This window comes from Musa acuminata, chromosome BXJ2-4, assembly GCF_036884655.1.
Source record: "Musa acuminata AAA Group cultivar baxijiao chromosome BXJ2-4, Cavendish_Baxijiao_AAA, whole genome shotgun sequence".
NCBI classification, from domain to species: Eukaryota; Viridiplantae; Streptophyta; class Magnoliopsida; order Zingiberales; family Musaceae; genus Musa; species Musa acuminata.
Window position 1 is genome coordinate 22,203,006 of NC_088341.1, and position 144,179 is coordinate 22,347,184.

General features: G+C 39.3%; 6 protein-coding genes across 10 annotated transcripts; 4 read left to right on the forward strand and 2 right to left on the reverse strand.

The window, feature by feature from the left end:
• Window positions 1–12,291: 12,291 nt before the first annotated feature.
• Window positions 12,292–15,869, forward strand: LOC103974338 (ras-related protein RABC1-like). Its single transcript, XM_018821803.2, has 4 exons — window positions 12,292–12,385; window positions 13,424–13,545; window positions 13,743–13,859; window positions 15,840–15,869. Exons 1-4 carry the CDS (start codon window positions 12,382–12,384, stop codon window positions 15,867–15,869), a joined length of 273 nt encoding a protein of 90 aa, XP_018677348.2. The 5' UTR covers window positions 12,292–12,381.
• An 8,412-nt stretch (window positions 15,870–24,281) lies between these two features.
• On the reverse strand, window positions 24,282–28,787 carry LOC103974333 (F-box protein SKP2A). Of its 3 annotated transcripts, none has more exons than XM_009389135.3 (5): window positions 28,647–28,787; window positions 27,897–28,154; window positions 27,250–27,601; window positions 27,022–27,163; window positions 24,282–25,097 (listed from the first exon to the last, which is right to left on the reverse strand). In XM_009389135.3, the coding sequence occupies exons 2-5, from the start codon at window positions 28,139–28,141 to the stop codon at window positions 24,730–24,732; spliced, it is 1,107 nt and encodes a 368-aa protein (XP_009387410.2). In that variant the 5' UTR covers window positions 28,142–28,154; window positions 28,647–28,787; the 3' UTR covers window positions 24,282–24,729. The 3 variants fall into 3 exon arrangements, with proteins under 3 accessions (XP_009387410.2, XP_009387409.2, XP_018677349.2); XM_009389134.3 differs by having other exon boundaries at window positions 28,620–28,787; XM_018821804.2 differs by lacking the exon at window positions 28,647–28,787 and adding an exon at window positions 28,293–28,319.
• Window positions 28,788–52,132: 23,345 nt separating this feature from the next.
• LOC135610120 (phosphatidylinositol-3-phosphatase SAC1-like) lies at window positions 52,133–79,229 on the forward strand. Of its 2 annotated transcripts, none has more exons than XM_065104204.1 (16): window positions 52,133–52,390; window positions 52,485–52,689; window positions 52,781–52,946; window positions 53,421–53,643; window positions 67,948–68,024; window positions 69,155–69,342; window positions 69,620–69,717; window positions 70,624–70,757; window positions 70,833–70,967; window positions 72,569–72,938; window positions 73,089–73,210; window positions 73,373–73,489; window positions 73,642–73,854; window positions 76,204–76,395; window positions 77,929–78,040; window positions 78,707–79,229. In XM_065104204.1, the coding sequence occupies exons 1-16, from the start codon at window positions 52,265–52,267 to the stop codon at window positions 78,953–78,955; spliced, it is 2,727 nt and encodes a 908-aa protein (XP_064960276.1). In that variant the 5' UTR covers window positions 52,133–52,264; the 3' UTR covers window positions 78,956–79,229. The 2 variants fall into 2 exon arrangements, with proteins under 2 accessions (XP_064960276.1, XP_064960277.1); XM_065104205.1 differs by having other exon boundaries at window positions 52,134–52,390; window positions 78,697–78,868.
• A 1,086-nt stretch (window positions 79,230–80,315) lies between these two features.
• On the reverse strand, window positions 80,316–85,422 carry LOC103974336 (large ribosomal subunit protein uL3). 2 transcript variants are annotated; one of them, XM_009389140.3, is made up of 6 exons: window positions 85,340–85,422; window positions 84,829–84,933; window positions 84,360–84,470; window positions 82,397–82,701; window positions 80,982–81,391; window positions 80,316–80,809 (listed from the first exon to the last, which is right to left on the reverse strand). In XM_009389140.3, exons 2-6 carry the CDS (start codon window positions 84,911–84,913, stop codon window positions 80,551–80,553), a joined length of 1,170 nt encoding a protein of 389 aa, XP_009387415.1. In that variant the 5' UTR covers window positions 84,914–84,933; window positions 85,340–85,422; the 3' UTR covers window positions 80,316–80,550. The 2 variants fall into 2 exon arrangements, with proteins under 2 accessions (XP_009387415.1, XP_009387416.1); XM_009389141.3 differs by having other exon boundaries at window positions 85,287–85,349.
• A 519-nt stretch (window positions 85,423–85,941) lies between these two features.
• On the forward strand, window positions 85,942–88,365 carry LOC135610121 (uncharacterized). Its single transcript, XM_065104206.1, has 3 exons — window positions 85,942–86,147; window positions 86,224–86,312; window positions 88,133–88,365. The coding sequence occupies exons 1-3, from the start codon at window positions 85,982–85,984 to the stop codon at window positions 88,262–88,264; spliced, it is 387 nt and encodes a 128-aa protein (XP_064960278.1). The 5' UTR covers window positions 85,942–85,981; the 3' UTR covers window positions 88,265–88,365.
• Window positions 88,366–97,301: 8,936 nt separating this feature from the next.
• Window positions 97,302–97,883, forward strand: LOC103974340 (uncharacterized). Its single transcript, XM_009389145.2, has one exon. It carries the CDS (start codon window positions 97,302–97,304, stop codon window positions 97,881–97,883), a length of 582 nt encoding a protein of 193 aa, XP_009387420.2.
• Window positions 97,884–144,179: the final 46,296 nt, after the last annotated feature.

The window sequence follows — 144,179 nt, forward strand, 5'->3', positions numbered from 1 at the left end:
TTATCGAACGAACGCAGCTTTCGTTTTTTTTTTAATCGCTAAAAGATATCCGCTGCACTAATTCACCCCCCCCTCTTAGTGCTCTCGATCCTAACACCATTTTCCAACTTAATCAACGTGCTAACTACGATTAGTTCTAAGACAATTTCTGCAGCTTTGCTTCGGTGCGTCAATCGCTTCTTCCGGCGAGTTTCCGGCGAACTTCCGTCGATCATCCGATGAACCCTCGGTGATGCTCCTGCGGACTTCCGGCAAACTCCTGGACTTTGCGACGATCCACTTGGCAAGTTCCGACGAGCTTCGCTTGGCAAGCTTCTGGACTTCTCGGATCTGTTCTCGCAGAACCTCCGACGACCGTCCGAACTTCCGTCGAACTCTCGAACTTCCAACGTGATCATGAACTTGACTCCGGCGCAACTCCTGCTGCTTGTCTAACTTTCATCGTAGTTAATCCTGCACACTTAAAACAAAAACTTTGATCGAGACAATTAATCCTAAGCAATTAACCAAGTTGTCCGGCATGTCATTGGTCCCTCGACGCTTCGTCCGATTCTTCGGCGCATCATCCTTTCCTGCAGCCTATTGCCCAATCGGCCTGTTGGCTCCGCAACTCCGATATCCTTGGCACAATACCCGCTCTTCTTGGCCCGATGCCCGAGTCCACGACCCGAAGCCTTCTGTCGATACGTCGACCGATCCACCGGCCCGACGTCCAATCTTCTGACATGTTCCTCCGGCACAACATGATGTTCCTGCTTTAATTGTCTCATCCTGATCAAAGCATCCTGCGTCACTCAAAACGCATATTAAATCATAAACATATATTAAGTAGTTTCATCATCAAAATACGAGATTCAACAATCTCCCCCTTTTTGATGATGACAACTACTTGATGACGGAGTTAACCTTAACTCCCGGAGTTTAAACAAACTCCCCCTATCAATATGCCATATTGATAGAACCTTGAATTCAAACTGAATTCAAGTCATTGCAATATTCATCATGAATACTTGCAACACGTTATCATGAATATATGCATAAACTTATGCATCACATGTCATGTCATCAACATACTTCTCCCCCTTTGTCATCAACAAAAAGGAGAAGTATCACAATCAAGTGTTAGTGATATTGGTTCAACTTATTGTATGAAAAACATATTATCAAGTTTTATCATCATGCAATTTTGCTAGAAAATATAGCAAGTTTTGAATCATGCTTAGAATATTCAAGCTATCAAGTTTTAGATATGCAAGTTTTATAGCATACAAGATAGCACTTGGTATGAAAATTAGAGATGTTCAAGTTAGCAAGTTCTATATCATGCAAGCTAGCAAATTAGAGATGTTCAAGAAGGCAACTCTTGCTTCTTGAAATATGCAAATTTGTCAAGTTTTGCTAGATGTGCAAGTTAGCATTTTTGCCTCTTGAGATAGGCAAGATAGCACATATGCTTCTTTTGAGATGCAACTTTTCGCTTCTCTTTAGACTACAAGCTAGCAATTTTTACGATATACAAGTTTCGCAATATACAAGCTAGCAAAAACTTCGAAAGCAAATGCAAGATAACTTTCTTGTGTAGGCTCATGATTATTGCTTCCTATTGTAATGTGCAGGTTGCAAGTCTTGCTTCTTGAGATATTCATGATAGTGATTTTCAAGAAGACAATTTTTGCTTCTTGAAATAAGCAAGTTAGCAATCAAGTTTTTGCATCTTCTTGACTTGTGCAAGCTAGCTATCTCCCCCTTTGTCATTGTCAAAAAGAAAGGAAGAATACAGTTTTGTAGTTCTTTTTCCTTTTACAACGATTTCAAAATCATGACAAAGGATGAATAATCAAGTTATGAATGTCAAGACAATTTTTCATCATGAATATTTTATCATTGCATTATCATAAGTTGAAGTATTACATGCATAATATCATATCATCATTCATAATTACATTAATGTTTCAATATAGCAATTTCTTCTCAAAATGTGTAACTTAGCACTCATCATGATTTACATCATATGCAATACATCACATCATAATTAGAAAGCACAAGTATTGCATGCATAATTGCAAATCATAAATGTTTCATATCATGATGGTATCAATTTTGTCAAATTATATCCTACCATGCATGATCAATAACTCCTCATTTGTATTTCATGCATTATTTCATTTCATCTCATAAGGAATATCAAGAAAAGTTATTGGATGAGGAGATAAATATTTTATGAATACACGGAATTGTATAAAAATCATATCATAAGTGTTTCGTGTATTTATATTATCACATGAAGCATATTATCATTTTTGAGATTCATAACATGAATAACGTTATTACTATTTCATCAAAATCAATTTCGAGATTCACACAATATCATGAAATCATTAATCTCGATAAGATGGGAAAAGCATTTTCTTTTTAAGTGATTCTTTTAACACATCATAAAAAACTCATTCATAATTCAAGTGATTTACAAGATATCATAAATGAATTTATCACTTGTATTTCATCAAAATCGAGAACTCTAGAGATAGAAAATGATTGAAGCATTTAACATGATTGAAGCATGTTTCATATTTAAAGTGTATCTTATGTCGTAAATACGAATCAAGCATTTGACAAATCTGAAATCATCCTCAAAATTACATTCAATAAATTCAGGTATGACAAGCATAGATTTATTGAAAGATCAATAAGATAGAGGATTACATTTCAAGTGTTCATCAATTGTAGCATTTCATCATATGGTAAGATATCAATGCGTAAAATTACGATACAAGTTCTTGATATCTTAACGCATGATGCAAACATGGCATAATGCAAATTTGGCAATCATAGCATCAATTCATATATCTCTTGATGATGCAAGCATGGGATAATCATAGCATAGTGTTTATAGCATCAATTCATATATTTCTCCCCTTTTTTAAGTGTTTCATCTTAAGTGATCGATTTCATGTTAGCATGCCTTTTCATTTATGTCAAATGAAAACATGCATCAACGTTTAGGATCGTAAAATGAATTTCATCATAAAACCATCAATCACAAAAATCATCATGTATATCTCATGCATGAAATTGTCAATCGAAATATTTAATTTCATCATTATGCATTTCTTCAAATCAAACATGATCTTTAATCAAAATCAAGAAATAACAATGGAAATCAACGTAATGCACATTATTACTTCTTAACCATGATTTCATATTTTCAATCAAGATCATTTTATTTGTTTATCATAAAATATGCAATATTATCATTTTCGAAATTACTTAGTATGATCATAATAATTTTTTTAACATGTAATTTTTAAGAAAATTAATTCTAAACTAAAAGAGAAAAATACATCATGAAAGCATCAAGTAATTTCAAAATAAATTAGGGGGATTTCGATTACCTCATCATTGTGGGCTGTTAAGGCGTAGTTTGCCGCCTTGCTTTTGTTGACTTTCTCTTCTTCGGAGGAGCTCGATTCATCCCAATTTTTGTTCTTCTTCTTGCGTTTAAAGCAAGTAGTTTGATTCTTTTTGCTTTTTAATTTTCGTTTCATTTGTAGTTTAAGTTCACCATCACTTGAGCTTATACTCGAGTGGTCTTCAAATGTTCTATGTCCCAAATCCTTCCTGTTCTTTGGAAGGTGGTTCTCAAGTACTTCACGTGCATTGCACGTCATTTCATATGTGATCAATGAACCAATTAGTTCTTCAAGTGGAAATTGGTTCAAGTTTTTCGATTCTTGAATAGCAGTTACTTTAGAATCCCAAGTTTTAGAAAGTGAGCGCAAAACTTTGTTAACGAGTTTAAAATCCGAAAAGCTTTTACCAAGTGATTTTAAACTATTGACGACATCCGTAAAACGGGTGTACATGTCAACAACGGTTTCGCTTGGTTTCATATGAAAAAGCTCGAAATCATGCAGTAAAATATTAACTTTCGAGTCTTTGACTCTACTAGTTCCCTCGTGCGTGATTTCAAGAGTGCGCCAAATATCGAAAGCCGTTTCGCACAAAGAAACCCGATTGAACTCATTTTTGTCCAAAGCGCAAAATAAGGCATTCATAGCCTTTGCGTTTAAAGAAAAATACTTCTTCTCTAAATCCGACCATTCGTTCATCGGTTTAGAGGGAAGTTGAAAACCGTTTTCAACGATATTCCATAAATCCAGATTTAGAGAAATCAAGAAAACTCTCATTCGAGTTTTCCAATAAGTGTAGTCCAATCCGTTAAAGAACGGTGGACGAAAGATCGAAAAGCCCTCTTGAAGAGCCATTTCTCTCGGGTGTAAATCCGAAATGAGAAATACCCCGCTCTGATACCAATTGTTAGGATCGAGAGCACTAAGAGGGGGGGGGTGAATTAGTGCAGCGGAAATCTTACAGCGATTAAAACCAAAAGCTGCGTACGTTCAATAAAAACTATTATGATGCAAAAGCTAATTCTCAGTTTGTATCTAAGTGCAGTTTGCGTCTAAGCGCAGATTGCGTCTAAGCGCAGTTTGCGTCTAAACACAGTTTGCGTCTAAGCGCAGATTGCGTCTAAGCGCACTTTACGTCTAAACGCAGATTTACGTCTAAACGCAGTTTTACGTCTAAACGCAGATTTACGTCTAAACGCAATTTTACGTCTAAACGCAGATTTACGTCTAAACTCAGATTTACGTCTAAACGCAGTTTTACGTCTAAACGCAGATTTACGTCTAAACGCAGTTTTACGTCTAAACGCAGATTTACGTCTAAACTCATATTTATGTCTAAACGCAGTTTGCGTCTAAACACAGTTTACGTCTAAACACAGTTTACGTCTAAACGCAGTTTGCGTCTAAACGCAGTTGGCGTCTAAGCGCAGATGACAGTTTGCAGTTATAAGTGAAATCAAGACGTAAATGTAAACTGCACAGAACTCATTCGTAAAAGCGCAGAGAGACAGTTTGCAGTTTGTAGATGGAATCAAGACGTAAACGTAAACTGCACAGAATTCGTTCGTAAAAGCGCAGAGAGCCGTTTTCAGTTTGTAAATGGAATTAAGACATGAACGTAAACTGCACAGAACTCGTTCGTAAAAGCGCAGAGAGCAGTAGCTATGTAGGAGGTTTGCAGTAATGATAAAGTGCTCAAAATAAACGCAAACCAGAGATTTAGAGTGGTTCGGTCAGTCTTGACCTACTCCACTTTTGGCTTCCTCCACCGATGAGGTTACCGACGTCAACTAGAGGCCTTCCTTCAATAGGCGAAGGCCAACTACCCTCTTACAGATTCACTCCTTTTGACGGGCTTAGGAGACAACCCTTACAAATGTTTTCTCTCCTCACTTTACAACTCAAACTTGAAGAACAGAAGGAGGAGGAAAACTAGCAGTTTTGAGCTCTAAGAACCACTGAAAAGATCAAGATTTCGGCTTGAGTTCTTGCTGTCTCAGTGCTGAATGGGTGGGGTATTTATAGGCCCCAACCCAATTCAAATTTGGAGCTCAAAACGATCAAATCCCGGAATTCCGGGATCAGGCGGTTGCACCTCCTGACTGGAGAGGTTGCACCGCCTGGCAGAGCTCGAAGACCGAGCTCAGGCGGTGCCACCTCTCTGCCAGGGAGGTTGCACCGCCCAGTCTTGCTCGAAGACTGAGCTCAGGCGGTGCCACCTCTCTGTCAGGGAGGTTGCACCACCCAGTCTTGCTCGAAGACTGAGCTCAGGCAGTGCCACCTCCCGGTTGGAGAGGTTGCACCGCCCAGTCTCGCTGGGAGGCTTAGCCCAGGCGGTGCCACCTCCTGGCCTAGGCGGTTGCACCTCCTGGCACTATTCCAGATCACTGGTTGGGCTCCAAACTTGGCCCAAACCAGTCCGAATTCGGGCCCAATTGGCCCAAGATTAAGTTAATGGGATCACCTCCCATTTTCCAACTTAATCAATGTGCTAACTACGATTAGTTCTAAGACAATTTCTGCAGCTTTGCTTCGGTGCGTCAATCGCTTCTTCCGACGAGTTTCCGGCGAACTTCCGTCGATCATCCGATGAACCCTCGGTGATGCTCCTGCGGACTTCCGGCAAACTCCTGGACTTTGCGACGATCCACTTGGCAAGTTCCGACGAGCTTCGCTTGGCAAGCTTCTGGACTTCTCGGATCTGTTCTCGCAGAACCTCCGACGACCGTCCGAACTTCCGTCGAACTCTCGAACTTCCAACGTGATCATGAACTTGACTCCGGCGCAACTCCTGCTGCTTGTCTAACTTTCATCGTAGTTAATCCTGCACACTTAAAACAAAAACTTTGATCGAGACAATTAATCCTAAGCAATTAACCAAGTTGTCCGGCATGTCATTGGTCCCTCGACGCTTCGTCCGATTCTTCGGCGCATCGTCGTTTCCTGCAGCCTATTGCCCAATCGGCCTGTTGGCTCCGCAACTCCGATATCCTTGGCACAATACCCGCTCTTCTTGGCCCGATGCCCGAGTCCACGACCCGAAGCCTTCTGTCGATACGTCGACCGATCCACCGGCCCGACATCCAATCTTCTGACATGTTCCTCCGGCACAACATGATGTTCCTGCTTTAATTGTCTCATCCTGATCAAAGCATCCTGCGTCACTCAAAACGCATATTAAATCATAAACATATATTAAGTAGTTTCATCATCAAAATACGAGATTCAACAGGATATCTTATGTATTCTTGCTTAGAAAAATCCCTAGCTAGGGTCATTCGGATTGAGAGAGAAAGAGTTCTCCGAGAGACTCTGATTAGAGTGATACTTGAGTAGAAACCATATGGGTTTGACAGCTATCTTGCATTTGCTTTCGAAATATTGCTAGCTTACACTTTCTAAAATAATGAAATTTTTTATTTGCTAGCTTGTATGTTGTAGAACATGCTATCTTACTACCTTGCATATCTAAAACTTGATAGCTTGCATGATGTAGCACTTGTTAAATTTGCTAGCTTGCATGATGATAAAACTTGATATTATGTTTATTATGTAATGATTTGAACTATAATGTCTAAAACACTTGATAATTGAACTTCTCCTTTTTGTTGATGACAAAGGGGGAGAAGTATGATATTATGCATAAGTTTATGATAACATGTTGCTTGGATTTTTGAATCCAAGAGTTCTATCAATATGGCATCTTGATAGGGGGAGTTTGTTTAAACTTTGGGAATTAAGGTTAACACTATCATCAATTGGTTGTCATCATCAAAAAGGGGGAGATTGTTGAAACTTAGATTTTGATGATGAAACCAATTGATAGTATTTATGATTTAATCTGTGTTTTGAGTGACACAGGAAGCTTCGATCAGGGAGAGACAATTAAAGCAAGAAAATCATGTTAGGCCGGAGAAAAACATATAAGAAGATTGGACGTCGCACTAGAGGATCGGTCGACATATCGACAAAAGCCTTTGGGCAATGGTTTCAAGCATCGGGCCAAGAAGAGCAGATATTGCACCAAGGATATCGGAGTTGCTGAGGTCAATTGGCTGATTGGGCAATAGGCTGCAAGAGAGGACGATGCACCGAAGAATCGGATGAAGGGTCGATGGACCAATAACATGCCGGACAATATGATTCATGTTTAGTAATAATTGTCTAGATCGAAGTATGTTTTATATGTGCAGGATTAACTACGATAGCAAGACATAAAGCAAAATGAAGTCCTAGAGTCGAGAACAAGATTTCGTTAGGAGTTCGAGAGTTCATCGGAACTTCTACCAGAACCAACCGAGAAGTCTAGGAGCTTGCCAAAAAAGCTCTTTGGAACTCGCCAAGCAGATTGTCGTGAAGTCTATGAGCTTACCAGGACTCCGTTGGAATATTGCCGAGAGATCGTCGGAAGTTCGTCAAAAGATCGCTAGAAGCTCACCGGAAGAAATCTTGACTCATCGGACTTATTTAACTTAGTGTATGCCTTAGAATTCATAGTTAGCACATAATTGATATTAGAATTAGGCCAACCCAATTAGGGGCTAGTTGGGCCCATGTAAGGACTGTGTTGGGCCCAATGAATGGCCCAAACAGTGACCCAAGAGGTGGCACCATCGTGGCATAGTCTCCAAGACTATGGCAAGCGGTGGTACCACCCAAACACAATCTTCGAGAGGCTGTCAAGCGGTGGTACTGCCAGACTGGGTGGTGGCACCGCCCAGTGCAATGTCAGTGTCAGACTGACACAGGCGGTGGTACCGCCTGTACCTAGGAAACCCGGGATGAGACATTTTTAGGCTCCAAGTTTGAATCAACTTGAGGCCTATAAATACCCCTCTCATCTCTGGTTAAAAGACACAAGCATAAAGAGTTTTAAAGTGAGAAAACGCTGTTACAATCACTTGAGAAATCCCCTCCTCTAGATCTAACTTTAGAATTCTGTTTAGAGAGGAGTGAGTACTTATAAAGGTTGTCTCCTAAACCTATGAAAAGGAGAAGAGGGTTGTAAGAAGGAGGTTGATCTTCACCTATTAAAGGAAGATTGATAGTAGATGCCGATGGCCTTGACGGAAGAGGAATCGGTTGAGTGAATGTAGGTCACGATGACTAAACCACTATAAAAATCTGGTTTACGTTTCTTATTTGCAATTTACCTTACAGCAAACCTCCTTTCTTGCTTACTGCTTTCAATACATTTACAAACACACTTTCAAGTTAAGCATATTTCTAGGATCGGTTTTCAATGTGCAAAAGAATTTTCTGAAACTGACGTTTTGATCCACTGCACTAATTCATCCCCCCCCCCACCTTCTCAGTGCCTACTCGCTCCTAACAGATATTGCTCAAACTAAGTGATGGTACCGTTAGCCATTAATACCGGCAAGTGGTGGTACTGCCCAAGCAGGTGGTGGTATTGTTATAGCCCAGTTTTTAAGGCTTTATTAGGCAATAGTACCGCTCAGATTGAGCGGTGGCCAATACAGGGTGTGAAAGGCGATAGTACCGCCCAATACTGGTGGTGGTACTTCCAGTACCCCAAAGACCCAAGATGAGACCTTTTTTTGCTCTATTTTTGAAGTCATTTGGGGCCTATAAATATCTCTCTCATCTTTGCTCGAATTACAGAAAAAAAAAAAGAACTTGAAAAAATTATGTGAAACTCTATTGTAATTCTGCTAGAATTCTCCTCTCCATCTTTAAGTGTGAACTCCGTTTAAGGGAGGGTTGTGAGAGTTGTAAATGTTGTCTCCTAAACTTATAAAAAGGAGAAAAGAGCTATAAAAGGGTAGTTGATCTTTGCCCATTAAAGAAAGATCAATAGTGAAAGTCAGTGACCTTGACGGAGGAGGGATCGAAAGTGGATATAGGTCAAAACGATCGAACCACTATAAAACTAGTGTGTTTTTTTTCTTCTCTACTATTTACTTTGCAATTACTTTACATCTTCATCACTCTCCTACGAACATTTTTAAGCTTAAATGTCTTCCAATATGGTTTTATCATATAAATTTTCACAATCGACGTAATTCTCCAAAACCACTAATTCACCCCCCCCCCCCATAGTACCAACTTGATCATAATAATTGTTATCAGAGTAAGGTTATTCTCTATTTGGTTTAAAACCGAAGAGAGATTGCTTTTGCTATTTGGTTTAGAACCCAAGAGAGATGACTTTTGCTGGCAATCAAGAGGGTCATTCTATCACTCATCCTTCTATGTTCAATAGGATGGACTACACATATTGGAAAACTGGAATGAAAATTTTCTTACTCTTTATGGATTTTGAGTTGTGGAACATTGTTGAAAGTGGTTTTGAGAAGTCTTCCAAACCAATGAATGAATGAAATGATTTGGAAAAAAGACTTTCTTCTTTAATACGAAAGCGATGAATGCTTGCTTTGTTTTGTGCTCTTGATAAAAATAAATTTAATCGGGCTTCTATATATGAAACTGCACATGATATTTGACATACACTCGAAGTCACACATGAAGGCACAAGTAGGGTTAAAGAGTGTTAGGACTCTAGCTAGGAGAGTCCTAATTGAGTTTCATTGAAAGAGGCATTCATGTAAAACCTATCTAGCCAACCCTTATTAAAGAGGTGAAGAGGCCAACTAAGGTTAGGATTAGTTTGGAGGTTACTTCTCAAAGAAGCAATAGGAGTTAGTTAGAAGTAGGAGTCTTGAGTAGGAGTCCTATTTGTTAGGAATGAGTCGACACTAAGAGGGGGGGGGGGTGGTGTGAATTAGTACAGCGGATAAAAACATTGGTTTAAAAATCTTCGTTTCGATTAAATCCGATATCCGAGAAAGCCCGTATAAGTAATATGTTTAACTTAAAAGCGGAGGCGTAGTGAAAGTAAAGTGGTTTGTAGTAATGGTAAATTGCACAAAAGAAATACAAACCATATTTTATAATGGTTCGGTTGTTGTGACCTATATCCACTCTGCCGATTCCCGTTCCGTTGAGGCCACCGGCATCCACTAATGATCTTCTTTCAACGGGCGAAGATCAACTACTCTTTTACACCTTCTTCTTTTCACAAGTTTAGGAGATAACCTTTACACCCCTCTTTTATAAGGTTTCCCTCACACACTTCCCTTAGAACTCTCTCTAAGTTTTAGGAGGAGGGAACTCAACTTTCTAGTAGGGTTTACAATTTTAGCATCATAGAGTTTTGCTCATTTTACTTGCTACTCCATACAGGAATAGCTGAGGTATTTATAGACCCCAAATAACTTCAAAACTTAGAGCTAAAATTCAAATCCCTAAGATTTCAGGGTACGGGTGGTACCACCGCCTGCAACCTAACATTAGGCGGTACCACCGCCCAGTCTAACGGTACTACCGCCTGATAGAGCTCTGGCGGTACCACTGCCTAACAGATGTGGTACCACTACCTAGCACCCTGCCACTAGTTGGTACCATCGCCCAGTCTGACAGTACCACCGCCTGACAGTCTCTCGAAGACTGTGTCTAGGCGGTACCACCGCTTGACACAATTTTGGAGACTATGCCATGACGGTTTCACCTGTTGGGTCACTGTTTGAGCCTTCTACTTTACCCAACACAGTCCAAACTTGGGCCTAGTTGGCCCCTAATTGAGTTGGCCTAATTACATTCTAAACCGACTTAATTAGACTCTAAACTAATTCAATCTAGACATAATCGATTACAAGCGAATCCTATGTTGTCTGGCATGTCATTGGTTCTTCTGGCGCTTCCTCCGATCTTTCAGCGCATCGTCCTCTCCTTTGGCATATTGCCTAATAAGCATGTTGTCTTCTCGCAACATCCGATCTCCTTGGCACAATGTCCGATCTTCTTGGCCCGATGCCCAAATTCACGGAACGAAGCCTTTTGCCGACACATCGACCGATCCTCCGACCCGACGTCCAATCTTCTGACATGTTTACTCCGGCCCAACATTTGATTCCTCCTGCTTTAATCGATTTGCCTTTTCTGATCGAAGTTAGTCCTGTGTCACTTAAATGCACATTAGATGACAAACACTATCAATTGGTTTCATCATCAAAATATGAGATTCAACAAACTCTCCCTTTTTTATGATGACAACCAATTGATGATAAAGTTAACCTTAACTCCCCCTATCAATATGTCATTTGATAGAATCTTGAATTTAAATTAAATTCAAGTCAAGGCAAATTTAATCATTAAATCATTATGAGTTCAATCAACATGTCATCATAAAATCATGCATAATCAAAATTTCAATATATCATACCATGCATGATTGTCATTATAACTTCTCCCCCTTTGTCATGGACAAAAAGAGAAGTGCAACTATCAAGTGTTTGAGATATGCAAGTTTTACAACATTTTAGAATATGCAAGCTAGCAAATTTTACATAATTTTAGAGCTTGCTAGCTAGCAATTTTGCTTTCTTTGTAATGTTTAAGCTAGCAATTTTAGTTTCCTTCAATGTTCAAGCTAGCAATTCTAGCAAGTTTTAAATTATACAAGCTAGCAAATTTTTACATCATTTTAGAAAATTTAAGCTAGCAATATTTGAGATACCACCTCACTCTATCATCAATGAGATAATGTGGTTAAGTTCAACACTATTTGTGGTAAAGAGCAGATTAGTAAAAGAAATGAACAACTAAGAGGAGATGAAAATTGAAACCTCTGGGAAGGTATAATATGTGGATCTTGTTAAAACTGTACAGTAGTCCCTATTAGTTATGTTGCTTCTTTCCTTTCTCTAGGGTAGCTTTTCAAATACAACTTATTTGATTACTGACTTGTACCTATCTTTCTTTTTGTAGTTGTGCTTTGCAACTAGCACCTGCACATTTGTAAAGACTGAAATGTCATTTGTGGTTTCATTTAAGTGCTATGCTGTAATTCTAAATGAGTGCTAACTCGGAAGTTATCTATGTTGCAGCTGGACAGGAGAGATTTAGAACTTTAACAAGTTCATATTACAGAGGAGCACAAGGGATAATCATGGGTATGGACATTTTTTTTTTTTATAAGCAAAAGTAAATTGATTTTGTGTAAAGTTTTTACAAATAGTTTTGTCTATATAAGTTATAGACGAAGCTAGATAACTCGTAGAGTACTCATGCGATAGTTATGACTACACATGCTATAGACTATAACTCTTAACTGTGGCAAACAAATAAAATTTAAAGTCCAGATATGCTAAGATTTCCTGTGGGTATAGCTTTTAACATCATGCCCAAGATCTTTAGCTAATAGCAAAATTGAATTTGATAAAAATATCTTTTTCTCTTTGTGTAAGGTGCTCCATTTTGAGATCGTTCTTCATACATGATCTTGAGTCTCTAATAATCTTTGTCAAGAGCTGAGCATTATTTGTGTGTTGAAACTCAAAGATTCTACCACATGATCGTTCTCCATACATGATCTTTTTCGTATGGACATCTTTGTCATATTATAAAACTATGATCTAGTATCTATCTACTTAATATTTGTTATGATGTTAATTCTTTATTTTGCACTGAAGCCAACCAACTAGTTTTGTTAAAATCTTGTGTTTCAGTGTGGTTTTTGTCAGTATTATTGATTTTATGGTCTATAGTGTAGGCTTTCATCTTAGTTAATGTTGACCAGATCAGATTGGCCTAGGGTCTAGAAGCTAGAGTTGAGATCAGCATCTCAAGAGATTGGTGGGATCAAGATCAAATTTTATGCACCCATTCAAAGTTCCTAGTATCATACATCCCAGTCAAAAATATAAATAATTTATTTACCACTTGGGTCAAGAGTGGATAGGATTGCACCGTTTTGTGTAGATTATGCAACATTTTAGAATTGCATGTTTAAACCATTAAATTAGATGATATATTATACGACCTGAAGATCCTGACATTATGCTGGTAGTTTGTTCTCTTTGTCAGTCTAACATTGTTCATCAACTATTTTCAGGTCTTTTTCTTGTTCACATTGATATCTCAGATTTAGCTAAATATAATTTTCAAGGTCAAATTCTTGTTGATCTTCATTGTCTTATGGTATTTTTCAGTGTATGATGTAACAAGAAGGGACACATTCACCAATCTTTCTGATGTATGGGCTAAGGAAATTGATCTTTATTCGACTAATCAGGATTGCATCAAGATGCTAGTAGGGAACAAGGTCGATAAGGTAATTTGCACTTTTTTGATATATGAATCAGTTCATGGTTGATAATTGTGCTGGTCACCAACCATCATTATTGTTCATTTTCCAAGTTTGGACCTTTCATCCTGCTGGTAAATAGTCGTGAATCCCTCTCACTGTTTTTTTTTTTTTACTTTTCAAAGACATCTTTGACTAGTTAGGAAGTTTTGCTTGTTTGCAAGGAAAATGAGAGAGTTGTGACAAAGAAAGAGGGCATCGACTTTGCTAGGGAATATGGATGTTTGTTTGTAGAATGTAGTGCAAAGACTCGAGTTAATGTTGAGGAGCTCGTCTTAAAGGTTTGTTATGATTAAGTGCTGACATTTCCGGCAAGTTTCTATTCGTTTAGTAGTTTTAGTTGGCAAAGTTTTAAAATTCTAACTTAACAGGACTTCTTGTAGATTATGGTTTAACCTTGACTATGTTTTTAGGTATATACACCATGTTTGTCATTAATAGTAGTTGATTCTTTCATCATATATATGAACTTTAACGAATCAAGTCTGATCTGTTTCAACTTGTCATGTCCCAACCCAAAAGACCTATTAGCTGAATAGCTCAAATGGAGTTGATCTGAGATAATGAATTTAATTCTCAATCCATTTTGGCAATCAGATGGACTGGTACAACCCTGATATATCGACTTATTGTCATTGAAAACCATATGGCTTGGTATCAGTCTTTGGTTAGATCAGTAGATACAGGTTAATAATACATACTCAATCCATTCTGAATAATGTATGAGATGCTTCAGCTCTAAACGAAGACTTGTCTTTTTTTGTAAGCCAAACCCATTATCGTCTTCTGATGTATGACATTGTTCATCTAAATGTTTGATCTTTTTGCCAGTGTCCACCATACAGAACATAGTCTAGAATCATATCATAGCAGGCTACATGCATGAAGAATAATGCTATAGTGACAACCTGTCATGATGTGCTATTGCTTTATTCATGATAGCTTTTTCCTAAAAGGCCTTTTTAACCCACTCATATGTGGTTTTTAGGCATTGATATGAGTTATCATAACCCAACTTAATATACTTACTAACTGAATAACACGAATGAAACAATCTTTGTCATGTAGCTCAAATACCTTAAGCAAAGTTAGTAGTTGTAGGTCCATATATTCTTACATATCATTGTAATTTATCTTTGAAATGCATAAATTGGAAAACATGTAATTAAAGTTGTACCTATATATATATATATATATATATATATATATATATATATAGAAAATTATATTTAATTTGTGAATATTTAATTATTAGTTGTTAATTTAGAGAATATGTAAATAAAGTTAGGTAATAAATAACTAAATAATCTAAAATAAAAATGGTGTAAAAATTTGATTAATTTATTGTGGAGGTTATGTCTTGTTGGGAAAAGGTATGATGTCTCCTTTAAACTCGCCCTTGAGTCTTTTCTCAAGTCACCAAGAGGTGGTCTCAAAAGGGGCAAGGTGGTCATTGTCGACAAGAAGATGTTAATGGTGTGAAAGAAGAATCGAAGGTTGTGAGCATCGCCTATTAGGAAATCTATAGAGATCATTATTTTTCATTGATATCTTCTCATATTATGATCTCTGTCTATATCTGATGAGAAAATATCAATGAAAAACAGTGATGCCCAACACATCACTGTGAGGATCCATACAAATTTCTTAATTGGTGATGCTCATCGCATTTTGCATCTCTCCCACTGTTGACGCCTAATCCTTGTTGCTAGCATTGTTCCCTTTGACTCTATTTCTGTATCCTTAATGACTTGAAGGAGATTCGAGGGGATTTCAAAGGAGAGATATCCTATCTCTCCCTGAAAAGACATAATCTCAATTTTCTTTATAATAAATTAAGAAAGAATCTTATTTTATTTTTATATTATATTTCTTCCTTATTTATTATCTAACTTTATTTGTACATGCTATAAATTGAAACTAGTCATTAAAGATTTAAAAATCAGATACAAATTCCTAATTTAGCCCAAAAATAGATATATGGGTATGACAATTTACAAGTGGAGATTTGTTTCAAGGTCCGAGGGTTGGACATAATAGGGAGCGCCAAAATGTCTAAGCAAACCTTGCCTCCTTTTTTTTATTTTTTTTTCAGTTCCTAACTTGGTCAAACTGTACTATGGTTGCTTTTCCCTTGACGAACTGATGATTTCTCACTTTTGGAACTGTTTCTTCTCTTCAATTGCATGATTTATTTGTTTGTTCCTCTGGTAAGCTACCAATTAGGTATAGATCTAGTGATTTGACATGTTGTTGTGTAGATCTTGGACACCCCCAACCTGTGCGCTTGAGGGTTCGTCAGGCATCAAAAAGAACATTTTTAAGCAAATGAGCAGCAGCTGTTGTCCACGATCGTCGGATGGTCATGCTTTCCAATAGAAGATTTTTCTTAACAGAATAGAGATATTTCCTCTACACTTATATTATTGTAGATAAGATTTTTGTTTGAGATATTTTTTAGTTGAAAAAATCTTATCTACACTTATAGTTGGAAAAATCTTATCTACACTTATATTTCCTCGTATAGTTAGAAAAATCTTATCAACACTTATATTATTGTTGAGATATTTTCTCAGCACAATTGTGATCCCCCTCTCTCTCTCTCTTGCACTTATATTATTGTTTGAAGTCGAGCCCAATCAATCCCAGAATGCACATATTTTGAAGTTCTACAGTTAGTTCCCTTTCCACAAATATGATGACCCTTTTTAGTTTTCTGTGGAGTGATATTTCCAGATATTATCCTCCCAGAAAAAAAATGTCTTCATTAAATTGGGACGTGTCGATAGGCAGCTGATATAGATACTATGGATTTTTGGTGTTTTACCGAAAGAAGACAAATGAATTTATACGGTGTATTCCTTTCCCTTGTAAGAGTTTGATTGGGACACCGAAGAATGAGGGGTCGGTGTATTCCTTTCCCTTGTAAGAGTTTGATTGGGACACCGAAGAATGAGGGGTCCAATGTTGAGAAGGCATTTGATGATGATTAGTTATTTTATATGACCACACAGAAAGAAAGAAAGAAAGAAAGAAAGAGGAGAAAAATAGCTGCTGCTGTTTTGTCTTACGACTGCTTGGCGTGTGAACTTAAATGGTCCAGGTTTTATAAGGTAATAGTTATGCAAGTTGTTTGGTCATCAATGAGTTATTAGATAATGCGTTGATTTTAGGGTAATAGCTCACTCAAAGCTCAAGATTACCACTTGTCATCGTCGAGTTAGCTTCGAGCTACCTACTTGTCATGTTCCTTTTATCATCTTGCCTCCCATCATGTTACTACAATACATGAAAAAGTATATGTTCCATTAGATAAGTTGTCGATCACATCCCTCGCTATTGGGCAACACTTTATTGCTAGACTCCATCAATTAGAAAAGTTGTCGATCACATCCCTAGCTATTGGGCAACACTCTATTGCTAGACTCCATGACTTCAACTTTCCTAGACTCAGCTTGATGCTATACGATGAGTAGGATTCATTATCGAGGAAGAACATTTCATGATTAGATTTGATCATATAATCATCCAGGAATGTTTTATGGTCGTATTTAGTTGTATCATCATCGATGAATACTTGATTTTCATATTCAATCGGTCATGTCATCGTCGATGGATGCTTGATAGTTAGATTCCGCTACATCATCATCTAGGGATGCTTAATGGTCAAATTCAGTTATGTCATCGACGCTTAATGGTCGCATTTAGCTACATCATCAAAGATGAATGCTTCATGGTCGGATTTGATTGCATTATAATCAAGGGATATTTCATGGTCGAATTCGGTTGGTTGTATCTTCATTAAGGGATGCTTCGTGCTTGAATTCGATCATATCGTCATTAAAGGATGCTTGATAGCCTAATTCGACTATGTCATCGTCGAGGGATGCTTCATGATTGGATTTAGTGGTATCATCGTTGAGGGACACTTCATGGTTAGATACAATCATGTCGATTAATGGTTAAATTTGATCATGTTTTCATCGAGGGATGCTTCATGATTGGATTTGATCATGTCATCATCGAGGGATATTGATGGGTTGATTTGATTGTGTCATCGTCGTGGGATACTTCATGGTCCGATTTGGTCCCATCATTAAATAAGGATACTTCATAGTTAAATTCAACCATGTCATCGTCAAGGGATCTTTCATGATCAAATTTGAACTTCTCGTTGTGGCTCCTCATGCTTTTATTGCTTTGGACTCTAACTTATGTAACAAATAGTCCAACAGTTCAAATATGCTTGCATTGATTTTCCTAAGGTGTGCTACCTTAATAGCAATGTTCAATTTGATTTTATTTGATTATTGATGGTTCGCAATGATTGCTTGATAATTTGGACCTAAGTTCAATGTTAATTTCTAATCGAGCCATCAAGATCGTTGCTTGATAGTTTGGACCTAAGTTCAACATTAATTTCTAATCAAACCATCAAGATCGTAACATTAGCGATCAATCTTTTGTAATACTCTACTCCTAGTCTCACTCATATCCTACATACATGACTAAAACGGGATGTCAATTTTTAATTCTTTTACTACTATCGATAGAAGCATAGACAATCTTAAAAGTGAAACATACTAATTTATTAAACAAAATGACAGACTTTTCCTGTGCACAATAATTTTGACACATGTATATAATTATAACTTCTAACCAAATTATACTTCCCTAAATAAAGTTATGTATATACAAATGCTCACTTCCTGACCTAATTATTTAAGTAGCATACTAGTATCTTTACCTACAAAATAGAGTCTATGATGAATAATTAATTTGTAAGTATAAGTGTTTATAACTTTATTTAGGGAAGTATATATCATGTCATATATAATATTTTAAAATCATCAATAGAAGATAAAATTATCACATCCCGGATTTATGAAAAGAATAATAAATTAGTAATTTATTATTCATAATTTATATAATAAACTCCCTTTTTTTTCATTCGTTTTTGAATTTAAATCATTATCTTTATAATAGTAAATATTCTATTAATTAGAAAAATGACCTTATCTTCTTGGTAGGGTCACAAGTCTCTTCCACCCAAGATTCAGATATATTACAAAGTAGTAGATTACTCTGAAAATAAATATAAGATAAAAACATATCAACAACTGCACATGCTGATAGGAACCTCAAAATAATCATTAAAATAATCTTTAATATTCATGAAATAAAAATAAATATTAATAATTTAATAAAAATGATAATATATCGATTCATCATAAAACTTATGCATAAAAAAAATGATGATAATTTCTTACATAATAAATAAAATCATACATCAGCCACATGCAACACATACATAATAATAAATGCGTACATCACCCGATGGTGCACTCTCCCAACAACGGATGGAGAGACATATTCCACGGGATGGATTCCTCCCAACAGCGGATGAAGATAATCCATATCGCACTCTCAACAGCGGACGGAGTGGTATCCCTCACCCGCCCACTAATCACGTCGTCCGCTAATCCCCAAAGGGAATCGTCATACCTGCCCTCGACAGGGATACATAAACATCCATGATCATTCATTTACACTCATCCATTCACTCACGCATGCATCAAGAAATCAATATGATTAAATATTATGAGAGACCATACTTGATGTAAATCTACTAGACTATATTCATTAGTGGCAATACACTATGATGGGCCTATAGCTCCTTTCACAGGTTGCACTTCCAATGTGAACTATTAGCCTAGTCATATCTACCACATGATAATAATCATATCAATATCATAAACTTAAGAAAGTAGAAAACCAATAATAATTTTCAAATGACATCTTCATATAAAATCTTTAAATTTATCAGATTATAAATGCATAAAACATCAACCAAAACCCTAATTGGAATAGCTCAATTGACTTAAACCAAACTTAATTCGATTATGATCTAACGGAACCAACCTCAAATCCTTATAGAACCGGTTTGGAATCACCGTAGACTAGTTTAATTTAGATTTGATTGATCTCGATTAGGTCAAATAGGTTTGAATTAGTCAAGTTAGTTTGGAATCACCCTAAATTGGCTTTAACTGATCAAACATGTCTGATTTAGTTAATTAACAAGCTCAAACCAATAGAGAGAGAGAAAATCAAACTATGTCGTATAGTGCTAACCTAAATCGAACCAACCCACTTGAGTCTTAGACGGGTCACATACGCTGTATATGCATGTTCCAAGTAATAGGTTAAGTTGAGGTACGACGGGTTATATAAAAGAAGTGACGATATATCTAATATCAATCGCATAGCTGGGTAGGCTTAACTTCATGGACTAGGCTAAACCTTACTTATAAGTTGGGCTGAGCCTTATCATTGAACTAGGCCATGTTTGGCTCGCGAGTTGGTTGTACCTAGACATATGAGTTGATGTTGTATTTAACCATATGGACTGGGTCGTACCTAACCACATGAGCTGGCTCATGCTTGGCCACATGGTTGGGTCGTACCTTACCATATGAGTTGGGTCATACATGGCCAGATGGATTAGATCGTATCTAGTCACATGAGTTGGCTCATACTTGGCCACATGGTTGGGTTGTACCTTACCATATGGGTTGGGTCATACATGGCCACATGAACTGGAGCATACCTAGCCACATAGATTGGGTCATGCTTGACCACATTGGTTGGGTCGTACCTTACTATATGGGCTGGCTCCTATTCGGCCACATATGTTGAGTCATTCCGAGTCACATGGGCTATGTTGTACTTAGTCACATGAGCTAGGTGGTACATGACTACATGGGCTGAGTCAATTCAATCTGATCGATCAACTTGACTCAAGTCAGACCCTAATTAGACTCCTCTTATCAAATTAAATTTTAATATTTAAAATTATTAAAGAATGACTCAAATCCATTAATTAAAACTTCAAATTTATGATCTTAAATTTAAAACTAATTATATTATAGAAATTCACACATAATTCTTGAAACATAGATATATCTAATTAAATAAATTAGAATTATTATGCTAATCTAAAAATAAGAATTTTAATAATTAAATTAATATTAAAATTCACTTAAGCTTAAGAGATCAATATAAATCAAATAATCATTCTAACATCACAAAATAATTATCATTATTTATTAATCATGAATTTTGAAATTAAAACATCATTATGCATAAAAAATTATAACAATCTCAACATCAAGATTTCAAAATATAAATCCAAGCTAGTTAAAAAAAGAAAGGATCATACCTCTCCTTGGCTATCCTTTCCTCAATATCATCTCCTAGGTAAGTCCTCTCTTCAATCCTCCCATTGTTAGGTTTGGTGAGAAATGAGGGAGAAGTAGCCACTTTTATATAGAATGAAAAGAGATCTCCCGAAAAGATAAGCAATAATTTAATTTTTTATTTTTAATTTATTTTTATTTTACTTTCACACATAAATAGAGTAATATAATAATCATTTCTTATAGTTCACACACAAAAATGGAACGTAAACTATTTACTTCCTAAATATCAAATCATTCATTATGAAATAAATTAATTAATAATTTAATTGATTAGTAGAATTCCTAACTTATCTATATGATTAAGGAAACCAAATTTAATTATTTCCTTAACTATAGTACATAAATATAAAAGTTAATAATACGGTAATACATTATTTATAGTAATTAATTGATGTTAAGAGAGAAATTATTGATGATTACAAAAATTCTATGTTCTATGACTTCTTTAGCAAGCATAACCCTACAACATAGCATATGTAAAATAAAAAGGTAAAATTCTATATAGAAATAATTCAAAATACTTATACGTACGAACATAGCAAATTCATATATTTTTACTTGTTATATCATAACATATATGTAGACTCTCACATTATATATATATATATATATATTCACATCTAGCTCGTACCTATATCATAACAATCAAATCATACTTTTCAAAAAGTATTATAAATATAATAATTTGTATGATCACTATTTTATAATGAATTAAACTAAAATATCAATGAAAGACCATATTTGATTGGGTATTCTAGGGATTAGTATACATCAAATTAGGAGTCTACGATTGATTATAAGATGCCTTAATTAAGAACCCTACCTCTTGAATTATTGATTTATAATAATTTATAGTAAAATTTATTAAAAAAATAATAAAATTCCTAATAAAATAGACTATACTTAACCGAAAAAATTTATCTAAATTCCACTATCAATTTTTCAATAATTCACTCTATAATGAAATGAACTAGTTACTATCACTCAAACCATTACATAATTCTATGAAAAGATTTTACTTCACTATTTTAATCAAATGGTCTCAAATTATCATAAAATTTTATAGAAAACTAGTAGACATATAGAACTAAATATACACTAATTTTTAGCTTAAAGCATAATCATTTTGAAGCTATATTATCCACCTAATTTAACTACGAACACCTATTCTAGTTGAAACTAAGTTGGGAGTATCTAAGTTTGTAATCCTTATATCTAGGTGCATAGAGGTGGTATTTACTCAATTCTAAATCTCACAAAACCCTAAGGGAACTTTTAAAATATATCAAAAGAACAAAACATACTCATATCTCTAAGGAAGTCAATTTAGCTAGAATAGAATCATTTATCAAAAAATAAGAGATTTTGAATACCTTATTAGGACACTCCTAACCAACTCTATACACCAATCTCAGATTAAAGTTATACTAAATGCCTTATAACCGTAAGGGATTTATACAAAATATATCTAAAAATTAAATATAAAGTTAAAGTCTAGATTACTTAAAAGTAGTTAAAAAAATCAATATATAATATGTAAAATCAAAATCTTAGATATAACAAGAGAAGAATTGAGTCTTTCTTACCTCAACCTTTCTTAGAGTTGAGGTTTCCCTGCCTCTATAAGAAAAGTTGAGATAAGAGAAGAATTAAAATTTTATTATATCAACTTTCCTTAGTGTTGAGATTTCCCAACTTTGGTGAGAAATGATGAGAAAATGACTAAAAAAAGAAAAAGAGTTATCGGTTATTAGGTTGGTAAGGAGAATGATGCCAAAATAAGATAGAGGTGCTTAAGAGGTTACTTAAGTTTTTTTTATTTTATTAATATAATTATAAGGTTATAGTGACTTCAATTGAGTTAATTTAATTTGATAAAAATGATATTTTTGATTTAATCTCACATATCTTAACATTTTTAGTATAACACTCCTTTTTTATTTATATTTTTATTACTCCATCCATAATGTTTAAATTTATATAATATTTAAATTTTAAATTTTCCTATTTTAATCATGGTCAAACTTATTCAAGCCTTGAGATTTACTTAAAGGTCGATTAAAATTCAACCGTCACTTTTAATATTACGCTAACTTAACTTTTATAAACATGCTTGTTACTCCGAAGGACTATGCCTTCTTGCTATAAAGTATGATTAGAGTAAACATTGATGTTTATGCATGCTTAATCAAATTTCATAAAATATTATAAATAATATATTTAAAAAATATGTACTTCAATCTTAAATGTTGAAAATATGAACATATTATTTATCATATTTATGAAGTATATACATCACAAATTAAATATGAAGTAAATACATCACAAATTATATCACTAAGTAAGAATATATATATATATACATATATATATATATATATACATATATATATATATATATATATATATATATATATGTATATATGTATATATATATGTATATATGTATATATGTATATATGTATATATATATGTATATGTATATATATATATGTATATATGTGTATGTATATATTATACATATATATATATACATATATATATATATACATACATATATATATACATACATATATATATATACATACATATATATATATACATACATATATATATATATACATACATATATATATACATACATACATATATATATACATACATATATATATACATACATATATATATACATACATATATATATATATATATATATATATATATATATATATATATATGTATTTCCTTCGTTTTCTTTACGCTCACTTAAGAACTCAGATGGTCCTTCAAAATCTGTGTAAAGAGAATTCGGATGTCTTACACCTTTCTAGCTTTAGAGCTCCCATCAAACTTTCGAACTTTGTGTAAAAGATCCGAGATGTATTCTTCCACGGCCAATAACAGACATCCTTTAGCTCACGAAACGACCACATCGCAAGACGGATAAAATAATCAATTTCACTACGTTTAAGTCCGTTATAATTACAACCATCATTCACCGATGCTCGAGTCATCAGCTCCCTTTGCCATCAGGCTATAAACTTCATTGACGACAACCTCCTCAAACAACTCCTTGAAACAGATGGGCAACCATGGGACATGAGAAAGATAACCCAAGTGATCTATAAGACGGCCAACCTGCCAACCAGCCAAAATGGACCAGCAGATTTCCCGTGAGCCTTTGCAGACAAAGCTCGAACTTCATTACAATTCTACACTTGCGGCATAATTTTCCATTTGGTTTGCAATTTTATCCTTTACTAATATCATAAGCATCCTCTAATGTAGATTACACCAACAGTTGCCTCTTAGTTAATTCATGAAAGAAATGGCAAAACCTTACCCGCAGCAGCTCTGAGACCAGTTGTGTTCGTCGTGGCCGAAGTCTCTCCCACTGCTCAAAGCTCAAAAGCTGCCAGACCGAACACAAACACACCCAAGAAAACAAAAGTATTATTTGGATTTGAAATTGCAGCCCTAAACCAAACCAACAAGGAGACGAGACATTTACAAACTTCACACCATTTCTCTGGGCGTTGATATCTACTGAAAGATATCGGGTTTACCATAGTATTAAAAACCTAGCATGTGCCTTTCGGATTGCGCCACTTACAGGTTCAAAGCAATGCTCGAGTGAGTGAAGTCGAGCTAAGATTCTGAGTACACTTATTTAGGACATTAATTAGCTATGTACACAAGATGTGAAGCAATCTTTGCAATGTACACTCGTTCAGAGTCCCCATCCATACACACCAAGGTCCAAAGTCTTCAGAACTAGGAAGCGATATAAGTATCCAGATCCATCATATTCAGGACAATCTTGTACAAATGCACGTCACGTAAAGCTTTGATCTTTACTTAGCTGTTGAAATCACACATTCGTTGATGTTCAGTAAGCATGGTTTGCCAAAGCAGTCCTACTTGCTCGGTTGGCTTGGATGGCACAAGCACAGTGCACAGAAGTAAGGCTGAGACAGCCACTGATGATGAGTGAATGCCTCTCAGGGCAGGTATGCAGTTCTGGAAATGAGTTACAGACAGCTTGAACAGCAGGTGGTGTTAAAGCCGTGCACTGGCTGATATTGAGGTTCATCAGACCACCCTTGTCGATACTGCTGATTCGCCGTGATCCATGGTTATGGTTCACACAGCTATTTGCTAGTGAATACATAGCCCTGTCGGTGATGTTCTGGCAGTAATACAAGTCCAGAGATCTTAGATGAGGACAACCATTTGCTAGTGCAATCACACTTTCATCTGCAATAACAAAGCAAATAGAAGACATGAAAACCTGAAAGAAAAAGATATGTTTATTCTAAGGGAATATATAATGGTGATGGTGTGCTTATAAAGTAAGAGTAAAGACAAGCAACAGACTCCAATTGAACAGATTGGGTTAAACACTTGGTGAAGAACTTCATCCAAACAAATACAAAGAATCTGTCCAATGGTCTCTGAAGTGCAGTAATTGGGAAATTCATGGCCATCAGAGTATCGAAAGTTTGTTCATGCAGGAGAGCATATAGAACACATTTTATGTGGTGTTCATTTATATATTCAGATATGAATTTCATTAGTTTTTCCTATTATCTTAAATGTGTGAGCCCTCACTGATCAAACTTCTCCAACTTGATGGTGTATGCTAAGTTTATATCTCAATTATAGATTCACAGTATATGCAGTAGTGTAGTTTCAGCAGAACAGACATGATTATTTATGCTGCATAAATAATCAAAATACTAAGAATATTACTTGAGGTTTTTTGAAAATAACAAGCCATAGTTCCCATGCATTTCAGGTCAGCTAGATGGGTCCATTACAAAGGTGAACTTTAGTTGGTTCATGGGAAGAGCATATCAGCTTGCAGAGTTGAGGCTTCTTAGTAGCCACTCCTGCACTGGCCATCTACACGGATCTCTTGCTGTATTTATGTCAAGACAGCAGTACTGTGGACCAAACTATAGGTCATCAAGCATCTTTTTATGCTGTTATTATAGTGAGACAACAATTTTAAAGTGGACAAAGAAATTGCAAAAAAAGAGACTGAAGTAGGTAAATTAAAATTAGTAGTAGTTTATTTTGTCATCTCAACCTATAGTATTCCACTGAAGAAATTATCATACTGCTTCATTGTGGATGCTTTTGTTTTTCATTCAAACTGTTGATTTTGCACGAGCCCTCTCTATTGACCATCCAATATTTTCTTTCCCATAGAGTTAGGATTCTCTTCCATTGCTGAATGGATTCTGTACTCAGAGTTTCATACACAAGTTACAAGTTTGGACACGTCTTCTGGATTTAGTTTAATTATTTTGATTTCTTTGCTAGTTTTATATATTATGTAAATAAATAATCCTTAAAAAGGTCATATATGTTCATGTCAACAAATTTATATGTACACTAGTTTCCCAGAACATCAGTTAATGAAATTAATACATGTAACACTAGGAGATACCATGCTTGGAAAACAATATTGCTGATTATGAAACTCCTGCCATCAGTTAACAATTAACAATTACTCCAGCATATATGATTGAGGGCTATATATATGTCAAAGGTAGATTTTTTTTTCTTTTTTTTTTTTTTTTGCTTTGATATGAGTGTAGGGGAAAAAAAAAGGTTGGACTGTATACCTGGTGAATGCAGATTAACTTTCGGATTAATTTGAATGATGGGAACGGAAGTTTTAACAAAATAAAAAATAAAAAAGGGGCATAACCAGCACACGAGGCTCCTACCAATGCGGGGTTTTGAGATAGTCAATATACACAGTCTTACCTTTAAATATTTGAAGAAACTATTTCCGTAACTCAAACCCTAGTCTCCCAAATCGTAAAGGAACAATTTTACTATTGTACCAAGGCCCACCCGATTTAACAAAATGAAAAATCTAAGATATAAAAGCTATAACATCTAAGGTCTTGGGTGATCCATGGTTACGAAAGGCACATTGCACCTCATAAAAATTACAAATGCAAAAGCTATTAACATCAAATAGCTAGTTCATCAACAATATGTAACTACAAAGACCACAAGATTAAAGCACAGACGGACATAAGTTTTCTAAGTGGCATGGATAATATATTTTAGAATTAAAGAGAAATTCCTTTTTCTAGTGATGGATTCTTTACAACTGCTGTCGCTTCTACATAATGATAAAAAATGTATCAAGGTAAATTACCTGTGATAAGGACACAACCACACAAGTCCAAAGCCCGAAGATTGGGGCAGCCTGTGGCCAAACTGGTAACTCCTTTGTCAGTGACACAGTCACACCAACCCAGATTCAAAGATTGCAACTCATTGCAATGGTATGAAATAGCCTGCACCCAAATATCTAGTAGGTTAAAGGAGGAAAAAAATCTCGAAAGATAAAAAAAGTTGATCAAACCAAATGAAAGTACCACACCTGTAGAGCTTTGTCAGATGTAGCCTTCACACATCCACAAAGATTCAAATATTTTAGGTTTCTACAGCAACTAGCTAGATGTGCAAGGGCAGAATCACTAAAAGCTGAGCACCCACTGATGTTGAGCTTTGTTAGACAGGGGCATCCATGGGCCAAATTATATAAAGAGCGATCGCTCAGTTTACGGCTTTTGCTAAGGTCTAAATCCTTCAAGTCATGGCAATAATTAGAAATTGTCTCAACAGCACCATCCTCGAGTTGAAGTCTGTAATTTTGTCGAAGAGATAAAACCTGCAGCTTCACAAACTTGGGGATGACTGATTGCACGAGATTGTTCATGTTATTTTTGCACCTGCAACAGTGAAATTGCAATTCCAGTTATCAAAAAGACTTATTTGACCAGCTATATAACTATTGTTCAATGAAAACACCTACAGATCTTCCACAAGAAAATTTATATTAACTGTAAACACAATATAAATTGTTGCCGGTGGTCACTTCATCTATAATTCAGCAGTATTACTCCCAAAAATCCATGACTTCACCTACCGATCAATAGGCAACACCTCTAACAGGGCCAGCATTTGGCAGGGAGTGAACACTGGGGACAAATAAAAAGAAGAAACAAGAAACAGATTAATCAGTACCATGATAGGGAGAAACTTGTAAGCCCCAGGCACAGGGCAATCCTCCAGCCTTTGCAAACAGACGAAGCCACAAACACGGTGCTATCATCGAGGAGCGAAAGAATTCTAAGCAGCAGCTCCGTAGGTAGGTCCTTCCAACCTGCAATAGCCACTGCTGACCTCTCCATCTTCCCCCCGTCACCTGAAACTATGAGGCTATTGAACCACACCTCTAAATCTACGGACGCGGGACTCCCACCAGCCATATCAGCAGAACCTCTGTAAAGATTAGACAACACAAACAAAAAAATCAACCACAATTCTTCACAATCGTCTCTTCCTTCTCTTTCCAAGCTTGTCAAGAAAACAATGAGAATCACCAAAGAAACAGGATAACAGCTAAGCAATTTCACTAACCATCAATTGTAGCCCATAATTCTAACTTCTTTCTGAAAATAAGAACAAAAACATAAAAAATCAACGCTTTCTACTAAATAACGCCTTAAGAACGACATGATGATGATTCTGGGTGATTGCCCGAAAGTTGAAGACCCTAAATAAACAAAATTGGGAAAAGGGGGCGCGCGATGGTTCGATCACTGCCGCCAGTGATACTCGAGAAAAGACTAGAAAAGAAAAGAAAACCTTCGTCACGCTCCTGTTTTTCCCCCCACAGTAGGAAATTTCCAACCAAAACTTGGTCGAAAGCCCAAAGACTGAACCATGGAGACGAGCAATACATACAGAATGACCACCGATCACCATACGAACCAAAGAAACGCGGTCGCCTGATCGAAGACCGGGATCCGAGCTCCCGTTCCGGACGAAGAGAAGCCCCGCCACGGACGGACGGACGGACGAGGGGAAGAGGAAGCGATCACGAGGGAGAATGGAGGGCTATGGATTGGCACAGTTCCCGAGGCACATCAGCACAAGGCGTCGAGTTTGTTACTTTGAACGGGAAAACCGACGACGGAAACGCTAACGCCACGCCGAAGGACCTCACGCGCCACCTTACGCGACGACGTGGCGACGACTGAAGAAACAAGTGGAAACGCACGTGTCACATTTGGTCTTGCGCGTGCGTGGCACGCGTATTATGTGCGCGTTTGGAAGAGCACGCCTCGTTCACGATAACAGCGACGCGTATGGCTGTGAAACGGCGGGGGTAACAATAAACCAAACTAAAACCTAATTTTGAAGTCCAATACTTCAATAAACTAAAACTAAACGTCATAAACAAATTTCAATTTATTTAATATCGTAAACTGACTCGTTTGATACTTTTCCACAATTTTTTTATACTCTCATATTTCACATTTTTTGTCTCTCACAAATCACAAACCTAATAATATGGTGGGTCCACTTTGGTTTGTCTAATTGGAAACCATGTTTTTGTTTTTATGCGAACCGAAAAGACGACTTCATGTACATCACAATCAAATAATTGAGATATGTCGACATACATGTAGCATTAGCCAGTGAAGAAAATGTGGATTTGAGTGTAGAAAATTATGATGATCTATTAAGAATATAAATTAATATCATGTCTTATCTACAGACTTAAATTTTGGATGTAACGACCGTTGATAAAAAATTTAAGGTGGTACCAACAGAGTGAAAAGTCTTAGAATTCAAATTTTACCGGATCATATTCATAAAAATATATTTATCATTAGTATTCCAAATGTTTATCTTTGTAGATGACTAGTGAGAGTTCACATGCTCTAAAATGCTCTTAAGTCCAACTCAATAATAATAAATTCATCTAGCCTTCATTAGATACAATCGTATGAGAACAATAAGACTAATCTAAGTAATTAGGACAATAATAATCTTTTTTTTTCAAGTTGAAATCATGTTCTATAATGTGAATACTATATAGGATTTTTTTTTTTCTCAGTTAATAATCTTCTAGCGTAAGAGAATCAAAATCAAATCCACGAATGACAAGTGGTCGGCCAGCAAGCATGTCTTAAAAGGCTTGGTCAGAACTAATAAGCTGTTTAACATAAGACGTGATCATAAAGCAACATTCTTTTGCCATAGTTTAAAGATTGGTCTTTATCTCATGTTTCAGCCTGGGGCTTCAATTACAGCCAAAGGCAAGGCTCAAGCTTTGGCTTGCAGAAAGCATCTTGATTTGAGCTGTCAAGTTCTTTCAGATAATGTACTCAACATTGCATGGCTAATCGAGCTTAGGCTTTGATTCCTCCAACTAAATTAAAGGGACGATTGAGGCTCCCAATCAAATTACAAAATCCGAAACAAACTGGTGCTTTCAAACTAGATTAAAGTGTATCACAAACCGATTGAAATAAGATAAATCCTAAGCACCCACGATTTTTTTTTCAAAAAGTAAAAATAAGTAATAATGTCAAGCTCATTCGCATAAAAAATAACTGAAACCAACTTGTGTTTCTAAATTGTTATAATAGAAACACAATAAAAACTGATGCGGAAACAAAATAGCGTACCTCCAGTCATTGTCACCAAGAATTTTTGCAGAGATTTCTTCTTGAACTTTGTACTTCTCGGCTCAGAACTCTCGCTTTAGATAGTGTAGGAAAGTCTTTCGCTTCAAAGAGATGATTAAGTCCAGGGACCAAAATTCTCATATATATAGATGTTCTCCCATCAAGAACATTTATCATCACCAAATCATAACGTTCAAGAATTAATTCAAATTTATAACGTTTGAACCAAATCATAATTAAGAACTTTAATGATATTAAATATTTAATTTAATAATAACGGTTTCATGCATAAAGAATAAAAAACTAAAATCATTTAAATTATAATAAATGAAGAAATTCATGATAATGAATTATGAATCATAACGAGAATAGTTATATTATTAAATATTTAATAATAACGGTTACATTCTCTCACTTGGTCCATACGTTTATCTTAATAATTTGAATTATTTTTTCTTGAACAACTTTCTTAAGAAATAAATACACAAATCATAGCGATAAGTCCTCTATGAGCAAGTATTATCATCCATGTATCACGATGTATTTAGTTTCTTAATCTTAATATGGCAATATTACTTAATGAATAAATCTTATGTTTATTCTTGGTCCAGTAACGATATATTTTCTCAAAATAATGTGCACATGAATTTCTCTTTATGATTCATAATTCATTATCATGAATTTCTTCATTTATTATGATTTAAATGATTTCAGTTTTTTATTCTTTATGCATGAAACCGTTATTATTAAATTAAATATTTAATATCATTAAAGTTTTTAATTATGGTCCAAACGTTACAAATTTGAATTAATTCTTGAATGTTATGATTTGATGATAATAAATGTTCTTGATGGGAGAACATCTATATATATATGAGAATTTTGGTCCCTGGGCTCAATCATCTCTTTGAAGCGAAAGGCTTTCCTACACCATCTAAAGCGAGAGTTCTGAGCCGAGAAATACCAAAGTTCAAGAAGAAACCTCTACAGAAATTCTTGGTGACAATAGCTAGAGAGCCTTTTGACCTCTGCCTTGATACAAAAGAGTTTTCATTTTTATGCCATGAAAATGATTTGATTTTGATTTCTTCTTGGAAACTTCTTGATATATTTTATTGAAAATCATGAGGAAATATCATTTTCAACTTTTTAGTTGGTAAAATGCTCATATTATGTATGCATATTTAGTTATATTAAATTATTTTTATAAGCAAAATTTTTATGTTTAAAATGTCTAGTGATCCATATAATCTTAATTAATTAAGAATTAGCCACAGCATCTTTAATTAATTAAAATTATATATAAAGTTAAAATAAGGATCACATAAGTAATTAGACATCAAATTATGATTAATTATATTTCGTATAATAATTGTTATCCCACAAGATCTTTTATTATATTTAATATAATTAATCAGGATAAAATATCAGATTACTTTCATAATTTACCCACGGATTATGAATTGGAATATAATTTGATAGTTTTATCATAAAGACCATATGAATCTATTTGAATTAAGAATTTAGCCCACAGGCAATTTTTATGTCATGAGATTCATATTTTTGGCATGTTTCACATTGGTAAAACATGTAATTTAGTCTATTAAGCTTCAAATTTTGACATAAGCATGTTTGATTTTATACAGTTTCTCAAACTGTTAATTTCTCTGATATTCGATGTGATATTCCCGAACTTAATGGTGATAACTATAAGATATGGAAGGAGAGGGTTCTTCTCCATTTAGGGTGGATGAATATCGATTATGCTATTAGGAAAGACGAACAACCTATAGTCATTAATACCAGCACTCCAACTGAGATCACGTTATATGAGCGATGGGAGCGATCCAATTGGCTCAGCGTGATGTTTATCAAAACTAAGATGACTGCTGGCATACGTGGTTCTGTTGACTAGCATGAAAATGTCCGAGACTTGCTAAAAGCTATTGATGAACAATTCGTCACTTCGGAGAAGGCACTGGCAAGTACCCTTATTATGAAATTTCCATCCCTTAGACTCACCAACATAAAGGGTGTGCGTGAGCACATAATACAAATGCAAGATATTGCGGCTCAACTTAAGAAACTTGAGGTTAATATGTTAGAATCCTTCCTGGTGCACTATATTCTGAACACCCTTCCACCTCAATATAGCCCTTTTAAAATTTCATACAATACACATAAGGACAAATGGTCAATCAATGAATTAATGACCATGTGTGTTCAAGAAGAAGAGAGGCTAGTGATGGAATTGGGTGAGAATGCATTAGTAGTAACCACTCAAGGGAAAAACAAAACTAACAAACATCAAGCCAATCAGAAAGCTCATCAGCAGGGAAAAGGTAAAATACCACCCCAAGCTGATATAAAAAAAGAAGCAAGGTGTTTCTTTTTGTAAAAGAAAGGGACACGTGAAGAAGGAATGCACGAAATTCTAACAATGGCTTGAAAAGAAAGGTAAACCAACCTCATATGTATGTTATGAATCTAATATGGTCAATGTTAATATTAACACCTGGTGGATTGACTCTGGATCAACAATCCATATTGCAAACTCTTTGCAGGGTATGCAAAACCTAAGGAAGCTAGTGGAAAGTGAGCAAAGCATCTTATCAGGAAATAAGATAGGCTCACATGTGGAAGCAATTGGAACATGCATTTTAACTTTAAGTAGTGGTTTTGTTTTAAAATTGGAAAGAACCTTTTATGTACCAAGTTTCTCACGAAACTTAATTTCTGTTTCTAGACTCGTACCATTTGGGTATTCCTTTAATTTTAAAGACACATCATTTCGTTTATTACATAAATCTGATTGTGTTGGGAATGGTATTTTGTCTGATGGTCTTTACCGTATTTTATTACAAAATGATAATACTCAAAGTTCAATGCATGTTCACGCTGGCATTAAGAGGTGTAATATTAATGAGGACTCCTCTATATTATGGCATCGGAGATTAGGACATATCTCCATAGAGAGAATTAAGAGATTAGTTAAAGATGGGGTACTTAGTACTCTTGATTTTACTAATTTTAAGACTTGTGTGGACTGTATAAAGGGAAAGCAGACCAATAAGTCCAAAAAGGGTGCTAATAGGAGTTTAGACTTATTAGAGATAATTCATACTGATATATGTTGTCCAAACATGGACATACATGGTCAGAAATACTTCATCTCCTTTATAGATGATTACTCACAATATATGTATATATATTTGCTTCATAACAAAAATGAAGCATTGGATGCCTTCAAAGTCTTTAAGGCTGAAGTTGAGAACCAATGTGGTAAGAAAATTAAAATTGTGAGATCAGATAGGGGTGGAGAATATTATGGTAGATATACTGAAAATGGACAAGCACCTGGTTTCTTCAAGAACATGGGATTATTGCCCAATACACTATGCTTGGTTCCCCAGACCAGAATGGTGTTGTAGAAAGAAGAAACCGAACATTATTAGACATGGTGCGGAGTATGCTTAGCAACTCCAGTCTTCCTAAGTTCTTGTGGACTGAAGCACTAAAGACGACTGTGTATATATTAAACCGAGTTCCAACCAAGGCTGTCCAAAAGACACCATTTGAACTATGGAAAGATTGGAAACCGAGTTTGCAACATATGCGCATTTGGGGATGTTCGTCTGAAGTTAGGATATATAATCCACAAGAGAAGAAACTGGACCCGAGGACTGTTAGTGGGTATTTCATTGGATATGCCGAAAAGTCCAAAGGTTACAGATTCTATTGTCCATCTCACACAACTAGGATTGTGGAATCAAGAAACGCTAAATTTCTTGAGGATAATGTGATTAGTGTGAGCGATCATTTCAAGAACATAGTTTCCGCACATGATCATATAGAATCTCAACCTTCCACATCAAATGACAGATTGGTTATAGTTCATAGCACTCCTCAAGTACAAACTAGTGCTGAACAACCAATCATTGAAATTCCACAAGTTGTTGATAGTATTCTAATAGATCAAGCAGTTTAGGAATTACAACAAGCTCCTAAACAACTAGTTGAACCACAAGTTCCTCAAGGAACCATTGGTACAACATTAAGAAGATCTACTAGAAATAAAAGATCAACAATTCCTAGTGATTATGTTGTATATCTACAAAAATTTGATTATAATATTGGAGCCAAAAATGATCCTGAAACATTTTCACAAGCCATGAGTTGCAAAGAGTCAAATTTGTGGCATGATGCCATGAAAGAAGGGATGAATTCCATGATGAGCAATGGAGTTTGGGATCTTATAGAGTTGCCTAATGAAGCAAAGGCTATTGGTTGCAAATGGGTCTTTAAAACTAAGAAAGATTCGTTATGCAACATTGAAAGATACAAGGCAAGACTTGTTGCAAAGGGATTTACTCCAAAAGAGGGAATCGATTATACGGAGACGTTTTCTCCTGTATCTAAGAAAAATTCTCTACATATAATTTTGGCATTAGTTGCTCATTTTGACCTTGAATTGCAATAAATGGATGTGAAAATGGTATTTCTAAATGGAGATCTAGAGGAAGAGGTTTATATGAAACAACATAATGGTTTCTCCTCTAGTGTTGGTGAACACTTGGTTTGCAAGCTTAGGAAGTCTATATACGGCTTAAAACAAGCCTCCCGCCAATGGTATTTTAAATTTCATGAAGTGATTTCTTCATTCAGATTTGTTGAAAATCCCATGAATCAATGCATATACCAGAAGGTTAGTGGGAGGAAAATATGTTTCCTTGTTTTATACGTAGATGATATTTTGCTTGCAACCAACGATAAGGGTTTGCTGCATGAGGTGAAACAATTCCTTTCTAAAAATTTTGACATGAAGGATATGGGTGAAGCATCTTATGTCATTGGCATTAAGATCCATAGAGATAGACCTCGAGGCATTTTAGGTCTATCACAAGAAACCTATATTGATAAACTTTTAGAAAGATTTCGAATGAAGGATTGTTCACCGAGTGTTGCTCCCATTGTGAAAGGTGATAGGTTCAATTTGAACCAATGCCCAAAGAACACATTTGAAAGGGAATCAATGAAAAACATCACATATGCTTCTGTCGTAGGAAGCCTTATGTATGCTCAGGTCTGTACTAGACCTGATATTGCATTTATTGTGAGGATGCTAGGTCGATATCAGAGTAATCTAGGTATGGACCACTAGAAGGCTACAAAGAAAGTGATGAGGTATCTACAAGGAACCAAAGATTACATGCTTATATATAGACATACAGACAATCTGGATGTGATTGGTTACTCAGATTCAGACTTCGCCGGTTGTGTTGATTCTCGTAAATCAATATCAGGATATATTTTTATGATGGCCGATGGAGCTATTTCTTGGAGAAGCGCTAAGCAGACCTTGACTGCTACTTCTACCATGGAAGCTGAGTTTGTCTCCTGTTTTGAGGCTACTTCACATGATGTATGGATTAAGAGTTTCATTTCTGGGCTTAGAATCATGGATTCTATTTCTAAGACATTAAGAATTTTCTGTGACAATTCAGCTGTTGTCTTTATGGCTAAAAACAATAAAAGTGGAAGTTGAAGTAAACACATCGACATTAAGTATTTAGCCATAAGAGAACGTGTAAAGGAAAAGAAAGTGGTCATTGAGCATATAAGCACTAAATTGATGATTACTAATCCTTTGACTAAAGGCATGCCACCTCTGAAATTCAAAGATCATGTAGAGAAAATGGGACTTAGTTCTACTTTGTAATGATATTGAAACTCTTATATATTATGTAATTTTCTCATTGAGAAAATATATTGTTACTGGACCAAAAATAAACATATATATAGATGTTCTCCCATCAAGAACATTTATTATCATCAAATCATAACGTTCAATAATTAATTCAAATTTATAACATTTGGACCATAATTAAGAACTTTAATGATATTAAATATTTAATTTAATAATAACGGTTTCATGTATAAAGAATAAAAAACTGAAATCATTTAAATCATAATAAATGAAGAAATTCATGATAATGAATTATGAATGAGAACAATTATATTATTAAATATTTAATAATAACGGTTACAATTGGAACATAACAATGAATGCAGATCGGATGATCAATTGACATTCCACATTCGATCCAACCTACATGATTGTGCATATGTGGTTGACCAGTTCCCCATGAGAAAATTCTATTCTCATGAATTTTTTATATAATAAAAACAAATTTCGAAAGATATTGATAAGGTGCCATGGAGGATCCTCCTCCTCTGATCAAAGTCTTATTGCTTACTTCAAATATAAGATGTTCGATGCCCATTGTTGCAGCAAGTCTAATTCTTCCCTAGATAACCACGAGTTTATTCTTAAAGCTGCTCCCCTCGACTGATCTACATCCTGACAATCCACCCTTCACCATCAGTGTTTAATTTGATCCATCGAGAATTTGGTTTAATACGAATTTTATCCATTAACTACTTGGTTTAACTTCACTTAAGTCTCCTTTCAACAACACTAATTGTCGATGAGTTATAAGCATATTCGAACCATCTAAAAGATGGCCACACAGCTTAACTAGTGAACGAAGCTGTAGACACGATCTTATGGATAAGAATTTGGCATCTGTCGATCTAATTAGTACCGAGAACTTAATCATCTATGCCTTACAAACTAACTTAATCATCAGTATGGGAGCCATTACTCTCTTATCGTCTCTCGCTCCTCAAGTGTATTATCTACTAATACTAGGCTTGACAAAGATGTGATTTGAAAAAGGATCTACTAATAAACTCAATCTTCTACCAAACTCACATACGTCAAGGGGTACATTGTTACAACCTAACCAATTAGTTTATTGGTGGTGTACTTTATTCCCTCTAAGTTGAAGGTTCGAATTCTCATACCACAGAATGAGAGAACTAATTTATGGAGAAAAAATATATGCCTAAATCTACTTGAACGAGGCAATATGCTAATTACAGTTGACCTATATTTAACTTTTACAGAGGCCATCAAAATTTCCTCAACATGCTGCATGAAAATTATACTTAGCAGTTAGATAGCAAACTTATTGAGATTTGCAATGGAATTTTTGTAGTAAAGCAACACAGCTTGATGTGGAACATGCATAAGGATGTCTAGGAAAGAATATAAAGTCTCACCAAAGCCTACATTTTGTTGACTGGAAGACACAGATGATCCGAGGTAATCAACAAATTCAGACCATGAGCCACCAAATTCAATGTAATCTCCCTAATATAAATATACAGATATGAGGTTTTACTCATTCGTTGAATGAAGATTACTGGAAAATCTTTCATAAGAACAAAATGACGTGATGAATCACTGAAAGAATTGCACAAAAATCTTCTAACTCAAAAATTAGTTAGCATGAAATTAAGGTTTTTTGTGAGACAGAAACTCAAGAAAGCAGAATTCTGCGATCTTTACCTTACGTAGCTTACAACTTTGTATATGTTATTAGGAAAACATGCAGCGCATGTCGTGAAAACAATCAAGGGCGAGCTAAACATATATTGATATATGCACTCATAGCATATACTAGCTACATAACCCTTTCTTTGTATGTCAAGATCAATAAACACTCCAGCGAATAAAAGAGCAACAGAGCCGCAGTATCCATGAAAAGAAGAAACTAAAAGAATCTTCTACATATGTCTTAAAAGGTAGATCATTGCTAGTTAATCATGTAGTTGTATTTGAGATCAGAACAGAGCCACACGGGTGCGTGCAACATAGCTTGAGAAAGAACGACAGGAATCGAGTGAATGTAATAAGATTAGAAACGGAATTATCGATCATAGGCCCAGTGAGGCTTTTGATTTAGAGAGCGAGTGAGGGAAGGGCTCTTACCAGCTCTTCGAGGGCGAACGAAGGTGAGGGAGTGGAAATCGTCGGAGATGACCTCGAGGGGGTAGGGTTGGAGCGAATTGGCCCAGAAGAGGCAGCGGCGAAAAGGGGTGTGGCGAGATGGCGTCGATCCCCGAACCCCACTCCCGTAACGCATTCGAAGTGTTTGAAACCCTTCCTTGCCGTTACTATATATTTTGTTGGAAAATAATTAATTAAAAATAATTTATCATTCAAAAAGAAAGCATTTGGTAGCAAATGCTTCAAAAATATCATCCAATGCTTTGAAGTATCGTATTAATTAAAATTTGTTTTATATATATATATATATATATATAGGCTTTTTTTCTACTGAAACTTGAAATCGACCTCCATCCCTCTTAACGTTGTTTGTAGCGTCGTCTTGCAAATAAATCAGCTGCTGCATCGAAGGAACTCAACTCTCCTACTTTTGTTGCTTCGGCTTTCTGCCATCAGAGTGAGTCTTCTGCGCGATGAACATCTTCTTCAGCATCCTTAGCATCACCACAAAGGCAGGTTTCCGGCGCAGGGGGCGGCTCTTCGACACCTCCAGCCGCAGCTCCTTCTTGGACAGCAAGCCTCCTTCAGCGGCCAGTACGTCCATGCCCATCGATCTCCTCCCCGCCGCGCCCCGCGGGTCCCCGGCGCGATAGAACTCCTCGTTGAAGTCCTCCCAGAGCATGTCCATCCTCTCCTCTTCGCCGCTGCAGCCGTAGTCGCTGAGCACCGCGGGGGAGCTCGGCCGGAGGGCTCTTCGGCATGTGGTGGCGATGTGGGCGCCGCCCTCGGAGAAGCTTCGACGGAGCTGGCTGCTGTCTGCCTCGGGGGAGTGGAACCAGAGGGAGGTGGCGGCAAGGCTGGGGAACGGGAGGTCGGGGATGAGCTCGTGTTCCGTCACGACGGTGGGGAAGCTGAACTCGTCCATCTTTTTCTCTTTCATAGCTTCATCCACAACGGTGTGATCTTATAGGAAGGTGAGGGGTTGACAATGGAATCGGCATGGAGTTAGGCCTACCTAATGCTATTGTAATGTGCTGTGAGGTCTGAGCAACTCATCAATCGCCGAAATGAGCGGGGGAGCGGGGCCTGCAAGGTTCTCCAATAATGCATGCGATATGATCTATTTGGTGCACTCGGTAGATCTCATGGGGCGATGAGCTAAAACACACATGCGAAGTCCATTTAGCAAGCCGATGTTGAAATGAACGCCAATGGATGTTGGCAATCCTTCAGCTAGTTTTCCATTCCAAGCTGATGTTGAAATGAACACCAATTGATGGCATCCACCTCCTTATAAATTAATTAATTGTTAGCTGAAAGCTATGTGGATGAAGACACAGTCATATTTGGTGGTTGGCAATGATTAGGGGAGTTGGAGCATGTAATCCATGCAATCCAATGTGCAAATTGGTGCATCACGAACTTTACTCTACATTTATTAATAGGGAGAGGAATTATTCGAGATATTGATTCGGAGCCGAAGTCATATCTTACTTCACAGTTTGTCTTAGTGCCTCAAACCTTACAAAAATTGCACATCTATTATTCTATAAAATTCTTGTGAAGCTTAAATTAATTTTTGATTAAATAGTATTCATTGAAGTTAAATTTTTAAGAGTCGAATATATTAAAGAATAAATACTTTTAAAGATGTTGAATCCCAAATTTTGATTATGAAATTAATTAATGAATTTATGATCTAATGTGTTATTTGAGAAAAAAGTGATGCAGAATTAATTTCGATCAGAAAAAGCAAAACAATTGAAGTAAAAAGAATCAGACGTTAGGCCGGAGTCAGAAAACGGGTATTAAGCCAAAAGAATCGGATGTTGTGCCAAGATCGAAAATTGCAGGAGTCAACTTGTCGATGGATCGAACGATGCGTCAGAAGTTTGCTGAAAATTCGTCTGGAGTTCGGATAAACAAATGATAAGCCAAACAACTTAGATTTACTAAGTCCTTATCTTAGGTCTCAATTTGAGTTACGTTTGGGTATATTCTACTAACTCAATTAGGGGCCAATTGAGCTTGAGTTTGAGCTATTTTGGGCTAAAAGGAAGGCTCATTCAATGACCCTTAGTTGGCCTAAGTGGTGGCACCACCTAAGACTCAGCCTCCCAAGCATTGTCTAAGCGATGGTACTGCCTATAGTTAATGTTGTCAGGCGATGGTACCACTAGAGCCCAGTCTCCAAGGCTTTGTCATATGGTTATACCGCTCAAACTAGCGGTAGTACCACTAGTTGTCAAAGGTGCAAGAGATGGTACCACCCAGTATTGTTAGTGGAATTACTAATACCTCAGAAACCTAGGATGAGATACTTTTTTGCTCCATGTTTGAAGTGGACATATAAATATCTCACTTTTTATGCATGAAAAAAATATGAAATGTGAACAAAAAGTCTTAACATTTTTAATTGTAAAAGTCTTGAAAAAAATGCTAAATGTCTTCCTCCTCCTCCTTAAGATTTGTGATCATTCTAAGAGAAGTGTGAGGCTTGTAAAGGTTATCTTCTAAACTTGTGAAAAGAAGAAAGAATTATAAGAGGGTAGTTATATAGGGAAATCTATGAGCGACATCACATGTGTAGCAAAAAAACAGAAAACAAAAACTCCAAATTTTTCAAAAAGGTGTTCATCGTCATGTAAAGATTAATGCTTAAAATCCGCGAAACTAAAAACCATACGCGAGATAATTTCGTTACCTAGGGAGATCATATATTTCTGAATCCCTACAGATCTGGTATTACCCAGTATTATCGATGGTACCACTTAGTATTGTCGGTGGTACCACTAGTACATCGAAAACCTGGGATAAGATATTTTTTGGCTCCATTTTTGAAGTCATTGGGGCCTATAAATATCTCACTTTTTATGCATAAAAAAACACGAAAAGTGAACAAAAGTCTTAACATTTTTAATTATAAAAGTCTTAAAAAAATACTAAGTGTCCTCCTCCTCCTCCTTAAGATTTATGATCATTCTAAGAGAAATGTGAGGCTTGTAAAGGTTATCTCCTAAACCTATGAAAAGGAGAAAGAATTGTAAGAGGATAGTTGTATAGGGAAATCTAGGAGCAACATCACATGCGTAGTAAAAGAACAGAAAACAAAAACCCCAAATTTTTCAAAAAAGTATTCATCATCATGCAAAGATTGGTACTCAAAATCCGTGAAACTAAAAACCACGCATGAGATAATTTTGTTACCTAGGGATATCATATATCCTAGAATCCTTATAGATCTGTAGGAGATGATGAAGGAGGTCAAGCGTCCTCCTCTCTAGCGATGATCTATAGAGTAGGGCTATGACGATACTCCTCAAATCACTACCCAAATCTCCACACCTACTATCTAAGGAGGAGAAGGAGAGAGGAAAATAGGAGGTGCAATCAAGAAACCTCTAGCCTATGAGCCTTTGATTCCTTCCTATTTATAAAGGTCCCTTGTCAACTTAACCTTAATAGATCTTCCTTATTATGTACTAGATTTCTATCCAACTACCCAAGCCTCTTATATTAGTGGATCTCTGTCCAATAATCTCTCATTAGCTCTCATTGGATCTCATCCATAGGATTCAATAATTCAGGGGCTTATTGAATATCGAATAAGATAGGGGCTCTAATGGATATCTTATATCTGAACCTCTACTCGTCGTAATGTCTACCATATGTGTATGATCCTCTAAGCCCAATATCGAGCTAGCCATGAGTCATACCTGTCAGAACTCATTCTGGCTCAGTGAATTATTATCTCTATAATAATTCACTCGACTCATCGACTGCAGACGTACTAGGCCACTACGCCGTAGTCCCCAAACGATATAGGAAAATCCAATCAATTGGACTTATTTGTCCTTAGTTACTGTGTATCTATAGTCCCTCATCCATCAATATCCCAAAGATCATATACCGAACATGGAACTGTCAGACCTATACAATTTCTACTCGAGTCTTACTCTAATTGGATTCTCTTGGAGAACTCTTTCTCTCTCAATCCGGATGACCCTGGCTAGAGATTTGTCTGAGCAAGAATACATGATATATTCCTCTCATGATACCTAGAGTGGATAATCATTTATTGACACTCAATAATCCTTATAAACTTGGCTACCACTCCCGATGATTGGTTGTGTTAGATCTAGAACTTCTAGGCCTATAAGTTTGGTATCAAAGAATGAAATACTCATACATGGCATCATTAATGTCTAATAATGAGGTATTATTGACCATCCAATATTTTGTGAGCGAATCAATTAGGTGAGCACCTGTATTGTAGCCATAGTATCCCCACACGAGTAGATATGAGACTAACTACCTCCATCATATGGACGAGTATAAAATATACTAGTATATCCAGTTATCTCGATGTTTCTCTCGAGTAATCTATGACTAGGATTATTTAAGGTTTGTGTTTAAAGGTAAATCAGTCTTATTATCGTGATCTCATCATGATCTGATTCTCATTTCACAGATCTATCGATATTACAATATATATACATATATATAACAAGTAATATAGAGTAATAAAATATCAAAATATAATAAGAAAAAAGAATGTGTATCATATCACATGTGTCTTCACTCATGTGATTGGCTTGCAAGGCACATTTGACTAGCAAGTTGGTGAATGCTTGTTGAAGGAAAATCGTTAGTGAATGCCAATGACCTCAACAGAGGAGAAAATGGGAGTGGACATAGGTCACGACAATCGAACCATTATAAATCTGATATGTTCTAATCTTTGTTATTTATCTTTATTATTTACTTATTTTATTACTCACTCTACCTTGTACCTACTTTAAGTCAAGAACACTCGTAATTGGTTTTTATCGAATGAGATTTTAAAGTTTTTCTCGTTTAGTTTAACACCTAAGAGAAATGACTTTTATTGACAATCAAGAGAGTCTTTCTATCACTCGTCCTCCTATGTTTAATGGGATAGACTACATATATTTAAAAACTCAAATGAGAATTTTCTTACTCTCTATGGATTTCAATTTATGTAATATTATTAAAAGCGATTTTTAAAAAGTCTTCTAATGAACGAATGGAATGATTTGGAGAAGAAGACTTTTCTCATTAAATGCTAAAACGATGAGCGCTTTATTTTATGCTCTTGATAAAAATGAATTTAATCAGGTTTTTATATGTAAAACTGTGCATGATATTTGGCACACACTCAAAGTCACACACGAAGGGACAAGTAGGGTTAATAAATCAAAAATTAATCTTTTAGTATATAGCAATGAGTTGTTTTGAATAAAATCAAACGAGACCATTGGAGACATGTACACTCGTTTTACGAATGTCATCAATAGTTTGAAAGCACTTAGTAAAAGTTTTTCTAATTTTGAACTTGTTAACAAAATACTAAGATCCATTCCAAAATGTTGTGATCATAAAGTAATGACAATACAAGAAGTAAATGACTTGAATAACTTTCCACTTGAAGAACTTATCGAGTCTTTAATGACCTATGAAATGACATTTGTGACATATGATGAACAGGAGAACAATCTTCCAAAGAATAAGAAGGTTATGACACTTAGAACTAAAGAAGACCATTTGAGAGAAAACTCAAGTGATGATGATGATAATTTGAAAGCACTTGGTAAAAGTTTTTCTAATTTTGAACTTGTTAGCAAAATATTAAGATCCATTCCAAAAAGTTGTGATCTTAAAGTAACGACAATACAATAAGCAAAGAACTTGAACAACTTTCTGCTTGAAGAACTTATTGGATCTTTAATGACCTATGAAATGACATTTATGGCACATGATGAACATGAGAACAACCTTCCAAAGAACATGAAGGTTATAACATTTAGAACCAAATAAGACCACTTGAGAGAAAACTCAAGTGATGATGATGATAATGACTTTGACTTGGCACTCATTATAAGAAAATTTTTAAAAAATAAAATGGAATAAAACAAAATAAAATACTAAGAATAAAAATAAACCCAAAAAGGACACAATAATATGTTATGAATGCAAGAAGCCGAGGACACTTAAAAAATGAATGCCCCAAAGTGAAGAAGAAGCTACCAAAGAAAAAAAAGATGCTCAAAGCAACTTGGACATTATGATAAAACAAGATACTAAGAATACTAATGAACCCAAAAAGGATACAATGATATATTATGAATGTAGAATGCCGATGACACTTCAAAAATGAATGTCCCCAAGTGAAGAAGAAGCTACCAAAGAAAAAAAGGCGCTCAAAGCAACTTGAGATGATTCAAATGTATCTGGACGAGGAATAAACTAATAAAGACGAAGTTACAAATTATGCTCTAATGATGCTTAATGACGAGGTAAGTGACTTAATCGAATCTCATTTAGCTTATGATGATTTACTTAATGCTTTTAATGATTTATATAATGAATGTAAGCTAGTTAGTAAAAAATATAAGTTGTTAAAAAATAATCATGCTTCTCTCTCTAGTAAATTTTAAAATTTTAAAATTGAGCATGATAATAGCATGTTAACTCTTTGCATTAAGGGTAAAGAGTTTGATTCATTTAAGAAAGAAAATATTTTACTACAAGAAACACTTAAAAAAAATTAAAATAGGTAACAAATCTTTAAACATGATTCTTGCTAATAAGAGTTATGTTCGTAGAAAGAAAGAAATTAGCTTTGTGAGTAATACTTAATAAAAACCAACTATCTTTGTTAAAGGACCTGCATTACATGTTTCTCCCGGAAATAAATATAATTTTTGTGGTAGATTTAGATATTATGCTTATAGATGTTTATTTAAAAAATATAGTCTATATAAATTAGTTTGGGTTCCTAAATGAACCATTAATAACTTAATGTCAATAGTTAAGATAGGTAGATCTATTAACGAGGGACTCAAGGTTAAATGTGTACCTAAAAGAAAACCCTCTTTATTATAAATATGTTTACAATTGAAAGCTAGGAGCAAGAGATGGTACCTTGATAGTAGATGCTCAAGACATATGACCGAAGATCTAACACACTTCTCTAAGCTCACTAGCTAAGATCCAACACACTTCTCTAAGCTCCCTAGCCAAGACAAATGATATGTCACATTCAAAAACAACAACAAAAGAAAAATTATTGGTAAAGGAATCATAGGTAATAAGTTAAACCTTTTTATTGAAAATATGTTATTAGTAGATGGTTTAAAACATAATCCACTAAGCATTAGTCAATTGTATGATAAAGGATAATTATAAAATTTGAATCTAATGCTTGTATAATTAAAATATCACATAAAAATAAATCTATGATTGTCTTAAAAAATAACAATGTGTATACTATTGATATTGATGATTTTTGTGATGAAATATGTTTTTCGGCTTTAAACGATGATGCATTACTTTGACATAGGAGACTAGGTCATGCTAGCATGAAACTAATATCTCAAATCTCAACTAGAGTACTCATAAAAGGAATGCCTAGCATCAAATTTGTTAAAGACAAAGTTTATGGTGCATGTCAACTAGGAAAACAAATAAAAAGTAGTTTTAAATTAAAGAATCAAATAAACACCTCTTGACCACTACAATTAATCGATATAGATTTATTTGGACCAATTGATATAACAAGTTTAGGAGATAGTAAATATACTTTTGTAATTATTGATGACTATAGTAGATATACTTGGACATACTTCTTGGCACACAAAAGTGATTGTTTTAAATATTTTTTAAAATTTTATAAACTTGTTCAAAATGAAAAGGGTTTTATGATTTCATCTATTTATAATGATCATGGTGGTGAGTTTTAAAACTATGATTTTTAAAATTTTTGTGAGTCAAATGAGTATAACCATAATTTTTCTACTCTAAGAAATCTACAACAAAATAGAATAGTTGAGAGAAAAAATAGGAGCTTACAAGAGATGATAATAACCATGTTGAACAAACATAGTCTACCTAAATATTTTTTAGTCGAAGTCGTTAACACGAAATACAATGTCATGAACAGGGTTCTCATAAAACCATTACTTTCCAAAACTCCCTATAAATTATGGAACAACAAAAGACCCAATATTTCGTATTTTAAAGTTTTCTGTTGTAAATATTTTATTTTAAATGAAAAAGATATCTTAAGAAAATTTGATACAAAATCCGATGAAGGTATTTTTTCTTTATTATTTTTTTATTTCTAAAACTTTTCGTATCTTTAATAAATAACTTTAGTTATTAAAGAATCTATTCATGTTATTTTTAATGAGCTTTTCGAATTTAAGAAAAATGATTTTAATTTTGATGCTTTAAATTTGAATAAAAACTCTTCTCCACCAAGTAACTTGAATGCATATTTTTCCAAAGAATCCTTGCCTAAGGATTGGAAGTATATAGATGCTCATCTTAAGGAGCCAATCATTGGAGATATATCAAAAGGTGTTCAAACTCGTTCTTTATTTAAAAATTTTTATGCTAACTCGGTATTTTTATCTCAAATTGAACCAAAATGCATTGACGAAGCTCTAAAAGAAGATTCATGGGTTATTATAATACCAAAGAAGTTAAGTCAATTTGAGAGAAATAATGTGTGGAAGCTTATTCTTAGACCTAGTGAGTATTTAGTAATTAATACTAAATGTGTCTTTAGAAACAAACAAGATGAACTTGGTATCGTAGTTAGAAACAAGACTAGATTAGTGGCCAATGATTTTAACCGAGAAGAAGGTATTGATTATAAAGAAACATGTGCTTTTTGGCTAGACTGAAGCTATAAAGATTCTCCTTGTGTTGTAATAATTTTACGTTATTTCAAATGGATGTCAAAAGTAATTTCTTAATGGCTTTATTTTCGAAGAAGTTTATATTGAACAACTATCCGGATTTGATAATGCTAATTTTACAAATCATGTGTTTAAGTTATCTAAGACTCTTTATGGATTCAAACAAGCCCTAAGGGCTTGGTACGAGAGACTTAGTTCATTTCTTATTAAGAATGATTTTTTAAAATATAAGATAGATACCACATTGTTTATTAAATATTTTAAAAATAATTTTATTATTATTTAAATTTATATTGATGATATCATTTTTGGTTCTTCAAATGAGTCTTTATGTAAGTCTTTTGCCAAAAGTATAAGCCAAGAATTCAAAATAAGATTAATGAGGGAATTAATTTTTTTCTTATAATTACAAGTCAAACAATTTAGTGATGAAACTTTTATTAGTCAAACTAAGTATGCTTTAGATCTATTAAAATGATTTAATATGGATTTAATATGGATAGTGCTAAGACAATTAATACACCAACGAGCATCTCTACAAAATTAGATATAGACATTGATGGAGAATGTTTTGATCAAAAGACTTATAGGGTTATGATAGGTAATTTACTATACCTCAGCAAGTAGACCTAATATTATGTTTAGTATTGGACTATGTGCTAGATTTTAATCTAATCCGAAGTAATCTCACAAAAAAACTCTTAAGAGGATTTTCAGATATTTAAAAGGAATTCCTAATTTATGATGATTGTATCAAAAATCAAAAAATTATGAATTAATTGCTTATGTTGATGCTGATTTTGCTAGATATAGAATATATAGAAAAAACACATTAGGAATATTTTAACTTTTAGGTCATGCACTTGTTTCTTAATCTTTTAAGAAACATAATTTTATTGCATTATCTATAACCGAATATGTAGCAATATGTACATATTGTGCACAAATTATTTAGATGAAAAATACTTTAGAAGACTATGGACTTTACTTGAAAAATATTTCTATAAAATGTGATAATACTAGTACAATATGTTTAACAAAGAATCTCATTCAGCACTCCTAAATATATTGATATTAGATATTATTTTATTAGAGATCATATTAATAATCATGATATATCTTTAGAATTTATTGATTTAAAGTATCAATAAGCAAATATTTTTACAAAACCATTCATCGAGGATCAATTTGATTTTATTAGAAGAGAGATAGACATATTAAATCTTACAAATGCATGAATGTTTCTTATCGTTATCTTGATTTCTTAGTTTTTTGTAACTTAGTTTTCATTTTAAATCGTGATTGTTTTCTATCATCCTTCATCTTTTAATTTACAAAAATAGAGCTTTGATTCATGGACTTTTAGATTCATCACTTATCTCTCTTTCATTCACGTGATAGTTAAAATTTTTGCACCATTGATTTTCTATGATTCTCTTGAGTTTTCATGACTTAGAGTCTTTTCACTTTTTACAAAAAAAAAAAGACTTGTCAAGATGATTCATGACATTTCAGATTCATAACATGAAATCTCATATTCATGTGATAATTAAAATTTTTGCACCATTAAATTCTTTCTGCTTGCACATTTCAAGTAGAAGTAAATATTGCTAACTTTCACATCCCTAATATTTACTAGCTTGTATGTTCTAAAGTGATGTAAAACTTGCTAAATTAATAGCTTATATATTTTTAAAAAAATTATTAAATATTTTTTTTTCTTTTTTGTTGATGACAGAGGGGGATAAGTAAAAAGTAATGATAAATGAGTTGAAAATAATGATGAAGAAATGATAAATATTTTGAAAATGTAAATGCTTTGAAATCATACTTGATGACATTATATTTTTGAAATTATACATGAAGATGATTTGTAATATTTTGGAATTATATATACTATTCCATGATGATTTGAAATATTTATGATTTGGAACTATGCATGTAATTATATGCATATAATATAAGTAATGATATTATGATGATGCATATGATGTATGTAATATTATGCATATGAAGTGTGAAATGATGAACTTTGTAAAGAAAATGATTAAAATTATTTCAATTTGATTTCTGAAGTTATCATTTTTTGAATTCAAAGTTTCCTTCAATATGACATATAGATAGAGAGAATTTAGTTTAAACTCCATCATCAATTGGTTATCATCATCAAAAAGGGAAAAATTATTGAATCCCGAATTTTGATGATGAAATCAATTAATGAGTTTACGTTATAATATGCTATTTAAGAAAAGTGATACAGGACTAACTTGGATTAGAAAAGATAAAACGATTGAAGTAAGAAAAATCAGACATTAGGCCAGAGTCAAAAAACGTGCATTGAGTCAGAATAATAAGATGTTGTTCCAAGATCGAAAGTTGCGAGAGTCAACTTACCGATGGATCGGACGAAAAGCCGAAGGTTCGGACGATGTACAGGAAGTTTGCTAGGAGTTTGGATGAACAAATGATAAGTCGGACAACTTAGATTTATTATCTTGTAATTGTTTAAGTCCTTATCATCATAGTTAGGTCTTAATTTAAGTTAGGTTTGGGTATAACCCTACTAACTCAATTAGGGGCCAATTGCAACTGAGTTGGGGCTGTTTTGGGCCAAGAGGAAGGCTTATTCAGTGACCCTTAGTTGGCCCAAGCGGTGGCACCGCCTAAGGCTTGGCCTCCCAAGTATTGTTTGGGAGGTAGTACCGCCTAGACTGGACAGTGTATTGCTAGTAGTTAATGATGTCAAGCGATGACATTGCTTGACAAACGGTGGTACCACTAAAGCCCAATTTTTTAGGCATTGTTAGATAGTCATACTGCTAAGACTATTGGTAGTATCACTAGTTGTCAAGCAATGGTGCTTGACAACTATTGCTTGACAACCTATGATGAGATACTTTTTGGCTCCAATTTTGAAGCCATTTGAGGCTTATAAGAAAAACCTAGGATGAGATACTTTTTGACTCCAATTTTGAAGCCATTTGAGCCCAAAAAACCTAGGATGAGATACTTTTTTGCTCCAATTTTGAAGCCATTTGAGGTCTATAAATACCTCACTCTTTTCTACATAAAAGAGCATAAAAAGTGAATAAAAGTCTTGAGATTTTGAGTTGTAAAAGTCTTGAAAAAATGTTAAGTGACCTATTCCTCCTCCTTAAGATTTGTGATCATTCTAAGAGAAGTATAAGACTTGTAAAGGTTGTCTCCTAAACTTATAAAAAGGAGAAAGAATTATAAGAGGATAGTTAGTCTTCACCTATTGAAGGAAGACTGTTCGTAAACGTCGATGGTCTCGACGGAAGAGAAATCGAGAGTGGACGTAGGACACGATGATCGAAACATTATAAATATGATGTGCTCTCATCTTTACCATTTATCTTTATTGGTTTTCATATATAGAATAAGATTATGTTGAATCGATCAAAGTTTTCCTTAAGTACTAATTCACACCCTCTTAATGCCAATTTCGATTGTAACAAACAAAGTATAAAGAGTCCTTTTTAGGTGAGATTTTGGACTATTTCATTGTATATTGTGAATTAATTTTGGAAATAGTTACTGATCTCTTTCAATGTTTGGTATAATTGTACTATACTGAATTTAAATGATATGATACAGTTGCGAGTACGATCATAACATCTGGTAAAGTAAAATTATGTTAGCCACGTAGAGGTGAGATGTAGTCATACGTTACCAAAATATCGATCACATGATATCAAAATGTTAATCAATCAACCATATGATACTGAGATATTGATAACATGATACTAAGTTATAGATAATATAATACTAAAATATTAACCATATGATATTTAAATATGGACAATCCTTCTAACACCATTATTCTCATATCGCTTGTTTCAATCAAACACTTGTAGGTTAAGCTTAATAAAACATGCGTAGAATGCTTTGGTTTGGAGAAAGGAACTGCTTTTGAAACACCGAGTTAAAAAAGAAAAAAAAAAACAGCAGAACATGTTTTGACAGATAGGCTTATAATATATCCTTATAAAGTATGGAAATGACATAATTTGCCCCCCAAATTATAATTTCACATAATTTTATCCAATATTTTTTTAAATAGACATTTTAAATATCTGAAAGATCACTTATTACTTTCACCAATTATTTTCTAATATTTTGTAAATGATATTAACATCGAATTGAGTTTGGTGTGTGTGTCTATATATATATATATATATATATATATATATATATATATATATATATATATATATATATATATATATATATATATATATATATATATCATAAAAGATTATTGAATTATTTCTCTAGAAAATCCTCATATTTTAAGTATTTCTTAAAAATACCACATCTTTGATTTTTTTTGAAACAATACTCTTAATTTTAAAATACCCAAAATACCCATCAAGTTTTTTTTGTCAAAAAATTTCGCTTATTTTTAACTCATTTTCAACCGTTATGATGTTTTCATCTAGCTTGTTTATAACATTTACAGTGTTTTATTGATGTATTAAAAATAATATAAATATTATTAAAAATATTATAAGTGATATCATATCTTGCCTATTTGACTAGATCATTATAATATCATATTTTTAATATTATAGTTATCTTAGTTAATATTATAAGTCTATTTAGATTATTTACAGTATTTTTATTGTGATGACTAAAAGCTTATAACATGCCAAAAACATTGTAATATTTTTAAATTAAATATATTATTTAGGATAAAAATAAAATAAGAAGTATCGATTGAAAAATACCTAAAATATTAATATTTTTTTAAAAAAATCGTCAAAGATTTTTTTATACAAATAATAAGTGATAGATGAGGAGGTTAGATCCACCACAAATGAATCTTATATCAATCCCCAACAATATCATTTCACCAATTCTGAGTGCAATATGAAGTCATTGTTATTAGTTTTGATTCCTTTCTACCATAACGGGACGTCTATGCAACAATAATGTCTACATAACCGTTACGCATGCTTGTAATGTCCACAAATGCGCCCGTTATATCATTGTAACACCCGTTATGATCGTGCTCCAATGTGCTCCGCCGTCTTCAGCGTTTGGATGACGGGTTAGTGATCCTCTCTAACAACGTTTCTAACGAGAACCTTCTTGTTGTGACGTCGTAACCGTTCGTTTGATGTAGACACGCCCAAATCACGGATCACCAAAAGTTGGAGGGGATCCCTTGCCAAGCCCACCGCGACCCAATTCGTCGACTGCCCCTCCTGTTGGCTCCGTCGTTCTTTTCCGGGCGAAGCCTATAAATGCCCTAGAAAGCCCAACCGCCACGGCCCCGCCTTCCGTTCTGCCACCGACCGCTCCCAGATGGCGAAGAGGCCGCCCACGCCGCCTCTTGCTGCTTCTCTTTCTCCGCCGCCTGCTGCTTCTGACCAGGACTTCGATCCCAACTCCTGCTCCCTCGAGAAGTTCCGCCTTTACGAGACCCGAGCCGTAAACATCCCCCTCCTTCCGCCACGCTCCTTCTTTATTTCTTCACTCGGATCAATCTTTGGTCAAATTCTTGCTTCATCGATGAATTCGGCAGAGATTTTACCTAATCGGAAGCGATCGGGACAAGCGGTTCTTCCGGGTGCTTAAGATCGACCGCTCCGAGCCGTCCGAACTTAACATCAGCGAGGACCCCGTCGTGTACTCGCCGAAGGAGGTCAAGAGCCTCCTCCAGAGGATCGACGAGGGAAATCGCGCCACTGGGGGCCTCAGCTTTGTCGGCAAGGTCTACGGAATTGCAGGTCCCGTGCTCGGTCTTTTATGCGTTTGATTCTTTTTTCTAAGAATGGTATCTTGTATTTTTGGCTCATTTTTTCATTCTATTCTGGTTAGGCTGCATTAAGTTTTTGGAGTCGTATTATCTGATTCTGGTCACGAAGCGTCGACAGATTGGATGTATATGCGGACATGCGATTTATTGCATTGATGAGAGCCAGCTGATCACTGTGCCACATTCTTCGATTCAGTCTGATGTCGCCCACTCAAAAACAGAGCTTCGGTTATTTTTTTACTTCTTGCTTTCTTGATCTTGCATGACAAAATAAGCAACTTTTATTCTTAGTAGTCTTGACTCATTCAATCAACTTACAGAGAATGCGCTATGTATTGGTGACACTAGCTTATAAAATCATCTTTAGCAAGGCCTTTCACTAAGCCTGCATAATCTTACTGCATATTTAAAAGTTAATCTGTTATTCTTCCCCACCTAACAAATATGATCACTCTTCACGTTGGTTGACAACAAAATTTGACCTGTATGTCATGGTGAATTGCCCACTGAAAGATTATCCATATGAGGACATAACTAAGACTTGTATGCAGGCAATTATTAAACTGAATATTATCCTGTTCTTATTGCTTGTCAAATTCCAGTACAGCTAAGAAATTATGCTTCTACTAGTTACTTTCATCTTTGTTTGTATGTACAAATTTTTATTTCAATTTCTTCTCTGAAGCTTAAATTCTGATTCAGGTACAAAAAGCTTTTGTCAAGTGTTGATCTCACAAAAGATTTCTTCTATAGTTACACATATCCTCTTATGCAAAGCTTGCAGAAGAATGTCCTTGCCACGGACAGGGAGAAAATGCCTTACGAAAATATGTTTGTCTGGAATGCATATTTGACACAAACAATTCGATCAAGGTGTAATAATACACGTTGGACAATTGCTTTGATCCATGGACACTTTAAGCAGGTAAAATAGGCACTTTTGATTTGCATCTTCCATTTGATAGTTTGGACTGCATCTTTCCATATAGTGTTTTTGTTTTCACATGTTAAGTTTCTAAGTTCTAACCAAATCATTCTGCTTAATTTTCTGTTTATTTTTTGTTTTTTCTATAAAGTGAAGCAATAACAAACTTGGCAACTTAGTCCGACCGGATAGGGTACTTGTTCGTTACTAAATGGGCAGACTAATAACTTCAAATGATGCTTGCTCATCACCTCCAATGATTTTCTTCAAGTAACCAGCACAGTTATTTTTCTTTTCATTTTTTTGCCAAATTTCTGAGTTTTTACTGCTGCTTTTGCAAGATCAAATCTCCATATTTTCTATCTTCACTGTATGGTATCCTGAGTACATGGAATCAGGGGTTTATATGTTTTAGTAGCCTTTGATTCAGAATGAACATTTTCAGCTAGTGCTCCCTGAAGTTGGTCTTTTTCTGAGCGCATTTTTGCCTACAATGTGCATAACTTCCCCATGCACTCTTTTCATTTCACCTAATGCATATATATAGTTTGGTAAACATTATCCTGACTTTCTGAATTCTCTATTCTTGTTTATTCTCTTTTATAGTTTTGTGAGGGTTAATGTATACACCCTTAGCTCTATTTATCAAAAGATTAAGTATGTAACTCCAACTCTAATCACTCATGTTGTAGGGGAGTAATCTTACCCTTGAACAGAGGCCCAGCTTCATTCACATAAAATTACATTCTTCCTAACTCGACTTTCATAATTTGACCAATATGGTCTGATTAACATAATTCCTGTTGGCTCTGATACCACACTTATTAGCTTTTCTGCAGAACTTCAAAGAGATGAGGAAGAGAATAGTAGAAGAGACTAGGAGTACTTCCAATCTGCAGTGCTTTGGAATGATCCAAGAGCACCTATTTACATTAGCAAAAAGATACAGTACAAATATTTTTAAACAAAAAAAAAATCTACCATATCCAATAAATCTTTTACTCTCATCTATTTATTTAAATCTAAATTGTTATCTTTTATTTTATCTAATCCTAACTATTTGAACTAATCTTATGACATCCCCTTAATTTAAAATAATTGTAACTTAAAGTTGGCTTCGTTTGACTTGTAGCAGGAGTTTTGGGCCCTTTTATTTCAAACTTTATAGCAGTTTGTTTTTCACTCTTTGGAGTTGCATTCACCATTTTTGCATCTTTAACCTTCTTTGGGGTTTTCAGTGGTTCCTTGTCTTCACTTTTCTTAAAAGACTCATTAGAACCACTATTGTCTTTTGATGCTTGAGACTTTTTAGCTTGTCGTCCTTTTAAATGTTCATCATAAGAACTTCTTGAGAGTTGTCATCCTCATCTTCATCATTGCTGGTGCTCTCTTTTTGGGCAGCCTTTATAATGGTTGATGGAACAGAATTCGAAATATTTGGCTTCTTTAATTGTGGCTCCTCACCGCTCTTATCAACTTTGGCTTTGTTTTGAGGCATCTTTTTATCAGTTTTAATTTTGAAAGGTTCCTCATGTGAGATAGTTTGTATAAACTCACAAAAATTCAGATGATCATAGCTTTTATGCCATAATGTTGATTCATCAGTAATAGTAGCATGTGAGGAGAAATCCAAAAATAATAAGAAAACACTTTATTTTTTGGCATCCTCATAGTTGCTATCAATTTTTTAATTTTCTTATCATAAATCAAGCACTTTTTATAATAAAATAACATAATATTCTTTTCTTATTAGTTTTATACTAATGAGATTTTGTTTTAAACTAGGAATAAACATCACATCATCAATGATTTTTTTATTAGATTTGGTGTTCATAACAATTGTTCCTTTTCCTTCCACTTGAATATCTATGCATGGCCTCCGCCATTATGTTGTAGGATTTGCATCGATTTTGTTCTCCTTATCTTCCTTGGTAGCAACGTTCGTTTACTCGACCTTGTCCTCTAACTTGTCAGGCTCCCTTAAGTGAATATGAGCTCTAGAGCAGTCGAACTCTCCAATCGTTCCGATTATACCTTTACATGATCAAGTCCCCCTCATGGGACTCACTGGTTTTTGGGTAGCTAAGTCCCTTTGAACCTGTCATCGCTTCCTCGCCCCTTTCGACCTCTTGCTTCAACACCTTTGTGTTCTTCGAGCAATTCCCCTTGATCGATGGAAAGACAGACTGCAACTCTTATGCATGACCTCCATCATCATGTTGCAAGATTTGCACTGATTTTGTTCTCCTTAGCTTCCTTGGTAGCAACGTTCACTTACTTGGTCTTGTCCTCTGACTTGCCGGGCTCCCTTAACCGAATATGAGCTCTAGAGCAATCCAACTCTCTAGTCGCTTCGATCATACCTCTGCATGATCAAGTCCCCTCCCATGGGACTCATTGGTATTTGTATTCGAAATTCTTTTTCGATGGTACACAGCCCCCATATACTGATGATCGAGGTTTTTATTCGATGCAAAATTCGATGCATGCACAGAAGACCCGCCTTTGCGATACCATGACATCACTTCTTGAATCCATAGCCTTTCTTGTCGTCGTGTTATTTACCAAAATGGAGCTCCTAGTAGCTCCTGATCATACCTCTGTATGATCTAGTCCCTTGCGGGACTAGTTTCGTGTGTTTGCCTTGCCACGAACTATTCCACCACGATCCGCTACACCATGTTGTCTCTTGGTGACATCTCCATTGCATTATGATCATTGTGGGATGAACTCGAATTATGATCCCTCCATATGTGGCCTCTACTAATATATCGTAGGGCTTTTTTCACCTTGAATTGTGTTTGCTCTTTTGACAAACGACCTTCGTCCACCCGCTCTCGGGTCACACCCAAACGAAGCATCGCTCTAGGATAGTCCGTCGCCTAGTAGTTCTCGAAGTCCATCGACTTCGCTGAAAATGGTGCACCATTGTCTGGATCCTAAGCCTCTGGGCTCCCCAGCACAATCTCCGTTGCACACTACTTCCTTTATAACAACTTGAATGGCAGCACTGTGGCATATTCTTTAAGAGTATCCGCCTCTATGTCCTCTTGCCCCATGCCAAGGCTTTCTGAACCCAACTTCTCATTCACAAGTTGAGTCACCCTAGTTCCTCCATCAGATTCTTCTCCGAGATAAGGTGCATGTGCCTTGAAGCTCCCTTCGTCTTTGGCACTATGCAGGATGAATCTGCTCCATCAGAATGAGGGACCTATGGAACAACATGATCCTGCTCTTGCCTCTACAAGAGTTCATATCCTTGACCTCTGTCCAAGGAAAGCTTCATGCCTCTACTCCATGTTCCATCTTCTATGCTGACTCCCTTCATGCGACTTGGGTACTTCACCAAATTACACCCAAGTTGCTCCGCTCTTCGATTTGCATTGAGTTGATGGTGGCCCTCGCGCCCATCATTCTACGGGTCAGCCCTTCGTTGAGTACGATCTCTATATCGACTCTAAGTGTGCCTTTATTTGTGTTACCTTGGGTCACTCCCTTGCTTGATCTCGCAATGGATCCCCCAATGCATTATCTCAAGCGAGATCATGCGACGACTCCTCGTCGCTCGCTCGGTCCGTTGAGCTTTGTGGAGTTATTGTTTTGAGGTACTCCTCCTCAACATGTACGGTTCGTTGCACATTATTCTCTCTTTGGAGAGTCGGGACTTATCCCTCCAAGGTATCTGTCCCATTGGAGCAATTTCTCTCTTCACATCCTTCCCTCTGGAAGTTTTGGAGATCACCATCCCCTTGGACTACTTCGCCTTACTGAACAAACTGTGCATTGTTCTGCCCCCGCAAATGTACTTGCTAGATTGAGATTTCTCGCTAATACAGCCCCTGCTGCACCCCTCAAGGCCTAGCAACATGCTGAACTCCCTGCACACTTCAGGTTCATACGGGTGTATCATTCTCATGCCGAAGAGAAAGTTCCAATGCTCCATGGTGTCACGGACAAACTTCGAAACAGGATGTTTGATATAATGCTTATGTATGTCCGTGCCTTTTGGTATGTTCATGCTTTGCACAGCATGTAGAGGGACGATCGAAGGCTTAATAGTCCTATTTTAGTTAGGTTTGGTGGCAGCTTTAGGTTTGTAAATAAAGGTTGTGTCATGTGGACACTTGTGAGAGATTATCGGTCTATAATGGACCATTTTGACCCTTTGTTGTGCAACTGTTCAGAGCTTGTACAGTTTGTTTGTAATTTGCATTGTCTATGAAGTGTTTTCGGAAATGTTTGCTTGAGGATCCTGAATGAGGTGTTTTCTCTAACCCGTTCTCTCTTTTGTGGGTCCTAAGGGACATGGGAGGCTTTGGGGAGGTTGACCTTTGCGGACGGACACGCAAGGGTGTCGCACGACTTAGGCAAAACCAGCTAAGTCCGTGACAGATGGTATCAGAGCGGGACAAGCACTCATAGAAACACTTAGCATGCAAACGTGGGGGGCCTAGCAGGGCTGTGTTGAGGGCAGTCAGCACACGCGCGACCGTTTGGGGGAAAATGGGCATGGAGATGTAGGGAAAAGGAGTCACTCAGAGGAGTGGGCATCTGAGATTGACATTCAGAGGAATGACCAACCCTTCGCGCAAGAGGCACCACGAGAATAGGCAAGCTTGGAAGAATACGGAGCACACAAAGGTTGGGATGGCTGAGTTCGAGTTACGGCTCGACGTTGATAACTATACTTGATGGTGCTCAAGGCAAGCGAGGCGCTTGGTAAAGGATGAGACCATGCAAGGTGGAATGAGTTGATCAGCGATCGAAAGAGTTGTGCAAAGCTCACAAAGGTGAGGGGAATTTGCTAACTCGAAGAATTCGATACTCATGCATGGGCTTGTATGCGGACGATGGAATGTTCGCGGCCATCCCAAGACAACTGAAACTCGGCGCCATGGAGCATTGAAACTTTCTCTTCGGCATGTGAAGGATATGTCCGTAGGAGGCTAAAGTGTGCAACGAGTTCAACATGTTGCTAGGCCTTGAGTGGTGCAGCGGGGGCTGTATTGACATGGAGTCGCAATCTAGCAAGTGCGTTTGGAGGAGGCAGAACAATGCACAGTTTGTTTAGCAAATCGGAGTAGTCCAAGGGGATGGTGGTCTCTGAAACGAAGAGAGATGTTACTCCAACGGGACAATTATCCAAGAGGGATAAGTCCCGGCTCTCCAGAGGGAGAATCATGTGGGACAGACCGCACATGTTGAGGAGGAGTACCTCAACAAATAACAACTCCACGAAGCTCAATGGACCGAGCAAGCAGTGAGGAGTCGTCGCATGATCTCGCTTGAGATAATACATTGGTGGATGCATTGTGAGATCAAGTGGGGGAGCGACCCAAAGCAACACAAATGAAGGCACACATAGAGTCGATATGGAGATCGGACTCAAGGGAGGGCTGACCCGTGGAATGGTGGGCGCGAGGGCCACCATCAACTCAATGCAAAAACGAGGAGCGGAGCAACTTGGGTTTAACTTGGCAAAGTACCCAAGCTGCATGAAGGGAGCCAGCATAGAAGATGGAACATTGAGTAGAGGCACAGTGCTTTCCTTGGATAGAGGTCAAGGACATGAACTCTTGTAGAGGCAAGAGCAGGATCATGTTGTTCCATGGGTCCTTCATTCTGACGGAGTGGACTCATCTTGCATGGTGCCAAAGATGAAGGGAGCTTCTGGGCACATGCACCTTATCTCGGAGAAGCATTTGATGGAGGAACTAAGGCGACTCAACTTGCAAAGGCGAAGTTGGGTGCAGAAGGCCTTAACAAGGGGCAAGAGGACGCGGAGGTGGGTACTCTTGAAGAATATGCCACAGTGTTGCCATTCAAGTTGCCATGAAGGAAGCGGTGCGTAGCGAAGATTGTGCTGGTAGGGGCAGAGGCCCAGGATCTAGACAATGGTGCACTAATTGCAGTGAAGTCGGGGGACTTCGGGAGCTACTAGGTGACGGACTATCCTAGAGCGGTGCTTCATCTAGGTGTGACCCAAGAGTGGGTGGATGAAGGTCGATTGCCAAAGGAGCGAACAAAATCGAAGGTGGAAGAGACCCTGCGATGTATTGGCAAAGGCCACACATAGAGGGATCACAATTCGAGTTCATCCCACAAGGATCAGAATGCAATGAAGATGTCACCAGGAGGCGACATGGTGCAGCGGATCGTGGTGGAACAGTTCGTGGCAATGCGATACACACGACATAGTCCCGTGAGGGACTAGATCATATGGAGGTATGATCGGGAGCTACTGGAAGCTCCACTTCAGTGAACAACACGCCGGCAAGAAGGGCTATGGATTCAAAGAGTGAAGGCCATGGTACCGCAGAGGCGGGTCTTCCGTGCGTGCATCGAATTTTGCATCAGATGAAAGCCTTGGTCATCAGCATATAGGGGCTGTGTTTCACCAAAGGAAAAGTACGAATGCAAGTACCAGTGAATCCCATGGGAGGGACTTGATCATGCAGAGGTATGATCGAAGCAGCTGGAGAGTTGGACTGCTCCAGAGCCTATATTCGCTTAAGGGAGCCCGCCAAGTCAGAGGACAAGGTCGAGTAAGCGAACGTTGCTACCAAGGAAGCTAAGGAGAACAAAATCGGTGCAAATCCTACAACGTGATGGCAGAGGCCATGCATGGGAGTTGCAGTCTGTCTTTCCATCGACCAAAGGGAGCTGCTTGGAGAACACAAGGTGTTGAAGCAGGGGGTCGAAAGGGGCGAGGAAGCGACGACGAGTCCAGAGGGACTTAGCTACCCAAAATCAAGCATAAGTTAGAATGGAGGACTCGGAGGAGTGCCACAGAGACATATCTACTGATTATGAAGAAAAGGGATGCAGATGCGAGGCGATGGATAGTAGGGCCATGGGCATAGCAGCGCCATGGTACCACAGAGGCGGGACTTCCGTGAAGGTCATTGATCCCTTGCTCTCATGGAGGGAGAGCGCTTGGTCGTGAAAGGGGTCGAGGAGGTGGAGCATGCAGAGGCAAACTCCGAGTATCGAGACAAGGCTGAAGGGTAGAGGCCAAGGAACTTCGTAAGACCGGTGTCAACGAGCTTCTCATCAAGATAGCTGAAAGTGAAGGACTTCGGGTTATGCAAGAGTGCACGACCAAGGAACGAAGCAGGCAGTACGCGATACTGTACCTTTGCTACTCAGTGGAGTAGGCAGCAGGGTTGATAGAGAAGACGGTACAATCCCAGAGGCAACCAAATCTATTGGAGAATTACTCCAAGTTAGGGTAAAAACTTCCTGCATTCCAGAAGTTCGATGGCATTGAGAAGGTGAATCACAGTAACTAACTCAACGCAAGGAGTGCAAACACTTCAAGTGCTCCAGAAGTGTGAGCAAAGAGCAGGCGAAGGCCAGTAACCAGCTCGATGCATGGAGTACAACCTCGAGGAGTCGGGCGAAGTCAAGTAACCTTTGTCTTCTCAACCCTTAAGAGAATGGGCGAAACTGAGTACCCTAATTCTCTTATCTATCCAGCAAAGGAGCTCTGCACAGGTTCAAAAACCCTTCGAAGATATTAGAAAACAATAGTTGTCAAATCCTCACCATTGAGGATCAGTGCTACTGAGAGTAGAGTATCCGTCTTATTTTCCAACAGAATGCCAATCGAAAGCGGAAGTGATGCGAATATACTTGGAAGTGACAACTAAGTGAAAGAAGAGTCGATGAACAAATTTTGTGGAGGACGGACCAAAAACTTTGAAAGTTTGTGAGGCGATGCTCGTTAAAGCTCCAACAACAATCTACCCAGTTCAAGCAGCATGAGGGATCTGAGAGATTGACACATAGTAAGGATGGTCTTTTCCTTCATCTGGAGGATCCGCAGGAATCAACAAGGATCAACATAACTCAGCCAACCCCACACCAGAGTCAAAGTCATTGGTGAGTTGAAGCAGCATGGCGGATCAAAGGTTCGACTACTCAAAAACAACAGCGGAGAGCAGCTGGGAACCAAGAGGCACATTGCAGTTGGAGCAGAAGATTGAAGACTCAGCAAAGGCGAGGAGTTGTAGTGTTCACAAAAGCTTCGACGAGGACGTCGAAGGAATAAGTGGGGGAGAATGTCACAGACAAACTTCGAAACAGGATGTTTGATATAATGCTTATGTATGTTCGTGTCTTTTGGTATGTTCATGCTTTGCACAGCATGTAGAAGGACGGCCGAAGGCTTAATAGTCTCATTTTAATTGGGTTTAGTGGCAGCTTTAGGTTTGCAAATAAAGATTGTGTTATGTGGACACTTGTGAGAGATTATCGGTTTGTAATGGACCATTTTGACCATTTGTTGTGCAACTGTTCAGAGCTTGTACAGTCTGTTTGTAATTTGCATTGTCTATGAAGTGTTTTCAGAAATGTTTGCTTGTAGATCCCGAATGAGGTGTTTTCTCTAACCCGTTCTCTCTTTTGTGAGTCCTAAGGGACATGGGAGGCTTTGGAGAGGTTGACCTTTGCGGACGGACACACAAGGGTGCCGCACGACTTAGGCAAAACTAGCTAAGTCCATGACAATGGTTTCGAGTTTCGGTCCACTTGGGATGGCCACGAACATTCTATTATCCGCATACAAGTCCTTGTATGAGTACCAAATTCTTCGAGGTAGCAATTCCCCTCACCATTGTGAGCTTTGCATAACTCTTTCGGTCGTTGAACAACTCATTCCACTTTACATGGTCTCATCCTTTACCAAGCGCCTCGCTTGCCTTAAGCACCATCAAGTATAGTTGTCAACGTCGAGCCGTAGTGACACGGACTTAGCTGGTTTTGCATAAGTCGTGCGGCACCCTTGCGTGTCCGTCCGCAAAGGTCAGCCTCCCCGAAGCCTCCCATTGTCCCTTAGGACCACCAAAAGAGAGAACGGGTTAGAGAGAACGCCTCAATCGGGATCCACAAGCAAACATCTCCGAAAAACACTTCATAGACAATGCAAATTACAAACAGACTTTACAAGCTCTGAACAGTGGCACAACAAAGGGTAAAATGGTCCATTACAGACCGAAAAGCTCTCGCACGTGTCCACATGACACAACCTTTATTTACAAGCCTAAAGAGGCCACCAACCTAACTAAAGTGGGACTATTAAGCCTTCGACCGCCCCTCTATATTCTGTACAAGGCATGAACATGCCAACAGACACGGACAGATATAAGCATTACATCAAACATCCTGTTTCAAAGTTTGTCCGTGACATTCTCCCCCACTTATCCCTTCGACGTCCTCGTCGAAGCCTTTGTGAACACTGCAACTCTTCGCCTTTGCTGAGTTTTCAATCTTCCGCTCCAGCTGCAATGCGCTTCCTGGCTCCCAGCTGCTCTCCGCTACTGTTTTTGAGTAGTCGAACCTTTGATCCGCCCTACTGCTTCAACTCGCCAATGACTCTGACTCTGGTGTGGGGTTGGCTGAGTTGTGTTGATCCTCGTTGATTCCTGCGGATCCACCAAATGAAGGAAAAGACCATCCTTACTACGCTAGTCTCTCAAAATTTCCACATGCTGCTTGAACTGGGTGGATGCTTGTTGGAGCTTTAACGAGCATCGCCTCGCAAACTTCTGAAGTTTTGGGTCCTTCCTCCACAAAATCTGCTCATTGACTCTTCTTTCAGTTAGTTGTCACATCCAAGTAGGTTCGCATTACTTCCGCTTTCGATTGGCATTTCGTTGGGAAATGAAGCGGACAATCTACTCTCAGTAGCACTGATCACCGTTGGTGAGGATTTGACAACTATTGTCTTCCATTATCTTCGAAGGGTCTTTGAACTTGGGCAGAGCTCCTCTGCTGGATAGATAAGAGAATTGGGGTACTCGGTTTCGCCCATTCTCTTAAGAGTTGAGAAGGCAAAGGTTACTTGACTTCGCCCGCCTCCTCGAGGTTGTACTTCATGCATCGAGCTGGTTACTAGCCTTCGCCTGCTCTTTGCTTACACTTCTGAAGCACTTGAAGTGTTTGCACTCCTTGCGTTGAGTTAGCTACTGTGATTCACCTTCTCAATGCCATCGAACTTCTGGAATGCAGGAAGTTTTCACCCCAACTTGGAGTAATTCTCTGATAGATGAGGTCGCCTCTGGGATTGTACCGTCTTCTCCATCAACCCTGCCGCCTACTCCACTGAGTAGCGAAGGTACAGCACCGCGTACTGCCTGCTTCGTTCCTTGGTCGTGCACTCTTGCATGACCCGAAGTCCTTCACTTACGGCTATCTTGATGAGAAACTTGTTGACACCGGTCTTACGAAGTTTCTTGGCCTCTGCCCTTCAGCCTTGTCTCGGTACTTGGAGATTGCCTCTGCATGCTCCACCTTCTCGGCCCCTTTCACGACCAAGCGCTCTCCCTCCATGAGAGCAAGGGATCAATGACTTTCACGGAAGTCCCGCCTCTACGGTACCATGGCGCTGCCATGCCCATGGCCCTACTATCCGTTGCCTCGCATCTGCATCCCTTTTCTTCATGATCAGTAGATATGTCTCCGTGGCACTCCTCTGAGTCCACCTTGCTTGATTTTGGGTAGCTAAGTCCCTCTGGACTCGTCGTCGCTTCCTCGCCCCTTTCGACCCCCTGCTCCAACACCTCCGTGTTCTCCAAGCAGTCTGTTTGGTCGATGGAAAGACAGACTGCAACTCCCATGCATGGCCTCTGCCATCACGTTGTAGGGTTTGCACCAATTCTGTTCTCCTTAGCTTCCTTGGTAGCAACGTTCGCTTACTCGACCTTGTCCTCTGACTTGTCGGGCTCCCTTAAGCGAATATGAGCTCTGGAGCAGTCCAACTCTCCAGCTGCTTCGATCATACCTCTGCATGATCAAGTCCCTCCCATGGAACTCACTAGTACTTGCATTCGAACTTTTCCCTTGGTGGAACCCAGCCCCCATATGCTGATGACCAAGGTTTTCATCCGATGCAAAATTCGGTGCACGCCCGGATGACCCGCCTCTGCGGTACCATGGCCTTCACTCCTTGAATCCATAGCCCTTCTTGCCGTCGTGTTGTTCACCAAAGCGGAGCTCCCAGTAGCTCCCGATCATACCTCCATATGATCTCATCCCTCACGGGACAAACTCGTGTGTATCGCATTGCCACGAACTGTTCCACCACGATCCGCTGCACCATGTCGCCTCCTGGTGACATCTCCATTGCATTCTGATCCTTGTGGAATAAACTCAAATTGTGAACCCTCCATGTGTGTGGCCTCTGCCAATACATCGCAGGGACTCCTCTACCTTCGATTTTGTTCGCTCCTTTGGCAATCGACCTTCATCCACCCACTCTTGGGTCACACCTAGATGAAGCACCGCTCTAGGACAGTCCGTCGCCTAGTAGCTCCCGAAGTCCACCGACTTCACTGTAATTTGTGCACCATTGTCTGGATCCTGGGCCTCTGCCCCTACCAGCACAATCTCCGCTGCGCACCGCTCCCTTCTTAGCAACTCGAATGGCAACACTGTGGCATATTCTTCAAGAGTACCCGCCTCTGCGTCCTCTTGCCCCGTGCTAAGGCCTTCTGAACCCAACTTCACCTCCGCAAATTGAGTCGCCTTAGTTCCTCCATCAAATGCTCCTCCGAGATAAGGTGCATGTGCCCAGAAGCTCCCTTCGTCTTTGGCACCATGCAAGATGAGTCCACTCCGTCAGAATGAAGGACCCATGGAACAACATGATCCTGCTCTTGCCTCTGCAAGAGCTCATGTCCTTGACCTCTGTCTAAGAAAAGCACTGTGCCTCTGCTCCATGTTCCAACTTCTCTGCTGGCTCCCTTCATGCGGCTTGGGAACTTCGCCAAGTTACACCCAAGTTGCTCCGCTCCTCGTTTTCGCATTGAGTCGATGGTGGCCCTCACTCCCACCATTCCACGGGTCAGCCCTCCCTTGAGTCCGATCTCCACATCGACTCCAAGTGTGCCTTCATTTAAGTTGCTTTAGGTCGCTCCCCCACTTGATCTCGCAATGCATCCACCAATGCATTCTCTCGAGCGAGATCATGCGACAACTCCTCGTCGCTTGCTCAGTCCACCGAGCTCTGTGGAGTTGTTGTTTGTTGAGGTACTCCTCCTCAACATGTGAGGTCCGTCTCACATGATTCTCCCTCTAGATAGCCGGGACTTATCCCTCCTGGATAACTATCCCGTTGGAGCAACATCTCTTTTCGTTTCGGAGACCACCATCCCCTTGGACTACTCCGATCTGCTAGACAAACAGTGCACTGTTCTGCCTCCTGCAAACGCACTTGCTAGATTGTGACTCCATGTCAATACAGCCCCCGCTGCACCCCTCAAGGCCTAGCAACATGCTAAACTCATTGCACACTTCAGCCTCCTACGGACGTATCCTTCACATGCCGAAGAGAACGTTTCAATGCTCCATGGCGCCGAGTTTCGGACGCCTTGGGATGGCCACGAACATTCCATCGTCCGCATACAAGCCCATGCATGAGTACCAAATTCTTCGAGTTAGCAATTCCCCTCACCTCTGTGAGCTTTGCATAACTCTTTTGGTCGTTGAGCAACTCATTCCACCTTGGATGGTCTCATTCTTGCCAAGCGCCTCGCTTGCCTAGAGCACCATCAAGTATAGTTGTCAATGTTGAGCCGTAGCTCAAACTCAGCCATCCCAACCTTTGTGCGCTCCACATTCTTCCAAGCTTGCCTGTTCTCGTGGTGCCTCTTGCGCGAAGGGTTGGCCATTCCTCTGAATGCCAATCTCAGATGCCCGCTCCTCTGAGCGACTCATTTTCCCTACATCTCCATGCCCGTTTTTCCCCAAATGGTCACGCGTGTGCTGACTGCCCTCAACGCAGTCCCGCTAGGTCCCCCACGTTTGCATGCTAAGTGTTTCTATGAGTGCTTGTCCCGCTCTGATACCATATGACACGGACTTAGCTGGTTTTGCCTAAGTCGTGCGGCACCCTTGCGTGTCCGTCCGCAAAGGTCAGCCTCCCCGAAGCCTCCCATTGTCCCTTAGGACCACCAAAAGAGAGAACGGGTTAGAGAGAACGCCTCAATCGGGATCCACAAGTAAACATCTCCGAAAAACACTTCATAGACAATGCAAATTACAAACAAACTTTACAAGCTCTGAACAGTGGCACAACAAAGGGTAAAATGATCCATTACAGACCGAAAAGCTCTCGCACGTGTCCACATGACACAACCTTTATTTACAAGCCTAAAGAGGCCACCAACCCAACTAAAGTGGGACTATTAAGCCTTCGACCGCCCCTCTATATTCTGTACAAGGCATGAACATGCCAACAGACACGGACAGATATAAGCATTACATCAAACATCCTGTTTCAAAGTTTGTCCGTGACAGTAGCTCAAACTCAGTCGTCTCAACCTTTGTGTGCTATGCATTCTTCCCAGCTTGCTTATCCTTATGGTGCCTCTTGCGCGAAGGGTTGGCCATTCCTCTGAATGCTAATCTCAGATGCCTGCTCCTTTGAGCGACACCTTTTCCCTACATTTCCATGCCTGTTTCCCCCAAATGGTCACGCGTGCTGACTGCCCTCCACGCAGCTCCGCTAGGTCCCTCACGTTTGCATGTCAAGTGTTTCTATGTGTGCTTATCCCACTACGATACCATATGTCACACACTTAGCTGGTTTTGCCTAAGTCGTGCGACACCCTTGTGTGTTCGTTCGCAAAGGTCAGTCTCCCCGAAACCTTCTATGGTGCCTTAGGACCTACAAAAGAGAAACGAGTTAGAGAAAACGTCTCACTTGGGATCCACAAACAATCATTCCAATAAACACTTCATAGTCAATGCAAATTATAAACATACTTCACAAGCTTTAAACGTTTGCACAACAAAGGATCCAAAATGGTCCACTACAAGCTGAAATCCCCACAAGTGCCCACATGACACAACATTTGTTTGTAAGCCTAGGACATCCACCAAAACCAAAGAAAATAGGACTGCTAAACCTACTGCCAGCCTTTTACATACTGTGCAAAGCATGAACAAAACCGAAAGATACGGACATACATGAGCATTACATCAAACACCCCGTTTATAGTTTTATCTGTTATAGTATGCCTCCTTTTTTTTTATTATATATATATATATATACATATATATATATATACATATATATATATATATACATATATATACACACGTACCGTACCATACCGAGCAAAGCTCGATACATCGGCACGATACAAAATTACGAACCTTGCTAAAATTACTTGTGTTATGGTTTCTCCACACCATAAACTGAAATTACTTTTGTTAATATTCATGGAATTTCATGTTGTTTATCCTGGGATGTTCAGTTTTGAATTACTTCCATTAGATAATGTTCTTTGTCAATTGCAGGTCAGGCTTTCGATTTTTGGACGAGAATTTAGTGTCATTCTCATTTCCAGACGATCTCGTCATTTTGCAGGGACACGGTATGTTAGTATAAGCTAATTTTGGTGTAGTACAGTCATTTATTGGTTCTTTTGTGGCTGTTTTCTTAATAACTCAAAATGTTATAAAAAAATTATAAAGAACTATTGGCTTATACTTTATATTGAATGCTCGTTGACAAGTCTATTCTCTTTTGGTAAGTACAAGTTCATCTTTCAGAAAATAGTCTGTCTTTTCTATTGGATAGAAGCTAGTCTGTCTTTTCATTCGTGCCCAACTAATTTCCTGTAATTAATGCAAAAAAATTAAGTCATTTTGTTAATCTTCACTTCTTTATCTTTGGTGATGTCTGAGAGGATGGAAATAAATGATGATTTGAAGTAGTAAGTTGGTGCTACTTGGTGCCTAGTCTTAATGAAATGAGATGGCTAGTTACATCTTCACCTGTTTCCAGTTTGCTACCCCTATGCTAATGCTTCAACTATGCTTTTTAACTAACCTCTTGGAATAGTTCTTTAAGCTAGGGCCTATAATTCTTCCCATTTCTAAAAAATGTATATTATTTGTTGATGTTCTTTTGTAAATTATTCAGTTATCTTATCTTCTTATGATAACACTGGTTTCCGAGGGATGTACGACAAACATTTTGAATGTATAAATACTTCAAATACGGTGTTATCTTTTAAGTAGAAAAAGTTATATGAATATTTTTCTTTTGTTACATTTTTTGAGAGCCATCCATAGAGTTCGGGAAGAAATTTGACGATTAATGTTAAACTCTTCATTCGGATCAGGCTTTGCAACTTTCCAATCCAGTTGTTCACTTCAGAAATCTGAATAATGTCAATTGAGACATTTTGTTCACTGATAGTACTGAACTTTGCATGGTCTAAATCTGTTTGCCTCAAAAATGAGGTATGAGTTCTAGATCCTCACTGAAGATGCATGTCTTTATATGGTCAGCCTTGCCACTACTAGGCAATTCTTGAATTTGATGATTAATTTTTGAAACATGTTTCAATTACCGGATTATTTTTGCACTTGTGTATCCATTTATATAAACTTAACTGGTGTAATACCCTATGATTCCATTGCGTATTTGGAAGTCACATAGCTATTGTTATCTATCCTTCTTCTCTTTGTTGTTTACCTTTAATGATGTTGTATGAAGGTATTTGAAAAGAGGGGTAAATGATTGCGGTAGAGTTGCTAATGATGTTGAGACTGAACAAATAGTCCTTGATGAAGAAGCTGGATCATGCAGTGGGAAAATGAGTTCTGTTGTGCAGATGCGAGGTTCAATTCCCCTCTTTTGGTCCCAGGAGGCTTCAAGATTTAGTCCTAAACCTGATATTGTCTGTAAGTCTGAAATTTTATAAGCTGTGTGTTACTACAATTGTGGAGAATATACTGACACCACATGGCATTTCTGTATGAGGTAAAATGCTGAAGAAGAAAAGAAAAACAAGAATGCTAAATTCTATTGTGAGGATATCTTCACATACACTCTCTGATGCTATATAAGTTGATTAGGATATTTCATTTCTTCTTTCTTTGGAGCATTCACATTTCTCTTTTTCGTGTAAGTTGCTTCAGGAAATAGAAATCTTGATCTCTTTTTGTTTCTTGATTTCAGTACAGAGATATGATCCTACATACCAATCAACTAAACTGCATTTTGAAGATCTGGCAAAGCGATATGGGAATCCAATTATTGTTCTTAATCTCATTAAGGTGATTGGTAGATCTTTCATTGTCAGTTTCTTGCTTATTATTGGTAAGGATATAATTTAGCTGCTACGGGACATGACCTTCAAATACCATACCAGACACATGTTAGATAATGATACTTTGGAACTCTTCCAATTTGATGCTGGATACTGTAAGTATGAACATTTTAAGTTAATTATTAAAAATCAGTTAATTTTGATGTCTTGAATTCTTTTAGGTAAGATCTTTGTATGTTGTCATGAATGTTCTAGATTTTGACAATGGTGAAGATGGTTAATGGACTTCAAAAGCTTAAAATATACCACTATTCCTTTGAACTTTGGGCAAAAGTTTCAATTATTAAAAATTATTTTGGCAAATTTTATGATTGATTCTCTCATGTCTTCTTAATAGAAGGAACTTGCAGATATCAGTATCTATATTCAATGTTAAGAAGTTGAATATGCAGATGGTTTTCAATTAATATCATATTCTTGAGGTTGCATTTTTGTATAACCGTAAGATTAGTTGAATTGCAACTCTAGGTACAAATGTCATGAAGAATCAACAAGGGGATTCTTAATTTTGATGGAAGTTAAAGGAGGTCCTTTTCAGGCAACCTTGTATACAATTGTCAGGATCTCGGAGAATTATATGAATGGAATAGTTGTCGTTTTTGAATGATGATTAGAAAGAATTTATGAATGAGAAAGTCCCACAAATTGCAAAACTTTAAGCATGTATATGTTAGAGGTCTTGTTGGATTTGATTCATGTGTTTAAATATGATGATGGTTAGTTTTTGATGCCATGCATTGACTTGTTTAATAAGCAATTGTACTCTACATTTTGAACAGTCTATTGTGTTGTATATCTTTACTTATGTATGATTATTCATCATTTTAGTTGACTTGTCTGCTGAATCATGCAGACGTTCGAGAAAAGGCCTCGGGAAATGATGTTACGACGTGAATTTGCTAATGCAGTTGGATATCTTAACCAAATTCTTCCAGAAGAAAGCCAGTTGAAGTTTATTCATTGGGATTTTCATAAATTTGCAAAAAGGTTATCTGTATGTGTTTTTAATATGTTGAGTTGAAACTATCAAGATATCTAATTATTTTCTTTTTTATTTTGTAGCAAGTCTGCAAATGTGCTTGCTGTTTTAGGTGCTGTGGCCGGTGAAGCACTTGATTTGACTGGCTTTTATTACAGTGGAAAACCAACTATCTTGAAAAAGAAATCGACCCAGCTTAGTAGAACAAGCACTGGAAGGTATGCTGTGAACTTGACTTGTAGAATATGATTTTGAATTATTGTTTAAAACCAAAATCATTACATGAATATAACTTTTAATACAAAGGACATCCCAAAGCATTCTTGCTCTGCCTTGAACATGATTTTGGAGAAATAGGACATGCAGTTTACGATGGTACTACCATAAGAGTGCGATCCAACAGTTAGATACTTTTAGATTTGCATTCTTGCTTTGTCTGGTACATGATTTGGGAGATATAGGACATGCAGTTACTCATGGTACTACCATGGGAGTCTGATCCAACAATTACATAATTTTAGATTTTTCCATTCCTACTTCTATTAAATTTAAAAGACCACCTTAAAATGCACCTTTTATAACTTAGATGTGACTGTAACTATAAATATGGGGTAGACAACCTTTTGGGTTGATTAAGGTATTTTAAAACATGAATATGTGGTAGTAATCATGGTTTGCAGTACCGATCCGTACCGCCCGGTATGGGCGGTACGTACCGGTCTGCCAGACTTCCGGTATGCGGACCATATGTTACCGTTCCGACACTGTAGCAGTACTGTAGCACTGCTGCACTGCTACAGTGCTCGGCACGCCTGAATATACCGCTCGGTACACCTGGGTGTACCGAGAGGTATACCGTACCGTACCGGTACCGAGCCTAGGTCGAAACTCCGGTACGGTACGGTATTGCGAACCTTGGTAGTAACAAATGTGTTACTTATGTTAGATGTTTAAATTTATCATAGGAGAGACAAAAATGTTTCGACACCTAATCCAACTTGGAGATGCATTCACCCCTCTTGTTAGCTGTGATTTCAGTCCACATCACAAGTGCTGATGCATGGTTGGTTGTGGAAGGACTCAATTCATTTGCACAATATTATCTGTGGGCAGACTAATTTTGGCGCCTAATGCTTTTTAAATCACTAATGTTAGACTAATTTTATGTTGGATTTTCCTGTGGTGTTCTCAGTGTTATATAAGTATTCCTCATTCTATCATTCTTTATATTAAGTTAACTATATTAGGTATATGCCTAAGAGTTATGCTTTTACGTTTTGGGTGATTGGTGTTTGCATGGATGGTCGTAGCTATAGCGAGTTTTGTTTATTGCCTACATTGAGCTGATATTGGATGTTCAGTCAAATTGTTATCTGGGCACCAGAATTTCAGGTCTTACCTAACAAATCTGTGGTTTTTCTCAAGATTTTCAGGGTTGCTTCTTACAATTAAATTTCTTGGTCTGAGTTAAGCTTAATTAGTGACAGAAAAGAGCAGAGACTGGGACAAGAGAGAAACTTGAAAGAAATGGGAAAAGTTTTCTATATAATTCTGTAACTTATTTTTAGTATATGTGGCTAGATCGTTGAGGCTTTACAGTTTTTGCTCTTTTTCTCTGTGTTCTCAACATGCATCTGCTTGTAGCTATTTAGCTTGTTGGCGTTGATAATAATTGATAGATTAGTTTATTGAATTATTCTTTCATGAGGTTAATCCTGATAAAATTTATATATATTTATGTTTATTCTTTTTTTGTTTGAACTAACTGTTGTACTAAAATTTTAGCTTAGACAAGCAACTTCTAATGTGCTGTATACAGGGATACCTCTCTTGGTGATCTCAGAGCTAGTTCTGGGGACCTTGCAAGGATGGCAAGTAGTCTTGAAACTTTAAACACAATGGTCACTCAAGACAAACAAAAGGAATTAAACCATAAGCAACAAGTTAACGGACCTCGTTTTCAAAGTGGAGTTCTGCGTACTAATTGCATTGATTGCTTGGATCGGACCAATGTTGCACAGTATGCTTATGGCTTGGCAGCCTTGGGCCGCCAACTACATGCAATGGGACTTACTGATGTTCCTAAAATCGACCCAGACAGCAGCATTGCTGCAGCTCTTATGGATATGTATCAAAGCATGGGCGATGCACTTGCTCAGCAGTATGGAGGCTCTGCAGCACACAACACTGTGGGTTTTTGAAATAACTTAAAGTTAATTTCTGTCATCTTTTCCTGTTGGTTTTTCTTTCTATTTGTAATATGTGCAATTAAATTGAATGTTCCTTCCTTTTCCATAGATTTCTTACCCTAGTTGACCAAAACCAAACTTTGTTTTTAGGTCTTTCCTGAAAGGCAAGGCAGGTGGAATGCTACTACTCAGTCTCGTGAGTTTTTGAAATCAATTAGACGTTACTATAGCAATGCTTACACAGATGGTGAAAAACAAGATGCCATAAACTTGTAAGTTAAGAATTTTCTCTCTATCATGATTTCACCAGTTTATCTTTTTTTCTTGTACACTTGAGCCACCTATCATTGGAAAGGGTACATCATTCCTTATGGAGACGGAAATTGGTATCATGTTTTGACCATATTCCTGTTTATTTTTGGTTGATATATCAGATTTTTGGGTTATTTCCAACCACAAGAGGGAAAACCTGCTCTTTGGGAGTTGGAGACCGATTATTATCTTCATGTTGCCAGAATTGGTGATGAAGCAGTTCCTGATTCTGACAAAAGGTGATGAAATGGAGTTTGGATTCTAAAGCATAAACAACCATGGTTATTATTCATAAGTCATGTTCTTTCCTCTTTCTAGTGTCTACGAATTATAGTGCATTGGCATGGATAAATGTCAATTTCTTATGCTAACATGCTCAAATCTTCTACAGTTTATCGCTGGACATAATGCCTCCGGATGGACTTCAATCAACTCTTTCGCCAATACCTGCTTGCAAAAGAGATTTCTCTCGAATAAAATTGACGTCATTTGATAAGCTAATTGAGAGGACATGTAGTTCAATAAAGAATGTGAGGCTTTGCAGTGAATGTGACATGAAAGCAAGTGTTGCAGCAGGAAATCCTGGAATGGCACCAGATGCAGCGTAAATTTCTAGTCTTGAAAGTCTTAATAGTATTCACTTGCTTCTCTTATTAGCTTTTACTCGCTTGGTTTGCAAAATTTGATTTTATTTTTAGTTGTTAATAATTGAGGACGATCCATTTCATGTTTCCATGGCCCATGGTATTCTTTGCAAATGTAAACCTTTAATAAACTAACTAATTCTTGTCTCTAAGTTCTTATGTATGTTTCTTAATAAATGATATTACAATTCACATGTAGGCAATGATCATTCATTCAAATTTCACCAATAGTTTCTTGTGATTAGTATTCTCTCTCTAGTGGTGCTGAATTTCAACTTGCTTATTTCCTTATTGTGACACCGCTGAACTTTTAGCCCTCTTGACTAAGGGATTAACAAAATCCATGTTGATTTTTCACATTCATGCTGGTTCATTTTTAATTGGAAATGGGGAAAATCATCAAGAATTTTGAAACTAGAGAAAAATATCATGTTAAATTATTGGAAGGATATCAATCATGGTCATACATTCCATACCAATCCATTTTCAAGATTTGTCAATACTTGACATGGCAGGGTATACCAGTGGCACCAACATGGAAAAGGAAAATACATGGAAAGATGATAGGACTCCTATCATAGGAGTGAGAAAAATAAGAGAAAGAAGTGAAATATTACTTGGTCAGAAGGCAGTCTTTGTCATGGTTGACATAGATGGTTTGTACTTTGTAGTGAGATGGAGGTCAGTCTGCATGTCTCTAGCAAAACCTGAGAGCAAGCATTGTTTTTCTTTCCGTCCAGTCGAGGGGCCTTTGGCCACATGATAGAGTTTATCAGCTGTAAAAGGTAAAGTTAATTGGAAATGGTAAATGGATGTATTGGTTAAGTTATTGGTAAAGTTCCTAGCCCATTAGATGCATTAATATTAGCTGTGAAAACTTAAAAGAGTCCCCTTTTTGTCCAGTTGCTGCTGCTTGTAACATTGATTGGGCTAAAAGTGCTTTGCAAGCAGTGTTGGGCCATGTGGGATGACTTACGAAGAGCTAAGAGGGAAGGTTTCAACAATCTTTTGGTCAAGATGGATGCTTTAGCTGCTATCAACATTTTTCGGTCTCAAGCTATTGTACCATGGCACTTGAGAAACCTCTGCACTGATATTTTTCTTTTAGCCAACTTTGTAGTTGTTACTGGATGGATGGATTCATATACCCAGGAAAGACAATCACATAGCACACAACCTTGCTCTTGTTGTAAGGCCTTCTAACATCCCATGTGTTTAGGATGCTAATTTTGCGAATGTGCCTTTTGGGAGGTCTGCTGATCTATCTCCTTTTAGTTGAATGAGAAGTTTTTCTTTTTATTTTGGAAAGAAAAGTTATCTTTTGCATGAATAGTTCTATGGAGGCATAACAGCTTTTACCTAAGGGTTATGCTCAAGTGCACAGTTTGCATAGGTCCCTGCATGTCCAGGTGAAATTGGCATACCTAGTGTCATCTAAATAATCTTCATTGCTTTCACATGCTTGGCGTATGGAATGTTCTTATTCATACAAAAATATTTAGTTTACTGGAAGCAACATGCAAATTCATGTATTGATCTTTGTAAGATTTAGTAATCACGCCCTTGTCACTATCGTTGGATGCCTCATATCCGCAAGTCATTCATGACACTGTGATCTTTAGGTAAGAGTCTGTTTCTATGAGCACAATTGAGTTATAGTTGGGCTCGGTTGACACTGGCAGCATGTGCTGCATCAACACACGCATGCTATTGGCAGAAAAAGGGGAAAAGAAAAAGATACCAAATGAAGATGTTGGCTCGGGATGGGCTTAGGACCTTCATTAACATTGTACTCTCCATTCCTTGCTTCCCTCTTAAAATAAAAAAAAATGAAATTTCTTTTTTTACTATTGACATGGTATGCTGCTAAATTCGTCTTGTAATCCCTTAAATATCGATAGGTTTAATTCCCTATTTAATTATTGTCAACATCAATTATGAGAAGCACTTTAAATTTTTATTTTTTTCAAAATACAATGACCAACCCAAATAGTTCTCTTTTCCAATAATTTTATTTTATTTTTCTCTGTAACATGGTGGAAATCAGTTCTAGAGTTTTCATTAGTTCATCATGTTATTCACATTCCTTCACAGTAATTGACATCTGGAAGTGGTTTATATGTTTCTTTGTAAACACATCCTTTTTTGACATGACAAAGTTCATATAGTGTGTATAGATGTAGATAATATATGGAGAGATAGTTGTAGATAATATATGGAGACATCTAACCAGACTCTTCAATCATATTACATTTTGGTGAAACAAGACCATTTCTATTGATAATTTGCTTTTGTACAACTTATTACAGTGAAATACAGCTTAAAACCCCAAACTGGTTGTTTGGCCAAAGAAAGTATGAAGAAAGTATACCTGCAACAAAAGTCACCGCAAGTGAAAAGGCAAATGAGAGATCTGAAGATGATTTAAGCGCTGCTGGTTATGGTAGCTTAAATTGGCTTTCTCATGCTGATGATGGATGTGAGGAGGATATCTTCAAAAAGTAATTCTCTTCCACATTAAAATTGATAGCCTAATTACCGTTGGACAGTGCTAGTTGTGGCACTAAATGGTTTTTTACCCAAATGTACTATGCACATAAATTGTCTAGTAAATTGATCCAATGTTTGCAGCTTCTGCTTCATCTCCAGATATGCAATGCTTTTAAAAAGTCGGATATTATGTTTAATGGTTCTGTATATGTTCCAACTAATACACTTGCGATCAATTTAAGATATTTTCACAGTGAATGAGAATCAAGTGACAAGCATTATAATCTGTTTACCAGTTCAAGAAAGAAGAAGAAAACTTGTGTTCTTTTTTTTTATTTGTAACATTAGCTTACAACTGATCCAGGCAAAAGTAGGAACTTTGGTGACAATCAGTGGCAGTAAGTCTATGAATAGTTTAATTTATGTTCTTATCATGTTATATCATGCATGAAATTTATCTGGTACGTATTGAAGCTGTACATGAATCAGGTGACTTTCATTTTGTCCAAATGTGTATGTGTTTGACATGGAAGCATGCAGATTTCTGTAGGTGCACACACCTAATTTTGCCACATTATACTATGAGTTTCCCTTGTCTGACATTTATATTGGTGTCACCATGCCATATCTTGCTTGTCAGTTACATGATAGTCTTATTCCTTGAAAGATTGATATGTTTTCCTGTTCTGAGTAGAAGGAATCACAAGTTCCACAGCATTTTGACATGTTCCCAGTACATTTGGTCTAGCTGAGTTTTGACTATCTACATTAGCTCTAAGGTCATTGGGAGATGAGAAAACTCTACTTTAGCCTGTTCTAATTTGATAATAGCTTTTCTATTATTGAACTTTTTTTTGGCCGATTTTCGTTCTTATTTGAATAGGTAGCCTGGTGGGTCAAAAAAAAATTCTACAATGAGTATAGTATATGTTAGACTAGTTATTTATTGTTAGGATTTACATTTTGATAGTTCTAAAATTCAATTTTATTAGTTGTAGGTGGTGATATCCACTATCTTTTTCACAACTTAATAAGTGATCTTTCAAGGCATGGTTGGACAACAATTTTTTTCTATTGAAAAATTATTTTCTTCAAGGGAAACATTTTGCAATAATGTCATCGTTGATCCAAAAATGTCTTATTGTATAGTGTAGGACTATACTAATATCTTTTCAGTATTTTTCCCCTAATAAACCAGAAATCTGATTACTTCTTGGTTGCTGCAACTGTTGTGCATTGTGTTATACCAGTAGTTCCTGCAATTAGGCTGAATCAAGGAGAGGCCTTAGTATATCTTCGGAAACTAAAACTTGCCAGTATTTAAGACTAATACACATCTCTTGTGTGGTTATTTTCTTCTATGAATTAGTTTGTTGACATAATTGACATATGCCTGTCTGCAATCAGGAACTGATTACTTACTACCTATATATATAATTTTCCATATTGGATATAAGTACATGTTGGTAGGCTTTGGTCTTTGTGGATTCAGTATTGGAGAGCAATATATTCCAAGATTTTGGGCCTAATGGTTTGCTTTCCAGATACCTTGCAATGGCTTCAATTGGCGATGACAACAATTGGTATGGTGGGACCTTAATTTATGATGAAGATGAAAGTAGTGAGGCCTACAAGCATTATGCCGAATTATGTCAGGTAATTATTCTAATTCTTAGCTGCCCATAGAAAATTGAATGAAGGTTTTGTCAGATGCCCTTTGTGTCTACTGTAGTTGCAAGGAGGATATCCACATTTACCAGCATCTGATCTGCTTTAGATTCCGAGAATAGCATGAAAGTTTGGAAGCATGAATCTCTCACATTTATAATTGTTTGCTTTCTCGGGGCACTCAGAACTGGTACCCTATATATGTCTTCAACCATCAAATTGCTTATTACATGCTGTAGGAGATTAGTATGCCATTTTGGAGCCAACATGCTATATAATCTGAGTGCTGCTGCATGCACACATCAAAGCGTTGCACTGATGGCTCGTCAATCACATTGCACACTAGTGACATCAAGTGTCGTTTATGTGGCGGCATGTATGGGGCTGAACTACAGCCTCTTCTGGCTTCCTTTTTAATTTCACGTGGCATTCGGTGTGATTGATATCAGCACCAAAATACCAGTGAAATCCTTATTTATATAAATGCAGAGAACTTGATGACCGGTTATAAGCACTGTTGACTTATGTTGGGCCATACCATTTCTTAGGATACTTGTACCTGTTTGGTTTCTTTTCATTCCAGATAGTATTCCATAAAATCCCATCTCGCCCCCCTCCCCCACCAAAATTTTGCTTGAACCCAGTCTCTTGCAGGGCCCAGTTATGGATCCCTTTGAGCACGACCCCGAAAAAGAGAAACACTATGCGGATGCTTTGTGCATGGAGCTGGACAGCACCGATGATGCTCTTGTCGAAGCCGAAATGGTGGCTGCTCTCAAGGAATATGATCAGATCGGGGCGGACCTCGGAATAGTCTCTTCATGCAAGGGCGTTGCGGAAGATCCGAGCCAGCTGACCAGATGGATCATAGGGGAAGAGAAGGTGCAGGGATGGAGGAAATGAAATGGTTACCACGGCAGACACATTCGTTCTATGTTTGAAGTCCTTGCAGTGATTGCTTTGTGTATCGATCGGATGCATTCTTCTGACAAATCGATTGCTTTGTGTATCAATCCGATGCTTACCACCGATTGATTGCTTTGTGTATTGATCCGATGCATTCTGACAAATTTTGTATAGCATCGGTCCGTTTCCTTGGGATAAAAACTCGGGCTTCTCTAAGAGATAGCTAGCAGCTATACATGAGTTGGTGGTAAAATGAGTTGGTCTTTTTTTATCTTTTAGATTTCTCCATCTAGAGAATTCATCTTAATAACTACAACATCAATATACCTACAACATTGATATAAAGATTGTGGATTCAATCGTCATTTGATAAATCCTTGTTCCTTGTCGGAGGGGCATTTTGAAAATATTAAATATAAATTCTGAAAAAAAAAACAAAAAGAAGATGGTTCTCAAATTGCAACAATATTCTCTAATTGATATATATAGCAACTCTTCGGTGCTCTCTAATTGCAATCATAAATCTCCCTAGTGCTTTTTAATCGTAATAATAATAATTATTGGTAAAGATAATTTTAAATTTATTTTTCGTTCTGTCTGTTTGCCTTAGCTATTACAAATATTTTTTGATAGATTATCATAAGATCTTGGGCTGTAATCTCATCTTTGCCTTGAGTCGCTTATTCTTGTAAAAACGACGAGAGAAAATAAAAAAACTAAGGATAGGATCAACATGCTTTCGATTATTCTTGTAAAAAAGGAAGAGAGAGAAAAAAGAAAAAAAAATAGAGGATCAAACATGATTGATCTTTGATTATAGTGTTACACATTTTTAGAATTTTTAATTCTTTTATCGATGGATGTATTATTAAAATAAATTTTAGCAACTTTGACATCAACAGTAGTAAGCTTTGATGGAAATTACAAAATTAAATATTATTTAAAAATTAAAAAATTAAAAGAAAACAAAATTCCGATTCAAAACAGAAACCTCCGACTCGATCTGCAATCATTTGGAACCGATCCAATTTTAATTCTATATTTCACAAAATCAATCTGATTCTATATTTCACAGAATTAGAACCAGCCAGGATTGATTCTATATTTTAACAGATGTAACCATAATAGTTCCAAAAGCCTGTCCTATATTTCGCAGAATTAGAACAAGCTTATTATTTATGGTCACTAATTCATAATAAACTATCAAAATCTTAACCAACTAAACTTGTTAGCAACTCAAACATACATACATACATACAAGCATTAGGTCAGACACTAATTCAATCCAAAAACTTATCACTATACACAAACCTTTATCACTAGGAAGGCACCTTTAAGATCAAGAGGCACAAAGATATTAGCAACCTAATGCAACAACCCATTAGCTCAGATTTCTCAAATTATTTCATGTCCAAAATTCAAATCAACCAAGTTTAATCCACAAAACAAAATCAAAGATGAAATGTAGCTTGACCTACCATCAACTTCCCTCTTCTGTTCTCTCATATGACAAATAACTTAGCAGGTAGCCAATCTGATGAAAAAAAGATAACCAAACAAAGACTCGGAAAAACCTCAAAACCAGGCACCAATTAAGCCTTCATCCTACCATAGAACTTGCTCTTCTCCTCGGTTGTCTGGAAGCGTCCATGCCCGAACTTAGAAGAAGTATCAATGAACTTAAGCTTGATCTCCTCGAGGGCGACGCGAGAAGTCTGCTTCAGTAGGGACTGTCTAAGCGTAACAACCCTCTTCTTTGGCCCAACACAGCAACCCTTGATCATAAGGTAGTCATCTTTCACAATACCATAGTGCGGGAAACCACCCATTGGCGTGATATCCTTCTCGGTTCTGTTTAAAATAAAAACAAGCCAAAATACTCAGTCAGGATACCTGACAATAACTCAGATCTCAAGTTTGATACTGCCCTAATAGTTTCTCCGTATGCTTGACCAAGATTCTAAAGGAAGTTATTTTGGACAACTTTGTTAGAAAGCCAACTGTAGAATGGGCAATTAATTACCTGTCAAACTCAGTAATAGCAGTGTGTGACTCATCCCCAGATTTCCCAATTTTATATATCTTTTTGTTCATTTCAGTACGGTGGTGGTATCCATTCTGACCAGCACGAGCAACAGTGTAGGAGACTCTGGCTGGGTGCCATGCACCAATACAGGCAACCTTGCGGAGTCCTCTGTGTGTCTTGCGTGGGAGGCGAGTGACACCCCAACGAGTCACCACACCTTCATAACCTTTACCTTTGGTCACACCAATGACATCGATCATCTCATCTTTCTGGAAGACAGCATCGATAGGGATTTGCTTCTCAAAGAAGCTGTAAGCATAGTCAACCTTCTGAGCAACTGTCCCTCCATTGACCTGGATCTCCATCAAGTGAGCCTTTTTCTGTTTCAGACCTTTCATCTTCCTTATCTGAGCATAAACAGCAAGTGACAAAAGACCATAAGATCACTTCCATAAATGGAACCAACATAGAATACATGCTTTGTAAATAGATAGAGTTACAGTGAGCTACAAAACGCATCCTTTACCTGCTAAGAAATATAATGCAAGAAATATTCATAACAAATTCAGCTAATCCTATATTAAATCTAAATAATTTTCATACAAAAATTAGTTGGTCATTTGTTTATGTAGAATAAAGAGGTCCATCTAAATATGTTTTCTAAGTAAATTAGATTGTTATACTACTAACAAGTTGATGATAAGAAATTGTCCTCGTTAACAGAATAGACATTGCTAGTCATCTTCTTCAGTATCTTGTTCATTTTGGTCACGACGTGTGCATTAAGATTTAAAAGAGTGGTTGGCACCATGCACCCAATGGGATGTCTAAGAAAAATCGATATCAAAGAAAAGTAGAAAACTAGCGTACTTAATATGATAGTAAACAAATCTGAAGAATACTAGCAACAGAATCAAACTCCAAAATTATCAAAAGCAAAATAATTATGATACTGTAGAAAATACTAGGTTGTATCACACAGGAAAGCAGCGATACCTTGTACTGAGATCACCCTGGAGTTTCAGGTAAAATAGCTTGATCTAAAAACTGCCAAATATTAGTCTGAACTGAGATTTTATCAAAGATCACAACTAAAAATGGGTCAACAATATCCTCAAGGCTTATCTCATGTTGTTTGAATGGAGATACATTTTAAGAGAAAGGATGCAATGCTCAAATTTGCCTATTACATAAGAAAAAAAATAAAAATAACAAACACTCAGTGAGATATACAACAAACACAAAAACCTGACAAAATAAACTAGTAGATTCCTAAAAACATTCAGGTATGAGAAGAGGGTTAACATCAAGTGACAGTATACTGAGAATAAGTTTGTCAGCAGCAGATGATGAAGATCCATATTAAGACTGCACTAATAATGTCATAAATGAGCAATCTCATCAAAGTGCACCTGTGTATGAGCCAGCACACGGATAACAGATGCATATTTCTTCATCTTCTCCAGCTGCACCTGAATTTCCTTCTTTCCTTCTTCACTTTCATATTTCTTGGAGTACTTTGTAAAAGCCTTCTTCTTGCTCTTGTACCAGCTCTTGTAAAATCTCCTCCTCACTTCCTCACTCAGATGTTGAGCCCACACAGTGTTAAGAGAACGAAGTCCACGTGGAGTCTTCACGTAAGCAACAACTCCCACAACAATCATTGGCGGAGTTTCTATGATAGTCACAGCCTCACATGTCTCCTTCTTGTGAAGCTCTGCAAGAAACAATCGAGTATAAGAACCTCAAAGCTTAAGAAAAGGCATAGAAGTGTAGGATATAATGAACAAGTCCAATAAGACTTATGACAAAAGCAAGATGCAGGCATTGGTAAAAAAATCCAATTGCAGAAAACATTAAAGCACTGAATAGTATGACACAACGAACAAGAAACCCTCCAATCTAATTTATATCATAAGGAAAAAACATGCAAAATATGTAATAAATTAGAGAACGTAAAGGAAGCAAATGCAACTCTTAGTTAAAACAAAGCTAATGCATTGCCGATTTTGTTTGTCCGCATTGTTGACAGATAAAGAGGTATAGCAAAGCAAACAAAAAAAGACATCAAACATTCATCACAAAGTGAGAACACTACATTTGCAATATATGAACTAGCAGACAAACAAAAACAATGAACCAAGCTCTGTATGAATAAACTGCAGTCTATTCTAAATTTCATTTCTCTCAAGTGTAATTATAAATTTCACTTAACCTGTACAAGAATAAATTGCAGTGTACTCTAAATTTCACTTCCCTTAAGTTTGATTATAGATTTCATTTCTCTAGTTTGACAATATAACCAAAACATCAGTTTTGGAAAGTCGAAAGTTTCGTACATAAATTACTTGTAGTAATATCAAAAACTGAACAATATAATAAATCATATGTCACAATGTGCATAAGAAAAACTTAATTCTAGAGGCACATTGTCTTTTGTATTTCAGTAAAAAAATGAAACATCATTGAAGAAAACAAATATGTAATCATGTTAGTGTTCCTTGTTTCTGATGAAAATTTTGAACTTTTAGAACACAAAACAAACTTTCGAATCATAATAGTTGGAGTCATCATGTTTTGCATAGGGCAACTATTGGAGGCAACTACATAACGTCCCAAGAATTGAGGTCATCTACATAGATCTTTTCCCATGATAATCATCACGATATGAATGAGACAATTTCCCACGTTAACTTTTATTAGTAGAAAGTATAATTTTTCAACTAATATTTAAAAAAAATACATAAATCGTCCCTGTCAGGTGATTGTTCACCAGGTCACTCATGAGGTTTGAAAATCACCCAACTCTAGAAATCAGATAATTTTCACTCAATCTCAAGAACAGATAATTGTTCAAGTAACCACAGTAGATCGTCCAAAGATCTCAGATATTTACTAAGCCTGCCGCTCAATCCCACCTGCCACATCTGAGATGCCTGTTCCCACTGTTAAGGAACCTCTTCCTCATAGTTGTTTTCTGGTTTTGTTCTCGCCAAACACTTATAATTTTCAGTTCTGTAAGTGATAGTTATGAAATGACCACAAATATGCTTATAGAAAACAAAATGACAAATAAAACAGATCTTTTTCATAATTATGAAAGTACAAATACAGGATGCCAAAACTGCCCTATGAAAAGTGATATGAAGATTTTATTTTTCTTAGGTTCAGCAACTAAGCAAGAGACATTAGGTTTGAAATGTTTATGTTGGAACGACTGGATGAATTTAGTTGTGGTAAATAAAAGACTTATTATCTAAAAAGAACCATCTCAGAATAGCACAGAAAAGCATACAAACATAATGATGCATCCAAATCTGTGTTACAGAATATTGTTTCAAACAATATAGCCAACTTTGGGTAATATATACTTACTTGAGCCTGGTTTGTCAACCTCACGAACAATGTGTGTCATTCCAGACTTGTATCCAAGGAAAGCTGTTAACCTGCAATGCTTTGTCGGATCATCCTTGGGAAAGGACTTTACTGCACCAAGAAAGCACACATATTTCTCATCACTATATTACTGGTACGTTAGCAAACAGAATTGTTCCACCATCTTTAATTAGAAAGAGAACTAAAGGGAAAGAATTTCAACAAGGAACTTAAACATTATATATTGGAGGGCAAACTCTATATAACCAAATCTGCAAGCTAGCATGTGCTCTTTACATAAATCAGTGGATCATGGAAGCACAAATTTTCCCATTCGACAACCAAGCTCCAGATAGCAACAACATACTACAAAAGTTCTTAATGTATGACGATCATGGCAATCTGAAAACTAGATTAGGCACTGATTAAACAGAACATTCTTAATTCATGTAACCAAGATCCAGCTTACCTTTGCCACGGTGGCGGGAGGCTCTCTTCCTGGGGAGGAACCCGAGGGACCCATGCCTTGGGTGTTCAAACTTACGATGAGACATCCTTCTTACGTCTCTCCCCCCTGAAAACATGACCAGGGCTTATGCTTATGCACTGCCTATGAAAGCCGAAACAGTCATACAGCAAATCACGAACACACCAGAGGATCCCGTAACAAAAGATCGACGGATCGAACCAAAAAATACACAACGGTAGAAGCATACATCTGATAGAAACAAATGATGCTGATTGCATTCAACTCGGGAAGAACGAAATCACCAAGAGAAGCGTCTAACAAACAGATTTCTGAAGGGCAAACACCAGAATCCAACTACAATATCAATCCCTAATGAAAGGGTTTGTTCCCAGACCTCGAATTAAGAGGTGCAACAACAATCGAATCAAGAAAAAAAATAATCGAAGCCATAATCTAACCATCGAAGAGGGGGAGACAGAGAGAGTGAGAGGTAGAATGGGCATCTTGTTACCTCCAACGGCGATTGCTTCCCCGCATTCGCGTCGGAAACCCTAACGAGGGTTTATATAGCCGCCGAAGATGCGACAAGTGCATGTGCGGCGCTGCCTAATCGTAGAATGACTAAATTATCCTCACTGAAATAATATGACCGGCACCTATAATTCATCATCTCCAGTTGCGAATCTTGGCGTACTAAAATCTCGTAGACCGATGACTGATTACGATGACTTCAATGGACGGTCCAGATTCACACACACACACACACACACATATATATATATATATATATATATATATATATATATATATATATATATATATATATATATATTTTATATTTATATATATATATATATATAGTCCTGCTCGAAGAACAATATTTCTTAAATCCGATTCAACAATATCTAAATTTAATTTAAGTGAATTTAACAAATTTGGATCCGAGAAGTTTCGACTCGCTGACCAAACTCTTAGTAATTTCGAATCCAATCAAAGACTATCCAAACTTGATTAGATCCGATATTTGAATTTGATAAAGCGGTTTGGATAAATTTGGATCCGAAAAAATTAGACCCGCTAACCCACCAAAAGTCGTGAGCCTCTTTTAAGTCCGAAGAGAGAAAGAAGGAGAAAGTCCGGCTCCGACGTCGGGATGGCGCCGCCCAAGCGTGGGAAAGCGAAGGGGGGCTCCGCCGCCGCCCCTCCCACCGCCGCATCGGCGGAGTCCAAGGTCCCAGGCTGCCTCCGCCTCCTTCCTCCGTCAACTGTTGCCATTACCATCCACGCCAAGCCGGGCTCCAAGGTCGCCACTGTCACCGGTCCGCCCCTTCCCTTCGATCCCCTTTCCTTCCATCTGCTTTGTTTTCCTGCAAAGAGTCATATTTCTGGTTTTAGATGTGGGCGACGAGTCTGTCGGCGTTCAAATCGATGCCCCGGCGAGGGACGGCGAGGCCAACGCCGCGCTGCTTGAGTACATCGGCTCGGTGAGTCCTCGATCGTCTCGTCTATTCACTTTCTACTCGTAGTTTCTTACTGTAATCTTCTCGACCAACAGATCGTGTTGGGTTCTACAAAATTAGTTTCTAGTGTGTTAAAAAAATAGATTTTTGGTGGCTAATTTGGTGCTTGATTTCCTGTTCTAAGAACTACGCTAGGAGGAAGTTTGTGCTAAAATTACCTAAGGATATGAATCATTGCTTGAGGAATTTAGAGGAAATTGCCAGAGGTAAAGCTTGTGCAACATAATCCTCACATATGTGAAGTTATGGGATGGAACAATGCAAATGTTGGTGAGAAGGTAGTAATAACAATTCAAAGCACTGGATATTTTACTTATTTCACTTAACCCTAGTCTATTATCCGACTATGTTTTCAGACTTAATAAAAAAAACACAAGATGACAATTAATTATGATCATATTGATTATAATATTGTAGAATTGGTTAAACTAAGAATGTTCTTGGGCTTCTAGTTAATTGAAAAAGGAAAAAAGGAGATAGAATTATTGAGTCATACATATAAATTTGTTCATGAGTTTGATTTTGGAAGGCCTCATGGAGCATAAGAGCTCCATCAAATTGAATGCAAATAAAATTTGTAGGTATTTTTTTCCAAATAAACCAGTTATTTACCACAATTCTTGAGTATTTTGTATATCTTCATCTTCTTCACCTCTAAATGAAAGTTATTTAGCTTGATGACCAACAATTGAAGAGAACTAAGTATCCAGTGAGGAGCAGAATTTATGTGTTCATGCCAGGAACACTGCCTTCAAGTGGTTCAAAACTTTTGATTTTTTTTTTTTTGTAATACCGATATCAAGTTTTCATAAGATCTGAAGATCCAAAGGTATAATGCAACTCTGACCTTGAAATGGACCTAATCCGTAGTCCAGACAGTTTTCATAATGTATTAGAAAAAAAGATATGCTAAATTAGATTATCATGTCTTGATGGGAGCTATCCTTGCTGACTCCTAAAGAACACATATACCAGTGGCTATATTAGCACCATGAAAAGCAAATTGTTTCTTAATTGTCTTCTCAGGCATCAAGTACGTAAATTTGATTGGTAAAATGAGCGTTGTCCAGATCAAACGGTACTCTGAAATTGTTGTAGTAGTGTTCAGTCCATCAGTCACTTGGAAACTTGATTATAAATTTCAGATGTTTCTGATATCATTCCAAATTATAGATGGCCAAGTCTTAAAGTTGCATTATGCCGTCAACCTCGTTCCACCATAATGTGAAGTTGGTTACCTTGATTATATTTCTCGGATTGATTATGGACACAACGTCTCCCACCTTTCTACCAATTTTTGTATTGACACTTCTCATTCAGCTCATACATCTTTTGCCTCCTATACCTGCCTGCTCACAGATGTCCAAGTAGGTGGGATTTGTGCATAACTCCAGGTCCACTATAACCTTAAATCCAAAGTGCAGGATTTTGAAAAATTTTGGATTGTGTTGGTCAGTTCTTGATGCCATATAAAATTGAAGATTCAAATGTTCATTGGATATCAGCAAAATTTGTTCGGAAATGATTCTTTGATCCCAATTTGACAACACAGATGACATCCAAGGTCTGTAGTTATTTTCTTCAAAAATCCAAGAATTGTTAACAGACCCTGTTTCCCATTGTCTTAAGTATGTTTCAGTTGAACATCTAAATAAGGAATCCCTTCCTGACCTAATCTTTGTAATTGCTCTGTTATGACTGCTTAATTTTAAAAAGTCGATCAAAGCAGATTGAAGAAACATATATACTCTTCTGAAAGGCTGGGAAAACTATCTACCATGCAGCTTTTAGGAGTGAAAAAACGGCAAGTATCTATTGGATCTGGTTCAAAATCCAGAGACAAGGTCGTTCTCGTGCAAGATGCAACTCTGCAAAGTGTTTTTGAAGCCCTTAACAAGGCATGCAAATGTGAGTAGGTAAGGAGCACCAGAGCTCACTGTGGAAAACTTGGAAGTTGTCCACGAGTTGTTTGTTTTCTCGAGTTTCATGAGACTTAATATAAATTAAAGTTTGTTTACTACATTGTTCCCTTTGATCTAGTTTTATGAGTAGTTTATTGCTTGGGGGCGATAAACAGATACTGTTCCACAACTTTTTTTCGTTTACAAGTTCTAACAAAGTTTCTTGGGGGCGAGTATCTGTTTATTGCATGATGACTTTGGATACCACAAGCGATTGATGATCTTTAAATCACTGCATGATCCTGGAAAGAAGCCATCACTGCTAGTTTTGTGAAACTAGTTGCTGCCCACCTTGTTCAGTAACCATTCATCCAAAAGTCTGTTTTTGCAGCCAACATTCTAAAGAAGAAAAAGAAAAAAAGATCCAACAAGCTTGTAAATAAAAAAACACTCTCTCTAATCGCCTGCAGTCTTATCCGCCTGTTTGTTTTATAGTAAGTGAAAATCAACATCAAAGTGAAGTTTTGGACTTTGATTTCTGCATGAGCATCTGATTATTAGAATTTCCTGCGTAAAGTTTCTCAAAGTAATCTCGCTTTCTCATAAATGATTCTAGAGTTGGAACTCCTTTTATTTTATTTAATTTCTTTCGAAATTAAATAATTTTACGTTCAGTTAATTACTTGCATCACTTCCATCAAAAGTCTTATTTCAATGATTCACTATTGGTGAAACAAGTCTTGGCTCTTCAATCATCAAGCTACGTAGACTTTTACATACAATTGAGATATGCTTGAAGAACATACAAAATGGCTTCACCTTAAATTGTCTCATACGTTCTTGCATACTCAAGTATTTAGAGAAGAAGAAATTGATACACAAGGTGAATCTTTTGATCATGATTCTTGGCATCCAAAACAAGTTTCCAAAACTCTGCACTAGGCTTGACCATGCTCAGCTAGCTTTGATCATTCCACAACCGCTACAGTGGCTGACACTTAGTTACCACCCATGTATACCATCTCCTGCTACATCCAAAAGCAGGCATTAATATGGTCCAAAAATGGAGGAGAGGAAAGCGGGAAGGAAAGATCACATCACATCACACTTTTCCCATATCTTAGTAGTTGTGTCCCCTCAACCTTGTACATCACGACAGAATCCTCCATTCCTTGTACATCACCATACTCTTAACCTTATCAAATCTCTCCTCCTAATAATGCTATGTAATCTGTTGTTATATCCCATCAACCCTTTGCAGTCTCTCCAACTCTTAAACATATATCTGCTCTCTTCTCTCTCTCTCTTTCTCAAATGGGACTGCTTTCTAAAGGATCTGTTCCGGTAATCCTCCTCCTCCCCCTCTTCCATCTCTTGGTGTCATGTTGCGATGGCTCAAGAAGCATGCACGCCTTGCACCGGAGACCGGCGACAACGAAGAGGTCAGGTGTTGTCTTCTGGTTCTTGCCGAGAGCGACGCCGATCCCGCCATCAGGACCTTCGAAGCGGCACAACTCGCTCGGCTTGCATTCTCGAAGAACAATGCCTTGAATAAAGGTGGGATGAGAGGCGTCTCCCATCTCCAAGGTTTTCTCTTTCACTCCCTCTCCTTCCATCTCTTTCTTGCTGCATTAATGGAAGCCATGCAAAGGTCGAGGTCTTGTCTCGTATCATGGAGATCAAGTGTGTGTTCTACTGTGTTATCTCGGTCTCATATATATGGTGATTTCGAACTCCTCCTACCTTGTTCTTTGCTGGAGCACAAAAAATGCAAGGAGAGGTTTGACAGAGACCATTGTTTTGATCCGAGTGGGTACGTACGTGTGCAGGGGCGTGGGAGTCACCGGCGATGCCCGTGAGCGGTGGGCAGAGTACCCTTCTTCTGGGAAGCCATGCGTGTGCAGCCCCGAAGTGGGAAAAAGGATAATAAGTGTGTCCTTTTTTGCTTCCACCTGCAACACACAGCTGAGTTTGAGGTGATGAATCGGTCCTCTTTTATGCATGCACGGATCGTGTGCGGAAGTTTTAGTGTTTGGAAGGCATTAGCAGCTCACGCAGTCACGTGTCTCTTTGATTGATGACGGAGACAACAAAAAACCCATCTTTCTATCATATACACACACAACCCTACTTGATCTTTCTATCGTACCCCCGACACACAACACATATAGTTAATACATAGAGAGAGAGAGAACTGTTAACCAAAATTTAGATTTTAAGAACTTAATAGATATTTAACTTTGACTAAAACAATTTAGGCTCCTTACATTAATGATACTACCGAGTGGGGTCATGAAGGGTTCGAGTTGAGAATAGTTATTTGTAGATGGGATAGAGCCATATCCTAGTAGTGTAGGGTCATTATTGGATTGAATCTCATCAAGACATCAAATTCTTAAGTGGAAGAGTGGGTAATTTAGACTTTTTGTATGAGCTAATTTCAGTTTAAGGATTCTGAGCCATTAAATGTGAGAGAGAATATTGGTTTTGTAATAACCATAATTTTCATATTGAATTTGGTTTATAAGAACTAAATAGATATATACTAGTATTAATTTAGAATAAAATATTTTAGATCAATGATTTAGGCCAATCAGATTAATAGATTAATTATTTTATAGATCTGATTACAAATTTGAATATTGAATTCAGGGGATGAAATAGGAAATGATATTTTGATTCATATAACAATATATGTTCAATTAATATTTTTCAAATTTAAGAAAGAATAAAAGAAATATTTTATCCTCTTATTTCTCGAATCAAGATCCTGATGTATATAAATATAAATGGTCTAATGAAAGTAAGAATTTTTAAAAATATTTTATTTTTGAAGAAAAAAATAGTGTTCGTGTTATTATAAGTAATATTAGAACAAGAGCTATTGTTAAAAAACATATTCTCTTTTTTGGTTTTTCTCAGATTGTACCTCCCTTTTCAAAATTCACAAACCATCATATCCTATTTTTAATGTTTAAAAAATGCCCCTTAAAAAGCTATCATTTTTTTTCACCCAAATTCAAATTTTTTTTTGCAACTATTTACAGTGTTTTGTGGATTGATTTTTATTTATAAAACGTTATATAGTATTTTAAAAAACATCATGTAGTTTTTTGCAATATTATAAAGTAGTTTATTTTAAAAACACTATACAATGTTTTTGAAACAAAAATATTATGTAGTGTATTTTTCTAAATACTATATAGTGTTTTATGGATAAAAAACAATCCACAAAACACCATAAATAATTGGAAGAAATTTTTTTTGAAACACTATGAATAGCTTTTGGAAAATATTTTTAAAATAAGAGGTAATGGTTTGAGAATATTGAAATGGGAGAGTATCAACATCAAAGATGGAGTTTCCAGACAATCGCCCTTAGAATAATTTAGTGTTGAATATGGTGAGATATTTAAGTGAGGAATAGCTGTCACGTGTCTTAAACTTCTTATCTTCTCTTGCTGTTCCAACGCTGACGACCCGCGACTTTACCTTAGTCACACACACGTACACCATACTAAAAGCTCACATGCATTTTACCTTAGTCACACACACACATACACTATACTAAAAGCTCACATGCATTATTGATAGTGATCATTTATATCGTGGAAGAGCGAGCTAGCACGATTTGGTTTGATTCCGGATGCGTAAGATCGTCCACCTTCAGTGGGTCAGGTTCAAGCTCTGACTTTCGAGTCGGATGCTCCTTGGAATTGACTGCCTGCTCCTCGGGCTCTGGTTCCTGCACACATGTCGGGGTCCGGAAGGGGCTCCCACCCCTCCGAAGATCTTGTTAGTATTAAGTGGCCAGAGAGGGACCTCCTGCCAATGGACCCCTCGAGGGGTTTTTATCTTCCCCTCGCGGGAACCGATCGTACCTGGGTTGTCTATCACTGTCGACACTGTACTTGGTTGGCATCGTCCCGGCCTTTATGGGACAGTGCTGTGCACGGTCGGTGTCATCTCAGGCTTTGTGGGATGGCATTGTGAATGGTCGACACCGTCCCGACCTTTGTGGGACGGTGCTGTGCATGGTCGGCGCCTTCACGGTATGGCGCTGTGCACGGTCGGCGGTGTCCCGACCTTCGAGGTACGACATCGTGCACAGTCGGCGTTGTCCCGGCCTTTGCGGGACTGTGCGGTGTATGGCTAGTGTCGTCCTGGCCTTTGTGGGACGACATCGTGTTAAGGGGAATTTTGCTGGGTGGACACCGTCTCGGCCTTTGCGGGTTGGCGTCGTGTCGACCCGGCCTTTGTGGCTCAATGTGGTACTCGCTTAGCGTCGTCCCGACCTCTCCGAGACGGTGCTGTGCTTCGTCAGTGCTGCCTGCCTTCGCAGTAATAGTGTTGACTGAGGCGTGTTGTCCTAGAAGCTGATGTGGTTGTGAATAATGGTAGGTTCCCAAGATGTGAATAATGGTACGGTTTTGGGGGGTTGATGCGGTCAGGACTTTCGTGTTCAAGGGGTATGATTGGGATGCGATTGGTGCGGCCAAGTGGCGGGATTTGGGCGTTGAGTGGTCGATGCGGCCTAGCGGCATGACTCGGGCACTATATGACTAATGTGGTCAAGTGGCGTGACTCGAGCGCTGTATGACTGATGTGGCCAAGTGGCGTGACTTGGGCATCGCATGACTAATGCGGTTGAGCGGCGTAACTTGGGCACTGTATGACTGATGCGGTCGAGCGGTGTGACTCGGGCACTACATGACTGATGCGGCCGAGCAACGTGACTCGGGCATTGCATGACTGATGGGACCGAGCGGCGTGACTCGGGCGTTGCATGACTAATGCAACCGAGCGGCGTGACTCGGGCACCGCATGACTGATACGACCGAGCGGCATGACTCAAGCATTGTATGACTGATGCGGTTGAGTGGCGTGACTCGGGCATCGCATGACTGATGTGGCCGAGCAGCATAACTCAGGCACCGTATGACTGATGCGGTCGAGCGACATGACTCGGGCGCTGTATGACTGATGCGGCCGAGCGGTGTGACTCGGGCAATGTATGACTAATGCGGCCGAGTGGCGTGACTCGGGCACCATATGACTGATGCAGCCGAGCGACGTGACTCGGGCACCGTATGATTGATGTGGCCGAGCGGCTTGACTCGGGCACCGCATGACTGATGCGGTTGAACGACATGACTCGGGCGTTGTATGATTGATGCGGCCGAGCGATGTGACTCGGGCATCGCACGACTGATGCGGCCAAGTGGCGTGACTCGGGCACCGCATGACTACTGCTGTCGAGCGGTATGACTTGGGCGCTGTATGACTGATCCGGTCGAGCAGCGTGACTCGGGCATTGTATGACTGATGCAACTGAGCAGCGTGACTCTTTTTATGTCCTGCTTTCGCTTGTCGAAGGGATTGGGCGGCTATTTCTTGTCCTCTAGCGGGGGTTTTAGGGTGAGCGGGGCACCTTCTAACAACAAAGGGTGGAAGAGCCACTTTTTCTTTATCAGTTAGCAGTCGGGGGTGGGGATTTGGCCTCAGATGGTTGGCTCGGGTAATCAACAACAGCTATCTCGGGTTGTCTAACAACGAACACGAGCAATTAGAGCAGCTGAAGGGGATTTTCATTACGTCGTGAGCCATTAGGGACATGACCAAGGAGTGGTTGGTCAAGGTCGGCCTTAGTCCAATGCTCCGGGGTATGACTCAGGCCAATCCCCTTTTACTAGTTACCTCGACATCATTACTCGTTACTGAGTCTCTTATTTTTGGGCAGATACCATGGACCTCAGGAAACTACGGGGGATGCCTCATGCTTCTGCAGCTCCCCAATTTGATCCTCCCGCTACGTAGACCGTAGGAGATCCGAGCCGATCAGGGGGTTCGGAGTCCAGTCGCCCGCGCAAGAGGCCAAAGACCGCTACGCCGAAGATGTCTACGTCGACCACGGCTCGAGAGGTCGTTGGTGGCGGTCGTAGTAGCCCGGGGGGGCAGCCTCGGGACCCTACCCCGAAGGAGATCGCTAAGGGCTCGCAAGGTAAGGAATGAGCCGGGAAGTCAGAGTCGGGCAAAGGGGCACGTCTGGCCATGGTGCGAGATCTCTGCCGCACCCAAGCCCATTCCAAGGATGAGCCCTTCCAGGTTCTCTCTGTGGGTGGGATGGCCGAGGGCGAGGCGTCTAACCCTCTGGTGGCACGGTGGTCCGGTCTCACCCTTAGCGATCGGGTCTGGACGGACGGCGCGACATCCGCGACTTATGCCCGAGGTGCTCTCATTCCAGACATCGCCAGGCAGATGTATGGCTCACCTTCCGAGGTGCTGATCGAGAAGGCTGCCAAGTCCCTGGTCTGGGTATGACAGTAGTTCTCTCTCTTTGCTTCGGCCCTTGTCTGACCTCCTTTTCTTATGCTAGGTCGTTTTTCTACACAGAACCTGCACTACTATACGACGCTAGTGGATCGTGTCCAGGATGTTGGCCGGATAATCAATAGCTTAGGGGACAGGAACGCTGAGCTCCACGGCCAGGTCGAGGAGTTGAAGGCCGGGGCAGGACCGGAGGCGGTGGCGGCCGCCGAGCAGCGGGTCGTTGACCTGGAGGGTGAGGTTGTGCGGCTGAAGTCGAAGCTTGAGGGTGTCGGGCAGCAACAAGCGAGTCTTCGGAAGCAGCTGAAGGAGTCTCGCGGATGGGTCCGCTCGATGGAGAGCGAACTGCTAGGCCTGTATCGGAGCTTGGAGGAGGCCCGTCTATCGACGATGAAGGCCGAGGAAGCTTTGGTGGAGGAAACTCGAACGACTCCTGCTAAGACCAAAAGGGTGATTGAAGAGTACAAGGAGTCCCTCGGGTTTTAGCTTTGGCTGCAACGGTCGGGACAAGTGTCGTATGAGTACGAATACCGAGTCGCGGTGTCACGGTTTCGGGCTCGGTTTCCTGACCTCTATTTTGACGTTGATGAGGGTAATAAATGGTGACAAGACTCGGACTGACGTCAGTTGACCCAAACGAAGCTCTCGCCTCGGTCAACCCGGCAGAGCCGGGTCAAACAAACCAGAACACAGGCCGAGGCCCATTAACGACCGCTCAGGCACGATCCCTCATGCCACGCCAACAACGATGTCAGACGCCATTAGAGGTACGATTTTACTCCCTGCGGGTAGGCACATCAGGTAACACTAAACTTTCCTATAAATACCCTCACGTTCTAAATGCCCTAGGGGGGGGGGGGGGGGGGGGGGGAGGGAAGGAGAAGAGACACAGAGGAAAACACCGCACCGATCCACATCATTGACTTGATCGTCGGAGGGGTCGGGCCGAGCTTCCGACCCGACCTAAGTGCAGGTACGAAGACGGAGTTGTTTCTTCCCAACATCACAGAAGGGAACCCTTCCCCACAGGACGCCCCCACGAGCTTCCACGTAACTCGATCCCTGCAATCGGTCGCATCGGCAAACCCCCGAGGGACTCCGAGCAAGATCCCCGCCATTCGGACTTGAACCGAGCCATGTCGGCCCCGAGGCCACGGCTCAAAAGTTGTTCACACCAACAGATTAGCGCTAGAAGGAGGGCCGAATGCCGCGGGATCCTCACACTGACCCCGACGAACTCCCTACCGAGGGATCATTCTTAACGGGGGCACAGGCCGGGCGCCCCTCACGTGACGGGCCACGGGCCGAGGACCTCGTCATGACCTCGGAACGTTACTAGCGTCTGTTCAATGACCCAGGTCTACTTCCCCCCGAAGCCGCTTCGAGCGTTCCTTCGCCTGTGTCATCCGAAGCCTTTCAGGATCTTGCCCTCTAGGTCCGAACCTTGGCAGGAATGATGCAAACCGTCGTCTTACTCTTTTCCCAATCAATGAACCCGTCGATAGCCCGCCCTACGCGCCGGGTGGAGTCCTCTGCACCGGTTCACGCGACCACCTTTGCTCTCCCTGGTTCACCCCAGACCCGGGTGTTTCCCCTTGGAGATCAAACGGGGGGAAACCCTGCCGGCCGACCCGAGCATGAGGCGATGTCTCCCGACTTCGTGGACTCCTTCCGGGCCCAGCTGCGCCTTCTCAGTCAACGACTCGAAGAGGTGCTGAAGGAGGTTCACACCTCTAAGGGAGAGTCAAGAGACGATGCACGCCGGGGGTCACCATTCGCAGCTGAAATACGCGACCAACCGATACTCGCGAGCTTTCGACTCCCCTCCCTGGACGCCTACGATGGCACTACCGACCCCGCTGACCATGTGGCTGCCTTTCGGGCTCAGATGGCACTATACGGAACTGCTGACGCTTTGATGTGCAGGGCGTTTCCCATGACCCTAAGGGGACCAGCACGCACGTGGTATAGCGGCTTGAAGACGAGGGAAATCGCTTCCTTCGACCAGCTCGCCAAGGAGTTCGAAGTCAACTTCCTGGCTTTGGCCCGACTGAAGCCGTCCGTCGCCCTGCTCCTTGGACTCAACCAAAAGGAGGATGAACCCCTTTCTTGTTTTGTGAGCCAATTCACCACAGAAATTAGGGGCTTGTCAGAAGCTCACCCCTCTTTGTTGATGTAGGCATTCATGGCGGGTCTCCATCCGTCTAGGTTTTTCTGGTCCCTCGTGGAGCGACCCCCTGCCACAGTTTCAGAAATGCTCTAGCGAGCCAACCACTATGTCGTGGCGGAAGCCTGGATGTCGGGGAGACGCGAGGAAAATAAAAGGCCTCGAACGGAGCCACTACGAGGGCAGTTGCCCGGCCCGCCAAGGCGAAGGTCGGACCACTTCGACCCCTCTACGCCGAGGCCGCCACTCCCCGCTTTGGGAGCGTCCTGAACGTAGATATTCCTCCAGATAAAAAAGAAGGGGCTGCTCCAAACCCCCAGTCCGATGAGGAGCCCGCGGGAGCTCGTGAACAAGACAAGGTATTACCGCTTTCACCGGCAAAACAAGCATGACACGGAAGAGTGCCGCGAGTTGAAGCGACAGATTGAGGAGCTGATTCAGAGAGGTCACCTCGGCCGCTATCTATGACAGGACAAAGAGTTTTCCCCCCGGCCTGAGGGCCCCATCGAAAGGCAGATCAACGTGATCACGGGTGGCCCGACGTCTAGGGGAAGTACCATGTCCGGGCGAAAAGCATACGCCCGCGTTGCCGCAGCCGAAGACTCTGGGTGCGGGCCCGAACCTGAGGTCACGTTTCCCCCCGAGGGGGTCATGCAGCCTGAGCACGATGACGCGTTGGTGGTGGCCGCCAGAATCGCCAACACCCAAGTAAGGAGGATCATGGTCGACATTGGAAGTTCGGCCGACATCCTTTATCCGGACGCCTTCCAGAAACTCGTGGTCTCCCACGACGCCCTGAAGCCTATGAACTCAACACTCACCGGGTTTACCGGTGAATCGATTTCGCCGCTGGGCACGATCACCTTACCCTTAACCCTCGGGGAAGTGCCGAGGACGAAGACGGTGATGGCAACTTTCTTGGTGGTCGACCTCCCCACCGCTTACAACACAATTTTGGGGCGCCCCACCCTTAACAAATTCAGGACGGTCATCTCCACCTACCACCGAACCTTGAAGTTCCCGACCCGAGCAGGGGTTGGAGTGGCCAGGGGGAGCCCCCGCGAATCAAGGCGGTGTTACTTGACCGCGGTCTCCCTGCACAAAAGAAGGGGGGTTGAATTGCCCCTCGAAGACCCCTGAGAAGCAAAAAAGCCGGCTCAGCACCCCGAGCCGATGGAGCCTACGGTGGATGTGCCAATATTGGAGGGACGCCCCGATCGGACGATCAAGCTTGGGTTAGAGCTTCCCGAGTAGGAACAAAACCAGCTTATCAATCTCCTCCAAGAGAATACCGATATCTTCGCCTGGTCACCCGCTGACATGCCAGGCGTCGATCCTGAGGTATCTCAGCACCGCTTGTGCGACTCCCCCGACGTACGACTAGTAAAGCAGAAGCCCCGGTGCCTTGCCCCCGAACGCCAGCAGGTCGTCCGAGAAGAGGTGGAACGACTTCTGGCGGCAAACTTCATTGAAGAAGCCAAATACCCGCGCTGGTTGTCCAATGTAGTCCTCATGAAGAAACCTAATGGAAGCTGGAGAATGTGTATTGATTACACCGATCTTAATCGTGCATGTCCGAAGGATTGCTATCCCCTCCCGCGGATCGACCAACTAGTCGACGTGACGGCCGGTCACGCCCGCCTTTCATTCATGGACGCCTTCTCCTGCTACAATTAGATCAGGATGGCACCCGAAGACCAACAGCACACCGCCTTCCTCATCGACCGAGGGGCATACTTTCTACAAGGTTATGCCATTCGGGTTAAAGAACGCCGGGGCTACGTATCAAAGGATTGTGAACAAAATGTTTGGTCACCAGATAGGGAGAAACATGGAGGTCTACGTCGACGATATGATTGTAAAAAGTCGCGCGGCGATGACTCACTTGTCCGACTTGGCCGAGACTTTCAACACACTACGAAGTGTTAGAACCCTTGCAAATTCTAAACTTGGGGTTGATCTCTTTAGGGGATCGGCCTCCTTGGAACTCTATAGGGGTTCCTCCCTTATAAAAAGAGGAGGAATACATGACTATTTATAGGGCTTCTAAACCCTAACTCTTAATAGGACTCCTACTCAAGACTCCTATTCCTTTACAACTCCTTATTCTTTTCTAAGAAACAACCTCCTAACCCTAGCCGGCCTCTTCACCTCTTTAATAGGGGTCAGCTTAGGTAGGTTTTACATAAATGTCCCTCTCAATTAGGACTCTCCAAGCTAGAGTCCTAACAGACCCGCCCTCTTCAAATCAGCCTTGTCCTCGAGGCTGACGATTCATGAATTTTGGGAATTTGATATTCAAGTCGTCATAGTTCTCCCAAGTGGCATCTTCTGTTAGTAGGTTTACCCACTGTATTAGCACTTCAGTAGTGGATTGTCGTCGTCGAGTCACAATCCGTTGATCAATAATGGGACTTGGTTGGGTCTGAAGTTCTCCTTGGGTAGTCATATTTGGTGGGTGGCTTTGGATTGTCTCCAAGTACCTATTTACAACTTTCGTCTGACCGTCGGTTTGTGGGTGAAATGTCGTACTCCTTTTCAATTTAGTACCCTGCATATGAAATAACTTTGTCCAAAATCTGCTCATGAAGATGCAAGTAGAATTTATCATAAGCACAATGCATCCCTTATAGTGTAATTCTTTTGAGTCCCAATTGTAATGAGCCACGGAGCTTGGTGCTCCCTCCAATTTTTTTATGATCTTACTAGTCTTCGAATCTTCTTGCCATTCCATCTTAATATCCTCAAGGAAGTCACTAGTCGAAAGTGAAATGGCCAAAAATTCAGCTTGCTTAGGTAGCCGTAAAAACGCATCTGCAACAACATTCTCTATCCAGTTTTTGTAAGTTATTTCATAATCATATCCAAGAACCTTTGTTACCCATTTTTGCTGCTCGGGGGAAGATATCTTCTGCTCCAAGAGATATTTTAGGCTTTTATGATTGGTCTTGATTTGAAAGCATCGTCTGATCAAGTACGATCTCCACCTTGTTACTGCGTGCATAATGGCGAGCATCTCCTTATCATATGTTAATATGTTTTGATAGGGGGGAGACAATGCCTTGCTAATGTATATGAGTGGTTGACCATCTTGCATGAGAACGTCTTCCATTCTATCTCCAGATGCATCAGCCTCAATGATGAAGGGTCGGTTGAAATCTGGTAGCGCTAGCACCGGCGTCATCGTTATGGCTACCTTAAGTTTGTCGAAGGCAATGGAGGCTCTGTCCGACCATTGGAAGACATCTTTTTCCAGTAAGGAAGTAAGTGGTGCACTAATCTTTCCATAGTTTTTCACGGACTTACGGTAGTAGCCTGTTAAACCCAGAAAGCCATGTAGCAATTTTATGTTCCTCGAGGTAGGCCAGTTTTGCATTGCTTCTATTTTGAAGGGGTCCACCATCACACCTTCCTCTGATATGATATGCCCAAGATATTCCACCTTTTGTTGAAGAAAGTAAAAATTCGTAGTGGCCGTTGTGTGTTCGAAAGGCGATTTTCGGTATGACTTCTTCGTACACTCGTATTTGATAATACTCGGATCGAAGGTCCAGCTTGGTGAAGATTTGTGCTCCCTTTCATCTAGAAATTCATCTACTACTGGAATAGGGTATTTATCCTTGATGGTTATGCCATTGAGAGCTCGGTAATCAATGCATATTTGCCATGTTCCGTCCTTCTTGCGTACAAGGAGCACCGATGAAGAGTAGAGGTTGCAACTTGGCCGAATAACTCCTGTTTCAAGCATCTCTTTTATAATCCTTTCTATTTCATCCTTCTGGAGATATATATATTGGTATGGCCGAGTATTTGTTGGAGGTTTGCCTGAAAGAATCGTTATATAATGATCATGCCGACGGGTAAGAGATAGGTTGTGCGGTTCGTCAAATATATCTGAAAATTCAGCAAGCAAAGGAAGTAGGTTTGGATCTTCAAATTCTATTGGCTCTCCCTTAGTTTGATGCTCAAGTTGTACCAAAAAGCTGCTGCATGCTTTATGTAAAACCTTCTTCATTTGTTGTGTGTAAATCGTCGTTACGTCGCCCCCACGTTTCCCATTCAGTATCACCTGTTTATCCTTACTGTTAAATTTCATAATTAGTTGCATAAAATTTCAAGAAATATCACCTAATGTTGTCAACCATTTAATTTTGAGCATGACCTCATGATCATCAAGAGGGAGAAGGAAGAAATATGTAATTATCTCTTGGTAAAGCCTCATGATCAGTAATAGTTTCACTTGCGGGCGCCTACGATCATACTTCAAAATCCATCCATCGGCGACCTTAACGTCAAACCTGTTGCAATTCTCGATAGGTAAGGCCATCTAGATAGTAACCTTACTGTTTAGAAAGTTATTAGTACTACTCGTGTCGATGAGAACAGTGATCGGTTGTTGTTTGAGAAGGCCTCCAACTTTCATCGTTTGCGGGTTTGAGTAGCCGGTTAGTGTATGTACCGTAACTTTGGTCGGTTGTGGCTCTTCTTCTGCATCTTCTTCTTTATGTTCAATGCTCTCTTCTGGATGTTTAATGACCTCTTCTTCTACTGGTTCAATGATAAAAAGTCTCCCTTTACTACAGCGATGCTCATGGCTCCACGGCTCGTCGCAATGCCAACATAACCCCTTCGCAGATCGCTCCTGAAGCTCTTCTCTTGTCAACCTTTTTGGTGCAGGGACTCGGTCAACAGTAGGGGGGGCTAAGGGCTTCAATATTACTAGTTGAGGAGTGACCCTAGTCCTTCGAGCTTCATGGTTCAATTGCTCCTCTTGATGTCGTGTGAAAGAGATGGCTACCATAAGCGTGTACGGTTGTCGCGCTTTAACTTCTCCTCGGATCTCCGGCTTCAAGCCCTCAATAAAGGTCCTCAATAGCTGTTTTTGAGACCAATCAAGAGTTTGATTAGATAACCTTTCAAACCTGGTTTGGTACTCCTGAATGGTGGAGGTTTGTCGGATCTTTGCAAGTCGTCCGTCAATATTCTCGTAATCGGTTGGTCTGAAGTGGATCAGCAGTCCTTCTTTGAATTGTTGCCATGAAAGGACTCCATAAGTATGTTCAAATCAGTCAAACCACTGTATAGCATCCCCTTCAAGATGTATAGCTGCAATTTTCACCATAGATGCATCCGCGGTTTTGTGGTACCGAAAATATCGCTCCGCGTGCAAGATCCAACCAATCGGGTCTCCTTCTTCCCATCTAGGGAAGTCCACCCTTATGTATGGATAGTTGGGATCGATCATAGAGCCTCCCCTCCCTTGGAACTCATATCTTTGGGCCTGGTGCGATTGGGCAAAGCTCTCTCCGTGATATGATTTTTTCGAGCTTAGTAGTCGGCCCAATCTGAGTTCGGTAAAGAGCGTCCGAATCTTATCCTCCATTCGCGCCTCCAAGGCTTCGAATTTAGCATCGATTGCCTCCTTAGATGCCATAATATATGCCTCCAAATCTATGATGTTAAGATCTCTCTTTTGTTGTCAGGTTAAAGGCATGTATAGGTTGAGAGAAGTGATGGTCGAAAGGGTTGGTGGATCGGTGGATGTAGGCTACGATTTAGGCTTGTTTTGTGGCTGTTTTGGGTGCAGTTTGAGGGTATGGTTTGGTGGAGTTTTAGGGCTGTGGATGAAAGTTTTGGATCTGTGGTAGATGGCAGCAAAGGTTTGAGAGAAATCAGTGGAAGTTGCAGCAAGTATGTGCTGTCTTGTAAGAGCAGAATTGTCGTCGAAGAAACAGCGGTTTCTCGACGTAATTTCCACCAAAAACTTGAGAGAATTGAGGAGGGAATTGATAGCAAAATCACAGTTTATATGACAGCAAGGATGACTAATTTAATCAAGAAAATTTCGGCAGTATAACAGCAAGGAAATTGGTGCAAGTTGCGATAGCAGAATTCTCGTCGAAAAATTTCAGCAGTTTACGATGAAAATTTATAGCAACACAAAAATCGGTTTTAGAGATGAATTCATCAATAGATCAATCTTAGATGGAAGCCAAGATGATCTATAAAGTGTATAAGAAATTTCATTCAAAAAAGATTGCAAATAGATGGGTTAAGGCAACAATATGCGGTTGAAATTTTCTGCAGCATAGATTTTTAAGTATAGCAGATTGGACGTAAAAGATCAGAAGTTTATATTGAGAATTTTTTGATTAAACCAAAGGGAAATCCACTATTAGGAAGTGTCAAAGCTATCATAAAAATTTCGTAGAGATTTGGATAGGAAGTGTCAAAGCTATCAAACAATCAGTGCTATGCGGCTGAAATTTTACGGTGCAGATTTTCAAGTATAGCAGATTAGATGTAAAATATCAATGGTTTATATTGAGAATTTTTTGACAAAACTAAAGGGAAATCTGCTGTTAGGAAGTGTCAAAGTGTCATAAAATTTCGTGGAGATTTGGATAGAAAAAACATAGTAACTGTTAGGATCGAGAGCACTAAGAGGGGGGGGGGGGTGAATTAGTGCAGCGGAAAACTTTCTGCGATTAAAATCGAAAGCTGCGTTCGAACGATAAAAACAACTTCTGTATGAAAGTTGATACTAAGCAAGGTTAAAGTCAATCTATGCAGGCAGTTTGCAGCTATGATGAAAATCAGAATATCGGCGCAAACTGAAATCCGACGTTCGTACGAAGAAACTGATTTACGTCTAAATGCTGATTCGTAAATCACTTAATTAGATAAGACGCAGTTTAAGCAGGAGTATAAAGGCAGTGTGCAGTTATGGTAAAGCTCAAAACGTAAACGCAATATGCAATATGATGATCATACGAAAAAGCAGATTTACGTCTAAACGCAGATTTACGTCTGAACCTTGAAACTCGTTCGTAAAATCATAGAGGGCAATAAGCTATTGAGAAGTTTGTAGTGAAGGTAAAATGCTCAAAGGAAATGCAAACCAAGATTTAGAGTGGTTCGGTCAATCTTGACCTACTCCACTTTTGGCTTCCTCCATCGACGAGGTCACCGACGTCAACTAGAGGCCTTCCTTCAATAGGCGAAGGCCAACCACCCTCTTATAGATTCACTCCTTTTGACGGGCTTAGGAGACAACCCTTACAGAAGTTTTCTCTCCTCTCTTTACAACTCAAACTTTGAAGAACAGAAAGAGGAGAACTAGCAGTTTTGAGCTCTAAGAACCACAGAAAGACAGCAAGATTTCGAGTGTGTGTTCTATGCTTTCAGTGCTGAATGGGTGGGGTATTTATAGGCCCCAACCCAGTTCAAATTTGGAGCTCAAATCTGTCAATTCCCAAAATTTCGGGATCAGGCGGTTGCACCTCCTGACTAGGGCGGTTGCACCGCCTGGCAGAGCTCGAAGACTGAGCCTCTGGGCGGTGCCACCTCTGTCAGGGGCGGTTGCACCTCTCTGCCAGAGCTCGAAGACCGAGCTCAAGCGGTTGCACCGCCTGACTCGGGAGGTTGCACCGCCTGGCAGAGCTCGAAACTTGAGCTCTGGCGGTGCTACCTCTTGACAGAAGAGGTTGCACCGCCCAGTCTCGCTCGGAGACTGAGCCCGGGGCGGTGCCACCTCTTGGCTGGGGCGGTTGCACCTCCCAGTCTCGCTGGGAGACATAGCCTGGGCGGTGCTACCTCCTGGCTTGGGCGGTTGCACCTCCCACAGCAATCAGGGTCCGAATGGGTTAATCCATTCGGCCCAATTTGATTCTTTCAGGGGCCCAATTGCCCCAAGATTAAGCTAATGGGATCACCTCCCATTTCTAACTTAATCAATGTGCTAACTTAATCACATTTTATGGGAATGTTTTTAAAGTGAATTCCATAGTCTTCTAATGTATTTTTCATCCAAATGACTTGTGCACAACATGCACTTGCAGCAATGTATTCGGCTTCCGCCGTAGATAGTGCAACTGAATTTTGTTTCTTGGAAGTCCAAGAAACAAGTGCATGTCCTAAAAATTGGCATGTTTCGGATGTACTTTTTCTATCTATCCTGCATCCGCCAAAATCGGCATCTGCATAAGCTATTAGATCAAATTTTTCAGATTTTGGATGCCACAATCCTAAATTTGGAGTTCCTTTAAGATACCTAAATATTCTTTTAACACTCTTTAGATGAGATAATTTAGGATTAGATTGAAACCTAGCGCAAAGTCCTACACTAAACATAATATCTGGTCTAATCGCGGTGAGGTAGAGTAGACTACCTATCATTCCCCTATATGTTTTTTGATCAAAATTTTTACTATTTTCATCCATATCTAACTTAGTCGCAGTACTCATAGGGGTGTTTATTGCTTTTGAATTATCTATGTTAAATCGTTTTAACAATTCTAATGTATATTTGGATTGGTTAATAAATATACCATCACTAAGTTGTTTGATTTGTAATCCTAAAAAGAAAGTTAATTCACCCATTAAACTCATTTCAAATTCATGACTCATACATTTGGCAAATGATTCACATAGTGATTCATCCGAAGAGCCAAAAATAATATCGTCAACATAAATTTGCACAATAAGAAAATTATTTTCAAAATGTTTAATAAACAATGTAGTATCAACCTTGCCTTTGGTAAAATTATTTAAAATAAGAAAGGAACTAAGCCTTTCATACCAAGCTCTAGGAGCTTGTTTCAAGCCATAGAGAGCTTTAGTCAATTTGAATACATGATTAGGAAGAAGAGAATTTTCAAATCCGGGAGGTTGTTCGACATATACTTCTTCGGAAATAAAACCATTCAAGAAAGCACTTTTGACATCCATTTGAAATAGTTTAAAATTATTACTACTAGCATAGGCAAGGAGCATCCTTATGGCTTCTAATCGAGCCACGGGAGCGAAGGTTTCTTCGTAATCGATACCTTCTTCTTGGTTGAAACCTTTGGCCACTAATCTAGCCTTGTTTCTAACCATGATACCATTTTCGTCTTGCTTGTTTCTAAAGACCCACTTAATACCTATGACTAAGTGGTCACTTGGTCTAGGAACAAGCTTCCATACCTCATTCCTCTCAAATTGGTTCAATTCTTCTTGCATTGCAATGACCCAAAAATCATCTTTTAAGGCTTCGTCAATGCATTTAGGTTCAATTTGAGAAAGGAAAGCGGCGTTAGCACAAAAATTCTTGAAAGAAGAATGAGTTTGAACCCCTTTTGTTGTATCTCCTATAATTAGCTCCTTTGGATGAGCATCTACATACTTCCATTCTTTGGGTAAAGAAATTTTGGAAGAAGATGCATTCAAATGGCTATTTTGAGGAGGGGGTTCGTTTAAATTCAAATTATCAAAACCAAGATCATCATCAAAATCATTTTTCTTTAAATCAGAAATTTCATTAAAAACTATATGAATAGACTCTTCTATTACTAATGTCCTTTTGTTAAAGACACAAAAGGCCTTAGAAACAGAGGAGTAACTAAGAAAAATGCCTTCATCGGATTTAGCATCAAATTTACCTAGGGCATCCTTTTCATTTAAAATGAAGCATTTACAACCAAAAACTTTAAAATAAGAAATATTTGGTTTTTTGTTATTCCATAATTCATAGGGAGTTTCTGATAGAGATGGTCTTATTAGGACCCTATTCATGATGTAACAAGCCGTATTTACGGCTTCGGCCCAAAAATATTTGGGTAAACTATGTTCATTTAACATAGTTCTTGCCATTTCTTGTAGGTTTCTATTTTTCCTTTCAACTACTCCATTTTGTTGAGGATTTCTTGGAGTTGAGAAGTTATGATTGTACCCATTAACTTTGCAAAAATTTTGAAAGTCACGGTTTTGGAATTCACCACCGTGATCACTCCGAATTGATGAAATCATGAAGCCTTTTTCGTTTTGAGTGAGTTTACAAAATTTAGAGAAACACTTGAAGCAATCACTTTTGTGAGCTAAGAAATAGGTCCAAGTGTATCTAGAGTAGTCATCCACAATCACAAAAGCATATTTACTTCCACCTAGACTTGTTGTATCAATTGGTCCAAATAAGTCCAAATGGATCAATTGTAATGGTCTAGTGGTGCTAATTTGATTTTTTGGTTTGAAGCTTGTTTTTATTTGTTTGCCTAGTTGATATGCATCGCATACCTTATCCTTAATAAACTTCATATTCGGAATCCCTCGTACTAATTCTTGAGATGTGATTTTAGATATTGTTTTCATGCTTGCATGACCTAATCTCCTATGCCAAAGCCAAGCATCATCATTTACGGCGGAGAAACACATTTCATTACTTAGTTCATCAAGATTGATGGTATATACATTATTTTGTTTTAAAGCAATCATAGTCATGTTATGATTTGGTTTTTCAATAATGCACATATTTGATTCAAATCTAACGATATAACCTTTATCGCATAGTTGACTAATACTTAAGAGATTGTGTTTCAATCCATCAACTAGTAAAACATCATCAATGGAAAAACTAAATTTGTTACCAATAGTTCCCTTGCCAATGATTTTGCCTTTGTTGTTGTCTCCGAAGGTGACGTACCCTTCTTCTTTACTAGTGAGCATAGAGAAATGAGATGGATCTCCAGTCATATATCTTGAGCATCCACTATCGAGATACCATCTCTTGCTCCTAGCTTGTGGGTTTGTCTACAAAAGAGGATGATTTTTAGGTACCCATTTGATTTTGGGTGCCTAAAAAATTAACCCACTAACTTTGTTATTTATTGAATCCTTTATAGTTCCTTTAGGAACCCATATTAATTTTTGTGAACTAATTTTCCTAAATGGACATTTGTAGGCAATATGTCCGGATTTGCAACAGAAGTTGCATTTCATATAAGAGGAAACATGTAATGTAGGTCCTTTTATGAAAGTGGTAGGATTTTGATGTAATCCTTTTACAAATCCAATTTCATTTCTATTTGCGATGTGACCCTTGTGTGCAAGGATCATATCTAATCCTTTATACCAACCTTAAACTTGTTTAAGGTTTCTTTAAGAAGCAAATTTTCATTTTTTATTGCTTCTAAATGCTCACACTTAGAGCATGGAGGAGTTTGAAGATTCTCAAACTTATCTTGTAGTAAAGCATGCTCTTTCTTTAAGATACTTAACTTCTTGCTAACAGTTCTACATTCATCAAATAATTCATGAAAAGCGATAGAGAGTTCTTCAAAAGATAAATCTTCATTAAATAAATCACATACCTCTTCTCCTAAAGCCATTAGCGCGTAATGAGCAACTTGCTCGGTGTTGGACTCCTCTTCTTCGGACGCGCTTGAATCATCCCACGTTGCCCTGAGCGCCTTCTTCTTTAATGTTCTCTTTTTGGCTTGAGGACAATCGTTCTTGTAGTGGCCCGGTTTTTTGCATTCATAGCAAATCACTTGGTCCTTCTTTTGTTCAAATTTATTTTTTATATTATTTTTAAATTTGTTCTTTCTTAAATATTTTTTAAAATTTTGAGTCAAAAGTGCAATGTCATTGTCACTGTCCTCATCACTTGATGTTCCTTTCAAGTGGTCTTCTTGTGATTTGAGTGCCATATCCTTCCTGTTCTTTGGAAGGGGGTTCTCGAGCTCGTCATGAGCTTGACATGTCATTTCATAGGTCATTATAGACCCAATGAGTTCTTCAAGAGGGAATGCTTTAAGGTCTTTAGCCTCTTGAATGGCCGTAACTTTTGGATCCCAACTTTTAGGGAGGGATCTTAAGATTTTAGTTACTAGTTCAAAGTTAGTAAAATCTTTACCAAGAGCTTTGAGTCCATTGATGACATCCGTAAACCGGGTGTACATGTCTCCGATGGACTCACTTGGTTTCATTTGGAAAAGTTCGTAAGAGTGCACAAGGATGTTGATTTTGGACTCTTTCACTCGGCTAGTGCCTTCATGAGTGACCTCAAGAGTTCTCCAAATATCAAAAACCGAATCACAAATTGAAACACGATTAAATTCGTTTTTGTCTAGTGCACAAAACAAAGCATTCATAGCGTTTGCATTTAAAGCAAAAACCTTCTTCTCCGATTCATTCCATTCGCTCATCGGAAGAGAAGATTTTTGAAATCCATTCTCGACAATAGACCAAAGCTCAAAGTCCATAGAAATGAGGAAGATCTTCATGCGAGTCTTCCAATATGTGTAATCCGACCCATTAAACAAAGGTGGTCGTGCAATAGAATGACTATCTTGCATGCCGGAGTAAGCCATCTCTCTTGGGTATTAAACCAAATATGAGAGATAACCTCGCTCTGATACCACTTGTTAGGATCGGAGCGGCACTAAGAGGGGGGGGGGTGAATTAGTGCAGCAGATTAAAACTTCGATTTTAGAAAAATCTTTCGTACGATAAGAATGGAACTTGAAAAGCTTAACTTGAAAGCGTATTCTTGAAGTTGCGCAGCAAAGGTAATATGGAACTAAAGCATGTAAGAAGGTTTGCAGTAATGTAAATAGCAATAATGAAATGCAAACCAGAGATTACGCCGATTTTAGAGTGGTTCGGTCAAATGACCTACATCCACTTGCGAGGCCCCTCTTCGATGAGGCTCCCACCTTCCACTAGCAAATCTCTTGAAATGGAAGGGTAAATACCCCTCTTACAACCTTTTACAAGCAGTTCAACCTCTTACAAATTTTCAATGAGAAAGAATGAGGAGAACTCTCTAGCAAATTGAAAACAAGACTTGCTAAGACTTTCTAAGACTTTTCTCTCAATCAAATGCTTCTCAAAAGTTGTAATCTCAGCTGAGATTTGAGGGGTATTTATAGGCCTCAAGAGGATTCAAATTTTGGGCTCCAAAATTTGAATTCTCTTTGGGTTCCCGATGCTGGCGGTGCCACCGCCCAGCCAAGCGGTGCCACCGCCCAGCGTTCGGGTGCTGGGTGGTGCAACCGCCTAGCCCAGGAGGTGACACCGCCTAGCTCTCGGGTGTTGGGCGGTGCTACCGCCCAGCCAGGCGGTGCCACCGCCTAGCTCTTCGATTTCACTGGTTTGGCTTAATTTTAGCCCAAACCATATCTGACTTTGGGCCCAGTTGGCCCCTAACCAGGATATAGGATTATCTCTTAATCCTAATCCTAATTACAAGTGAACTACATAACAAAAACACATCCTAAGCAAGCTTTCAACCGCGAACGTCGAGTCTTGTTTCGGTGAGCTTTCCGACGAACTTCTTCTGATGGACTCCCATCAAGCTCCCGATCTTGTGATGACTTTAACGAGTAGCCGAGCCTTCTCGGTGATCTCCGTGAACCTCCGACGATCTCTTCGGCGAACTTCCAAAAATTTCGATAGGTTCCCGATTTCTTCTCGGTTGGTTTCGGCAGCATCTCCGACGATTCTTCGGACTCTTAAACGTCTATCGATCTTGACTCCGGTATTCTTGCTTTGTGTTTTCTGGTTATCGTAGTTAATCCTGCACACTTAACTCAATAATATGGATTAGATCAATTAACCCATCAATTGATTTCATCATCAAAATCCGAGATTCAACAGAGGTCACCGACGTCAACTAGAGGCCTTCCTTCAATAGGCGAAGGCCAACCACCCTCTTATAGATTCACTCCTTTTGACGGGCTTAGGAGACAACCCTTACAGAAGTTTTCTCTCCTCTCTTTACAACTCAAACTTTGAAGAACAGAAAGAGGAGAACTAGCAGTTTTGAGCTCTAAGAACCACAGAAAGACAGCAAGATTTCGAGTGTGTGTTCTGTGCTTTCAGTGCTGAATGGGTGGGGTATTTATAGGCCCCAACCCAGTTCAAATTTGGAGCTCAAATCTGTCAATTCCCGGAATTCCGGGATCAGGCGGTTGCACCTCCTGACTAGGGCGGTTGCACCGCCTGGCAGAGCTCGAAGACTAAGCCTCTGGGCGGTGCCACCTCTGTCAGGGGCGGTTACACCTCTCTGCTAGAGCTCGAAGACCGAGCTCAGGTGGTTGCACCGCCTGATTCGGGAGGTTGCACCGCTTGGCAGAGCTCGAAACTTGAGCTCTAGCGGTGCTACCTCTTGACAGAAGAGGTTGCACCGCCTAGTCTCGCTCGGAGACTGAGCCCGGGGCGGTGCCACCTCTTGGCTGGGGCGGTTGCACCTCCTAGTCTCGCTGGGAGACATATCCTGGGCGGTGCTACCTCCTGGCTTGGGCGGTTGCACCTCCCACAGCAATCAGGGTCCGAATGGGTTAATCCATTCGGCCCAATTTGATTCTTTCAGGGGCCCAATTGCCCCAAGATTAAGCTAATGGGATCACCTCCCATTTCTAACTTAATCAATATGCTAACTATGATTATTTCCTAAGACATATTCTGCAGCTTGCTCCGGTGCGTCAATCGCTTCTTCCGGCGAGTTTCCGACGAACTTCCGTCGATCATCCGACGAACCCTCGGTGATCCTCCTGCGGACTTCCGGCAAACTCCTGGACTAGCGACGATCCACTTGGCAAGTTCCGATGAGCTCCTTTGGCAAGCTTCTGGACTTCTCGGATTTGTTCCCGTAGAACTTCCGACGACTGTCCGAACTTCCTTCGAGCTCTCGAACTCCCAACGTGATCATTGTCATGACTCCGGCGCAACTCTTGCTGCATGTCTTACTTTCATCATAGTTAATCCTGCACACTCAAAACAAGAACTTCGATCGAGACAATTAATCCTAAGCAATTAACCAAGTTGTCCGGCATGTCATTGGTCCCTCGATGCTTCGTCCGATTCTTCGGCGCATCGTCCTTTCCTGCAGCCTATTGCCCAATCGGCCAGTTGACTCCGCAACTCCGATATCCTTGGCACAATACCCGCTCTTCTTGGCCCGATGCCTGAGTCCACGGCCCGAAGCCTTCTATCGATACGTCGACCGATCCATTGGCCCGACGTCCAATCTTCTGACATGTTCCTCCGGCACAACATGATGTTCCTGCTTTAATTGTCTCATCCTGATCAAAGTATCCTGCATCACTTAAAACGCATATTAAATCATAAATATATATCAAGTAGTTTCATCATCAAAATATGAGATTCAACAATCTCCCCCTTTTTGATGATGACAACTACTTGATGACGGAGTTAACCTTAACTTCCGGAGTTTAAACAAACTCCCCCTATCAATATGCCATATTGATAGAAACTCTTAGATTCAAAAATCTAAGCAACATGTCATCATAAACGGAGTTAACCTTAACTCCCAGAGTTTAAACAAACTCCCCCTATCAATATACCATATTGATAGAAACTCTTGGATTCAAAAATCCAAGCAACATGTCATCATAAACTTATGCATAACATGTCATGTCATCAACATACTTCTCCCCCTTTATCATCAACAAAAAGGAGAAGTACCACAATCAAGTGTTTGTGATGTAAGTTTAACTCATTGCATGCAAAACATAATATCTATTGTTACCATCATGCAAGTTTGCTATTATCAAATAGTAAGATATCAATATGTAAAATTGCGATTCAAGTTCTTGATATCTTAACATGATATGACATTCATAGCACCTATTCATATGAATTCTGCTTTTGATATCTCATCATAATATGGCATTCATGGCATCAATTCATATTCTTCAAATATGGCACTCATAGTATCAATTTATATATTTCTCCCCCTTTGTCATCAACAACAAGGAGAACGATATAAGCAAATTTTAAATATAAGTGCATTGCCATAAGTTGGTTCATGTCATTTTCCAACAGTGAGTAATAGGATACCAATTATGCAAACATCTCGAGGAGAACATGACATGGAGATAGCTTTTATTGCTCCTTCCTTTTTATTTTTTATCTTTTTACATGAAGGAGGAAAGCCATATATGAAGTTCAAATCGATAAGATATTAAAGCACACTTCATTTTTGCAAGGATTAAGATATGTAAGTGAGTGAAATCCTTGTATGTAAAAATATCTTCCTTTATAAGAGGGAATCATCAAATATGTTTCTCGAAAAATATTTTTCACATGATAAGTGCATTTGATGATTCCATATGTCAAAAATCAATGATGTGAATAAAACTTGATATGACATATGCTTGTTAAGTTCGAAAGAGGATAATGTATCAAGAGAATCCAATTGTTAGGATCAAGAAAATCCGAAAATGAAATTTGACACTTTCATACATTCGGACAGGGTTTTACTAGAGATATTCAATTACAATTATGAAGGTAAAACATGCTTATCATCATGGAAATTTTTGTATTCAAGCACATAATTTCCAACATGTAATCATGGCAAGTAATTGTGTAAAATCATTATGGCAATCAAGTGATTTGATCATTCAATCAAAAAAGTCCGAAAAATAATTTTAACACGTTTAATCATTCGGACATATTTTTGTCATAGTTTTTCAAATATAATCATGAAGATAAGGCATGCTCATCATCATGGTAGTATGATAGCAAGTTTACCATATACAAGCTAGCAAAAAATTTCTACATTTTAAGGCCCGCAAGCTAGCAATTTTGAGATGTTCAAGAAAGCAACTCTTGCTTCTTGAAATATAAGTTTTGCTAGATGTGCAAGTTAACTTTTTGCTTTTTGAGATCGGCAAGATAGCATTCCTTGGTGATGTTCAACATAGCTAAGTTCTACATCATGCAAGCTAGTGAATTTTATAACATTTTAGAACATGCATAATAACCAAAGCATCATAAATTTTAATGATGTGCAAAATTACAAATTTTGCATGATTGCATTTGTGTGTCTTGAGATTTGCAAGATAGCACTTCTTGGTGATGTTCAAGATAGCAATTTCTTCTCTTTTGAGAAGCGTAATTTTTGCTTTCTTCTTGAATTGTGCAAGCTAGCTATCTCCCCTTTTGTCATTGTCAAAAAGAAGGGAAAAACCCTTTACATCAATTTTTAAATCATGACAAAGGTTAGTATCAATCTCATTTGTGCATCATTATATTTTCAAATTAAAACATGCACATTTTCAAAACATATAAACTCATTATTATATGCATGATTCCAAATCATCATTCATATTATTTCAATCATTGTTTCACTCATCACTATAGCTTATCATGCATAATATGTAAAACCATCTAACATGATATAAATATTTATTTATTTATTTATTTTAAGCATTCATGATACACATCATACATTATCATAATAAAAAGCATATGCATCATTCCAAATCATAAATATTTCAAATCATCATGGTATTAATTTGTCACATTGCATCCTACCATGCATGATCGAAACTTCTCATTTGCATACATCAAAATAAATTCATGAATATCTCATGCATTCATATCATCACTTGAGGAATATTGATAAGAAATAATTGGGTGATGAGATAAATATTTTATGAATACAAAGAATTGCATAAAAATCATATCATGAATACAAGGAATACAAGTCACAATCATGCAAGAGAAAAATCATCATTCATTTTTAATTCATTCAATTTGATAAATCAAGATCATGATTTTGATAAAACTCATTTCAAATTTAAATCATCAAAATCATTTTTATGGCTCACAAAATTTATAACATAAATAGATTCATGATTTCATTGATAATATATTTTCCCCCTTTTTAAGTGTTTCATTTTAAGTTGTCGATTTCATGCCTTTTCATTTATGAAAACATGCATAAATTTTTTTTTTTTTTTAAAGCCACTATTATTATCATGAAAATCGATAATCCATAAATATCAAGAATCATCATACATAATTTTAAAAATATATACTCATTAATCATAACTTCAAATTAAACATGATTTCATATACTCAAAATCGAGAAATAATAATGGAAATCAACATGATACACATTATTACTTCTCAACCACATATAGCATGATTTCATAAGGTATTTTTAATCAAAATCATTTTGTTTATCATAAACATATAATTTTCATGATTATTTTTAAAATTATTAGAATGATAAGCATGATTCCTAATTGTTTGTATTTTCATTATAAAATTATTTAAACATGCAATTTTCAAGAAAATTAAATAAAAAAGAAAAATACTTTATGAAAAGCATCATGTAATTTCAAAGTAAATTAAAGGCATTTTGATTACCTCAGCGTCGAAAGGCGTAGTTTGCCACCTCGCCTTTGTTGATTTTCTCCTCGTCTTTGGAGGAGCTCGATTCATCCCAATTTTTGTTCTTCTTCTTGCGTTCAAAGCAAGTAGTTCTGTTCTTTTTACTTTTTAATTTTTGTTTCATTTGTAGTTTAAGTTCACCATCACTTGAGCTTATGCTCGAGTGGTCTTCAAATATTCTATGTCCCAAATCCTTCTAGTTCTTTGGAAGGTGGTTCTCAAGTTCTTCACGTGCATTGCACGTCATTTCATATGTGATTAATGAACCAATTAGTTCTTCAAGTGGAAAAATATTTAAATCTTTTGTTTCTTGTAAAGCCGTTACTTTTGAATCCCACTTCTTAGAAAGAGAACGCAAAATCTTGTTCACAAGTTCAGAATTCAAAAAACATTTGCCAAGAGCTCTTAAACCATTGAAGACATCCGTAAAACTGGTGTACATGTCACCAATGGTTTCGCTTGGCTTCATTTGAAAAAGCTTGAAATCATGTAGTAAAATATTAACTTTTGAGTCTTTGACTCTACTAGTTCCCTCGTGCGTGATTTCAAGAGTGCGCCAAATATCGAAAGCCGTTTCGCACAAAGAAACCCGATTGGACCCATTTTTGTCCAAAGCGCAAAATAAGGCATTCATAGCCTTTGCGTTTAAAGAAAAATGCTTCTTCTCTAAATCCGACCATTCGATCATTGGAAGAGAAGACTTCGAAAAACTGTTTTCGACAAGATTCTAAAGTTCAACATCCATAGAAATAAGAAAGATCCTCATTCGGGTCTTCCAATAGGTGTAGTCCAATCCGTTAAACAACGGTGGACGAAAAACTGAAAAGCCCTCTTGAAAGCCATGAAGAGCCATTTCTCTCGGGTGTAAGTCCGAAATGAGAAATACCGGGCTCTGATACCAATTGTTAGGATTGAGAGCACTAAGAGGGGGGGGGGATGAATTAGTGCAGCGGAAAACTTTCTGCGATTAAAATCGAAAGCTGCGTTCGAACGATAAAAACAACTTCTGTATGAAAGTTGATACTAAGCAAGGTTAAAGTCAATCTATGCAGGCAGTTTGCAGCTATGATGAAAACCAGAATATCGGCACAAACTGAAATCTGACGTTCGTACGAAGAAACTGATTTACGTCTAAATGCTGATTCGTAAATCACTTGATTAGATAAGACGCAGTTTAAGCAGGAGTATAAAGGTAGTGTGCAGTTATGGTAAAGCTTAAAATGTAAATGCAATCTGCAATATGATGATAATACGAAAAAGCAGATTTACGTCTAAATGCAGATTTACATCTAAACGCAGATTTACGTCTAAACGCAGATTTACGTCTGAACCTTGAAACTCGTTCGTAAAATCACAAAGGGCAGTAAGCTATTAAGAAGTTTGCAGTGAAGGTAAAATGCTCAAAGGAAATACAAACCGAGATTTAGAGTGGTTCGGTCAATCTTGACCTACTCCACTTTTGGCTTCCTCCACCGACGAGGTCACCGACGTCAACTAGAGGCCTTCCTTCAATAGGCGAAGGCCAACCACCCTCTTACAGATTCACTCCTTTTGACGGGCTTAGGAGACAACCCTTACAGAAGTTTTCTCTCCTCTCTTTACAACTCAAACTTTGAAGAACAGAAAGAGGAGAACTAGCAGTTTTGAGCTCTAATAACCACAGAAAGACAGCAAGATTTCGAGTGTGTGTTCTGTGCTTTCAGTGATAAATGGGTGGGGTATTTATAGGCCCCAACCCAGTTCAAATTTGGAGCTCAAATCTGTCAATTCCCGGAATTCCGGGATCAGGCGGTTGCACCTCCTGACTGGGGCGGTTGCACCGCCTGGCAGAGCTCGAAGACTGAGCCTCTAGGCGGTGCCACCTCTGTCAGGGGCGGTTGCACCTCTCTACCAGAGCTCGAAGACCGAGCTCAGGCAGTTGCACCGCCTGACTCGGGAGGTTGCACCGCTTGGCAGAGCTCGAAACTTGAGCTCTGGCGGTGCTACCTCTTGACAGAAGAGGTTGCACCGCGCAGTATCGCTCAGAGACTGAGCCCGGGGTGGTGCCACCTCTTGGCTGGGGCGGTTGCACCTCCCAGTCTCGCTGGGAGACATAGCCTGGGCGGTTCTACCTCCTGGCTTGGGCGGTTGCACCTCCCACAGCAATCAGGGTCCGAATGGGTTAATCCATTCGGCCCAATTTGATTCTTTCAGGGGCCCAATTGCCCCAAGATTAAGCTAATGGGATCACCTCCCATTTCTAACTTAATCAATATGCTAACTATGATTATTTCCTAAGACATATTCTGCAGCTTGCTCCGGTGCGTCAATCGCTTCTTCCGGCGAGTTTCCGGCGAACTTCTGTTGATCATCCGAGGAACCCTCGGTGATCCTCCTGCGGACTTCCGGCAAACTCCTGGACTTGCGACGATCCACTTGGCAAGTTCCGACGAGCTCCTTTGGCAAGCTTCTGGACTTCTCGGATTTGTTCCCGCAGAACCTCTGATGACTGTCCGAACTTCCGTCGAGCTCTCGAACTCCCAACGTGATCATTGTCATGACTCTGGTGCAACTCCTGCTGCATGTCTTACTTTCATCGTAGTTAATCCTGCACACTCAAAACAAGAACTTTGATCGAGACAATTAATCTTAAGCAATTAACCAAGTTGTCCGGCATGTCATTGGTCCCTCGATGCTTCGTTCGATTCTTCGGCGCATCGTCCTTTCCTGCAGCCTATTGCCCAATTGGCCAATTGACTCCGCAACTCCGATATCCTTGGCACAATACCCGCTCTTCTTGGCCCGATGCCCGAGTCCACGGCCCGAAGCCTTCTGTCGATACGTCGACCGATCCACTGGCCCGACGTCCAATCTTCTGACATGTTCCTTCGGTATAACATGATGTTCCTGCTTTAATTGTCTCATCCTCATCAAAGTATCCTGCATCACTTAAAATGCAGATTAAATCATAAACATATATCAAGTGGTTTCATCATCAAAATATGAGATTCAACAGTAGCAAGATCAAACAGACAGTGCTATACGGTTGGAATTCTGCAATGTATCTTTCGTCGTAGAGATGAAAACTTTATGACGAAAAGTTTATTCAGCAATATAGGAATAATTTTTTTGGGATTTTCACATAAAGATAACTAAATTGCAGCAGCAGTAAGGTAGAAAACCAGAACCTGTTGCAATTCACGGGGAGATCAAAGGATGATCCGTGGTGGTGGAGATGATGGTGGAATTCGGCGATGATCTTTTAAGCAATTGTGGGAATTGCTTTGGATGGTTGTGGAGGGTTGATGGATGGCTGTGGAAGGGCAGCGAGACGCCAAGAATGCTGCTCTGATACCAGGTGTTAGAACCCTTGCAGATTCTAAACTTGGGGTTGATCTCTTTAGGGGATCGGCCTCCTTGGAACTCTATAGGGGTTCCTCCCTCCAAGTTGCTGCTCAAAGGCTGCAGAAAAGATTCATCTATTGCTTGAGAAAAGAGGAGGAATACATGGCTATTTATAGGGCTTCTAAACCCTAACTCCTAATAGGACTCCTACTTAAGACTCTTACTTCTAACCAACTCCTAATAGGACTCCTATTCCCTTACAACTCCTAATTCTTCTTTAAGAAAAAACCTCCTACATGAATGTCCCTCTCAATTAGGACTCTCCCAACTAGAGTCCTAACAGAATGTCCCTCTCAATTAGGACTCTCCTAGCTAGAGTCCTAACAGAATGTCCCTCTCAATTAGGACTCTCCTAGCTAAAGTCCTAACAGTTTTACATGAATGTCCCTCTCAATTAGGACTCTACTAGCTAGAGTCCTAACACTACCTCGGTTCGGGGGCGCTGAGGATATAATCCTCCAGGATACTATAGCGTTCCCGGAGTCTCCCCAGTGATGACCCGCTCACGGTGGAGTCGAGGTCGTGCGGCCACATTAAGGCCTCCAGGGCCTGTGCCGCTTCCCCATCGGAGGATTGGGCAGGGGACGATGGAGGAGAGCTCTCCCTAGCTCTATTGGAAGAGGAAGAGGAGGAAGAAGAGGACGACATCCTCACTGACCTTAACAGGAAGGGGCTACTGGGAAAGTGAGGCGACGCAGAAGGCGAGGAGAATGACTATAAAGGGGACGGCGAGACCCGTAGAGGGAAACTCAGCAGCGAGAGATAGGAACGAAGCCGGACGCTCACTATTTAAAGGAGAGATCCTACCAGAACCAGCGCCCCTTCGCCTCCCGAGAGTGGGTGACAGCCCACCCACGCACGTGCATGACCGTCACGTCACGTCGGGAATGCCAAAGGACATTCCACCATAATGAAGGCCTGACGTGGCGACTCCGGGGCAAGGAAACGGCAGAGCCCTGATGCCTAGATCTCGACGCCTAAAAGTGTGCTGCAAACACGAAGAGTTCCCCCTCAAAGACGCGATAAGGCACAGAAGTTCTCAGCCCCCCGCCGTTGTTAAAATGGACATGGGGGGATAACAACACAAGTACCTCCTCAGGCCTGCCCGCCTACGTCGTGCACCTTGGATCCATGCCTCCCAAGGCCACACCTGCGCGGCCTGCCCGCTTGCGTCGTGCTCTTCGGATCCATGCCTCCCGAGGCCACACCTGCGCAGCCTGCCAACCTGCGTCGTGCTCCTCAGATCCATGCCTCCCGATGCCACACCCGCGCGGCCTGCCCGCCTACGTCATGCTCCTCGGATCCATGCCTCCCGAGGCCACACCTGCGCGGCCTGCCCGCCTGCGTCGTGCTCCTCGGATCCATGCCTCCCGAGGCCACACCTGCGCGGCCTGCCCGCCTGCGTCGTGCTCCTCGGATCTATGCCTCCCGAGACCACACCCGCGCGGCCTGCCCGCCTGCGTCATGCTCATCGGATCCATGCCTCCCGAGGCCACACCTACGCGGCCTACCCGCCTGCGTCATGCTCCTCGGATCCATGCCTCCCGAGACCACACCTGTGCGGCCTGCCCGCTTGCGTGCTCCTCGGATCCATGCCTCCCGAGACCACACCTGCGTGGCCTGCCCGCCTGTGTCGTGCTTCTCGGATCCATGCCTCCCGAGGCCATACCTGCGTAGCTTGCCCGCCTACGTCGTGCTCCTCGGATCCATGCCTCCCGAGACCACACCCGCGTGGCCTGCCCGCCTGCGTCGTGCTCCTTGGATCCATGCCTCCCGAGACCACACCTGCGCGGCCTGCCCGCCTACGTCGTGCTCCTCGGATCCATGCCTCCCAAGGCCACACCTGCGCGGCCTGCCTGCCTGCGTCGTGCTCCTTGGATCCATGCCTCCCGAGGCCACACCTGTGCGACTTGTCCGCCTACGTCGTGCTCCTCGGATCCATGCCTCCCGAGGCCACACCTGCGCGGCTTGCCTGCCTGCGTCGTGCTCCTCGGATCCATGCCTCCCGAGACCACACCTGTGCTGCCTGCCCGCCTGCGTCGTGCTCCTCGGATCCATGCCTCCCGAGACCACACATGTGCTGCCATTTTTATAAGAGAGGGCATGAAGATGCGCATCGGCACTCCGTTCCTCGACGAGATCCAAGCTAGCACGAAGCCCACTTTCTCGACCTGGGGGGGTCGGAAAAACTACCTCAGACGGAAGCACTGCCTCGACGCCAAATGTCAAGCTGAAAGGTGACTCTCCCATGGCGGCCATCGATGTTGTTCGGTAGGCCCATAATATGCTCGGAAGCTCTTCTACCCAAGTGCCTTGAGCTCTCGTGACCCTCTTCTTCAAACCATTGACTATTGCTCGGTTAGTTACCTCGGCTAGGCCATTGGTCTGTGGGTGGGCTACCGAGCTGAACCTCAGCTGTATTCCATAGTTCGAGCAAAATCTTTTGAATCTTTCGTTGTTGAATTGAGTGTCGTTGTTGGTGATGATGGCTTTAGGGATGCGGAACCGAGTGATGATGTTTCTCCATACGAACCCTTCTACTTGCTTTTTGGTGATGGATGCCAGTGGCTCGATCTCCAACCACTTGGTAAAGTAATCCACTCCAACGATAAGGAATTTTCTCTATCCCAAGGCCGGTGGGAAGGGGACGAGGAGGTCCATTCCCTATTGCACGAAAGGCCAAGCGCTGTCTAGGGGGGTCAAGGGAACTGCAGGGTGATGATGCGCCCTCGCATGCTTTTGACACTGTACGCACCGCTGTACGTAGGCCATAACGTCTCGGCGCATGGTCGGCCAGTAGTATCCTTGTCGAAGGATTTTAAAGGCTAGGTTCCGCCCGCCAATATGTTCCTCGCAGATTCCCTCATGGACCTCGACTAACACTGTCTGGGCTTTCGTCGGGTTTAGACAACGTAGGAGCGATTGGGTGAATGACCTCCGATAAAGCTGGTTGTTCATCTCACAATACCACGCCTGCGTGCGACGGAGTCTTCGGGAGGCCGTCCTGTCCGCCGGCAGCATCCCGTCTTTTTTTGTAGTGGAGGACTTCTTCGACCCAGGTTGGGGGCTCCTCCGTGGTGGCCACCTCTTCGCGCATAATATTTCGGTGAGGAAGATGTTCGACCTCAGGTGACGGTTCGATGTCTAAGCTCGATATGAGTCTTGCCAAGGCGTCGGCTTGCGTGTTTTGTATCCGCGGCACCCTTGCTATGGCAAAGCCTCAGAAGCGAATAATGAGTTTTTTTGCCTCTGATAGATACCTTGTCATGGTGGCGTCCCAAGCCACGTAGTCTCTGTTGATACGGTGGACCACCAGTTGTGAGTCGGTAAAAACTCAGACATCTTTGACTTGTAATTTGAGGGCCAACTTGAGGCCCGACAAGAGCACTTCGTATTCGGCCTCATTGTTGGTGGCTTTGAAACCGAAGTGGAGTGCATGCCTGACTATCCGACCTGTTGAATCTCGGATTTTGCTGATGAAACTAATTGATTGTGTTTAGATGTTTAACTGCATTTTGAGTGATGCAGATCTACTCGATTAGGATTAGACAGTTAACGCAAGAGGAATTGACGTTGCGCCGGAGGAGATCACGTTAGGATATTGGATGGCAGAAGGCTGCGGACGTCGGGCATCGGGCCAAGAGCGGAATTGCGCCAAGAATATCGGGGTTGCGGAGGTCAACCGCCGATTGGGCAACAAGCCACAAGAGAGGACGATGCGCCGAAGAATCGGACGAAGCACCGACCAATGACGTGCCGGGCAACAGAATGTCAATTCGCATTATAATAATTGTCTAGATCGAAGTAGAGTTTTGGCTTGTGTGTGCAGGATTAACTACGATAACGACGAAGACATAAAGCGAAAAAAAGTGTCAAAGTCAAGCACGAAGGATTTGTTGCAAGTTCGAGAGTTCGACGGAAGTCCGAAGGTTCGTCGGGAATGCTACCGGAACTAGTCGAGAATGAGTAAGGGAGATTGCCGAAGGGTTTTTTGGAAGCTCGTCGGAAAGTTCATTGGAAGTTCGCGGTGTTGAATCTCGGATTTTGATGATGAAGTCAATTGTCATTTGTTATCTAATCTATATGTTGAGATAAGTGTGCAGGATTAACTACGATGAAAGTAAGACATGCGGTAGGAGTTGCGCCGGAGTCAAGACAATGATCACGTTGGGAGTTTGAGAGTTCGACGGAAGTTCGGACAGTCGTCGGAGGTTCTGCGGGAACAAATCCGAGACGTCCATAAGCTTGCCCAAGAAGCTCGTCGGAACTCGCCAAGTGAATCGTCGCAAGTCCAGGAGTTTGCCGGAAGTCCGTAGGAGCATCACCGAGGGTTCATCGGATGATCGACGGAAGTTCGCCGGAAGCTCGCCGGAAGAAGCGATTGACGCATCGGAGCAAGTTGCAGTAAATGTCTTAGGAAAAATCGTAGTTAGCACATTTATTAAGTTGGAAATGGGAGGTGATCCCAGTAAATTAATCTTGGGGCAATTGGGCCCCTAAACAAACCCAAATTGGGCCGAATGGATCAACCCATTCGGACCTTGATTGTTGTGGGAGGTGCAACCGCCCAAGCCAGGAGGTGGCACCGCCTGGGCTAAGTCTCCCAGGGAGACTGGGCAGTGCAACCGCCCCAGCCAGGAGGTGGCACCGCCTGGGCTCAGTCTCCGAGCGAGACTAGGCGGTGCAACCTCCCCTGACAGGAGGTGGCACCGCCTGAGCTCGGTCTTCGAGCTCTGCCAGGCGGTGCAACCGCCTCGGTCAGGAGGTGCAACCGCCTGAGCTCGGTCTTCGAGCTCTATCAGGAGGTGCAACCGCCCCTGACAGGAGGTAGCACCGTCCAGAGGCTTAGTCTTCGAGCTCTGCTATGCGGTGCAACCGATCCAATCAGGAGGTGCAACCGCCTGATCCCGAAATTCCGGGAATTGACAGTTTTGAGCTCCAAATTTGAACTGGGTTGGGGCCTATAAATACCCCACCCATTCAGCTGTTGAATCTCATATTTTGATGATGAAACCAATTGATAATTATGTTTATGTTTAACTACATTTTGAGTGATGTAGGTCTACTCGATCAGGATTAGACAATTAACGCAGGAGGAATTGACGTTGCGCCGGAGATCACATCAAGATATTGGACGGTAGAAGGCTTCGGACGTCGGGCATCGGGCCAAGGAGAGCGAAATTACGCCAAGGATATCGGGGTTGCGGAGGTCAATCGCCGATTGGGCAACAAGCTGCAAGAGAGGACGATGCACCGAAGAATCGGACGAAGCGACGTACACTATTGACATCAATGATTTGTGTAATGAAATGTGTTTTTCGGTTTTGAATGAGGATGCTTGGCTATGGCATAAAAGATTAGGTCATGCTAGCATGAAACTAATCACTCAAATATCATCTAAAGAACTTGTAAGAGGAATTCCTCATATCAAGTTCATCAAAGATAATGTATGTGATGCTTGCCAATTTGGTAAACAAATTAAGGGTAGTTTCAAATCTAAGAATAAAATAAGCACCTCTAGGCCCTTACAATTGATCCATATGGACTTGTTCGAACCAATCTCTACATCAAGTCTAGGAGGTAGCAAATACGCCTTCGTCATTGTGGATGACTATAACAGATATACATGGACCTACTTCTTAAAATAGAAAAATGAATGCTTTAGATATTTTACCAAGTTTTGTAAACTTGTTTAAAATGAAAAGGGTTCCATGATTTCATCAATTAGAAGTGATCACGGTGGAGAATTTCAAAACCATGATTTCCAAGAATTTTGTGAACTCAATGGATACAACTCAATGGAGAATTTCAAAACCAAGTTTTGTAAACACCGCATGCTATATTTTGAATAGAGTTCTAGTAAGACCCTTACTCACCAAAACTCCTTATGAGTTATGGAACAACAAAAAACCCAATGTTTCATATTTTAAAGTCTTTGAGTGTAAGTGTTTTATCTTGAATGAAAAAGATAACTTAGGAAAATTTGATGCTAAATCCGATGAAGGAATCTTTCTTGGTTATTCTTCGGTTTCTAAAGCTTTTCGTATCTTCAATAAAAGAACATTAATTATTGAAGAATCTATTCATGTTGTTTTCAATGAGATTTCCGAAATCAGGAAAAATGATTTTGATGATGATGTTAATTTTGATTCCTTGAATTTAAATGAAACCCCGTCTCCAACTAGCAACTTGGATGCATCCACTTCTGAAACATCCTTACCCAAGGATTGGAAGTATGTAGATGCTCATCCTAAGGAGCTAATCTTAGGAGACACATCAAAGGGGGTTCAAACATGATCTTCTCTTAAAATTTTTTGTGCCAACGCCGCTTTTCTCTTCCAAATTGAACCCAAATGTGTTGACGAAGCCATGAAAGATGATTCATGGATTATCGCAATGCAAGATGAATTAAATCAATTTAAGAGAAATGAGGTGTGGAAGCTTATTCCTAGGCCAAATGACCATTTAGTTATTGGTACTAAATGGGTCTTTAGAAACAAGCAAGATGAAAATGTTATCGTGGTTAGAAACAAGGCTAGATTAGTGGCCAAAGGTTTCAACCAAGAAGAAGGTATCGATTACGAAGAAACCTTCGCTCCTGTGGCTCGATTAGAAGCCATAAGGATGCTCCTTGCCTACGCTAGTAGTAATAATTTTAAGTTGTTTCAAATGGATGTTAAAAGTGCTTTTCTTAATGGTTTTATTTCTAAAGAAGTCTATGTTGAACAACCTCCTGGATTTGAAAATAATAGCCTCCCTAATCATGTGTTTAGATTAACTAAAGCTCTCTATGGTTTAAAACAAGCTCCGAGGGCTTGGTATGAGAGACTTAGTTCTTTTCTTATTGAAAATAATTTCATAAAAGGCAAGGTTGATACTACATTATTCATCAAGAATTTTGAAAATAATTTTCTCATTGTTCATATTTATGTTGATGATATTATCTTTGGTTCTACGAATGAATCTCTTTGTGAATCTTTTGTTAAAACTATGAGTCTTGAATTCGAAATGAGTTTAATGGGAGAGTTAACATTCTTCTTAGGTTTACAAATCAAACAACTAAGCAATGACATCTTTATTAGTCAAACTAAATATGCTATGAATTTACTAAAAAAGTTTAAAATGAATAACTCAAAAGCTATTAACACTCCTATGAGCACCTCCACTAAGTTAGAAATTGATGAAAGTGGAGAAAGCTTTGATCAAAAAACTTATAGGGGTATGATAGGAAGTTTACTTTACCTCACTACAACCAGACCATACATCATGTTCAGTGTAGGACTTTGTGCTAGATTTCAATCAAACCCTAAGATATCTCATCTCAAAGTAGTTAAAAGAATACTTAGATATCTTAATGGTACCACAAATCTAGGATTATGGTACCCAAAATCAGAGAATCTTGAGTTAATTGCTTATGCTGATGCAGACTCTGCTGGCTGTAGACTAGATAGAAAAAGCACATCAGGAACATGCCAATTTTTAGGACATGCCCTTGTTTCCTGGTCATCTAAGAAACAAAACTCGGTTGCACTATCAACAACCGAAGCTGAATATATTGCAGCAAGTGCATGCTATGCATAAGTTGTATGGATGAAAAACACCTTAGAAGATTATAAAGTTCATCTTAAAAATATTCCCATTAAATGTGATAACACAAGTGCAATATGCTTAACAAAGAACCCCATACAACACTCAAGAACAAAACATATTGATATTAGACATCACTTTATACGAGATCATGTTACTAATCATGATGTAATCATAGAGTTCATTGACACTAAACATCAACTAGCCGATATTTTTACAAAACCTCTAAGTGAAGAACAATTTGATTTCATAAGAAGAGAATTAGGAATGTTGATGTGTCCGAATACATAAACTAGTTAAAATTATTTTTAGGACTTTATTGAATGATCAAATCACTTGATTGCCATTACATAACATGTGTTTTGTCTTCATGATTGTATTTGAAAATCTGTAGCATAGTCTTGTTCGAATACATGAAAGAATTCATCTCATTTTCGGATTCGCTTAACAATTGTAATGCTAAAAATCGGATTTTCTCATACACTCTTATGAAAAATATTTTTTTCTGAAATGGATTTGATGAAATGATTCCTGCTTATAAATTCCATCTTGAAATATGGATGATAGTATCTTTACTTGCAAAAAGATGTTTCACACACATATCTTGACTCAAAGTAAACTCACAAATCGCTGGTATCACAAATGGCTTTTTCTCCTTCATGCAAAAAGATTATAACAAATAAAAAGGAAGAAGTATTCAAAGCAATCTACGAATCATGCTTTTCTTTATATGCTTGATTTCCTATCACTTACTATTGGAAAATAACATGAACCGGCATGCACTATTATCGTACTTATGCTCAAAATTTGCTTATATTGTTCTCTTGGTATCACAACTACCATACATTTTGTTGATGACAAAAGGGGAGAAATATATGAATTGATGCTATAAACACTGATGCTATGATTATGCCATGCTTGCATCACCAAGAGATATATGAACAGATGCCATGCATTAATTTGCATTATGCCTTGAGTTGATATCTTACCATGTGAAGAAATGCAACACTTGCTAAAATATTTGAAATGTGTACATCATGTAATGATATCAAAATCTTACTTCATAGCTTTACATGTTGATATCTTACAATATGATGAATTGCTACAATTACCATCATTCAAAATTGTTATGTAAAATTTGAAAATGAATGTCAAGCCTTGACATCATCTTCAGAGAGATACATCATGATGGGAGTATTGATAAGTTCAAATGATTTAACTTATCAATATGTCACTTGAATTCTTAGGTCTTAAATTCAAGAATGACTTATCTCAAGTATGGCATATAGACAGGGGGAGTTAAGGTTAACTCCATTATCAATTGATTGTCATCATAAAAAAGGGGGAGATTGTTGAATCTTGGATTTTGATGATGAAGTCAATTATCATTTGTTATCTAATCTATATGTTGAGATAAGTGTGCAGGATTAACTACGATGAAAGTAAGACATGCAGCAGGAGTTGCACCGGAGTCAAGACAATGATCACATTGGGAGTTCGAGAGTTCGACGGAAGTTCGGACAGTCGTCGGAGGTTCTGCGGGAACAAATCCGAGAAGTCCATAAGCTTGCCAAAGAAACTCGTCGGAACTCGCCAAGTGAATCGTCGCAAGTCCAGGAGTTTGCCGGAAGTCCTCAGGAGCATCACCGAGGGTTCATCGGATGATCGACGGAAGCTCGCCGGAAGCTCGCTGGAAGAAGCGATTGACGCACCGGAGCAAGTTGCAGTAAATGTCTTTGGAAAAATCGTAGTTAGCACATTGATTAAGTTGGAAATGGGAGGTGATCCCATTAACTTAATCTTGGGGCAATTGGACCCCTAAACAAACCCAAATTGGGCCGAATGGATCAACCCATTCGGACCCTGATTGCTGTGGGAGGTGCAACCGCCCAAGCCAGGAGGTGGCACCGCCTAGGCTAAGTCTCCCAGGGAGATTGGGCGGTGCAACCGCCCCAGCCAGGAGGTGGCACCGCCTGGGCTCAGTCTCCGAGTGAGACTAGGCGGTGCAACCTCCCTTGACAGGAGGTGGCACCGCCTGAGCTCGGTCTTCGAGCTCAGCCAGGCGGTGCAACCGCCTCGGTCAGGAGGTGCAACCGCCTGAGCTCGGTCTTCGAGCTTTGTCAGGAGGTGCAACCGCCCCTGACAGGTGGTAGCACCGCCCAGAGGCTCAGTCTTCGAGCTCTGCCAGGCGGTGCAACCGCTCCAGTCAGGAGGTGCAACCGCCTGATCCCGGAATTCCGGGAATTGACAGTTTTGAGCTCCAAATTTGAACTGGGTTGGGGCCTATAAATACCTCACCCATTCAGCTGTTGAATCTCGTATTTTGATGATGAAACCAATTGATAATTATGTTTATGTTTAACTGCATTTTGAGTGATGCAGGTCTACTCGATCAGGATTAGACAATTAACGCAGGAGGAATTGACGTTGCGCCAGAGGAGATCACATCAAGATATTGGACGGTAGAAGGCTTCGGACGTAGGGCATCGGGCCAAGGAGAGCGAAATTACGCCAAGGATATCGGGGTTGCGGAGGTCAATCGCCGATTGGGCAACAAGCTGCAAGAGAGGACGATGCACCGAAGAATCGGACGAAGCGACAACTAATGAAGTGCCGGGCAACAGAATGTCAATTCACGTTGTAATAATTGTCTAGATTAGAGTAGAGTTTTAGCTTTTGTGTGCAGGATAACTACGATAACGATGAAGACATAAAGCAAAACAAAGTGTCGGAGTCAAGCACGAAGGATTCATTGCGAGTTCAAGAGTTCGACGGAAGTCCGAAGGTTCGTCGGGAATGCTGCCGGAACTAGCCGAGAATGAGTAGGGAGCTTGCCAAAGGGTTTTTCGGAAGCTCGCCGGAAGGTTCGTTGGAAGTTCGCGGAGCTCGCCGAGAAAGATCGGAGCTTGCCGAAGAAGCTTGTTGGAACTCGTCAAGATTAAACGAAAATGTTGCTTTTATCGTATGAAGTTTTCGAAAAGTGTTTAAATCGTGAAAAGTTTATCACACTTCACCGCTGCACTAATTCACCCCCCCCCTCTTAGTGCCGCTCCGATCCTAACATCAGCACTGATAGACAATGATTTTTACACCGAAATCTTGATCCTTTCTGTGATTCTTAGAGCTCAAAATTGTTGTAAAGGCCAAAAGTTCTTCTCCCTCTGTTCTTCCAAGTTATGAGTTGTAAAGAGAGGAGAGAATATTTCTGTAAGGGTTGTCTCCTAAGCCCGTTAAAAGGAGTGAAACTGTAAAAGGGTGGTTGGCCTTCGCCTATTGAAGGAAGGCCTCTAGTTGACGTCAGTGACCTCGTCGGTGGAGGAAGCCAAAAGTGGAGTAGGTCAAGATTGACCGAACCACTCTAAATCTCGGTTTGCATTTACTTTGAGCATATTATCTTTACTACAAACCTCCTCTGAAGCTTACTGCTTTCTGCGAATATACGATCGGGTTTCAAGCCTTTCACTTTCCGAATCAGCGTTTAGACATAAATCTGTTTTTTTTTTTGTACGATCATCATATTTCAGATTGCGTTTACGTTTTGAGCTCTACCATAACTGCAAACTGCCTTTATACTCTTGCTTAAACTGCATCTTGCCTAATCAAGTGATTTACGAATCAGCATTTAGACGTAAATCAGTTTCTTCGTACGAACGTCGTATTTCAGTTTGCGCCTATATTCTGGTTTTCATCATAGCTGCAAACTGCCTTCATAGATTGACTTTAATATCATCTTGCTTAGAATCGGCTTTCACACAGAAATCATTTTTATCGTTCGAACGCAGTTTCGTTTTAATCGCTGAAAGTTTTCCGCTGCACTAATTCACCCCCCCCCTCTTAGTGCTCTTGATCATAACACGCGGAGCTCACCGAGAAAGATCGGAGCTTGCCGAAGAAGCTCGTTGGAACTCGCCAAGATCAAATCGTGAAGTCTAGGAGCTTGCCGTGAGTCCGCAGAACGGTTTCCGAGAGTTTATCGGAAGACCGCCGAAAGTTCGTCGGAAGCTCGCCGGAAGAAGTCTTGACTTGAGAACTTTGTAATAGCTTAGGAAATGTCTTTAAATTCGTAGTTAGCATATTAATTAGGATTAGGATTAAAAGATAATCCTATATCCTGGTTAGGGGCCAACTAGGCCCAAAATTAGACTTGGTTTGGGCTAAATTTAAAGCCCAACCAGTGAACCGAAGGGTCTGGCGGTGGCACCGCCCAGCACCCGAGAGCCAGGCGGTGGCATCGCCTGGACTGGGCGATGGCACCGCCAGTTCACTATCAGTGTCAGACACTGACAAGCGGTGGCACCGCCACTTACAGGCGATGGCATCGCCAACATCGGGAACCAAAGAAAATTTAAATTTTGGAGCCCAAATTTGAATCCTCTTGAGGCCTATAAATACCCCTCAAATCTCAGCTGAGATTACAACTTTTTGAGAAGCAATTGATTGAGAGAAAGGTCTTAGAAAAGTCTTAGCAAGTCTTGTTTTGAATTTGCTAAAGTGTTCACCTCCTTCTTTCTTGCTGAAAATTTGTAAGAGTGTGAACCGCTTGTAAAAAGTTATAAGAGGGGTATTTGCCCTTCCCTTTCAAGAGATTTGCTAGTGAAATGTGGGAGCCTCATCGAAGAGGGCCTTGCAAGTGGATGTAGGCCATTTGACCGAACCACTTTAAAATCGGCGTGATCTCTTGTTTGCATTTCATTATTGCTATTTACATTACTGCAAACCTTCTTACGTGCTTTATTTCCTCGTTACCTTTGCTGCATACCTTTACGAACACGCGTTCGAGTTAATCTTTTCAAGTTTGGTTATTATTGTATCAAAAGATTTGTCAAAACGAAAGTTTTAATCCGCTGCACTAATTCACCCCCCCCTCTTAGTGTCGCTCCAATCCTAACAATTGGTATCAGAGCCCGGTATTTCTCATTTCAGATTTACACCTGAGAGAAATGGCTCTTCATGACTTTCAAAAGGGCTTATCGGTTTTTCGTCCACCGTTGTTTAACGGATTGGACTACACTTATTGGAAAACTCGAATGAGAGTTTTCTTGATTTCTATGAATTTGGATTTATGGAATATCATTGAAAACAATTTTCAACTTCCCTCTAAACCGATGAACAAATGGTCGGATTTGGAGAAGAAGTATTTTTCTTTAAACGCAAAGGCTATGAATGCCTTATTTTGCGCTTTGGACAAAAATGAGTTCAATCGGATTTCAACGTGCGAAACGGCTTTTGATATTTGGCGAACACTTGAAATCATGTACGAGGGAACTAGTAGAGTCAAAGACTCGAAAGTTAACATTTTATTGCATGATTTTGAGCTTTTTCAAATGCAACCAAGCGAGACTATAGGCGACATGTACACCCGTTTCACGGATGTCTTCAATAATCTAAGAGTTCTTGGTACATCTTTTTTGAATTTTGATCTCGTAAGCAAGATCTTAAGATCCCTTCCAAAAAGGTGGGATCCTAAAATAACCGCAATACAAGAAACAAAAGATTTAAATATTTTTCCACTTGAAGAACTAATTGGTTCGTTGATGACATATGAAATGGTGCACAATGCACATGATGAACATGATGAACGAAATCACCTTCCAAAGAAGAGGAAGGATTTGGAACTCCGGACAAATGAATACCACTTGAGCAATGACTCAAGTGATGAGGACAATGATGAACTTGAACTTCGAACACTAAATCTTAATAAGTTCATTAAACAAAAATCTAAAATAAACAATGAACTTGAACGGAGGAAGAGGCCAAAGAAGAGGAAGGCAACCAAGGATGAATCAAGAACTTCCAAAGGTGAAACGACGAATTGGGCTTTGACGCGCTTCGACTACAAGGTAAGTAACTAAACTCTCTTGAATTATTTTGAAATTACTTGAAGTTTTTCATGAGTGCTTAATTTAGATAGTAGGAATAGAAATAAAAAATTATTTTTCAAAAATTATATCATGTTTTTCTTTTTAACATCTTTGAAAAATTAAAAATTTAATCATGAAAAGTATATTGCTAAGATTTCATGCATGTTATGTTTTGAAATGTTGAATAATGTATGCAATATTTGTTGAATCTCATATTTTGATGATGAAACCACTTGATGTATGTTTGTGATTTAATCTGCGTTTTAAGTGACGTAGGATACTTCGATCAGGATGAGACAATTAAAGCAGGAATATCATGTTGTGCCGGAGGAACATGTCAGAAGATTGGACGTCGGGCCGGTGGATCGGTCGGCGTATCGACAGAAGGCTTCGGGTCGTGGACTCGGGCATCGGGCCAAGAAGAGCGGGTATTGTGCCAAGGATATCGGAGTTGTGGAGTCAACTGGCTGATTGGGCAATAGGCTGCAGGAAAGGACGATGCACCGAAGAATCGGACGAAGCGTTGAGGGACCAATGACATGCCGGACAACTTGGTTAATTGCTTATGATTAATTGTCTCGATCGAAGTTTTTGTTTTGAGTGTGCAGGATTAACTACGATGGAAGAAAGACATGCAGCAGGAGTTGCGCCGGAGTCAAGACAATGATCACGTTGGGAGTTCGAGAGCTCGACGGAAGTTCGGACAGTCGTCGGAGGTTCTGCGGGAACAAATCCGAGAAGTCCAGAAGCTTGCCAAAGGAGCTCGTCAGAACTTGCCAAGAGGATCATCACAAGTCCAGGAGTTTGCCGGAAGTCCGCAGGAGGATCACCGAGGGTTCGTCGGATGATCGACGGAAGTTCGCCGGAAACTCGCCAGAAGAAGCGATTGACGCACCGGAGCAAGCTGCAGAATATGTCTTGGGAAATAATCGTAGTTAGTACATTGATTAAGTTAGAAATGGGAGGTGATCCCATTAGCTTAATCTTGGGGCAATTGGGCCCCTGAAAGAATCAAATTGGGCCGAATGGATTAACTCATTCGGACCCTGATTGCTGTGGGAGGTACAACCGCCCAAGCCAGGAGGTAGCACCGCCCAGGCTATGTCTCCAAGCGAGACTGGGCGGTGCAACTGCCCCAGCCAAGAGGTGGCACCGCCCCGGGCTCAGTCTCCGAGCGAGACTGGGCGGTGCAACCTCTTCTGTCAAGAGGTAGCACCACCAGAGCTCAAGTTTCGAGCTCTGCCAGGCGGTGCAACGTCCCCAGTCAGGCGGTGCAACCGCCTGAGCTCGGTCTTCGAGCTCTGGCAGAGAGGTGCAACCGCCCCTGACAGAGGTGGCACCGCCTAGAGGCACAGTCTTCGAGCTCTGCCAGGCGGTGCAACCGCCCAGTCAGGAGGTGCAACCGCCTGATCCCGGAATTTCGGGAATTGACAGATTTGAGCTCCAAATTTGAACTGGGTTGGGGCCTATAAATACCCCACCCATTCAGCACTGAAAGCACAGAACGCACACTCGAAATCTTGCTGTCTTTCTGTGGTTCTTAGAGCTCAAAACTACTAGTTCTCCTCTTTCTGTTCTTCAAAGTTTGAGTTGTAAAGAGAGGAGAGAAAACTTCTGTAAGGGTTGTCTCCTAAGCCTGTCAAAAGGAGTGAATCTGTAAGAGGGTGGTTGGCCTTCGCCTATTGAAGGAAGGCCTCTAGTTGACGTCGGTGACCTCGTCGGTGGAGGAAGCCAAAAGTGGAGTAGGTCAAGATTGACCGAACCACTCTAAATCTCGGTTTGCATTTCCTTTGAGCATTTTACCTTCACTGCAAACTTCTCAATAGCTTACTGCCCTCTGCGATTTTACGAACGAGTTTCAAGGTTCAGACGTAAATCTGCGTTTAGACGTAAATCTGCGTTTAGACGTAAATCTGCTTTTTCGTATGATCATCATATTGCAGATTGCGTTTACGTTTTTAGCTTTACCATAACTACACACTGCCTTTATACTCCTGCTTAAACTGCGTCTTATCTAATCAAGTGATTTACTAATCAACATTTAGACGTAAATCAGTTTCTTCGTACGAACGTCAGATTTCAGTTTGCGCTAATATTCTGGTTTTCATCATAGCTGCAAACTGCCTGCATAGATTGACTTTAACCTTGCTTAGTATCAACTTTCATACAGAAGTTGTTTTTATCGTTCGTGTTAGGATCGGAGCGGCACTAAGAGGGGGGGGTGAATTAGTGCAGCGGATTAAAACTTCGGTTTTAGAAAAATCTTTCGTACGATAAGAACGGAACTTGAAAGGCTTAACTTGAAAGCGTATTCTTGAAGTTGCGCAGCAAAGGTAATAAGGAACTAAAGCATGTAAGAAGGTTTGCAGTAATGTAAATAGCAATAATGAAATGCAAACCAGAGATTACGCCAATTTTAGAGTGGTTCGGTCAAATGACCTACATCCACTTGCGAGGCCCCTCTTCGATGAGGCTCCCACCTTCCACTAGCAAATCTCTTGAAATGGAATGGTAAATACCCCTCTTACAACCTTTTACAAGAAGTTCAACCTCTTACAAATTTTCAATAAGAAAGAATGAGGAGAACTCTCTAGCAAATTGAAAACAAGACTTGCTAAGACTTTCTAAGACTTTTCTCTCAATCAAATGCTTCTCAAAAGTTGTAATCTCAGATGAGATTTGAGGGGTATTTATAGGCCTCAAGAGGATTCAAATTTTGGGCTCCAAAATTTGAATTCTCTTTGGGTTCCCGATGCTGGCGGTGCCACCGCCCAGCCAAGCGGTGTCACCGCCCAGCGTTCGGGTGCTGGGAGGTGCAACCGCCCAGCCCAGGAGGTGTCACCGCCCAGCTCTCGGGTGCTGGGTGGTGCTACCGCCCAGCCAGGCGGTGCCACCGCTTGGCTCTCCGATTTCACTGGTTTGGCTTAATTTTAGCCCAAACCATATCTGACTTTGGGCCCAGTTGGCCCCTAACCAGGATATAGGATTATCTCTTAATCCTAATCCTAATTACAAGTGAACTACATAACAAAAACACATCCTAAGCAAGCTTTCAACCGCGAACGTCGAGTCTTGTTTCGACGAGCTTTCCGACGAACTTCTTTCGACGGACTCCCATCAAGCTCCCGATCTTGTGATGACTTTAACGAGTAGCCGATCCTTCTCGGTGATCTCTGTGAACCTCCGACGATCTCTTCGGCGAACTTCTGAAAATTCCGATAGGTTCCCGATTTCTTCTCGGTTGGTTCCGGCAGCATCTCCGACGATTCTTCGGACTCTTAAACGTCCATCGATCTTGACTCCGGTATTCTTGCTTTGTGTTTCCTGGTTATCGTAGTTAATCCTACACACTTAACTCAATAATATGGATTAGATCAATTAACCCATCAATTGATTTCATCATCAAAATCCGAGATTCAACAATCTCCCCCTTTTTGATGATGACAATCAATTGATGACGGAGTTAAACATAACTCCCCCTATCTATATGCCATATTATGAGAAGATGAAACCACTTGAATTCCATCCATAGAATTCAAGCATAAACCGATAAGTTCTAACCGTAGAACTTATCGTCATTCTCATTAAGCAATAGTAAATACAAAACTTCGATGAAAATCATGATAAGAGACAATTTTTACTACGATAGAAGATAAAGATTTTCAACATGAATTTCATGATGTAAATGTAAAGCATGCCTTCAATATGATCAATCAATCTTGCGATATTTTCAAGGATTTTGCAAGGCATATAAGACATTCATATCACACAAGTTTTTGTAATTCATATAAGTCATGCTATTGTTATGGTGTAAGTCATCACTTAGTCATCACTTCTCCCCCTTTGTCATCAACAAAAAGAGACAAGCCAGCTAATTGATGATCATAGAAAAAAGGTTTAGCATTTAATAGGAACCAAAGTTCATCATTCAAATTTGCCAGAAATAGTTTATCCAAAAGACATCATCATTTATGCAGATCAAAACAGTAGTTATCTAAAAGGAATGATCAGTTATCGTTCAATCGATGACAAACTTTGAACTTGTTGTTAAAAGCAAACAGAACAGAATAAAAAGATACATCAATTTAATCCTTAGGAGGTAATCCACAGTGCTGATACAGGATATCTATTTTTTCATTCATTTGTCGTAGTGTCTTCAAAATTTCAACTTGTTGATTCTGAATTTGTACTTGCTGAGATTTGATCTGAGACAGTTCCGCCATAATGAGATCTTCAGAGGAGGAAACAGGAGCTGAAGGTGCTGCGCCAAAGGGACTAGGAGGAGGAGATTCATTTCCCATAAGAATTGGTGTTTCGGGGTGTTCTATTGGTTGAGGAATTGGATCCGTCCTTCTAGGCTGCCTAAACCATATGCCATTGCTAAAAGTGCACCTAAGTCTTTTCAGTAGGTTTTTATTTATTATGTTATATCGATCATTTTGAATAGATTCTTCATCGGGTGGAATGCAAATGTTATAGGCATGAAGAAATCTAGTGATTAACCTCCCATATGGTAATATAGTATCTTTAGCCATAATATCCTGCATGTGTTGGCGAATTAAGTACCCAAAACAATTATGCTGACCGGTCATAATCCAATACATGGTTCCTATCTCTATTTGACTTATTTCGTCAAGATGAAATTGTTTGTGGAATATGATGCTTGTGATAATGTGATGAAGAATTTTAGAGTTGAAAGGCAGTAAGTGTTCACAGCTCTTGGGTAGGAAGTCAAGGTTTGGATTTGCAAAAATTGTTTCTACGGCTTCGGTATAGGTTGCTCCTATTGTGTTGACGTCCCATTTACCTTTAAAATAGCATCCCCTATCTTTTTCAGTTATGCCAATTAGCTCACAAATAGTGTTGTCAAATATTCTAATGGGTGTTCCTAGAAGGTAAGTGCTTAGGCTATCGTTGTCCTCATATAGGTTGGCATAGAACAATCTAACTAATCGCGGATAGATTGATTCATCTATTTGTAGTAGAGGTAGAGCTTCTAGGTGTGCAAACCACCTAATGGGTTCTAAATCCTCTAGTTCATCCAGATCAACGTATTTTCCCTTATGGATACATCGTGTTTCAAATTTTGGAAAGCTAAGGGCTACCTCTTTTGATCTAAAAAGATCATGGTCAAATGAATCTCCTTCAATCCTTTTTCCTTTTGATCTCTTAGGAGCCATTATCTAGACAAGATGATGATGAAATTGTGAAAAATAAGCAAGGGAAAGAGGAAAGAAAAGAGGGAATGGGATACCAAAAAGAGGGATTTCAAGTGTTACCTTATGGAGATTATGTTGAGAGATGGAAAACTTGGACCACCAAGAATCCTTCTCCAATGCTTCTAAGAGTTAGAATGAGGTTTAGAGGGAATGGGAGAGGGTTTTGAGAGCCCTTTTTTCGGGTTGGGGGCGGTGTCACCGCCGGCCCTAACCCCTCGGGTTAATAAGGGTTGCTCGGTCGGTGCCACCGCCAAACCGAGCGGTGTCACCGCTTGGCGCCCGAGCGCCAGGCGGTGCAACCGCCGGATCTGGCAGTGCCACCGCTGGCATCCCGCGGAGGAAAGAAAATTTTTTTTTCTTCCTCCCTTTTGTTTAGCTTCTTCCCTAAAGATCATAAGTTATACTTTAATGGATCATTTTGAATTGAAGAAGAAGGAAGAAATCAAATCCACAAAAGAAAGGAAAAGGATGAGTCATTTTTCGTGAAGCTTATTTTAGGGACAATTTAACATGCCTAATTCCCTTCTAATGAATTCAAATTGATCTTCGTTCAAAGCCTTTGTAAATATATCTACTAATTGATGCTTTGTGTCAATGAATTCTAGAACAACATCATTGTTAAGGACATGATCACGTATGAAATGATGCCTAACGTCGATGTGCTTAGTTCTAGAGTGCTGAATTGGATTTTTAGTAAGACATATGACACTAGTATTATCACATTTTATGGGAATGTTTTTAAAGTGAATTCCATAGTCTTCTAATGTATTTTTCATCTAAATGACTTGTGCACAACATGCACTTGCAGCAATGTATTCGGCTTCCGTCGTAGATAGTGCAACTAAATTTTGTTTCTTGGAAGTCCAAGAAACAAGTGCATGTCCTAAAAATTGGCATGTTCCGGATGTACTTTTTCTATCTATCTTGCATCCGCCAAAATTGGCATCTGCATAAGCTATTAGATCGAATTTTTCAGATTTTGGATACCACAATCCTAAATTTTGAGTTCCTTTAAGATACCTAAATATTCTTTTAACACTCTTTAGATGAGATAACTTAGGATTAGATTGAAACCTAGCGCAAAGTCCTACACTAAACATAATATCTGGTCTAGTCGCGGTGAGGTAGAGTAGACTACCTATCATTCCCCTATATGTTTTTTGATCGAAATTTTCACTATTTTCATCCATATCTAACTTAGTCGCAGTACTCATAGGGGTGTTTATTGCTTTTGAATTATCCATGTTAAATCGTTTTAACAATTCTAATGTATATTTGGATTGGTTAAGAAATATACCATCACTAAGTTGTTTGATTTGTAATCCTAAAAAGAAAGTTAATTCACCCATTAAACTCATTTCAAATTCATGACTCATACATTTGGCAAATGATTCACATAGTGATTCATCCGAAGAGCCAAAAATAATATCGTCAACATAAATTTGCACAATAAGAAAATTATTTTCAAAATGTTTAATAAACAATGTAGTATCAACCTTGCCTTTGGTAAAATTATTTAAAATAAGAAAGGAACTAAGCCTTTCATACCAAGCTCTAGGAGCTTGTTTCAAGCTATAGAGAGCTTTAGTCAATTTGAATACATGATTAGGAAGAAGAGAATTTTCAAATCCGAGAGGTTGTTCGACATATACTTCTTCGGAAATAAAACCATTCAAGAAAGCACTTTTGACATCCATTTGAAATAGTTTAAAATTATTACTACTAGCATAGGCAAGGAGCATCCTTATGGCTTCTAATCGAGCCACGGGAGCGAAGGTTTCTTCGTAATCGATACCTTCTTCTTGGTTGAAACCTTTGGCCACTAATCTAGCCTTGTTTCTAACCACGATACCATTTTCGTCTTGCTTGTTTCTAAAGACCCACTTAGTACCTATGACTAAGTGGTCACTTGGTCTAGGAACAAGCTTCCATACCTCATTCCTCTCAAATTGGTTCAATTCTTCTTGCATTGCAATGACCCAAAAATCATCTTTTAAGGCTTCGTTAATGCATTTAGGTTCAATTTGAGAAAGGAAAGCGGCGTTAGCACAAAAATTCTTGAAAGAAGAACGAGTTTGAACCCCTTTTGTTGTATCTCCTATAATTAGCTCCTTTGGATGAGCATCTACATACTTCCATTCTTTGGGTAAAGAAATTTCAGAAGAAAATGCATTCAAATGGTTATTTTGAGGAGGGGGTTCGTTTAAATTCAAATTATCAAAACCAAGATCATCAACAAAATTATTTTTCTTTAAATCAGAAATTTCATTAAAAACTACATGAATAGACTCTTCTATTACTAAGGTCCTTTTGTTAAAGACACGAAAGACCTTAGAAACGGAGGAGTAACCAAGAAAAATGCCTTCATCGGATTTAGCATCAAATTTACCTAGGGCATCCTTTTCATTTAAAATGAAGCATTTACAACCAAAAACTTTAAAATAAGAAATATTTGGTTTTTTGTTATTCCATAATTCATAGGGAGTTTTTGATAGAGATGGTCTTATTAGGACCCTATTCATGATGTAACAAGCCGTATTTACGGCTTTGGCCCAAAAATATTTGGGTAAACTATGTTCATTTAACATAGTTCTTGCCATTTCTTGTAGGTTTCTATTTTTCCTTTCAACTACTCCATTTTGTTGAGGATTTCTTGGAGTTGAGAAGTTATGATTGTACCCATTAACTTCGCAAAAATTTTGAAAGTCACGGTTTTGGAATTCACCACCGTAATCACTTCGAATTGATGAAATCATAAAGCCTTTTTCGTTTTGAGTGAGTTTACAAAATTTAGAGAAACACTTGAAGCAATCACTTTTGTGAGCTAAGAAATAGGTCCAAGTGTATCTAGAGTAGTCATCCACAATCACAAAAGCATATTTGCTTCCACCTAGACTTGTTGTATCAATTGGTCCAAATAAGTCTAAATGGATCAATTGTAATGGTCTAGTGGTGCTAATTTGATTTTTTGGTTTGAAGCTTGTTTTTATTTGTTTGCCTAGTTGACATGCATCGCATACCTTATCCTTAATAAACTTCATATTCGGAATCCCTCGTACTAATTCTTGAGATGAGATTTTAGATATTATTTTCATGCTTGCATGACCTAATCTCCTATGCCAAAGCCAAGCATCATCATTTACGGCGGAGAAACACATTTCATTACTTAGTTCATCAAGATTGATGGTATAAACATTATTTTGTTTTAAAGCAATCATAGTCATGTTATGATTTGGTTTTTCAATAATACACATATTTGATTCAAATTTAACGATATAACCTTTATCGCATAGTTGACTAATACTTAAGAGATTGTGTTTCAATCCATCAACTAGTAAAACATCATCAATGGAAAAACTAAATTTGTTACCAATAGTTCCCTTGCTAATGATTTTGCCTTTGTTGTTGTCTCCGAAGGTGACGTACCCTTCTTCTTTGCTAGTGAGCATAGAGAAATGAGATGGATCTCCAGTCATATGTCTTGAGCATCCACTATCGAGATACCATCTCTTGCTCCTAGCTTGTGGGTTTGTCTACAAAAGAGGATGATTTTTAGGTACCCATTTGATTTTGGGTGCCTCAAAAATTGACCCACTAACTTTGTTATTTATTATTGAATCCTTTATAGTTCCTTTAGGAACCCATATTAATTTTTGTGAACTAATTTTCCTAAATGGACATTTGTAGGCAATATGTCCGGATTTGCAACAGAAGTTGCATTTCATATAAGAGGAAACATGTAATGTAGGTCCTTTTATGAAAGTGGTAGGATTTTGATGTAATCCTTTTACAAATCCAATTCCATTTCTATTTGCGATGTGACCCTTGTGTGCAAGGATCATATCTAATCCTTTGCTACCAACCTTAAACTTGTTTAAGGTTTGTTTAAGAAGCAAATTTTCATTTTTTATTGCTTCTAAATGCTCACACTTAGAGCACGGAGGAGTTTGAAGATTCTCAAACTTATCTTGTAGCAAAGCATGCTCTTTCTTTAAGATACTTAACTTCTTGCTAACAGTTCTACATTCATCAAATAATTCATGAAAAGCGATAGAGAGTTCTTCAAAAGATAAATCTTCATTAAATAAATCACATACCTCTTCTCCTAAAGTCATTAGCGCGTAATGAGCAACTTACTCGGTGTTGGACTCCTCTTCTTCGGACGCGCTTGAATCATCCCACGTTGCCTTGAGCGCCTTCTTCTTTGATGTTCTCTTTTTGCTTGAGGACAATCGTTCTTGTAGTGGCCCGGTTTTTTGCATTCATAGCAAATCACTTGGTCCTTCTTTTGTTCAAATTTATTTTTTATATTATTTTTAAATTTGTTCTTTCTTAAATATTTTTTAAATTTTTGAGTCAAAAGTGCAATGTCATTGTCACTGTCCTCATCACTTGATGTTCCTTTCAAGTGGTCTTCTTGTGATTTGAATGCCATATCCTTCCTGTTCTTTGGAAGGGGGTTCTCGAGCTCGTCATGAGCTTGACATGTCATTTCGTAGGTCATTAGAGACCCAATGAGTTCTTCAAGAGGGAATGCTTTAAGGTCTTTGGCCTCTTGAATGGCCGTAACTTTTGGATCCCAACTTTTAGGGAGGGATCTTAAGATTTTAGTTACTAGTTCAAAGTTAGTAAAATCTTTACCAAGAGCTTTGAGTCCATTGATGACATCCGTAAACCGGGTGTACATGTCTCCGATGGACTCACTTGGTTTCATTCGGAAAAGTTCGTAAGAGTGCACAAGGATGTTGATTTTGGACTCTTTCACTCGGCTAGTGCCTTCATGAGTGACCTCAAGAGTTCTCCAAATATCAAAAGCTGAATCACAAATTGAAACATGATTAAATTCGTTTTTGTCTAGTGCACAAAACAAGGCATTCATAGCCTTTGCATTTTAAGCAAAAACCTTCTTCTCCGATTCATTCCATTCGCTCATCGGAAGAGAAGATTTTTGAAACCCATTCTCGACAATAGACCAAAGCTCAAAGTCCATAGAAATGAGGAAGATCCTCATGCGAGTCTTCCAATATGTGTAATCTGACCCATTAAACAAAGGTGGACGTGCAATAGAATGACCCTCTTGTATGCCGGAGTAAGCCATCTCTCTTGGGTATTAAACCAAATATGAGAGATAACCTCACTCTGATACCACTTGTTAGGATCGGAGCGGCACTAAGAGGGGGGGGTGAATTAGTGCAGCGGATTAAAACTTCGATTTTAGAAAAATCTTTCGTACGATAAGAACGAAACTTGAAAGGCTTAACTTGAAAGCGTATTCTTGAAGTTGCGCAGCAAAGGTAATAAGGAACTAAAGCATGTAAGAATGTTTGCAGTAATGTAAATAGCAATAATGAAATGCAAACCAGAGATTACGCCGATTTTAGAGTGGTTCGGTCAAATGACCTACATCCACTTGCGAGGCCCCTCTTCGATGAGGCTCCCACCTTCCACTAGCAAATCTCTTGAAATGGAAGGGTAAATACCCCTCTTACAACCTTTTACAAGCAGTTCAACCTCTTACAAATTTTCAATAAGAAAGAATGAGGAGAACTCTCTAGCAAATTGAAAACAAGACTTGCTAAGACTTTCTAAGACTTTTCTCTCAATCAAATGCTTCTCAAAAGTTGTAATCTCAGCTGAGATTTGAGGGGTATTTATAGGCCTCAAGAGGATTCAAATTTTGGGCTCCAAAATTTGAATTCTCTTTGGGTTCCCGATGCTGGCGGTGCCACCGCCCAGCCAAGCGGTGTCACCGCCCAGCGTTCGGGTGCTGGGAAGTGCAACCGCCCAACCCAGGAGGTGTCACCGCCCAGCTCTCGGGTGCTGGGCGGTGCTACCGCCCATCCAGGCGGTGCCACCGCCTGGCTCTCCGATTTCACTGGTTTGGCTTAATTTTAGCCCAAACCATATCTGACTTTGGGCCTAGTTGGCCCCTAACCAGGATATAGGATTATCTCTTAATCCTAATCCTAATTACAAGTGAACTACATAACAAAAACACATCCTAAGCAAGCTTTCAACCGCGAACGTCGAGTCTTGTTTCGGCGAGCTTTCCGACGAACTTCTTCCGACGGACTCCCATCAAGCTCCCGATCTTATGATGACTTTAACGAGTAGCCGATCCTTCTCGGTGATCTCCGTGAACCTCCGACGATCTCTTCGGCGAACTTCCAAAAATTCCGATAGGTTCCCGATTTCTTCTCGGTTGGTTCCGGCAGCATCTCCGACGATTCTTCGGACTCTTAAACGTCCATCGATCTTGACTCTGGTATTCTTGCTTTGTGTTTTCTGGTTATCGTAGTTAATCCTGCACACTTAACTCAATAATATGGATTAGATCAATTAACCCATCAATTGATTTCATCATCAAAATCCGAGATTCAACAGTTCGAACGCAGCTTTCGATTTTAATCGCAGAAAGTTTTCCGCTGCACTAATTCACCCCCCCCCTCTTAGTGCTCTCGATCCTAACAATTGGTATCAGAGCGGGGTATTTCTCATTTCGGATTTACACCCGAGAGAAATGGCTCTTCATAGCTTTTAAGAGGGCTTTTCGGTTTTTCATCCACCGTTGTTTAACGGATTGGACTACACTTATTAGAAAACTCGAATGAGAGTTTTCTTGATTTCTATGAATTTGGATTTATGGAATATCGTTGAAAACGGCTTTCAACTTCCCTCTAAACCGATGAACGAATGGTCGGATTTGGAGAAGAAGTATTTTTCTTTAAACTCAAAGGCTATGAATGCCTTATTTTGCGCTTTGGACAAAAATGAGTTCAATCGGGTTTCTTTGTGTGAAACGGCTTTCGATATTTGGCGCACTCTTGAAATCACGCACGAGGGAACTAGTAGAGTCAAAGACTCGAAAGTTAATATTTTACTGCATGATTTTGAGCTTTTTCAAATGAAGCCAAGCGAAACCATTGGTGACATGTACACCCGTTTTACGGATGTCGTCAATGGTTTAAGAGCTCTTGGCAAATGTTTTTTGAATTTTGAACTTGTGAACAAGATTTTGCGTTCTCTTTCTAAGAAGTGGGATTCAAAAGTAACGACTTTACAAGAAACAAAAGATTTAAATATTTTTCCACTTGAAGAACTAATTGGTTCATTGATCACATATGAAATGACGTGCAATGCACGTAAAGAACTTGAGAACCACCTTCCAAAGAATAGGAAGGATTTGGGACATAGAACATTTGAAGACCACTCGAGCATAAGCTCAAGTGATGGTGAACTTAAACTACAAATGAAACAAAAATTAAAAAGTACAAAGAATAGAACTCCTCCGAAGAACGCAAGAAGAAGAACAAAAATTGGGATGAATCGAGCTCCTCCGAAGATAAGGAGAAAATCAACAAAGGCGAGGTGGCAAACTACACCTTTACGCCTTTCGACGCTGAGGTAATCAAAATGCCTTT

What these genes read in the sequence shown, in the direction of transcription:
- LOC103974338 (XM_018821803.2), top strand. An exon ending in TAGGGAACAAGGTCGATAAG is followed by an intron (nt 13,546 to 13,742) that starts GTAATTTGCACT and finishes CTTGTTTGCAAG; the next exon opens with GAAAATGAGAGAGTTGTGAC. An exon ending in TTGAGGAGCTCGTCTTAAAG is followed by an intron (nt 13,860 to 15,839) that starts GTTTGTTATGAT and finishes GTTGTTGTGTAG; the next exon opens with ATCTTGGACACCCCCAACCT.
- LOC103974333 (XM_009389135.3), bottom strand. Translation starts at nt 28,141, where the DNA reads ATGGCTGGTGGGAGTCCCGCGTCCGTAGATTTAGAGGTGTGGTTCAAT. An exon ending in ACAAGTTTCTCCCTATCATG is followed by an intron (nt 27,602 to 27,896) that starts GTACTGATTAAT and finishes TCACTGTTGCAG; the next exon opens with GTGCAAAAATAACATGAACA. An exon ending in CATCTGACAAAGCTCTACAG is followed by an intron (nt 27,164 to 27,249) that starts GTGTGGTACTTT and finishes ATTTGGGTGCAG; the next exon opens with GCTATTTCATACCATTGCAA.
- LOC135610120 (XM_065104204.1), top strand. Translation starts at nt 52,265, where the DNA reads ATGGCGAAGAGGCCGCCCACGCCGCCTCTTGCTGCTTCTCTTTCTCCG. An exon ending in CACTCAAAAACAGAGCTTCG is followed by an intron (nt 52,947 to 53,420) that starts GTTATTTTTTTA and finishes ATTCTGATTCAG; the next exon opens with GTACAAAAAGCTTTTGTCAA. An exon ending in TCCTAAACCTGATATTGTCT is followed by an intron (nt 69,343 to 69,619) that starts GTAAGTCTGAAA and finishes TCTTGATTTCAG; the next exon opens with TACAGAGATATGATCCTACA.
- LOC103974336 (XM_009389140.3), bottom strand. Translation starts at nt 84,913, where the DNA reads ATGTCTCATCGTAAGTTTGAACACCCAAGGCATGGGTCCCTCGGGTTC. An exon ending in GGTTGACAAACCAGGCTCAA is followed by an intron (nt 82,702 to 84,359) that starts GTAAGTATATAT and finishes TGTTTCTTGCAG; the next exon opens with AGCTTCACAAGAAGGAGACA. An exon ending in GTGTGCTGGCTCATACACAG is followed by an intron (nt 81,392 to 82,396) that starts GTGCACTTTGAT and finishes GTTTATGCTCAG; the next exon opens with ATAAGGAAGATGAAAGGTCT.
- LOC135610121 (XM_065104206.1), top strand. Translation starts at nt 85,982, where the DNA reads ATGGCGCCGCCCAAGCGTGGGAAAGCGAAGGGGGGCTCCGCCGCCGCC. An exon ending in CAAGGTCGCCACTGTCACCG is followed by an intron (nt 86,148 to 86,223) that starts GTCCGCCCCTTC and finishes TTCTGGTTTTAG; the next exon opens with ATGTGGGCGACGAGTCTGTC. An exon ending in TGCTTGAGTACATCGGCTCG is followed by an intron (nt 86,313 to 88,132) that starts GTGAGTCCTCGA and finishes TCTACCATGCAG; the next exon opens with CTTTTAGGAGTGAAAAAACG.
- LOC103974340 (XM_009389145.2), top strand. Translation starts at nt 97,302, where the DNA reads ATGTCCGGGCGAAAAGCATACGCCCGCGTTGCCGCAGCCGAAGACTCT.